At 42.4% G+C, this 144,179-nt stretch overlaps 5 protein-coding genes, 1 long non-coding RNA gene and 1 pseudogene across 27 annotated transcripts in view; 5 read left to right on the forward strand and 2 right to left on the reverse strand.

Moving 5' to 3' along the window:
• Nucleotides 1-222: 222 nt before the first annotated feature.
• On the reverse strand, nucleotides 223-15,625 carry LOC110497819 (BAG family molecular chaperone regulator 5). Of its 8 annotated transcripts, XM_036954780.2 has the most exons (5): nucleotides 8,614-8,827; nucleotides 7,545-7,635; nucleotides 4,622-4,806; nucleotides 3,101-3,949; nucleotides 223-2,956 (listed from the first exon to the last, which is right to left on the reverse strand). In XM_036954780.2, the coding sequence occupies exons 4-5, from the start codon at nucleotides 3,913-3,915 to the stop codon at nucleotides 2,419-2,421; spliced, it is 1,353 nt and encodes a 450-aa protein (XP_036810675.2). In that variant the 5' UTR covers nucleotides 3,916-3,949; nucleotides 4,622-4,806; nucleotides 7,545-7,635; nucleotides 8,614-8,827; the 3' UTR covers nucleotides 223-2,418. The 8 variants fall into 8 exon arrangements, with proteins under 8 accessions (XP_036810675.2, XP_021429909.2, XP_021429907.2 ...); XM_021574234.3 differs by lacking the exons at nucleotides 7,545-7,635; nucleotides 8,614-8,827 and adding an exon at nucleotides 15,286-15,514; XM_021574232.3 differs by lacking the exons at nucleotides 7,545-7,635; nucleotides 8,614-8,827 and adding an exon at nucleotides 13,289-13,450.
• A 61-nt stretch (nucleotides 15,626-15,686) lies between these two features.
• coa8 (cytochrome c oxidase assembly factor 8) lies at nucleotides 15,687-24,101 on the forward strand. Its single transcript, XM_021574236.3, has 5 exons — nucleotides 15,687-16,091; nucleotides 22,542-22,739; nucleotides 23,370-23,433; nucleotides 23,538-23,628; nucleotides 23,950-24,101. Exons 1-5 carry the CDS (start codon nucleotides 15,945-15,947, stop codon nucleotides 24,065-24,067), a joined length of 618 nt encoding a protein of 205 aa, XP_021429911.3. The 5' UTR covers nucleotides 15,687-15,944; the 3' UTR covers nucleotides 24,068-24,101.
• An 812-nt stretch (nucleotides 24,102-24,913) lies between these two features.
• LOC110497818 (kinesin light chain 1) lies at nucleotides 24,914-77,131 on the forward strand. Of its 12 annotated transcripts, none has more exons than XM_090211231.1 (17): nucleotides 24,914-25,050; nucleotides 25,545-25,642; nucleotides 50,924-51,194; nucleotides 51,465-51,695; nucleotides 51,808-51,886; nucleotides 61,584-61,812; nucleotides 62,920-63,007; nucleotides 63,519-63,620; nucleotides 66,808-66,981; nucleotides 67,128-67,227; nucleotides 67,461-67,513; nucleotides 67,940-68,007; nucleotides 68,099-68,207; nucleotides 68,430-68,594; nucleotides 72,551-72,681; nucleotides 74,281-74,347; nucleotides 75,096-77,131. In XM_090211231.1, the coding sequence occupies exons 3-17, from the start codon at nucleotides 50,925-50,927 to the stop codon at nucleotides 75,159-75,161; spliced, it is 1,932 nt and encodes a 643-aa protein (XP_090067357.1). In that variant the 5' UTR covers nucleotides 24,914-25,050; nucleotides 25,545-25,642; nucleotide 50,924; the 3' UTR covers nucleotides 75,162-77,131. The 12 variants fall into 12 exon arrangements, with proteins under 12 accessions (XP_090067357.1, XP_090067359.1, XP_090067362.1 ...); XM_090211233.1 differs by having other exon boundaries at nucleotides 68,430-68,567; XM_090211229.1 differs by having other exon boundaries at nucleotides 24,963-25,252.
• A 5,010-nt stretch (nucleotides 77,132-82,141) lies between these two features.
• On the forward strand, nucleotides 82,142-91,253 carry LOC110497822 (zinc finger FYVE domain-containing protein 21). 2 transcript variants are annotated; one of them, XM_021574237.3, is made up of 8 exons: nucleotides 82,158-82,338; nucleotides 85,542-85,592; nucleotides 85,786-85,954; nucleotides 86,388-86,463; nucleotides 86,653-86,744; nucleotides 87,108-87,161; nucleotides 88,129-88,259; nucleotides 88,440-91,253. In XM_021574237.3, exons 1-8 carry the CDS (start codon nucleotides 82,213-82,215, stop codon nucleotides 88,473-88,475), a joined length of 735 nt encoding a protein of 244 aa, XP_021429912.1. In that variant the 5' UTR covers nucleotides 82,158-82,212; the 3' UTR covers nucleotides 88,476-91,253. The 2 variants fall into 2 exon arrangements, with proteins under 2 accessions (XP_021429914.1, XP_021429912.1); XM_021574239.3 differs by lacking the exon at nucleotides 87,108-87,161 and having other exon boundaries at nucleotides 82,142-82,338.
• A 3,441-nt stretch (nucleotides 91,254-94,694) lies between these two features.
• LOC149975221 (uncharacterized) lies at nucleotides 94,695-96,142 on the forward strand. The gene is made up of 3 exons (XR_016488960.1): nucleotides 94,695-94,824; nucleotides 95,854-95,933; nucleotides 96,034-96,142. It is a non-coding gene; the product is annotated as an uncharacterized LOC149975221 (long non-coding RNA).
• Nucleotides 96,143-102,035: 5,893 nt separating this feature from the next.
• Nucleotides 102,036-144,179, forward strand: part of LOC110497824 (transcription factor IIIB 90 kDa subunit-like) — a 50,516-nt pseudogene continuing 8,372 nt past the window's right edge. The window contains exons 1-15 of the transcript XR_016488961.1: nucleotides 102,036-102,223; nucleotides 102,869-102,949; nucleotides 104,489-104,662; nucleotides 107,139-107,170; nucleotides 109,846-109,918; nucleotides 114,818-114,967; nucleotides 115,778-115,871; nucleotides 115,989-116,115; nucleotides 116,265-116,301; nucleotides 116,413-116,499; nucleotides 117,045-117,326; nucleotides 136,515-136,576; nucleotides 136,711-136,781; nucleotides 136,892-136,944; nucleotides 137,425-137,531. The product of XR_016488961.1 is annotated as a transcription factor IIIB 90 kDa subunit-like (transcript). The remainder of the gene's footprint in view (nucleotides 102,224-102,868; nucleotides 102,950-104,488; nucleotides 104,663-107,138; nucleotides 107,171-109,845; nucleotides 109,919-114,817; nucleotides 114,968-115,777; nucleotides 115,872-115,988; nucleotides 116,116-116,264; nucleotides 116,302-116,412; nucleotides 116,500-117,044; nucleotides 117,327-136,514; nucleotides 136,577-136,710; nucleotides 136,782-136,891; nucleotides 136,945-137,424; nucleotides 137,532-144,179) is intronic.
• LOC110497823 (BTB/POZ domain-containing protein 6-B) lies at nucleotides 110,223-113,515 on the reverse strand. 2 transcript variants are annotated; one of them, XM_021574241.3, is made up of 5 exons: nucleotides 113,096-113,515; nucleotides 112,583-112,868; nucleotides 112,294-112,384; nucleotides 112,080-112,198; nucleotides 110,223-111,622 (listed from the first exon to the last, which is right to left on the reverse strand). In XM_021574241.3, exons 1-5 carry the CDS (start codon nucleotides 113,118-113,120, stop codon nucleotides 110,590-110,592), a joined length of 1,554 nt encoding a protein of 517 aa, XP_021429916.1. In that variant the 5' UTR covers nucleotides 113,121-113,515; the 3' UTR covers nucleotides 110,223-110,589. The 2 variants fall into 2 exon arrangements, with proteins under 2 accessions (XP_021429916.1, XP_021429915.1); XM_021574240.3 differs by lacking the exon at nucleotides 113,096-113,515 and having other exon boundaries at nucleotides 112,583-113,088.

Here is a 144,179-nt window from a genome sequence, read left to right on the forward strand (position 1 = left end):
GTGGCCTTTCAAATCTGTAGCAGACTAAAAGCAGATTGGGAGTACAAATCTAGCTAGATATACTACTCCCAATGTAAACTCTTCTAAATATATTATTGATATTTTGAAGGTTAACAAATTGTAGTTGTTTTTATACATGGAGTTTTGTAACCGGTCTACTCATATGATAGTGTTGTCATGGGAACGGCAAAACCAGGAATAAAAATAACTTACACAACTAGATCCGGGACACACCTTTTTTTTATTTTGGAGTGGGAATAAAAAGTCAAACAAACCTATTATTGAAGCATTCACACATCATTTAAACCTCAGTGTGCGTTTGTACACGTGCATCTTGTATGAGAAACACAGCAGAGCCTGTCACAATCCACTTAGTCAAAGGCGACTGGAGAAACAGATCGTCAAATTAAAACATTTAATACTGTACCCCACATACACATTCCTGCCAAAATAAGCAAACCAAAAGGTTCACCACAGAGTAAAGAACATAAAAAAGTTTCCTTGAAATAAATCAGCTTTGGTATTCTTCACTGACAAAATTATACATTCTACCCCTAAAATGTTCAATGCATTTTCAAACACTGGATGCAACTGATGCATACGTGGTTCAGATAGAACACCTTGCATTGCTTTCAGATAAGAGGTATGTTCAATTTTGGAAGGTTGTGTGCAACTGTGTGTTGATAATCACACCTACTGGTACGTGAGCAGATCAAGAGGAGAATTATAACAGTAGCTAGTGTTAGCCTCTGATCTGGCAGGGTTGGTTGTTTTGAGACAGCATTAGGTTTGCTGTGTGAACAAACACCCATTACATGAAGGCCACACTGAACACTGTCTAATCGAATCATTATCTCACTTATGAGTCAGACATCCCATGTCCGTGTAGCTGGATTTCACTGTTTTTGTGCCATATGTTTTTCAACAGCAGCAGGGGAAGGGTTGAATAACCCCTGTCATGTTGAGAGTCTGGGAGTTCTGTGGGAGTTAACTGAGGACTGTTTATGCTCTGTTAGTACTTAGGGCTATCTACCAGGCATGCAGGGGTTAATTTACAAACAGTTGAGGTATAATACTGAAAATTTGTAAAAAGTGCAAATTTCTCACGGTGACAATAGCCTAGGTGCTCCTCAGTCCCCCATTTAGTGCTTTTTCCGGTCTTTGTGCCTTCAGGATTCTTTTGTAAAAGGTAGCAGCCAGTCCCTCCCTAGCTTGTGTGTGGAGTATGGTGGGGGTTGCTTTGTTTGGGATAAAAACACCAGAAGGGGGGTGAAAGGAAGGAAAGACAGATTTTTTTTACTAATAGCTCCCTACCTCTGCTGAAGCGGTTTTAGACTGCCCTGTCCACTGTGATCACTGTCAACAGCTATAATAATAGTAAGGTAAAAATCAGTGACCCTCACCAGGGCTCCCAGACATACTCCTCTGACAATAGAAAAGTCACAGACAAAAACAAAACCACCTCCACACTCTGTTTTTCCCCTTCACTAAATTCAATGCAGACAAGATATAGCCTCGCAAACACACAAGTCACAATCAACATTTAGCTACAAATTACAGACAAACATAGTAATTTATCGTGTCTACAAATATTCATTCTTTATAACTAGGCCTTTAACTAACCCTCCAAGTTGACAAAGGATCTCACAGGCCGTTTAACTTCACTGAGTTCCATGCCCATCCTCATTATTGTAGGACAGTGGGTAAAGCCATGAAGAAGCTCTCCTTTTCATTTGTCACCTGAACAGTTGCCAGAGACTGGTGTGTCCAGCCATGGTTATGGGGAGTTTGCCTCAGAAGTGTTGATTAAAGGAAGAAAGAGAGCAGAGGATAAGCAAAATTAACAGGTGAAGATCTTGTCTCACAGTGCTGATGTACACTCTCTGTTCATCTCGGTAAAGAAGTATTTTGAGACATCACAGACATCGTTTGGCTGAGTTAATTTACAACTGACCTCCAAAGTAGTCAAGCAAAACATGGATACCATTGAGATGTAATTGCTCTAGTCCCACTCCTGCTTTTGAAAAACAGATGACGTGACTGGATCTTAACTACTCTGACCACCACCATAACAGGCTTCAGTGCTTTTGGCCGCAGGCTTTACAACCACACAACAACACTGATCAAAACTCATACACATACAGTAGATTTCAAAAAGATGCTCAATAAACTTTCAAAAGCACGTCATAACACTTTTCTCCAAATTGTATTTCACAAAAATTTTCTTGGGTTGTTGTTTTTACCCACAGGCCAGCGACAATGACAACAAAGAGACCAAAAGCGCTGCTGCAGTGCATTCTGGGATTTAGTCAAAATGTACAGACCCCAACTCTTAGAGTGATGATACACCAGTGTATATATACAATTTAATAGGTCGGCGTACGCATACTTCAGCTATGTATAGTCTTTTGCAGTGGATCAGTATTCCCACTCGTCTGTCTTCATGTCCAGATAGCTGAGGATGTTCTGGGCAAACTTGACTGCCTGCTTGCGGGCTACTTTGGTCATCTCATCACCCTGTGGGTCAACTGCATCCAGGGCCAGCAGCTGTTTAGTTAGAAGCTCCTCAAGCAATATGTAGCTCTTGTCGGCCCGCTTGCCGTTGAAGCAGAGTACCTGGGCCTGGAGGTCTGACAGGCTGCCCAGGACCATCCACACAGCCCTGTGTTGTGGGGGCTCGTTGGAGCCAGGCTGGCGGCAGATCAGGGCCTCACGGAGGTCCAGGAAGGTGATGACAGCCTGGACCTCCAGCACAGCACGTCGGCGGGCCTCACGGATACAGGGGTTACGGGCCGTGTCCACCTGGTCCAGGTGTGTGAGGAGACTCTGGAGCTCAGGCTTGGGCCTGAAGAGGTCGCCCACCCCACAGTGTCGCAGGACCTCCCCGCGCAGCTGGCCCACCCGACCCCGAACAGCCTCAATCTGACGGATTGAGTCATTCTGCGCCAAGTCATACCTGAAAAAAGAAAGATGTATACAACATCACATTTCTGAGCTAAGATGTACCTGAAAGCATGTATACACACATGCATACTGTATTACTGTATACATACTGTATCCTTTCTGTACTATTATTTGTAATTGTAGTAAAGCTGTGTACCTGCGCGTGTCGTCTCCCTCTCCCTCCAGGTCCAGGTGTTTGAGCAGACCGTTGATCTCCTCCACCACCTGTTTGCGGTAGTTCCGGACCGCTGCGTTCCCCGACACATCGAGGGCATCCAGCTCCACCAGGAGCTCAGTGAGCACGCGGGACAGGTGGGCACAGCTATCCCTCCCACTCAGCCCCATCAGCAGTGCCACCAGCTGGCTGCGCGCCCCACTCACCTGCACCATCACCTGGTTGATCCTCTGCACGGCCACGTGTGTATCTTCTGACAGGGGGAGGGTCTGCTGGCGCGTGCGCCCCTCGATCACGTCCTGCACGGCACACAGTCGTGTCAGGGCCCGATAGCGAGCCTTACGGAGGGGCACCCTCCCTCCTGTCTTCACTTGGGTGAGCCTCAGTATCAGCTCCTGCACAGCATCCACCAGCTCATCACTGATCTCTGCTGTGCCCCCGGCCCGCTGTGGTTCCACCACCCCCTGCTCCACCAGCCCCTGGGCCTCCCGGCTCAGCTCCTCGATGGCCAGGCGGGACGGGTGGGTGGCGTTCTCCTCAAGGTAGCGCAGCAGCCCCTCCACCTCCTGGGCTGCTCTCTTGCGTGCCCCCTGTAGGTCTGCCCTGCCCTCCGTGTCCACCTGGTCGACCTCCAGGAGCAGCCGGGTCAGCTCGCGCTCCAGCCGCCGATACTCCCGCTCGTTTTTCAACCCGCTGAAGGTGCACACCTGAGGGCCCAGAGACTGGACCTCCCGCTGGACCTCATAGAGCCGTATCATGGCTGGGTGCTGCTGCTGCTGCTGGCTGCCATGGTCCATCCTCTTTCCACCATCAAAGGGCTTTCCAAACAAGCTGCAAAACAGGCACAGCACAAATGCAATAACAAAAGTTCATAACTAAACACATTCATAGGCAAAATCTACACTCTTTAAAATGAGTGTATGAGGCTTATCCAATTCAGTATGTTAGGCCAGGTGTTCTTGTTTCCATTATGTAATGTTGACCTAAGCTGCCTGCGGTTTCCAAGCTCCACCCAAAATAAAAACAAGAATGAACAAGACGCTTTTGTACACTGTTATTACCTCAAAGAACAAATAGTTACTGGAGGTTTAAATGAACTTGATGCACTTGATCAAAGTACAATACCAATTTGTTAGTGTGACTGTTTAACCAACAAGAATTATGCATGCATAAAAACAGGCAATAAATTAAAACATTCAATGATAACACTAGCATGACAATCATTAAACTCCTTACTGAAAGTAGGCTACAGCTCTAGACACCGTGCTGGCTACTATTTCAGCTTATGTCCAAGGCTGTCTAATGAACACCACTGAACTAAGTCTGATTACTGCAGCGACAACAATGTCATTTTACACCCCAGGTCCGAAATAACCATAATTGAGTTACATTCTTCAAAGAACGTCTGAGCAGGACTGAAAATGACACCCAACAGAACTAATTCCTCTCACTCAAAGATGACTGTTTCCTTAATTGTATAAAATAGTCAACAACACTACTTACAAAAACTCCAGAGGGAAAACTCAATGAATAAGATCAAGCTGGCTCAGGTATGATCAAGCTGGCTCAGAAGAACACACCAGTAGCCTAACTTCTGCACCATCGGCATCCAGACACTGCAGATTGAGAGGCTCTCAAAATATTGTATTTGCAGGCGGTTCCTCTGCTGCTATTCCACAGTGATGTGTCTGTAATGTCACAATAGACAGGTCATTATTCTCATTCTTAAAGAGACAGTGTGTCACTGTTGTTCGCCATATGAGGGATTTTTCCAAAAGGGGATTATGGTGAGAGAGAGTGCCGATTTGGCAGTCATTATGGGATTACTAGGGTCCATTTAAACAGTCCCGAGGAAAACATGTCTATTGGTTACATTGCAAGACCACTCAGATAATAAACCCAAATGAAAAGCCTCAAATAATGTCGGTGTGACATAGACAATACTACATATAGGCTATAGTCAAAACCTAAGAAGAGCCATTGGAAAAAGTCAGTTGAGACAATATAGGCCTAGGGCTTATAGTATTCTCCTACACGCCACACGATTGTTCTGAAACCTATTTTGTTGCTAGTAACGGATAAGATTAGCATTCAAATTGCCAATTTTAATTTAATTGTATTATATTCAAGAAATATAGGAACTAACATTTGATTTGGACCAAACTTTTTTTTCTAACACTGAGTAAGACATGAAGAATCCAAAGAAATTGTCAAAAGCCTCCCACGGAACCGCCACACCAATCCCAACAAGGACTATACAGTATCAGTTCTGTGTTTGACAAGCAGTATAGAGCTGCAGCTTGGAGTATTGTTTCTTCATCCTATGTAATGTATTTTCAGTGAATTTGTTTTGGTTTGTTTTTCCCTGTTCAATTAGTCATTGACGTTGTTAGGTTTATATGTCCCATCTCACATCCTGATAATACCAGGTTATTGACCACTAAATGGTGCTGTTCCAGCTTTTAAGTTATTTTTTTTAAGAACCCCTCAATGTTTAAGGGATAGTTCACCCAAATGACATATCGATTTCCTTACCATGTAAGCAGTCTATGGACAATGTATGACAGCAAGCCATTATTTTGTTTACCTGGCCACTGTTTCAAATGCTAACTTTTTTGCATTTGTGGCAAACATGAAGTGTGAAAATGCTAATATAGGTACCATTGACTTGAATTGGATTTGTGCCACAAATGCTTAAAATGTAGCATTTGAAACCATGGCCAACAAAACCAAAGCATGGGTTGATGTCATACCTTATCAATTCATTGGTTGCATGTTTTGTCAAAATATTGTTTTGAACATTTGTTTTGGACTGATACCCGACTGAGCATTCTACTCAATGCATCATCAATGAGTGCTGATGAAGATTTAATCAAAAGTGCATTACAGTGGCTTGGAAATACAATGAATTCAGAAGGAGGCAAATAATTAGTAGGAAAACCTTTTGTCATCATTTTGAGGTCAACATATTGACTTTAGATGCAGTAGAACATTAGCTAGCTAAGATTGAGGGGAGGCCACTGGATTTTAGCTGGATAAAACTTTAATAGCAAATGACAACATTACCATCTGTCTAAAGTAAATTTGATGACATGATAATGCTGATAAAGTTGTTTCCTACTAAATATGACTACTTTTGCAATGCCATTGTATTTACAGGCACTATAGTGTAATTTAGATTAAACCGTTAGCCTCCATCCAGAATGAATGGGCTGATCACCACTTTAGGGCACCACTGATAGAGAGCGGCTTGAGAACGTTCATAACGTGACTAAGTGACGGAGGTGCAACCTATGAATAGACTGCTTACAGGGTAAGGAAACCAATGTTATTTTGTCATTTGGGTGAACTATCCCTTTAACATTGAGGGGGAAACTTCCAACCCTTTTCACCTATTAGCAGGAGCAACGTCATCTAGTGGTCAGACCTGGCAATACGAGGATGTAGGATGGGACAAACATAACTTCAATGACAAATTTCTCTGAACAAGGGAAGAAAACCATCACCGAATTCACTGAGAATACATTACATAGGATGAAGAAACAATACTCAGGGCCGCAGCTCCATACTACTAAACATAGAGAACTGATACAGTATACTCACTGTTGTGTTGGGATTGGAGTGGGGTGCGTGGGATCAGTGGGTAGCTTTTGAACAAAAAAAGTTGTCAAAATAAGATGTTAGGTATTATATTTACTGATTAGTATATGAATCCTATAAATTAAAATGGTCAATTTGGGTGCAATTATAGCTCAATTGTATATCAGAGATCAAATTACATTTCATCATAAATAATGTTGTAGGAATCTTATTTTTGTAACTACAGAAACGATTTGAGAATAATGTGAGATCAAATCAAACCAAATGTATTTATATAGCCCTTCGTACATCAGCTGATATCTCAAAGTGCTGTACAGAAACCCAGCCCAAAACCCCAAACAGCAAGCAATGCAGGTGTAGAAGCACGGTGGGTGGGTGTCATGGCTTGCTGAATTGAAATGGATTGACACAGAAAGGACAAGAGGTATTTGAAGGTTAAACAAGAAATGAAAGAGAAAATGATTTCATTTTTCCAGAACAGGCCTCAGGAGAGAGTCTAGAGACACTAGGCTACTTGCTGCCTTTTGAATTAATATAACCAGACACAGTAGTATGAAAGACTATCTCAAATAATACTGTGCTGCTATTGTACTCCTACCTAAAAGCATGGTGACGACCATGGGCCGAATCCACACAAATCGACAACTAGACCTTCGCAAACAAAATCCTATCTACATGAGGTACATTGAATAAAACAGCATACATTTAATTTTGCTGTCCGTTTAGGATGAGTAATAAATAAAACCCGAAAAGCTAGTCAAACCTCCCAGATATGTAACCTCACTCTGAATGTCAGAGAGAGGTAGCCTATCAGGAAGAGACATACATTGTTATGACCACATTCTGAGTCTTCGGAAAGGTCTCCAAACCAGGATGCCACCGGCAAATGCCCCTTTTCTGGCAACGGCTTAGGTTACCTGTGAGACCAACAGTTTACAAATCAAAAATTGCCCGACACAGAACCCGATAAGAGCAAACAGATCAAACTTGATGTCTTCTGTGGGCTGCCAACATGGCTTATATGTTTACATATCTTAGACCCAGGTCATCAATACATTGATACCTGTAGTCTACAATTGAGCTGTGTAAGGCAGGGATCATCAACTAAATTCAGCTGCGGGACAATTTTTGGGGGAGCGGATGGTCAGGGGGCCGGAACATAATTACAAATCATTTGTAGACTACAAATTGACCGCAAGAAGCCCACACAGACATAACATTTGACTAAAACAATCGTTTCAAACCTTGCTTACGTTTGTATACGATCACATCCATTTCTCTATTATGCGTTGGAAAACTTTCCTAAATGTAAATCACTTTAAGCTGATTTGCTGGTGTTTTTACTATTTTATGTCCAACAATGAAACAAAATGAAAAGGGGGGGGCAAATAAAATCACCAGTTGGGGAACCCCGGTGTAAGGTGATGCTCCGTGAGGCTTATTGTCTGAGAGACCCCATTCTCCAATACGAGTTCTAGAACAGTCCCTCTTCAAACGCAGCAAACCAGTGAGCAAATACTTTGCATTGCATGCATGCCTATCTACAGTAACGTTACTACATGCCTATCTACAGTAACGTTACTACATGCCTATCTACAGTAACGTTACTACATGCCTACTACAGAGGGCTTTAAGCATTATGTAATCGTAAGCAGCCGATCTAATAATTTACTTACCGACCGAATGGCTATAGAAATAGCAGTAAACACAACAGTGTCACCGCAAAGAATGCATGCACCAACTCACATACCGCCACATAGGCTTGCAGTGCTGCCTCTGGCCTATCTCTCAGACAAAACGTATTTTCAAAACTGTCAGTTGCTAGGTTGCTGTTTCAATGTAACAGACGCCAGCAATGTTTCACCACCTTCCCAGCTGCGCATGAAATGTCTCACCTTTTCAAAGCGCCAAAGACATTCGCGCACATTTCTAAAGATGTCCGTTTCCATCAGCTAGCCAACAATGATCATAATCGATGTTGTGTCATCCAAATACGTATCTTTTCTCTTTACGTAGGTATGTAACGATAATTTGTTTTCAATGGCTGATTCTCCTCGGTACAGTCCAACAGCACTATGCACTGCGGTGTTGCCCCTCCCACGCACCAATTCAGAGGGTTTGTTCACGCGCGTCATAAACTAGTCTTCCGTGGACTGTACAAAGGGATCGTATACAGAGTTGCGCAGGAGTTTGACGTTATAATTCCTATTAAAAACAATTTGAAATGTATTGTATTCCCATGGGATATAAAGCACTTGGGATCTCTGGCAAAAACGTGAGACCAACTAAGGTGCTGATGGAATACCACAATGACATAGATTCCATTTTTGCAAATATTTTATGCCAACTTCCATATCCATACAGGATTTAAGAGGTAAAACTGCCTGTACACAAAATGGATTAGTTACAGCCCAGGGGCTTAAATTCAGGAGTACATAATATTGCAGGACATTCAGACAGAAGTGTATAGCCTAGAACAGACTACAAGAATTGGTCGGCCAAGACATATAGAATCGGAAAATTTGACCATGATTCATAACCACCTACTGGCAAAGTGTAGACACATCATGGGGACTGTGGAGGATGGTTGACCACTGAAGGACCGATGGTCGGTCTTGGGCCCCCTACATATGGTGTGTAATGCAGAATGACAGGTAATTGTGTCAGTTCATATTTAGCTTGTATCTACAACATTTGAAACTGAATAGGTCCCATGTATCTTCTCTGTTTGCTGCCTACTGAATATGAGATAGTGTGACCCTGAATAAAACCTTGGCCAATGGCCATATTTGTAAACACTATGACCAGTGGTTTAGTGGAGGGTAAATGCACCCCAATCAGCGTTTATCCACCCATTGTTTTACCATTGCATCACTAACTGTGACCTAGGAGCATACAGAGAAGGAATTGCAAGTTGCATCAAAATAGCCCGGAAGTAAAGACACACTGTGAGCCAAATTTGAAATGGAGCAGGGTGGGACAAAATTGCATTAAAACACAATTTAAATGTACACTGAATAAAAATATAAATGCAACATGTAAAGTGTTGGTCCCATGTTTCATGAGCTGAAATAAAAGATCCCCAAAATTTTCCATGCGCACTTAAAGCATATTTCTCTCAAATTTTGTGCACAAATTTGGTTACATCCCTGTTAATAAGCATTTCTCCTTTGCCAAGATAATCCACCTACGTGACAGGTTTGGCATATCAAGAAGCTGATTAAACAACATAATCATTGGACAGGTGCACCTTGTGCAGGGGACAATAACATGCCACCTAATTGTGCAGTTGTCACACAACACAATGCCACAGATGTCTCAAGTTGAGGGAGTGTGCAAATGGCATGTTGACTGTCCACCAGAGCTGTTGCCAGATAATTTAATGTTAATTTCTCTACCATAAGCCGCCTCCAACTTCGTGTTAGAGAATTTGTCAGTACGTCCAACCGGACTCACAACCTCAGACCACGTGTATGCCGTCGTGTGGGGGCGAGCTGTTTCCTGATGTCATTGTTGTGAACAGAGTGCTCCATGGTGAAGGTGGGGTAATGATATGGATAGGCATAAGCTACAGACAATGAACAGAATTGCATTTTAATTGATGGCAATTTGAATGCACAGAGATATCGTGACGAGATCCTGAGGCCCATTGTTGTGCTATTCATCCACCGCCATCACCTCATGTTTCAGCATGATAATGCAGGCCCCATGTCGCAAGGATCTGTACACAATTCCTGAAGCTGAAAATGTCCCAGATCTTTCATGGCCTGCATACAGTAACTCACCAGACATGTCACCCATTGAGCATGTTTGGGATGCTCTGGATCGATGTGTACAACAGCGTGTTCCAGTTCCCGCCAATATCCAGCAACTTTGAACAGCCATTGAAGAGGAGTTGGCCAACATTCCACAGGCCACAATCAACAGCCTGATCAACTCTATGCGAAGGAGATGTGTCGTGCTGCATATATTCGGCCTTGTCTCAGGATGGTAAGTTGGTGGTTGAAGATATCCCTCTAGTGGTGTGGGGGCTGTGCTTTGGCAAAGTGGGTGGGGTTATATCCTTCCTGTTTGGCCCTGTCCGGGGGTATCATCAGATGGGGCCACAGTGTCTCCTGACCCCTCCTGTCTCAGCCTCCAGTATTTATGCTGCAGTAGTTTATGTGTCGGGGGGCTAGGGTCAGTTTGTTATATCTGGAGTACTTCTCCCGTCTTATCCGGTGTCCTGTGTGAATTTAAGTATGCTCTCTCTAATTCTCTCTTTCTTTCTCTCTCTCGGAGGACCTGAGCCCTAGGACCATGCCTCAGGACTACCTGGCATGATGACTCCTTGCTGTCCCCAGTCCACCTGGCCGTGCTGCTGCTCCAGTTTCAACTGTTCTGCCTGCGGCTATGGAATCCTGACCTGTTCACCGGACATGCTACCTGTCCCAGACCTATTATTTGACCATGCTGGTCATTTATGAACATTTGAACATCTTGGCCATGTTCTGTTATAATCTCCACCCGGGACAGCCAGAAGAGGACTGGCCACCCTTCATAGACTGGTTCCTCTCTAGGTTTCTTCCTAGGTTTTGGCCTTTCTAAGGAGTTTTTCCTAGCCAACGTGCATCAACACCTGCATTGCTTGCTGTTTGGGGTTTTAGGCTGGGTTTCTGTACAGCACTTTGAGATATCAGCTGATGTACGAAGGGCTATAAAAATACATTTGATTTGATTTATTCAATTAAAGGTGCAATATGCAGAAATTGCTCTGCCATTTCCTGGTTGCAAAAATTCAAATAGTTTGCCTAATTTCAGTTTGTGACAAAACAAGCAATGTATAGTGTAGAGAATCATTGTACCATCTAAACCGCTGTGAAATATATTTTCAATAACCCAAAATATTGTTTTTTTAAAGTTGGTGTACAAAAGCAAAAGAAGCATAAACTAAACTTAAGAATGGGAAGTATAGAAATAGGGCACATAACAGATCTAAAACTTCCTATACATGCTTTCAATGAGAATGACAGATCTAAAACTCACATTTCTGTGAATTTGGTCAGTTCCCCAAAAAGTTACATATTGCAGCTTTAATACATCTTATGGTAGTGGAACTATTTTATGTTTTTTTCACAGGTCCATTATTTTCCCATTTACGTCTTATAGCAACCCTATATTGTTGGCAGCCCTGGTGTGAAGGAGAGGAATGGCAGAGCAGACCGTCATATGAGCCTAAATACTTTGGTATGCAACTTGGAATTAAAATCTAAGAGGACCAGTGCTTCTATAGTGAAAAGAAACTCACATCTGTGCCATTTGCGAGCGATGTTGTTTGGCTACATTGTATTGTATTAAGAGGACCACAATGGAAATACTTTTCTAAACTTTGTTGTGTTATCCTTAATGATTTTTAAATGTATTGGATCAACATGTGTGGTTATATATATATATATATATATATATAATATTTTATATATATAATATTTTATATATATATATTATATATATATATTATATATTATATATATATATTATATTTTATATATATATATTATATTTTATATATATATATATATTTTATATATATATATATATATTAATATATATATTATATATATATATATATTAATATATATTATATAATATATATATATAATATATATATATTAATATATATATTATATATTATATATATAATATATATATAATATATATATATATAATATATATAATATATAATATATATATATATATTAATATATATATTATATATTATATATATATATATATTATATATATATATATATATATATATATTATATTATATATATATATTATATTATATATATATATATTATATATATATATTATATATATATATTATATATATATATATATATATATATTTTTTTTAAATGGTCAAATAAATCCTATTATTCTTTCCTCTTCAGAGAGTACAAGTGATACATTGTATAATTTTGCTTGACCGTGAGAACCATGAGTTCTTTCAAGTTTCGCAATGTATGTTCTGGAGGTTTGCATAAAAATAAAGTGAATAGGGTATTACATGTCACTGGAGTAGCCTATACGCTTACTATTTTATTTTTTCACAACATCTAAACTGATTGAAAGAACACACTATACAGCGCAAAGCCCGCAACATGATCTCCAGGACAGACAAGCCACTCCACCACTGCTTTGATCAACATATGTAGGATATGATGGGTAAAGGGTCTTCTCAATTCGCTACAAAAAATTGTAAAAGAATAATGTTAGGAAACAAGAAGTTCAACCTACAGCGGTCAACTGATTTGGCATAAATAGAAGCAAGCACCAACAGCTTGATAAAAAGTGTAAAACACACATGTGAAAGCTTATTTATAATATTAGGGGAATAGGTCCATGGTAAAAACAGAGAATAGAATACAATTGGATGAATTAGAAAAAATATTTGTTGAGATGCAGCCATGTGGATCGCGGTTTCAAAAATCAATATGGGCAGCGCCCGGTGCTGAAAGTTGAGTAGGCAAATTTACTAACAAGAGGGATTTGTTGGACCACTATTTAAAAAATAAGAGGTAGGCTTACCTGTGGAAGGGGAATTTTAGTCAAACCTCTTTAATGCTTGTATAATGAATTATCTTTTTAAGGCTGTATAGCTTCTTGCATTTCAAAATGGGAAACCGTTTATCTACTTCAGAGAAACTGTCTAGAGTGATTTCCTGTTGTTTTGACTCACTAGACTAGAATAACTATCTGTTGCCACAGAACGAGACGCCCAATTCACATCTGTACCTTTTACCCTAGTTTTGTCTCTTTCTCCACACACATACCAAGATAACGTGTTTTGTATATGCTTGCATAAGATAGTTTATCTATATAAGGCTTCACTCGTGTCATCGAAACTCTTGGCCGTACACATCAGAGTGCATAACTGACCTGCTTCATTATTGCAATTGTTATTAATAAAGATTGATTGTTAAAGATTGTAATATATTTTAATAGAGTAGGTAAAGGCCTATTAATAGAGACATTGGTGAATTAACCACTGTAATCAGATCGAAATGATCACATTGTCATTTAATTGATTATCCCACTAACCATGTGTTAAATGTGTAATGTGGGGATATGAATTGGGCAGATAGTAGGCTATATGTTCTGGCCCACCGAGTAGCTACAAGCTCAGGAACAAATTGGTTAGAGGCCAACCCCAATTGTATATTGTAAATTCAATCACCCCCTTCACCATCATCTTCATTCAGATCATTCAAAAATGTGTGGATATTGGCTAGTGCTAAAGTTGAAGAACCCGTGTTGTCTCTGTGAAATGAAATTGTTATTGCCAGTGCACTCTGAAGAAGAAACAACGATACAATGTAGCCTAACAACATCGCTCACAAATGGCACCAATGTGAGATTTGTTTCACTGTAGAAGCACTGGTGCTATTAAATTTAATTCCAGGTTGCATATCAAAATATTTAAATGCATATTTGATGGTCTGCTCTGCCCATAACAGTCACTCCAAGAATATGGTTGCTAAAAGATTGAAATGGGAAAATAATGTAGGCCTACCTGTGAAAAAAACTATGAAATAACTCCCCAATTCAGTCTTATGCAGACTATATATTTAATGTATTACATGAATGGTGACCACAGTTCTTCCGAAAATACATTTAAATTGTTTTTTTTAATGCGATTTTTCCACTCTGCTCCATGTATACAATATATTGTATACAATGTATTGTATTTCAAATTTGGCTCCCAGTGTGGCTCGTTCCGGGGGTATTTTGACTCATCTGACAGTTCCTTCTCTGTATGTTCCTAGACTGTTACCTTCTAGCTCCCATCTCAAATGAGCATCATCTACAGGCCTATAAGACCTCCATCTGAGTCACCTTAGAGTCTTTTTCCCACTCATGGATTGTGCTCAGTAGTGCACAACATCGCCAAATCTGTTTTCTTATTGAACATATTCATGTAATTCTGAGCAGGAAGTCGCCCGCTTTTATGATGTCAAACTGCTAACTCGATCTTCAAAAGTCCAAAGGCATCATTACAATTCCTTTAAAGTGCACCTTTCCTTCCTCAGTAATCACTGACTGATGACACATGATTGGACATGTCAACACACCGGCTCCACCAGATTACTTTTACCTGTCCAGTTATTTTGAAGTTCTAATCAGTGATGGAAGGGGGAAGAAAAGCTGTAGCTAGCTACTTTTTGTAGAATTTTAACGGGGCTCCAAATGTTGGAGGGGACAATGATCCTCTTTGGAACAAGTGCACCGCTGGTCAACAAAGGACTCACAATCACCTCACCTGTCCCTTGACAGCAATTTTGCTCTCTGAGAACATAACATGTCAGTCAAAGTGCAATAAATCCACACATATGGATGAAAACATTACTGTGGCGTAATTTTTTGTTGTCTTTTAGGTACAAGCTAAATGTAGGCTAGCATGTCTACGTATCTACGTTGTAGATATCTTAACGGTGTTAGCTAAATAAATCAATTTGAAATAATAGGGATAGCTACTATTATAATTGTTCAGGAATATATGATAAGCTACATGTCCTCATGCTTACCTGCATAACCAACGTACAGCCATAATAGGGAAAATATCGATATAATGCTAAACATTACCAAGCACAACCACAATCTGATATTTAGCAACCAGCTAGCTGGCTACTACTAGCTTTTTTTCAAGGCGAATGCGATCACGGCTAGATGGTATACGGTTAAGGTCAAATTGATATATAATGTTGAAAAAATTTAGCATTTTAGTTAACCCAAACCTTTTCCTAACCTTAACCTAATTCTCCTAAACTGCTACGTTAATTCTTATAACCTGATACGAAAAGTACATTCTGGACAATTCTGACTAACTGTATCCTATCTAGTCGATATCGTGGAAATACGAGGAATGACAGGCTGGCCAAAATAGATATATGAAAGCCGTGTTGGGCGTTACATTAAATACACATGTGGACAATGCTAATAAATTACACTCGCGCTTCCGCAGACAAATGGTTATGTTAAAGAATTTGACTAAGTAAACAGAAAGACGTTGTGATATACCTTGGTCGTCCAACCTAATTTAAATACAGGAAGTACATGGAACGTTCTCTGTCACGTGGTAGCGTTGCAAGTTGGTCACAGACGAACTAAATAGTGGCTATTTTCATGTTACTTACGTCTAGAATATCGACGATGTTGTAAAATACGTTGTAGAAGAGGCCCTGAAATGAGTGGAAAAACGACAGGATATTTTCTGCGGAGGTCACCGTGGCCTTGTAATCTTTTAGGTCCATTGCATATGCGGCGCATATCAGCGAACGCCAGTCGTCGGTGCAGTTCGAGTGAACCAACAAAGCAAGGGAACTCAGTGAAGGTGCGTGGGCCACTCACTAGCTAGTTTCTCATCAATGAGTTGATTTCATGTGCTTCTTTATTGCACGTCTCTGGTCTGAGTTTCAGAGACCTACCTCCAGAAGCATTGTTTGCTAATGTTGGTTGATGAGAATTTGTATTTATTTTATTTAACTAGGCAAGTCAGTTAGAATCAAATAATTTACAATGATTGCCTAGCAAAAGGCCTCCTGATGGGACGGGGGCTAGGATTAAAAATATAGGACAAAACACACATCACGATGAGAGACAACACTACATAAAGAGAGACCTAAGACGACAACTGCATAGCAGCAACTCACGACAGCACAACTGTCAGTAAGACTGAGTCGTTGAATGAAGATGAGATGAGATGGAGATAAAACTGTCCAGTTTGAGAGGTTTTTTTGCAGCTCGTTCTAGTCGCTAGCAGCAGCGATCTGAAAAGAGGAGACACCCAGGGATATGTGTGTTTTGGGGATATTTAACAGAATATGACTGGCGGAATTGGTGTTGTATGTGGAGGATGAGGGCTGCAGTAGATATCTCAGATAGGGGGGAGTGAGGTCTTAAGAAGGTTTTATAAATAAGCATCGACCAGTGGGTCTTGTGATGAGTATACAGAGATGACCAGTTTACACAGGAGTATAACGTGCAGTGATGTGTCCTATAAGGAGCATTGGTGGCAAATCTGATGGCCGAATGGTAAAGAACATCTAGCCGCTTGAGAGCACCCTTACCTGCCGATCTATAAATTACGTCTCAGTAATCTAGCATGGGTAGGACGGTCTACACCCTCAGAGGTACTAATCACACCAGTGGGGAGAGGGGCATTAATCTTACCAAAACCACATAACCTTGTTCTGAACATCTCCAAAACAAAGGTTAAGGGCAGAGGATGCTTGTTGGATACTAAGAAAGCTTTGTTGGAGAGTGTTTCCACACAAAATCCGGGGAGGGGCCAGCTAAGTACAAGACTGTATCATCTGCATATAAATGGATGAGAGAGCTTCCTGAGTGTGGGGCCTAGGATCGAGCCTTGGGGTACTCCCTTGGTGACAGAGTGGCTGAGACAACTTTACACACTACGCTCTTTGAGAGAAGTAGTTAGCAAACCAGGCCAAAGACCCCTCAGAGACACCAAAACTCCTTAGCCGGCCCACAAGAATGGAATGGTCTACTTTATCAAAAGCTTTGGCCAAGTCAATAAAAATAGCAGCACAACGTTGCTTAGAATCAAGGGCAATGGTGACATCATTTAGGACCTTTAAGGTTGCAGTGACACATCCATAACCGGAGCGGAAACCAGATTGCATACCATAGAGAATACTATAGACATCAAAAAAGCCAGTCTGTTGATTATTGACACGTTTTTCCAACACTTTTGATGAACTGGGCAAAATAGAAATTGGGCTATAACAGTTAGGATCAGCTTGATTTCCTCATTTAAATAAAGAATGCACTGAGGCTGCCTTCCAAGCAATGGGAAACTCCCCAGAGAGGAGAGACAGGTTAAAAAAAGAGAGAGAGGCTTGGCAATGATAGGGGCAGCAACCTTAAAGAAGAAAGGGTCTAAACCTTTTGGTTCAAGTTTAAGGAGCTCCTTTAGCACCTTGGACTCAGTGACTGCCTGCAGGGAGAAACTTTGTAGCGAGGCAGGAGCATCAGGGCTAGTTGCATTAGAAGGGGTGGGAGATGAGGAAATGTTTGACGGGCGAGGAGGCATGGCTTAGTCAAATGGGAATCCTGACTTTATTAAGTGGTGATTAAAGAGCTCAGCCATGTACTCCTTGTCAGTAATAACCACATCATCAACATTAAGGGACATGGGCAGCTGTGAAGAGGAGGATTTATTCTCCAGGTCTTTAACCGTTTTCTAGAACTAACCCAAGTGCACTTATTTCTCATTTGCCTGAATGAGAGCCAGTCAGCCTGAGTATGTGTGTGCTAGGGCTGGGCGATATGGCCAAAATATTATATCACGGTATTTAAAAAAAATAATTGGATGGTATTTTTAGTTTTTGAATAATACAAGTTTTACATATGCTTTATGATTAGTAAGTGATCCTAGGGTGGCAACACATACATTCTAAGTGATTTCAATGAGTCTTTCTCCTTTCTGATGGTTTTATACTGTTCAATTCAACTTCAACCCAAACTAATTTCAGCACCTATCATTTCTGGATTTCCTGCAGTGGTGGAAAAAGTACCCAATTCTCATACTTGAGTAATATAAAATTACTCAAGTGAAAGTCAACCAGTAAAATACTACTTGAGTAAAAGTCTAAAAGTATTTGGTTTTAAATATACTTAAGCATTCAAAGTAATTGATAAAATATACGTAAGTATCAAAAGTAAAAATTATTTTAAATTCCTTAACCAGATGGCACCATTTTTATTTATTTATTTTTATTTACAGATAACCAGGGGCACACTCCAACACTCAGACATAATTTACTAACCAAGCATTGGTGTTTAGTGAGTCCTCCAGATCAGAGGCAGTAGATGACCAGGGATGTTCTCTTGACACGTGCGTGAATTGGACCGTTTTCCTGTCCTGCTAAGCATTCAAAATGTAACAAACTTTTAGGTGTCAGGGAAAATGTATGGAGTAAAAAGTACAGTATTTTCTTTAGGAATGTAGTGAAGTAAAAGTAGTCAAAAAAAAAAAATAGTAATGTATAGATACCAAAAAACGACTTAAGTAAAAATACTTTCAAGTACTACTTAAGTACTTTACACCACTGCTCAATTTAGATAATTTCCACACTGCCACATAGGGCTGCACGATATGGGCAAATAATCTAAAGAGTTATTTTTAACCAAATGTTGCAAATTAGAGCAAAACTGTTGGACTCAAGGAAATATAATTACTGTTCTAATTCTATAGTTAGAATAAAATGGTGGGAAATTTGAATGCACTGTTTGAGATGAAAACGAATTAAAATACCAGGGAGGAGTTATTGTGACAGGGTAGGAACTAAATTGTTGATACGTGTTTCCTAGGGGACCCTATAAGCTTTGGCTACCTTGCATGTTTTCTCTTAGCTACTTCATATAGCTAACCTATTCCTCTTTGATTTAGAAGATACTGTTGCACAAAAATGCTAGTTTAGGTCAACACCATCACTGGTATTATCTAGCTACGTTTGCTTTTACTTAGTGAATGTATTAGCTAGCTAGATAGCTATTAGCATTAGCGGCTAGCAAATAGCGTCTTACAAGATTTAGGGCAACTAGCTAAGAAAATACAAACTAGCTGTTTGCTGATGTAAGAAACATAAACGAATAGTGTCATTATAGAACGATAATATTAATCAACTAAGAAGCAAAGTGAAAACAGCATTGTCATCAACATTGTTGCATGTGCTGCATTGCCCATGCAGACTGAACGCAAGTATCTCGTTGAGGAACAACAAATACGCTCCTTGAGTGACAGGGGTTAGGGGCTAGGTCTGTGTGGAAAGCAGCACAGAGAGAAAGAGCGAAGAAAGATGACTCAAGTAGCGAAGTAAACTATACAAATTGACATTACACATGGCGTATCACCTTTAACAAACCAAACATTCAAATACCAGTATAGAAGGTAAAGTAAAAACCCAAACCGGTCCCTGCATCAATACCAGTATATGATAAAATACGGTATACCGCCCAGCCCTAGCGTATGCCGATCCTTTATCCAAATGGAATTCTTGAAGGGGAGTCGGTCGAACCAGGGGATGAACCTGTTTTTAATTATCATTTTCTTTATGGGGGTGTGTTTGTTAACAATACCACGGAAAATATATAAAAAGAAGGTACAAGCGTCTTCGTCAGAGGGGATAAAGCTGATTCTATACCAATTTACAGTGGCCAGGTCATTAAGAGTTTATTTTTTTAGCAAGCGTCTGGGACAGGTCGTTTCACTGAGCAGCAATTACGAAAACAAGCTGTAAAACAGTGATCGCGATTAGGATTCTTTGTAAGGATAACATCAATGAGAGTATCAAATCAAATGTATTTATATAGCCCTTCGTACATCAGCTGATATCTCAAAGTGCTGTACAGAAACCCAGCCTAAAACCCCAAACAGCAAGCAATGCAGGTGTAGAAGCACGGTGGCTAGGAAAAACTCCCTAGAAAGGCCAAAACCTAGGAAGAAACCTAGAGAGGAACCAGGCTATGTGGGGTGGCCAGTCCTCTTCTGGCTGTGCCGGGTGGAGATTATAACAGAACATGGTCAAGATGTTCAAATGTTCATAAATGACCAGCATGGTCGAATAATAATAAGGAAGAACAGTTGAAACTGGAGCAGCAGCACGGCCAGGTGGACTGGGGACAGCAAGGAGTCATCATGTCAGGTAGTCCTGGGGCATTGTCCTAGGGCTCAGGTCCTCCGAGAGAGAGAAGGAGAGAATTAGAGAACGCACACTTAGATTCACACAGGACACCGAATAGGACAGGAGAAGTACTCCAGATATAATAAACTGACCCTAGCCCCCTGACACACAAACTACTGCAGCATAAATACTGGAGGCTGAGACAGGAGGGGTCAGGAGACACTGTGGCCCCATCCGAGGACACCCCCGGACAGGGCCAAACAGGAAGGATATGAGTAGCCTTTTCTGGGTGTTTGGAGTCATGCCTTGTGGGATTGGTAATAATCTGAGAACGATGTAGGGAGTACCATTGCTTTAGGATTTGGTAAAGTGATTTAAACACGTCCCAGTTTAGGCCACCTAGCAGGACAAATTCAGAGTTCGTGTAAGGGTCCAGGAGGGAGTGTATTCCTACTGCTAGTAACAAGTCATGGCATCATCATACACAATAGGGCGACTTAAAAAACATTTTTAATTTTTTTTTAACAAAAACAATAGGGTGACTTCCTGCTTACAAAAATATTTGCCGAGAATCCTATTGCCTCTTCCTAATGTGAACATGCCTAAAGAGAGGGTGCAAATTGGTAAGGCCAATAGGGGTTGGCAGAATTGAATTGTTGATTTCTGTATGCAGGATGTCACTCTGCTTTATACAGTACCAGTCAAAAGTTTGGACACACCTACTCATTCAAGGGTTTTTATTTATTTAGACTATTTTCTACATTGTAGAATAATAACACATATGGAATAATGTAGTAACCCAAAAAAGTGTTAAACAAATCAAAATATTTGATATTTCAGATTCTTCAAAGTAGCCATCCGTTGCCTTGATGAAAGCTTTGCGCACTCTTGGCATTCTCTCAACCAGCTTCATGAGGTAGTCACCTGGGATGCATTTCAATTGACAGGTGTGCCTTGTTACAAGTTCATTTGTGGAGTTTTTTTCCTTAATGCGTTTCAGCCAATCAGTTGTGTTGTAACAAGGGGTAGTATACAGAAGATAGCCCTATTTGGTAAAAGACGAAGTACATATTATGGCAAGAACAGATCAAATAAGCAGAGAGAAACTACAATCCATCAGACATGAAGGTCTTTCAATCTGGAAAATGTCAAGAATTTTGAAAGTTTCTTCAAGTGCAATCGCAAAAACCATCACGCTCTCATGACCGCCACAGGAATGAAAGACCTAGAGTGACTTCTGCTGCAGAGGATAAGTTCATTAGTTACCAGCCTCAGCAATTGCAGCCCAAATAAATGCTTCACAGAGTTCAAGTAACAGACACATCTCAAGATCAACTGTTCAGAGGAGACTGTGTGAATCAGGCCTTCATGGTAAAATTGCTGCAAAGAAACCACTACTAAAGGACACCAATAATAAGAAGAGACTTGCTTGGTCCAAGAAACACAAGCAATGGACATTAGGCCCGGTGGAAATATGTCCTTTGTTCTGATGAGTACAAATGTGAGATTTTTGGTTCCAACCGCCGTGTCGTTTTTATGAGACGCGGAGTAGGTGAAAGGATGATCTACGCATGTGCGTTTCCCACCGTGAATCATGGAGGAGGTATTATGGTGTGTGGGTGCTTAACTGGTGACACTCTGATTTATTTAGAATTCAAGGCACACTTAACCAGCATGGCTACCACCGCATTCTGCAGCAATACGCCATCCCATCTGGTTTAGTGGGACTATCATGTGTTTTTCAACAGGACAATGACCCAACACACCTCTAGGCTGTGTAAGGGCTATTTGACCAAGAAGGAGAGTGATGGAGTGCTCCATCAGATGACCTGGCCTCCACAATCACCCGACCTCAACCCAATTGAGATGGTTTGGGGTGAGTTGGACCACAGAGTGAAGGAAAAGCAGCTAACAAGTGCTCCGCATATATAGGAACTCCTTCAAGGTTGTTGGAAAAGCATTCCTCATGAAGCTGGTTGAGAGAAAGCCAAGCGTGTGCAAAGTTGTCATCAAGGCAAAGGGGGGCTCCTTTAAAAAATTATTATTATTATTATTTATGTGTCATCCCCTTTGCTGTGTACTGTCTGTTTATAGAAGTAACATGATTTAGGATGTTTTATTTATCTTTTAAACAGAGATCCCAGTTCATCCCAGCTGCTGAATCTAAGCATGACTGGGTTGGTCCCCCTCACAGGCTGTCAAACCTGCGACCAATCATATACCACATCCCTGAGAATGAGACTGCATTGGAGAAGCAGCTTAGAACCTTGAGGCAAGAGACGGAGGATTGGAACCATGCATTCTGGACCAATCAGAATATCACTTTCAACAAGGTTTGCTTCCTTAATTATCCATTTACTCAACAGTATCCTTAATTATCTGTTGACTCATCTCAGAGACACCTAACGCAGTAGTGCAATCACAAATGATTTACTACTTAGCTCAGCTGTTGTTGTTACACTTTTTCTGTGATTTTCTTGTTGATTTTACTTAATTTCAGTAGTCTCTGGCTAGCGTAAGCCTCATTGTACCCAAAATGAAATGTAATCGAAGTTGTAACTGCTAAGCAAAAACCCATCAGTAAATGTGTATTGAGTTAGCTATAATAGATTATAAACTGGGTGGTTCAAGCCCTCAATGCTGATTGGCTGAAGGCTGTGGTATATCAGACCGTATACGATGGGTATGGCAAAAAATAACTTTGTACTGTTGTAATTTCATTGGTAACCAGTTTATAATAGCAATAAGGCACCTCTGGGGTTTGTGGTATATGGCCAATATAGCATAGGTTAGAATTTAGACAACACATTTTGTCCACCAGAGGGCAGCACTTCACTGATCTCAAATATTGAGGTAAATATATAAATATATATATTTCCAGTACTGTAGTAGTGTAGACATTTTTTAAATGATTATTTTTTACTTTGTTTCTGTTCAAAGGCTATTTCTGTTTTCTCATTTAGGAGAAGGATGCCTTCGTCCTCTCACAACTGAAGGAGAAAGGCTTGACTGAGAGAGATGAGAAAGGTTAGCTGATATTGTGATTTGAAATTATGAAGGATATCAAACTGATGGATGACAGGGGTGGTTGGAATGTGTCTTAATGTTTGTTGTTCCTTATATTTTCTCAGGAAGGAAAAGGGCTTTAAACAGTGAAGAAATGGCAGTCTTTTACAAACATTTCCTGGATGAAAACTGCATAAGACATGCCAATTACAATAAGTACGTTTGGGAACTATTGCTTACAGTTCATCAAACAGGTGCAAAAGGACGCCCTGTATCTTCCTACTGGTTAATGGGGGGTGAGATAGCAGGTTATCAATAGCAGGTCTTGAAATATCATTATTAATTAATGTGATATAACTCATGCACAGAGTCAACATAGTTTTTTATTGACCCTTTATTTAACCAGGCATTAACTAGGCATTGCTGTATATGTAAAACTAGTATGTGCATAAGCAAGCCATTCTGTGAATATAATGAGTTCTCTCCTATTTATTACAGTATTGTTGTCTCTTTTCCCTCCCTTCATCTCATTGACAGGGACTGGTACAGACGTAACTTCACAATCACCTTGCTTATGGGCAGAGTGGCTTTCCACAGCGTCTGGAGAACGCTTGCTGAGAGAAGAGGCTGGAAGAAAGGCGGCCCTACCACATGATACTCCATTAAATACGTTATCTTCTATTCTCTCACCTTAGTGTTTGTCTTTTATTTGATTTGGTGCAACAGTTGAGTGAGGAACTCCCACAACACTCCCCCCACCTGTCATGATAATACTTTTACTAACCCAGTCATTTGTTCTAGGATCGGGAATGAAAAGAGAACAGAAGAGGGTTAGACATCTAATAAATAGGGGGGTGCTTATATTTGTCCTGTTTCACATATGTGCAAGTGTGTAACTTGTACAAGTGTATGTGTGTGGTGTGAAATGTAAACGTTTTTATTTATTTTTTGCATATCCCTCTCCCCCTGAGACACCCTCAGAGAGTGGCGTCACACCCAGGGCTCAGACATTATTGATGGTGACATTGGCACAATTAGGGTAAAGTGCCATGCACAAGGGCATATCCTCAGATTTTTCACCTAGTCAGCTCAGTGATTCGAACTAGCAACCAGTAGGCTTCCTGACACCCAGTTTTATATTCTGGTTTTGATTGAATGACAGCACTTTTGTGCATACAATCTTTCATTCAAATTGATGGAAATACTGTATTACTCTAAATAAACCTGGCCTGAAGTAAATGAAATCCCTCACGTGATATAATCGGTGATGCTAGCCAGAGACGGTATAGAAACCATCTAAAATCTCTTGAGTTTGCTATCACAATAAATGTCAGTGTCACTGCCAGTTTAATCTGAACTGGATGACATCATGATAAATGAAGGGGAGTTGGGGCGCGAGGACTGTGACGCTAAAGACAGTACAGTGTGAAGATAGGCTAAAACTGCTTCTCCAAAAGAAATCCCCGTTCACGCTTGTAGGCGACGTTGGCTAGCTAAACTCATGCGTAGACACGTCACCGGGTCTACTGTCGTCTAGCGTCGAACTGCGCATGTGTGGGCAGTTAAATCAAAGGCACTCCTTCAATATAAAGCTGTTTTGACGAAAAGGAGAACCTGTCAGTTTATCACTTTCACGAGGTTGGACTAATATTTTTAACTACTTAATACATTGGCTCGAATTTAGGTTGTGCCTTTTATATTTTTAGAAGATTAACAACTAAGGAAGATTTTTTTTAAACTTCTCTTATTGACTTCTCGAACCCCGGCCTGGGCTGTTTGGTCTGTTTCGCAAGCGTTCCCAAAGTCTCGCGATGTTGCGTCTCTGAGTTTAGAAACTATGGTAACGCCATTTTCGCCCAACAGTTCAGTAGCCAACAAATGTGTTTCTAGTGATATAAGACCTAGTTAAATGAAACGTGGTCTATTTAACATGAAAGATCATGTAATACTTTTTTGGTTCAGATATCACTTCCCGTACATGTAGCTAGCTAGTCACCGATGATGCAGCGATAAGCAATAAAGCGGTGGCAGCTACCTGTGGTCAGTCAGGAAGAACAGCGCAAGAGACAAGACAGTGAGCTTCGTTTCTGTTCTCGCAAAGTCGAAATAACAAAAAAAATAACTTGTTTCAGAATATATACAACATTTCAGTGTTTTCAATCGGAAACTGCATTGAAGTCGGACTAACTCCTCACTGTACTGTGTTGGGCAACGGATGTCCAACAGAACGGTAAGGTTTGACTACCGGGGAGTCTGTCACTGGCAGCTAATTAACGTTAGCTAGCTACGGACTGATGCCGAGATTGCGTCTAAAACAAATATTTTTCTGTTCAATTCACACAAGTCAATTTTTGTAATTCATCTGACAAATGTTTTCTTGTTGACACTTGTTATTGACTTCTCATGAGATTAGGTTGCTAGGACGATTGAGGAAGCTTGTTATGCTAGCTAGCTAACGTTAGCTGCTATAACGTTATTAACCAGTAATAACCACGCACTAGGCTGAACTGCGGCTAGGTAAGTTTGAGGACACTGAACTGGTTCTACAGGTTCATCAATTTATATAATTGTTAACTAGAAAACTGAGAAGCGGACCTTACTGAAAACACCAGTTCAGTTGGCCAAATATCCATACATGTTTGTGTTCTCACCCAGAGCTACTTTTATTTCGATGCCTGCTTGCCTAGCCTAGTGTTGATGGTTTTCATTGAAATTCACAATTTATTTAACCAGGCAAGTCAGTTAAGAACAAGTTCTTATTTACAACGACGGCCTAGGAACAGTGGGTTAACTGCCTTATTCAGGCTGCAGAACGACAGATTTGTACTTTGTCAGCTCGGGGATTCGATCTAGCAACCTTTTAAACTAGGCTACCTGCCATCCCAATGTTCTATCGCTTGGAGGACTCTTGTGCCCTCTGAAAGCGTGCCTATGTTGATGAGGGGGTATTGTACTAAACTCCACTTCATTGTAAAGGAAGTTTCACACAACTACAGAGGACAAGCATAGGTACAAGGTGGGCGTTTCCTTATATATTATTATTGTTATTATTTCTTTAAAAAAATATTGACCTTATGTGAGTCGATGTAGTCGGAGCTAGAGTCAACAAAACCTGGTCTCGGCTCCACTCCTTGGTGAAGTTACTCAGAAAGGAGGATGCAGATGCTGTGTTGGCCAGGGATACTGAGACCAGTGTATTTGGGCTGACAGCTGGGGGTTTGAAAGTCAGGCCCTGCTGAAATGTGGCAGTGAATGTTAATTATACTAGGCTGCTCTTCAGTAGGGGAGGCATGCCAACAGTCAGGTCTCTGCTCCCTTTCCCCTTGTTGGTGGTTCAGACTTCACTCTGTGGTTATTTCTGGTTTGAGGTGAATATGTTTCTGGCTGGTGGGCGTACACACACACATGCTGCAGACCCAGAGGAAGCTGCCGTCTATAACGTTAAAATGTGGATGCTGTGTTGTGCGTGAGACATGACTCTCTCTGTTTCTGTGTGGTGTCTGGTTGGGTGGAGAAGTTTCTCCCAGCAACCTCGCTCCTGAGTCATAGTTGATGATTATCAGCTTTCACATCGCTGACTAACCCTCTGAGTAGTCTTACAATATCTACATCTTCATGCAAGAATGTCTGTACAAGCACTGGTTAGTTCCTCTTTTCTGCAGATTTTTTTTCTTTCTGTGCCTATTGGGTAATGAGTAAGGGTGTGTGTGCATAATCTTAACTGTCACCTAACTTGCTGCAAGGAAAATGTTGACATCCTAAAGCAAAAAAAAATGTTTTTACATTTAAAACCTTAAGACTGAGAAACTCTGAGATGATGATGGTGGTGGTAACTATCTGTGATTTCATGCAGACAGGTCTGGAGGTGCCTTCCGGGCAGCTCTCTCACTTTGGCTCATACAGCAGCAGCTTTGATACCCAATTAGTATGACGAAAATTTATGTTGGTCACCTGTGGTCTATTTGCATTCTAGACAGCCTACTGTATTCATTCATTCCTTAAATCCATTCAACAGCTTGTTCTGCAGTATTGGGCAGGGAATCGGTTGAGGATCCCACCGCTTCTCTGAATCTCCTTAACAGCACAAACCTGACTCCAGGGAAATGCTTGAACGAGTTTAACATCCCTTTGAGAGCACTGAGTCCCCCCGGGCTACGCTTCAAGCCAGATATTTACATTTCAAACGATAACATCAAAATACTTCCCTCTCCTTCCCTACAGTGCTTTTTGTTCTGGGTTTCATAAGAAGAAAGAAAAACTAGACCATGTAAATAGAGATCTACATGGGACTGATTTCTTAATTCAGCTCCCGCCCGCACCAGCAGCATTTCATACCGCACCAGCCCACTCCCCCCTGCTCCCGCAAGAACTGGTCCCGAACCCATCCCTCTTAGGAGCTGGCCGATTTTCAGATGGAGACAAATATGGGTGATAAATATTTATTTCTATGCAATGTAGTAAACTATAGCCTAATCATATTTAGGATAGAGCCTATAAATCGGTTGACCGATATTATCAGCCGCTATTAGCCTTTCACATAAATATTTGTAGCAGTATTATATATGTAACAGTATAACTTTAAACCGTCCCCTCGCCCATACCCGGGACCCTCTGCACACATCAACAACAGTCACCCAAGAAGCATCGTTACCCATCGCTCCACAAAAGCCGCGTCCCTTGCAGAGCAAGGTGGAACCACTACTTCAAGGTCTCAGAGCAAGTGACGTCACCGATTGAAACACTATTTAGCGCGCACCACCGCTAACTAAGCTAGCGCTTCACATCCGTTACTTAAACATAGAATAAACAAATCCGTCTGCTCATTTGCAGCCATTAAAAAAATAAATTCAATGGTTGCCTGAAGAGGGCGCTCTACGAGCTGTTCATTGAACATAATTATTAAGCCCTATGTCACAACGTAAGAGAGTGGTCATGGTGGTTTGACTGTGACTGGTTTGCCACAGCCAGCCTATTCAAATAAGTAAATAATCAAAAGTACACTTCACCAAGCAAGCAACCCTGACCTCATGACATTCTCATTTACTTAACGTTAGCTAGCTAGCAAGCAGTCTGTGCTACTTATGTGCTGACAGTGTACTGGCGCCAAAGTGATAAAGAACACTTACTGTCTGAGCCTATTATGTTAGCTAGTGGGTTTATTTAGTTTTCTAAAATATGCAATCTGCAAAAAGCAAGAAAGTTGGCACAGATCGATCATTCAGGCCATGTGCTTGCATTAATGATGACATAAGTAGTTAACATTACCTAGCTAGCTAAATTAAATTGTGTGACTAAAACCAGTGCTGTAAGGATTTGCCTGTAATCTTAACAGAACATGCACATCGAGGATGCAATGACGTGTGTCCTTACCGCGCACTTTGAAGATGTTAGTATAACTGTCGATTTTACTTTTCCTCAGCCAACAAGACGAGTAAGTTTCAAGTCAGTTTCAAGTTTGGCGAAGCACATTTTCACCATAAATTCACCTTTATAATAAAGAATTCCATGCATCATTGCATTTGTAGACTTTTATACGATAATATTCGTATTGTGATGAGTAGATTGTATAGTCATAACTTAGACTAATAATATAATTCAATCACTGTTTCGCAAAAAAGACTGTTCAATGCATGGCTGAGCGCGTATTGCCGTAGAGGCCTGAGCTATATCAGATACGTTTTCTTTGCATGGGAGAAACACATTTCATGCAATTCTACTTCACTTTCTGCTCATCTCTCCAGTCATAATCTTTTTTAATATGTCAAATTACAGAGTAGCCTGCTCTGCTGACACTGACAAACAGATCAATAAAAACGATGTTAACCATGATAAGACTACGATAAGGGGAGACACAAATATAATATTACGTCCATCTAAACTGGAGGAGGAAATTATTATCCAAAAACAAACTTTTAAGTGGCACTGACCCATCAATGATAGCCTAAATAGTGAATATGCGCAGTGAGCACTCACCGATGCTCTCTGTTGGTGCCAATAAAATGTTTTTTGCTCAATTAAGTTTAGAATTTTGCTAACTAAAATACAGATTAGTATTTTCATTGACTTCTCTTTACAGCAATAGCCATTTGCTTTCCAAACTATATTTTCCTGTGATTAAATTTTTAAATAATGCGATATGCCTACTTTTCACTGAAAGTCGCTACTCTACAGTCATCTATTTGGCATTTGCCATGCACGCTTCCCAAATTGTGCGTGCTGCCTTTCCATCCAACTGTAGGCGATGCAATTAAAAACAATCCACACCTTAGAGGAAGCTAATGATCCGCTGTGTCCAAATCATGCTTTAGTAGCCTATTGTGAATTATTTAATTTATTTATGTATAGACAGTTGAATGCTAATTAGGCTATAATAATTTTGGCAATTGGAGATAAAATGAAGATCAGATAAAATTTTATGACCAATTTATGTAGAAATTCAGGTATTTCCAAAGGGTTCACATACTTTTTCTTTCCACTGTACACTATATATACAAAAGTATGTCGACACCACTGCTATTTCAGCCACACCCATTGCTGACAGGAGTATACAATTTTATGCACCGCCATGCAATCTCCATAGACAACCATTGGCTGAAGAATGGCCTTACTGAAGAGCTCAGTGACATTCAACGCGGGACCATCATAGGATGCCACCTTTCCAACAAGTCAGTTCGTCAAATTTCTGCCCTGCTAGAGCTGCCCCGGTCAACTGTAAGTGCTGTTATTGTGAAGTGGGAACGTCTAGGAGCAACAACGGCTCAGCCGCAAAGTGGTAGGCCACACAAGCTCACAGAAGCTCACTGTTTCCCAAGATGGCATAGCAGTTAGACGTCCTTTGTCCTCGTCTTGTCGTGTCCTGTATATATATTTACACCTTTATTTATCGCCCCCAGAAACCTCCTTTTACTCTCTGTTCCAGATGTTCTAGACAACCAATTCTCATAGCTATCTTTTTATATATATTTTTTCCCAAAAACTCAACTTCAAAACACTCTCCTGCAACCCGCCTCACCAATTTAAAAAAAATATATATTTATTTACCTCAAATCTGAAATCCACAATAGAAGCTAACCAGAAGCTAACCAGAAGTTAGCCAGAAGTTAGCCAGAAGTTAACCAGAAGCTAACCAGAAGCTTGCCAGAAGCTAACCAGAAGCTTGCCAGAAGCTATCCAGAAGCTAGCCAGTTTAGTGGCTAACTTTAGTATTCAGCTAACCACGGTTTGTGGTCATCAGCTATCCTTTAGCTCAAATCTATCGCCAGTTTTGTACAACGCAACTCAGACCAGAATATACCGGACCTATTTTTCTCTCCATATCCCCAGATTTCAACCGCAAGCTCTGGACATTTACACCTGGATCTCGCAGCTAGCTAGCTGCTATCCATGTGACTATTGGCTTACGTCGATCCCGGAGCAAACATAAATTATTCCGGAGCTAGCCAGTTGAAGAGTTCCATCAGCCACTCATGGGCTACAATCACCTATCCGGAACCGTTTTACTGCCGATGCGGAGCCCCACCGGGCCTTCATGACTGGACTACCGACGTTATCTGCCTGAGGGAGTTATCCAACTGGCCCCTCGGTCGCGACGTTACCTGAACGCCCATCTGCGGCCCGCTAATCGTTAGCTGTCTTATCGGCTGCTATCTGAATAGGTCTATTCAGACAATTTTTCTTGGGTCGTTATAACTATATCTATTTTGCCAATTGGATTAATCCCCTCTACCACACGGAACCCCACTAATCTACCGACGGAAACGCACGAGGTGGCTAAAAACAGACCTCCATCCTATGCTAGCTTGCTACCGATGGCCCGGCTAGCTGTCTGAATCGCGCGACCCCAACCAACCTCACTACTCACTGGACCCTTATGATCACTCGACTAAACATGCCTCAACTTAATGTCAGTATGCCTTGTCCATTGCTGTTCTGGTTAGTGTTTATTGGCCTATTTCACTGTAGAGCTTCTAGCCCTGCTCACTATACCTTATCCAACCTTTCAGTTCCACCACCCACACATGCGATGACATCACCTGGTTTCAATGATGTTTCTAGAGACAATATCTCTCATCATCACTCAATACCTAGGTTTACCTCAAATGTATTCACATCCTACCATACCTTTGTCTGTATACCTTGAAGCTATTTTATCGCCCCCAGAAACCTCCTTTTACTCTCTGTTCCAGATGTTCTAGACAACCAATTCTCATAGCTATTAGCCGTACCCTTATCCTACTCCTCCTCTGTTCCTTTGGTGAGGTAGATGTGAATCCAGGCCCTGCAGCGCCTAGCTCAACTCCTATTCCCCAGGGGCTCTCTTTTGATGACTTCTGTAACCGTAATAATCTTGGTTTCATGCATGTTAACATTAGAAGCCTCCTCCCTAAGTTTGTTTTATTCACTGCTTTAGCACACTCTGCCAACCCGGATGTTCTAGCCATGTCTGAATCCTGGCTTAGGAAGACCACCAAAAATTCTGAAATTTTCATCCCCAACTACAACATTTTCAGACAAGATAGAACGGCCAAAGGGGGCGGTGTTGCAATCTACTGCAAAGATAGCCTGCAGAGTTCTGTCCTACTATTCAGGTCTGTACCCAAACAATTTGAACTTCTACTTTTAAAAATCCACCTCTATAAAAACAAGTCTCTCACTGTTGCCGCCTGCTATAGACCACCCTCTGCCCCCAGCTGTGCTCTGGACACCATATGTGAACTGATTGCCCCCCATCTATCTTCAGAGCTCGTGCTGCTAGACGACCTAAACTGGAACATGCTTAACACCCCAGCCATCGTACAAACTAAGCTTGATGCCCTCAATCTCACACAAATTATCAATAAACCTACCAGGTACCACCCCAAAGCCGTAAACACGGGCACCCTCATAGATATCATCCTAACCAACTTGCCCTCTAAATACACCTCTGCTGTTTTCAACCAAGATCTCAGCGATCACTGCCTCATTGCCTGCATCCGTAATGGGTCAGCGGTCAAACGACCTCCACTCATCACTGTCAAACGCTCCCTGAAACACTTCAGCGAGCAGGCCTTTCTAATCGACCTGGGCGGGGTATCCTGGAAGGATATTGATCTCATCAGTAGAGGATGCCTGGTTATTTTTTTTAAATGCCTTCCTCACCATCTTAAATAAGTATGCCCCATTCAAGAAATGTAGAACCAGGAACAGATATAGCCCTTGGTTCTCTCCAGACCTGACTGCCCTTAACCAACACAAAAACATCCTATGGTGTTCTGCATTAGCATCGAACAGCCCCCGTGATATGCAACTTTTCAGGGAAGCTAGAAACCAATATACACAGGCAGTTAGAAAAGCCAAGGCTAGCTTCTTCAAGCAGAAATTTGCTTCCTGCAACACAAACTCAAAAAAGTTCTGGGACACTGTAAAGTCCATGGGGAATAAGAACACCTCCTCCCAGCTGCCCACTGCACTGAAGATAGGAAACACTGTCACCACTGATAAATCCACTATAATCGAGAATTTCAATAAGCATTTTTCTACGGCTGGCCATGCTTTCCACCTGGCTACCCCTACCCCGGTCAACAGCACTGCAACCCCACAGCAACTCGCCCAAGCATTCCCCATTTCTCCTTCTCCCAAATCCAGTCAGCTGATGTTCTGAAAGAGCTGCAAAATCTGGACCCCTACAAATCAGCCGGGCTAGACAATCTGGGCCCTTTCTTTCTAAAAGTATCTGCCGAAATTGTTGCCACCCCAATTACTAGCCTGTTCAACCTCTCTTTCGTGTCGTCTGAGATTCCCAAAGATTGGAAAGCAGCTACGGTCATCCCCCTCTTCAAAGGGGGACACACTCTTGACCCAAACTGCTACAGACCTATATCTATCCTACCCTGCCTTTCTAAGGTCTTCGAAAGCCAAGTCAACAAACAGATTACCGATCATTTCGAATCCCACCATACCTTCTCCGCTATGCAATCTGGTTTCAGAGCTGGTCATGGGTGCACCTCTGCCACGCTCAAGGTCCTAAACAATATCTTAACCGTCATCGATAAGAAACAATACTGTGCAGCCGTATTCATTGACCTGGCCAAGGCTTTCGACTCTGTCAATCACCACATCCTCATCTGCAGCCTCGACAGCCTTGGTTTCTCAAATGCCTCGCCTGGCTCACCAACTACTTCTCTGATAGAGTTCAGTGTGTCAAATTGGAGGGTCTGTTGTCCGGGCCTCTGGCAGTCTCTATGTGGGTGCCACAGGGTTCAATTCTTGGACTGACTCTCTTCTCTGTATACATCAATGATGTCGCTCTTGCTGCTGGTGAGTCTCTGATCCACCTCTATGCAGACGACACCATTTTGTATACTTCTGGCCCTTCTTTGGACACTGTGTTAACAACCCTCCAAGCGAGCTTCAATGAAAAGGGTTTCCATGGCCAAGCAGCCGCACACAAGCCTAAAATCATCATGCGCAATGTCAAGCGTTGGCTGGAGTGGTGTAAAGCTCGCCGCCATTGGACTCTGGAGCACTGGAACCGTGGAAACGCGTTCTCAGGAGTGCTTCACCATCTAGATATATCTAGGTTTGGAGGATGTCAGGAGAACGCTACCTGCCCGAATGCATGAAGCCAACTGTAAAGTTAGGTGAACAAAGAATAATGGTCTGGGGCTGTTCCCAGACAAGTCCCTATGTTCCAGTGAAGGGAAATCTTAACGCTACAGCATACAATGAAATCCTAGGTGATTCTGTGCTTCTGACTTTGTGGCAACAGTTTGGGGAAGGCCCTTTCCATTTTCAGCATGACAATGCCCCCGTGCACAAAGTGAGATCCATACAGAAATGGTTTGTTGAGATTGATGTGGAAGAACTTGACTGGCCTGCACAGAGCCGTGACCTCCACACCATCAAACACTTTTGGGATTATTTGGAATGCCGACTGCCAGACAGGACTAATCGCCCAACATCAGTGCCTTACCTCATTAATGCTCTTGTGGCTGAATGGAAGCATGTTCCTGCAGCAAGGCTCCAACATCTAGTGGAAAGCCTTCCCAGAAGAGAGGAGGATCTTATAGCAGCAAAGGGAGCCCTTGATTTTGGAATGAGATGTTCGACGAGCACGTGTCCACATTCTGTTTGTCATGTAGTGTAGTTGCTTTTTGATGGATATCCTGTAAACCATAAATAAAATGTTTGTAATGTATAGTACCGGTCAAAAGTTTTAGAACACCTACTCATTCAAGGATTTTTCTTTATTTTTACAATTTTCTACATTGTAGAATAATAGTGAAGACATCAAAACTATGAAATAACACATTTGAAATGGTGTAGTAACTAAAACTCTTGGCATTGTCTCAACCAGCTTCACCTGGAATGCTTTTCCTACAGTCTTGAAGTTCCCACATGTTGAGCACTTGTTGGCTGCTTTTCCTTCACTCTGCGTTCCGACTCATCCCAAACCAATTTGGTTGAGGTCAGGGGATTATGGAGGCCAGGTCATCTGATGCAGCACTCCATCACCCCCCTTCTTGGGAATGCTGTGGTAGCCATGCTGGTTAAGTGTGCCTTGAATTCTAAATAAATCACAGACAGTGTTACCAGCAAAGCACCCCCACACCATAACACCTCTTCCTCCATGCTTTACGGTGGGAAATACACATGCGGAGATGATCCATTCACCCACACCGCGTTTCACAAAGACACAGCGTTTGGAACCAAAAAGCTCCAATTTGGACTCCAGACCAAAGGACAAATGTCCACTAGTCTAATGTCCATTGCTCATGTTTCTTGGCCTAAGCAAGTCTCTTCTTATTATTGGTGTCCTTTTAGTAGTGGTTTATTTGCATCATTTCGACCATTAAGGCCTGACTCACAGTCTCCTCTGAACAGTTGATGTTGAGATGTGTCTGTTACTTGATCTCCATGAAACATTTATTTGGGCTGCAATTTCTGAGGCTGCTAACTCCAATGAACTTAAATTCTGCAGCAGAGGTAACTCTGTCTTCCTTTCCTGTGGTGGTCCTCATGAGAGCCAGTTTCATCATAGCGCTTGATGGTTTTTGCGACTGCACTTGAAGAAACTTTCAAAGTTTTTGAAAAATTCCGTATTGACTGACCTTCATGTCTTTAAAGTAATGGTGGACTGTCGTTTCTCTTTGCCTTTTTGAGCTTTTCTTGCCATAATATGATTTTGGTCTTTTACCAAATAGGGCTATCTTCTGTATACCACCCCTACCTTGTCACAACACAACTGATTGGCTCAAACGCATTAAGAAGGAGAGAAATTCCACAAATGAACTTAAAAAAAAAAAAAATTTAACAGTATTTTTATTGGAATTTCACAATTTTCACCCATATAAGAGATACAACAACAGAGACAAAGCACACAGAAAAAAAGAAGAAAAACAGCACCCACTTACACATACAGTGCCTTGCGAAAGTATTCGGCCCCCTTGAACTTTGGGACCTTTTGCCACATTTCAGGCTTCAAACATAAAGATATAAAACTGTATTTTTTTGTGAAGAATCAACCACAAGTGGGACACAATCATGAAGTGGAACGACATTTATTGGATATTTCAAACTTTTTTAACAAATCAAAAACTGAAAAATTGGGCGTGCAAAATTATTCAGCCCCTTTACTTTCAGTGCAGCAAACTCTCTCCAGGAGCCAAGAGGCCCATGATCACTCTGGATGAACTGCAGAGATCTACAGCTGAGGTGGGAGACTCTGTCCATAGGACAACAATCAGTCGTATATTGTACAAATCTGGCCTTTATGGAAGAGTGCCAAGAAGAAAGACATTTCTTAAAGATATCCATAAAAAGTGTTGTGTAAAGTTTGCCACAAGCCACCTGGGAGACACACCAAACATGTGGAAGAAGGTGCTCTGGTCAGATGAAACCAAAATTGAACTTTTTGGCAACAATGCAAAACGTTATGTTTGGCGTAAAAGCAACACAGCTCATCACCCTGAACACACTATCCCCACTGTCAAACATGGTGGTGGCAGCATCATGGTTTGTGCCTGCTTTTCTTCTGCAGGGACAGGGAAGATTGGTAAAATTGATGGGAAGATGGATGGAGCCAAATACAGGACCATTCTGGAAGAAAACCTGATGGAGTCTGCAAAATACCTGAGACTGGGACGGAGATTTGTCTTCCAACAAGACAATGATCCAAAACATAAAGCAAAATCTACAATGGAATGGTTCAAAAATAAACATATCCAGGTGTTAGAATGGCCAAGTCAAAGTCCAGACCTGAATCCAATCGAGAATCTGTGGAAAGAACTGAAAACTGCTGTTCACAAATGCTCTCCATCCAACCTCACTGAGCTCAAGCTGTTTTGCAAGGAGGAATGGGAAAAAATTTCAGTCTCTCGATGTGCAAAACTGATAGAGACTTACCCCAAGCGACTTACAGCTGTAATCGCAGCAAAAGGTGGCGCTACAAAGTATTAACTTAAGGGGGCTGAATAATTTTGCACGACCAATTTTTCAGTTTTTGATTTGTTAAAAAAAGTTTGAAATATCCAATAAATGTAGTTCCACTTCATAATTGTGTCCCACTTGTTGTTGATTCTTCACAAAAAAAATACAGTTTTATATCTTTATGTTTGAAGCCTGAAATGTGGCAAAAGGTCGCAAAGTTCAAGGGGGCCGAATACTTTCGCAAGGCACTGTATCTACGCGTATGTATGTATATATATATATATATATATATATATATATATATATATATATATATATATATATATATACACACATACATACACACACCCATACATATACATACACTCATGCGTATATACGCGTACGCACACACACACGCCCATACATACGTACACCATTTTCCTCTTCCCGCTCGGTGCTTCTCTCACCCCATCACCATCATTGCGTCTCTCAATACATACATTTTAAACAAACTTACAAACAGAAATTAAACAAAAAAGCTCAGTTTAAACCAAGAGGTTAGGTTCCACACATGGAACGTACAGTGTAGTTCTGAAATACATACATCCCCGTCATTCTACGAGAATCCTTGCAGCATAATAGCTGATACCTCAGGTTCTAGGTAATTTAGATAAGGTTCCCATACTTTGTAGAACTGGTCTGTTTTAGAATGCAATGTACATGTCAGATATTCCAGAGGCACCCATTCAAATAGTATCTTATGCCAATCTTTTAATAGAAGGAACCTTATCACTAATCCACTGTAAAAGGATGTTTTTCCTCGCTGCGAAGGTAAGGATGTTGTAAAGCCTCCTTTTACCCACAGAAGTAACCTGCCTACTAGGGAGACCTAACAGTAAAGAAACTGGGTCCAATTCTAGATCAACCCCTAGGATCTTTTCAATTTCTTGCAGAACACCAGACCAGTATCTTTGTATTTTGGTACATGACCATAAACAATGTGTTAGAGTGCCTGTATCAGTTTTGCATTTAAGACACTGAGGGGAAGAGGAAGTGGGGCTAAAAGCATGTCTGCGATTTGGGGATATATGCAATCTGTGTATTATTCTTAATTGGATTGCTCTAGTACGATTACATATAGATATTGTTTTTGCATATCTCCAAATGTCCTCCCACATCTCTTCGTCAATAGTAACAGACAATTCTTTCTCCCACACTTGTTTCACCCTCTGTGTGTTGACAGCAGAAAGGGACCTTAAAGTATCATAAAACAGACTTACAGACATTTTCCTTTGTGGGGAAAAAAGCATTCTTTCAATGACAGACACATCAGGGTTACCAATTAAGGTGGTGCTTTTCAGGATATAATGTCTTACTTGTAGGAAGCGGAAAAAGTCCTGCTTTGGGAGTCGATATTTCTCGACCATCTGCTCAAATGACAACAAAATCTTATCAACAAATAAGTCATTTAGCCTGCGTATGCCCTTATTAAGCCAAAAGTTAAAGCCGGCATCCAGCAATCCTGGACTGAAATCTGGATTGTTAAGAATTGGGGTAAGAGCAGAGGTTAGTTTGGACCTTCCCAGGAAGCGTTGAACTGACCTCCATACTTTGAGTGTGTTAAGTGTAACGGGATTATTGCAGTGATCTTCTACAGACTTGAAACTTCTGAAAAATAAAAGATCCTGTAAGGGGTATTTTGAAAGAGAAGTTTCAATGTCTAACCAAATAGAGGAGTCATCATTTGTGATCCAGTCAGAAATATAACAAAGGTGGGCACACCATTGATAGAACCTGATATTGGGCAGGTCCAAGCCGCCCATAGAACTTGGCAGCTACAATATTGCCATCTTAAGTCTTGGCTTGCGTTTACTCCATATAAAGGAACTTAGCCATCCATTTACATCCTTTATTACCTTATTGGAGAGTAATACTGGGATCATTTGGATTGGGTAAAGTAGTCTAGGTAAAATGTTCATTTTCAAGAGGGATATCCTACCCAACCAAGAAATCGGGAGAGAGTTCCAGCGCTCCAGATCCTGTCTTATTGTATCAAACAAGGGAACAAAATTGGCTTTGTACATTTGCTGGAATTTAGGAGTTACAAATATACCCAGATACATGAAACCTGAGGGAGACCATTTAAAAGGGAAGGGGGGAGAAGTATTAGGTACAGAGTGCAGGCTACCAAGTGGCATAGCCTCTGACTTAGTTAGGTTAATCTTGTAGCCTGAGAATTCGCTGAATAATTCAATAATATTAATAAGAGCTGTAATTGAAGTCTCGGGACTAGAGATGAATATCAGGACATCATCAGCATACAAGCTTATTTTATGGTGAACATCACCAATGAGCAGCCTCTGTATAGCAGGCGTTACCCTGGTGGCCTCGGCCAGTGGTTCCATAACGAGTGCAAAGAGGAGGGGGGATAAAGGACAGCCCTGTCTGGTACCTCTGTGTATAGAGAAGCTATTTGACCGTAGCCCATTAGTAAGAACAGCAGCCTGAGGATCATCATATAAAACTTTCACCCATTTTATAAAGTTGTCACCCAGACCAAATTTATTTAGAGCAAATAATAGGTAAGACCACTCCACACGATCAAATGCTTTCTCAGCATCTAGGGAGAGCACAAGACCATCCGCAGCACTTTGTTGGTAAGCTTGAATTACATTAAGAAGCCGCCTGACATTGTTGCATGACTTACGGCCCTTAATGAAGCCAGTTTGGTCTCCTCTCACAATTAGTGGCAGTGAGTCCTCTAATCTTGTGGCTAGAATTTTAGAAAGCAATTTTCTATCCACATTCAGAAGGGAAATTGGTCTGTACGAGGAACAAGACTCTGGACATTTTCCCTTTTTGAGAATAAGTGAAATGTTGGCTTCTCTCAGCGTTTGAGGGAGTTGGTCATTTGAAAATGAGTGATTAAACATATCACGCAATGGCTCAAGGATCAGGCCATGGAACTCTTTATAGAACTCACTACAAAACCCGTCTGGTCCTGGGGCCTTACCATTTTGCAGATTCTTAATTGCGAACATTATCTCTTCCTTGGTAATAGGGGCATTAAGGAGGGACCGCTGCTCTTCGGAGATAGTAGGGAGCTCAATCTTACAAAAGAAGTTCTCCATTAATTTGGGTGCATCATTTGGCAGTTCTGAGGCATAAAGATTTGTATAAAATTTCTTAAATGAGTCACTTATCAATTTATTTTCATATAAATGATTACCATCAGAGTCAGTAATAGTAGCAATTGACTGAGAGTCAGCTCTCTTTTTAGCTAGGTATGCCAAGTACTTTCCTGGCTTATCGCCATGTTCATATAGCTTTTGCCTGACAAATCTCATTTTCTTTTCAGCGTCCTGTGTTAGGAGAGAGTCTAACGTTGATCTAATGACTGATATTTCCTTTAATAGGGCAGGAGTGGGCGTTTTAATGTAGTCCTTCTCTTTAGTTCCTAATTCACCCTCTAACATTTTTTGCTTTTCACGCTTTTTCCGTCTCTTAGTAGCTGTGTATGACATAATCAGACCCCTGGCATACGCTTTACAGGTCTCCCAAAGGAGCGAGGGGTTATCTGTTGATTGAGAGTTAATAGAGAAAAATGCTTTAAACTCTGTAATGAAATATGATGTGAATGTATGGTCTTTAAGAATGGTTGTGTTCAACCTCCAATGTCTTGACCGATTGAATGCCCCGTTGAGTTTTATGTCCAGGATCACCTCAGCATGATCAGATATGACTATGCTTCCCATCCTAGCGGATATCCTCACACTCCAAGATCGCATAGCAGTTCAGACGTCTTTTGTCCTCGTCTTGTCGTGTCCTGTATATATATATATTTACAACTTTTTTCACATACATTTTATTTTTATTTTCCATCAACTCATCTTCTAAACACTCTCCTGCAACCAGCCTCACCAATTTATATTTATAAAAAAGTATTATTTACCTCAGATCTGCAATCCTTCAGGAAGCTAGCCAGAAACTCCAGGAGGCTGGCCAGAAGCTAGCCAGAAGCTAGCCAGGAGCTAGCCCAGAAGCTAATCAGAAGCTAACCACGGTTTGTGGTCATCGGCTGTCCTTTAGTTCGAAAATCTATCGAAAATCTATCGCCAGTTTTGTACGGCGCAGCGCGGCTCGGAACGGAACATACCGGACCAATTTTTCTCTCCATGTCCCTGGATTTCAACTGCTCTCTGGACATTCATACCCGGATCTCACAGCTAGCTAGCTGCTATCCGTGTGACAGTCGGCTTTCGTCGATTCCGGAGCAAACATCGATTGTTCCGGTGCTAGCCAGCTCCGTCAATCACGCCTGAGTTCCATCATTCACTCCTGGGCTGCAGTCACCTATCCGGACCCGTTTCACTGCCTACGCGGAGCCCCACCGGGCCTTCACAACCGGACTGCCGACGTTATCTACCTGAAGGAGATCCGGCTGGCTCCTCTGTCGCGACGTTACCGGAACGCCCATCTGCGGCCCGCTAACCGTTAGCTGTCTTTCCGGCTGCTATCTGAATAGACAATCGGACAATTTATTTATTTGAATTATTATGTTTTCTTCTCGGGCCTCTATAACTATATCTATTGTTCTTATTTTTGTTGTTGTGTGATTTGGATTAATCCCCTCTACCACACGGAACCCCACTAATCTACTGACCGAACGCAAGAGGTGGCTAACAACAGACTCCATCCTATGCTAGCTTGCTACCGGTTGGCTTGGCTAGCTGTCTAAATCGCCGTGACCCTAAACCAACCTCTCCACTCACTGGACCCTTTTGATCACTCGACTAAGCATGCCTCTCCTTAATGTCAATATGTCTTGTCCATTGCTGTTCTGGTTAGTGTTTATTGGCTTATTTCACTGTAGAGCCTCTAGTCCTGCTCACTATAACTTATCCAACCTATTAGTTCCACCACCCACACATGCAATGACATCTCCTGGTTTCAATGATGTTTCTAGAGACAATATCTCTCTCTTCATCACTCAATACCTAGGTTTACCTCCACTGTATTCACATCCTACCTTACCTTTGTCTGTACATTATACCTTGATGCTATTTTATCGCCCCCAGAAACCTCCTTTTACTCTCTGTTCCAGACGTTCTAGACGACCAATTCTTATTGCTTTTAGTCGCACCCTTATTCTACTCCTCCTATGTTCCTCTGGCGATGTAGAGGTGAATCCAGGCCCTGCAGTGCCTAGCTCCACTCCTATTCCCCAGGCGCTCTCTTTTGACGACTTCTGTAACCGTAATAGCCTTGGTTTCATGCATGTTAACATTAGAAGCCTCCTCCCTAAGTTTGTTCTATTCACTGCTTTAGCACACTCTGCCAACCCGGATGTTCTAGCTGTGTCTGAATCCTGGCTTAGGAAGACCACCAAAAATTCAGACATTTTAATTCCAAACTACAACATTTTCAGACAAGATAGAACTGCCAAAGGGGGCGGTGTTGCAATTTACTGCAAAGATAGCCTGCAGAGTTCTGTCCTACTATCCAGGTCTGTACCCAAACAATTTGAACTTCTACTTTTAAAAATCCACCTTTCTAAAAACAAGTCTCTCACCGTTGCCGCCTGCTATAGACCACCCTCTGCCCCCAGCTGTGCTCTGGACACCATATGTGAACTGATTGCCCCCCATCTATCTTCAGAGCTCGTGCTGCTAGGCGACCTAAACTGGAACATGCTTAACACCCCAGCCATCCTACAATCTAAACTTGATGCCCTCAATCTCACACAAATTATCAATGAACCTACCAGGTACCTCCTCAAAGCCTTAAACACGGGCACCCTCATAGATATCATCCTAACCAACTTCCCCTCTAAATACACCTCTGCTGTCTTCAACCAAGATCTCAGCGATCACTGCCTCATTGCCTGCATCCGTAATGGGTCAGCGGTCAAACGACCTCCTCTCATCACTGTAAAACGCTCCCTGAAACACTTCAGCGAGCAGGCCTTTCTAATCGACCTGGCCGGGGTATCCTGGAAGGATATTGACCTCATCCCGTCAGTAGAGGATGCCTGGATATTTTTTAAAAATGCCTTCCTAACCATCTTAAATAAACATGCCCCATTCAAGAAATTTAGAACCAGGAACAGATATAGCCCTTGGTTCTCCCCAGACCTGACTGCCCTTAATCAACACAAAAACGTCCTATGGCGTTCTGCATTAGCATCGAACAGCCCCCGTGATATGCAGCTGTTCAGGGAAGCTAGAAACCATTATACACAGGCAGTTAGAAAAGCCAAGGCTAGCTTTTTCAAGCAGAAATTTGCTTCTTGCAACACTAACTCAAAAAAGTTCTGGGACACTGTAAAGTCCATGGAGAATATGAACACCTCCTCCCAGCTGCCCACTGCACTGAAGATAGGAAACACTGTCACCACTGATAAATCCACCATAATTGAAAATTTCAATAAGCATTTTTCTACTGCTGGCCATGCTTTCCACCTGGCTACTCCTACCCCTGTCAACAGCACTGCACCCCCAACAGCAACTCGCCCAAGCCTTCCCCATTTCTCCTTCTCCCAAATCCATTCAGCTGATGTTCTGAAAGAGCTGCAAAATCTGGACCCCTACAAATCAGCCGGGCTAGACAATCTGGACCCTTTCTTTCTAAAATGATCTGCCGAAATTGTTGCCACCCCTATTACTAGCCTGTTCAACCTCTCTTTCGTGTCGTCTGAGATTCCCAAAGATTGGAAAGCAGCTGCGGTCATCCCCCTCTTCAAAGGGGGGGACACTCTTGACCCAAACTGCTACAGACCTATATCTATCCTACCATGCCTTTCTAAGGTCTTCGAAAGCCAAGTCAACAAACAGATTACCGACCATTTTGAATCTCACCATACCTTCTCTGCTATGCAATCTGGTTTCAGAGCTGGTCATGGGTGCACCTCAGCCACGCTCAAGGTCCTAAACGATATCTTAACCGCCATCGATAAGAAACATTACTGTGCAGCCGTATTCATTGATCTGGCCAAGGCTTTCGACTCTGTCAATCACCACATCCTCATCGGCAGACTCAACAGCCTTGGTTTCTCAAATGATTGCCTCGCCTGGTTCACCAACTACTTCTCTGATAGAGTTCAGTGTGTCAAATCTGAGGGTCTGTTGTCCGGACCTCTGGCAGTCTCTATGGGGGTGCCACAGGGTTCAATTCTTGGACCGACTCTCTTCTCTGTATACATCAATGAGGTCGCTCTTGCTGCTGGTGAGTCTCTGATCCACCTCTACGCAGACGACACCATTCTGTATACTTCCGGCCCTTCTTTGGACACTGTGTTAACAACCCTCCAGGCAAGCTTCAATGCCATACAACTCTCCTTCCGTGGCCTCCAACTGCTCTTAAATACAAGTAAAACTAAATGCATGCTCTTCAACCGATCACTACCTGCACCTACCCGCCTGTCCAACATCACTACTCTGGACGGCTCTGACTTAGAATACGTGGACAACTACAAATACTTAGGTGTCTGGTTAGACTGTAAACTCTCCTTCCAGACCCATATCAAACATCTCCAATCCAAAGTTAAATCTAGAATTGGCTTCCTATTTCGCAACAAAGCATCCTTCACTCATGCTGCCAAACATACCCTTGTAAAACTGACCATCCTACCAATCCTCGACTTTGGCGATGTAATTTACAAAATAGCCTCCAATACCCTACTCAACAAACTGGATGCAGTCTATCACAGTGCAATCCGTTTTGTCACCAAAGCCCCATACACTACCCACCATTGCGACCTGTACGCTCTCGTTGGCTGGCCCTCGCTTCATACTCGTCGCCAAACCCACTGGCTCCATGTCATCTACAAGACCCTGCTAGGTAAAGTCCCCCCTTATCTCAGCTCGCTGGTCACCATAGCATCTCCCACCTGTAGCACACGCTCCAGCAGGTATATCTCTCTAGTCACCCCCAAAACCAATTCTTTCTTTGGCCGTCTCTCTTTCCAGTTCTCTGCTGCCAATGACTGGAACGAACTACAAAAATCTCTGAAACTGGAAACACTTATCTCCCTCACTAGCTTTAAGCACCAACTGTCAGAGCAGCTCACAGATTACTGCACCTGTACATAGCCCACATATAATTTAGCCCTATCAACTACCTCTTTCCCAACTGTATTTAATTTATTTATTTATTTTGCTCCTTTGCACCCCATTATTTTTATTTCTACTTTGCACATTCTTCCATTGCAAAACTACCATTCCAGTGTTTTACTTGCTATATTGTATTTACCTTGCCACCAAGGCCTTTTTTTGCCTTTACCTCCCTTCTCACCTCATTTGCTCACATTGTATATAGACTTGTTTATACTTTATTATTGACTGTATGTTTGTTTTACTCCATGTGTAACTCTGTGTTGTTGTATCTGTCGAACTGCTTTGCTTTATCTTGGCCAGGTCGCAATTGTAAATGAGAACTTGTTCTCAACTTGCCTACCTGGTTAAATAAAGGTAAAATAAAAAAATAAAAAAAAATAGAACAGACTGCAGAGACGTCCTGGGCACAAAAAAATAATCTATTCTAGTCTGACATCCATGAGGTGCAGAGAAAAAAGTGAACTCTCTGTTGGAGGGATGAAAAGCTCTCCAGACATCCGCATACCCCAGATCATCACAAATAGCTTTAAGTGACTTAGCTTGAGGAGAGAGTGAAGCTATACCGCTGGGGAACCTACCAATAAGGGGGTTCAACAAGCAGTTAAAATCTCCTCCAACCACTGCAGTGTCCGAGTTTAATTCTGAAAAGTCTAGAAAAACCTTAGTGAGGAAATCAGGGGGGTGAGCAGGGGGGAAGTAAATATTCATTATAGAAATGCTCTGCCCTTGTAAAGTACCATTAATTATAACAAAGCGACCAAATTGATCTTTCACACAATTCAAGACCTTAAGTGGTAAGTTCTTTTTCACCAGAATTGCTACCCCTCTACTTCTGGATGTAAATGATGAGAAAAACACTTGACCAAACCCCCCTTGTTGTAATTTCAGGTGCTCCTTATCATCCAAATGAGTTTCTTGCAACAGGGCAATATCAATATTTTCTTTTTTCAAAAAAAGATAGTACCTTCTTCCTCTTAATGGGGTTATGGCTCCCTCTAATGTTCCATGTACATACACGCAGTCCGTTACCTGCCATTGTATCTTGACCATTCAATATCCAGGCTGGATCCCACTGTAAAAGTGGGGTGGTACCTTTTTCCATGTGTTGAACTCTCCTCTATCTCACCGAGCATAAACAAACGATATGAACCCTGAACTCGAACTATACTAAACCCAAAAATTAAACATGTAAAGATCCAAAAGGGGGTTTTCCCACTAGCTAACATGCAGGGGATTTCAACTCTCCAATGTAGACTCTTAAGTCTGCATCGCCGCTCCATAGCCTCATCCTTTATATGTATGGAAAAGAAAATCAATAGGAGAATATTGAGGCTCTTCCACCTAAAACCAAGCCTGGGCACCAATATGGATTCACACATATCTCAGCCTGAGCTATAGCGGCTATTACTTTAGCAAGAAAAATAATAAAGATACGAATATTACTGAGCCGGAGTACGTGAGGACTCACGTCACTGTTTCATGATCATATTCAACCAAAAATAAACAAAGTTATCCAATGCTGCTGAGATGCAGCTTAAAAGTTATTTACCCGAGAGAGTCAATAAACGCAGCAGCCTCTTCAGGTGTGTAGAGCTTTTTAGGTGATCCGTTGACCATAATCTTCAATGTGGCCGGGTACAACAGTGCGTAGTCCATCTTCATTCTCCTGAGTCGAGCCTTCGCCTCATCAAACGCTTTGCGTCTTCGTACAACCGCAGTGGAATAATCATTGAAGAATGAGACCTTAGGACTTTTACGTTGACTACCATCAGAGCCGATGTTTCTAGCCGCGTCCATGACGCGCTGCTTGTCGGTGAAGTTGTGGAACTTTATAACCACCGGCCGTGGGCGCTGGTTGGGACCGGGTATCGGTGCTTGAGAGCGATGGGCTCTGTCCAGCTTCACACGGCCAGCCTTAGTGTCCATTTGTAGGTAGCCAGGGATCCATTCCTCAAAGAATTTTACTGAACGTGTCCCTTCAGAATTTTCCGGGAGTCCCACAACACGAATATTGCATCTGCGTCCTCGATTATCCAAGTCGTCAATGTGCTCCGCCATCTCGCGCACCTGTTTCTCAAGTGCTTTTATCTTAGCGTCCATAGATGTAGTTGAAGTTTCCACTGCATCAATTCTTCCTTCCGCCTCAACAACACGTTCCACAACCCTCTGTAATTCAGCTGAATGGCCTGCTATTGCTTCCAAGACCATTCTTATCTTAGCATCGATCACTTTAGTAATGTTATCAGTCATCTTTTGAATCACCAGGTCCATTGTGCCTGTATCCGCAATGGTGCAAGCCTCGCTAACGTTAGCTAGCTCCTCATGCCCATCCACAGGGGTGGTGGTTTTGGTCGACTTCTTAGTAGTTCTGTTGGGCATGTTGTCGGAGATTTTTGCGAAAAAGCCGTCAAGACTCATTATATGGTAACTTATTTAGCCAATTCTACCAATTTTTCAAGCTAGGAGATTAATGTAAGAATATAAATTTACGAATCCCACGAGAGCTCGCTGAAACACCGTGTTCTCTCTACGGCGCCATTTTCATCCCCCACAAATGAACTTTTAACATGGCACACCTGTTAATTGAAATGCATTCCAGGTGACTACGCAATGAAGCTGGTTGAGAGAATACCAAGCGTGTGCAAAGGGTGGCTATCTGAAGAATCTCAAATATAAAATATATTTTGATTTGTTGAATGCTTTGTTTTTGGTTACTACATGATTCCATGTGTGTTATTTAATAGTTTTGATGTCTTCACTATTATTCTACAATGTAGAAAATAGTAAAAATAAAGAAAAACCCTTGAATGAGTAGGTGTTCCAAAACTTTTGACCAGTAGTGTGCATTTTATATTTTGTTAAGAAATCATAATTTAGTGTGTCTGTTAATCCATTGGAGCACAATTTGTAAAATATTTTTTAATGTATTTTTCATTCCACCTCTTAAAAAAACAATATATTGGCAGATATAAATCAAATTGTTTTGGTCACATGCAATAACATCTGCTAAATATGTGTAAGTGTAGCGAAATGCAATATCGGTAATCACTACTTTTGCCTGATCCCTAAAACCTGATCCTTAACCAGGCTCTAATTTAGGAAGTTAATTTCCTTGGAAAGATAACTGCCCCGTGCCTCTCCGTCCATGCATAGGCCTACTCTATTTAATTGAGAACACTTGCACACCTGATCTCGCACGCCCAACTAGGAGAGGAGAGATAGGCTATAGCCTATCTTTTTAGGAGTGTGATGATTTGCAGGCAGAGACATGTAAATGGGTAATCAACATTTATTGAAAAGGGCAACGCTCGCTCAACATGGTATGTGTGTGTTGCGCCTTTTCAATTATATATTTTTGATTGCACCTCGACTTATGTTGGTTGAGCGCCCTCCACTTCTTTCCATTATCAATATTTATTTACAGACACTGTAGTAAACAATAGCGTAACATTTAAAGCTGCAATAATGTAACATTTTGGGCGAACTGACCAAATACCTATAGAAATATGAGATATAAATCTGTCATTCTCATTGAAAGCAAGTCTAAGAAGCGCTAGATGTGTTCTATGTGCGCTATTTCTATGCTTCCAGTTTCATTGAGACCACATATACTGTATAAGAGGTTGGCTCCTGAACTTGAAGCGGCGAATGCTGAGTGTGCGAATAAAGCGACAGAGGTGTTTTTAATACAATAGGAAGGCTAACGCGGAATGACGACCGTTTCCAAATAAATCGTTTTTTTTATCCCAAAGTTGTGTGTCTGACTGCATGACAAATGCAGACTGCGCAGCAATGATTTCTACTTGGAAGTTTGATACAGAGAGATGGTGTTTGTTAGTTTCACGACTACAGGGGTGTATGTTGTTTTAATTTACCATGGTTGTTGGCAGTTTCTATCAGTGAATAGCGCCTTATATAAACGTGCCATAGTGTTTCTTATTCATTTTAGTACCATAGTGATTGGCTAAATTGAAGAGGACCCCAGGTCAATCCATTTCGTGATGAGAAGGACCGTGACTAAGATGAGTAATTCCACCTCAAAAAACACAAGAAAGAGGATTTTGACACGCACCATCTCAGATTGTTCTGAAATCGTTTATGTAGTTAGAAGATCAGCGTTCCTGAAACGTTTTGTTGAAATATAATTTGATCTCTGAGAAATTAAGCTAATTAATTGTACCCAAATTGGCCATTTTAATTTACAGGATTCATATAATCTTAAATAAATATATTACCTAACATTCGATTTGGACCACAATTCTAACCTAACAATGAGTAAGACATGAATAATAAAATGGTCAAAGATCTCCCACGGACCACCCACAACCCCTGCCAATCCCACCTCATCAACCAATATACACCATCAGTTCTCTGTTTGACAAGTAGTATGGCGCTGCTGCTTTGAATATTGCTTCTTCATCCTTTTAATGTATTCCCTGTGAATCTGGTGGGTTTTTTCCCTCCCGTTCAGAAAAATTACTATTTAAGTCGCTTGCATTATTTACCATAAATGAATGTGAATGTATCAAGTTTTGTCCACTAGATGCTGCTGGTCCTGATACTTTTATTAATTTAGCTGGTCTCTTGTGTTTTATTAAATGGATCACAATTTCTTTGCAACTTTCAGTAGGAAAGCAATAGCTTTTGCTCATGATGAAAATACACTAAACACAAATATAAACACAACATGTAAAGTGTTGGTTTCGTGCTCTGAAATAAAAGATCTCAGTAATTTTCAAAATGCACCAAAAGCTTATTTCTCTCAAATTTTGTACATTTCTCCTTTGCTGAGGTAATCCATCCAGCTGACAGATGTGGTATATCAAGAAGCTGATTAAACAGCATGATAAGTACACAGGTGCACCTTGTGCTGGGGACAAAAGGAGACTTTAAAATGTGCAGTTTAATCACAAAACACAATGCCACAGATGTCTCAAGTTGAGGGAGCGCTACGTGCAATTAGCATGCTGACTGCAGGAATGTCCACCAGAGCTGTTGTCAGAGAATTGATTGTTCATTTCTCTATCGTTGCTTTTCAAGAATTTGGCAGTAAGTCCAACCTGCATCACAACCGCAGACCACATGTAACCACACCAGCCCAGGGCCTCCACATCCAGCTTCTTCACCTGTGGGATCGTCTGAGGGGGGGTGGGGAGTGGTTGCTGAGGAGTATTTCTGTCTGTAAAAAAGCCATTTTTGTGGGTTAAAACTCATTCTGGTTGACTGGGCCTGGCTCCCCAGTTGGTTGGCCTGGCTGCCAAGTGGGTGGGCTAATGTCCTCCCAGGTCCACCCACCCATGGCTGCACCCCTACCCAGTCATGTGAAATCCATAGATTAGGGCCTAATGAGTTTATTTCTGACTGATTTCCTTCTATGAACTGTCACTCAGTAAAATCTTTGAAGTTGTTGCATGTTGAGTTTTATATTTTTGTTCAGTAAAGGTAGAGAACATTGAACAGAACAAGGTTATGTCAATAATGACATTTTGACAAAAATGCAGATAGAACCTTCTAGACCCAAGCGCTTGATCTGTCCAGGTATATCTACATTGTCAACACCTCAGCTGGGCTCTGTTTAAACTGACAGACAGACAGGCTGCAGTCAGAGCAGGTCTTCCAATAAATCGCCCAGGCGCTCCTCTTTCTTTTCTCAAAAGCCCTGCTTGCATGTGTGTCATTGGTTGATAAGCACACTTTGTGCAATAAACCTAGTGATTTTACCACGCAGAAACAGGTACACTGAGGCGCATATTGATTAAGAAATGCTCAATAGATAAGAGTAGGCTGGATGCTGGAAAGGCTGTCTGATGATAAAATGTAATATGCCGCACAACTGTGAGGACGGAAGTTAAGATCAAGCAGAAGTTCATTAGTCTGTAACACATTGGGATACAGCCAGGAGTAAACTGATATGCATATGCATTTAGCAACAGTGAAATAGAGGGCTGGGGTATTCATACTTCTACATTTTTAACTAAATCCATTCCTCTTCTGTGTGACTGCTACAGGATGCGTGAGAACATGTCTGCCATGGTGTGTGTGAAGGAGGAGGAGGAGGACCCTGGGGAGAAGCTGTCCCAGGATGAGATCATCTCCAGGACCAAGCAGGTGATCCAGGGCTTGGAGGCTCTAAAGCAGGAACACAACTCCATCCTGGAGGGCCTTCTGGGCACACTGCACTGCTTGAAGCAGGATGACCAGGGAGTCCTGGTGGAGGAGAAGTCCCTCATGATCCGCAAGTCCCTGGAGATGCTGGAGCTGGGCCTGAGCGAGGCACAGGTTAGTACACTGTATAGGTCTAGGCTACATGCCTCAGGCTGGGGGAGAGCTAGAGCCCTCTGGGATCTAATCTAATGAACTTTCAAATTAGACAGCTAGATGGAGAACCCACAGGCACCTACCACCTAAATGACCTGTGTCAGTAAATCAGACTACAACCAAGGATTATCCATTAATTATTTACTACTAGTCTCCTCAGTGTTCTTCCGCACCCTTTGGACCTCTTGCCCAGTTGCCTCACCCCTAAACCCCTCGCTGTGTTTGGTCCAGGTGATGATGGCGCTGTCGGGCCACCTGAGCTCGGTGGAGTCGGAGAAGCAGAAGCTGCGGGCACAGGTGCGCCGGCTGTGCCAGGAGAACCAGTGGCTGAGGGACGAGCTGGCAGGCACCCAGCAGAAGCTGCAGAAGAGCGAGCAGAGTGTGGCTCAGCTGGAGGAGGAGAAGAAACACCTGGAGTTCATGAACCAGCTGAAGAAGTACGATAAGGACCTGCTGCCATCGGTGAGTTAACCCACACACACACACAGACTGACTCACACCACCGCATTTCATTTGCCTGGTTTACACTGAATGACAATAACAATCATCTGTCCTCCCTGTTTTCCTCTGTTAGGAGGAGAAGGACTCTGACTCCAGTAAAGAGAATCTGGATGATCTGTTCCCAGATGACCAGGATGACCAACCTCCAGGCAGTGAGTCTTCTTCTTGTACCCATGTCTTTCTCTGTTCCTCACCTCACGTTTCCTCTCCTTGTTCCTACTTCCTACATTCCCTCCCCACTCCCTCCAATACATTAACTAGTCCATTTCTCCTCCTGTTGGTCTGAAAGTACGTATCACTATGAGCTTTAAAGTGCTATTAGTCAGAGCTGGTTGAGTGTGGAGGCAGGCCAAATGGAAATGGACCCAGTGAGCCAGATCACACAGTCACCAGGTTGGGTTCACTCCAGCAACCAGCATGTACATGAGAGGATCTCAGGCAGAGGGACAACACCCACTCCCCACTAAGCTGGGCATTTATTGATAAAATTAAGCAAAGGGGTCCTACGTACAATATCGTATAATGATCCTACACAGAACCACTTCCAGCAAATGGGTAAAAAAGCATAATTAATCTGCATAAGTAACATATTGCAGGGATTTAAAGGGTACATCTCCAGTAATTGCTCCACCACATAGAGAGCTAATAAGATGCAGACAGGGATATGGAGGAGGGAGAGAGAGAGAGGAGCAGGATCTCTCTAGTCCTTTGTTGTGTTTGTATTGGGCTGTTAATACTTTATTTTATTCCAAGTTTCTGCCTGCTTAATGAGCACAATCTGAAGAGCGAGAGGGAACGAAAGAGAGGATCAAAGAAAAGAGTGGGTTGTGCCAGGAAGCTCTCCAGAATGCGGGGGAGGCAAGCGTCAAATGCTCCTGAGTGCGCTCACATTAATCCTGCCCCCACATGAAGCAGAGCTGACTGAGACAGGGCTCTGTGTCTGTCTGTGTAGTGTGAAGTGGATTCGACTCCTCTCTGTCCTGACTGGTACCTCCCTGAAATACTCTTATGTCTTAGGTCCCTCTCACTGCAGTGGTGGAGATGGTTTAATTGCTTGTCTCCAGCTACACTAGGATTACAAAAGTATGTGGACACCCCTTCAAATGATTGGATTTGGCTATTTCAGCCACACCTATTGCTGACAAGTGTATAAAATCTAGCACAAAGCCATGCAATCACCATAGACAAACATTGGCAGTAGAATGGCCTTTCTGAAGAGCTCAGTGACTTTCAATGTGGCACTGTCATAGGATGCCACCTTTACCGTCAAGTCAGTTTGTCAAATTTCTGCCCTGTTAGAGCTGCCCCGGTCAACTGTAAGTGCTGTTATTGTGAAGTGGAACCGTATAGGAGCAACAACGGTTCAGTGGTAGGCCACACAAGCTCACAGAATGGGACCGCAGACTATTGTATAATTTTTTTTATTTTTTAAAGGTCTTAATTTGAAGTTTGTAGCGCATAACAGTTGTCTGTTATCGGTTGCAACCCTCCCTACCGAGTTCCAATCTGCCTCTGGAAGCAACATCAGCACAATAACTGTTCATTGGGAGCTTCATGAAATGGGTTTCTATGGCCGAGCAACCGAACACAAGCCTAAGATCACCATGCTCAATGCCAAGCGTCGGATGGAGTGGTGTAAAGCTCGCCGCCATTGGACTCTGGAACAGTGAAAACGTGTTCTCTGGAGTGATGAATCACGCTTCACCATCAGGCAGTCTAATCTGGGTTTGGTGGATACCAGGACAGCGCTACCTGCCCGAATGCATAGTGCCAACTGTAAAGTTTAGTGGAGGAGGAATAGTCTTCTGGGGCTGTTTTTCATGGTTCGGGCTGGGCCCCTTAGTTCCAGTGAAGGGAAATCTTAATGCTACAGCATACAATGGCATTCTAGACGGTTCTATGCTTACAACTTTGTGGCAACAGTTTGGGGAAGGCCCTTTCTTTCATGTTTCAGCATGACAATGCCCCGTGCACAAAGCGAGGTCCATACAGAAATGGATTGCAGAGATTGATGTGGAAGAACTTGTCTGGCCTGAACAGAGCCCTGACCTCAACACCATCGAACACCTCTGGGATGAAATGGAACAACGACTGCCAGCCAGGCCTAATCGCCCAACATCAGTGCCCGACCTCACTAATGCTTGTGGCTGAATGGAAGCAAGTCTTCACAGCAATGTTCCAACATCTAGTGGAAAACCTTCCCATAAGAGTGGAGGCTATTGTAGCAGCAAAGGACGACCAACTCCATATTAATGCCCATGATTTTGGAATGAGATGTTCAGGTGTCCACATTTTTGGTCATGTAGTGTAGATGGAGCATAGCTAGTTTTTTTTTAGGTAGTTACAGTGTAGTGAACGTTTGTTCCTGTCCTCGCATATATGAAGTGAAAAGACCATGACAAGTGACGTGTTTGTGAGTGACCTTTTTGCAATGCAGCGCTACCTTTTCACGTCTATTGGATATGTTTGGCTTTGCCTAGGGCTGTGACGATCATGGAATTTTGGATGACCGTAATTGGCCAGCCAAATGAAGTAATTAATGACTGTAATAACCGTTCCTGACTGCATGTGCTGCCATAGAAATAGAATGAATAGAATGGGAATTCCCGTTCAAGTCAATAATGGGTCAATAATGGGTTGGCAGTTTGTCACGAGTTACCACAGCCACAATGTCATGATTGGTTATATGAGTGAAGGGAAAGCAGCCAACAAGTGCTCAGCATATGTGGGAACTGGTTGAAGCTGGTTCAGACAATGCCAAGAGTGTGCAAAGCTGTCATCAAGGCAAAGGGTGGCTATTTGAAGAATCTCAAATATAAAATATATTTGGATTTGTTTAACACTTTTTTGGTTACTACATGATTCCCTATGTGTTATTTCATAGTCTTGATGTCTTCACTATTATTCTACAATGTATAAAAAAGTAAAATCAAGAAAAACCTGTGTTGTTCTAAAACCTTTGTGTATATTGTAAAAAAATCTTGCTTTTTGGTCTTCATTTAAGGTTAGGCATAAGGTTAGCATTGTGGTTAAGGTTAAGTTTAAATTAAGATTTTAAGAAGTTCCTTTGTAGAAATAGGTGGGGTTTAGCCATAATCATGACTTTGTGGCTGTGCTAACTATTGACAACCTGTCACGCCTTGACCTTAGTTATTTTGGTTAGGTCAGGGTGTGACAAGGGTGGTTGGTTTAGTTTTTGCCCTGTCTATGGTTTTTGTATATCTATGGGGTTTTAGTATGTCTAGGTATATGTAGGTCTATGGTGGCCTGAATTGGTTCCCAATCAGAGGCAGCTGTTTATCGTTGTCTCTGATTGGGGATCCTATTTAGGTTTCCATTTTGGTTTTGTGGGTTATTGTCTGTGTAGTTGCATGTCAGCACTCGTGTTTACAGCTTCACGTTCATTTTCTTTAGTGTTCTTCGTTTAAATAAAGAAGAATCTATTCATCTCACGCTGCGCCTTGGTCTCCTCCTTATGACGAACGTGACAGAATAACCCACCAAACAAGGACCAAGCAGCATGAAAAGGAGGAACAGCGCTTAATGGGGAAATGGACCTGGGAGGAGATATTAGATGGAGCAGGACCCTGGACACAACCGGGGGAGTATCGCCGTCCTAAGGAGGAGTTGGAGGCAGCGAAAGCGGAACGGCGCTACTACGAGGAGAAATACAGGAGAATAGAGGAACAGCGACGATAGCACGGAAGCCCAAGAGGCAGCCCTAAGATTTTTTTTGAGGAGATTGGCTGAGTCAGGTAGGAGACCTGAGCAAACTCCTCGTGCTTACCGTGGGGAGTGTGTAACTGGTCAGGCACCGTGTTATGCAGAGATGCGCAAGGTGTCTCAGAGATGCGCAAGAATGGGCATCCAGCCAGGACGTATTGAGCCAGCTCTATGTTCTGGATCTCCAATGCGTCTCCACGGTCCAGTGTATCCTGTGCCTCCTCCCCGCACTCACCCTGAGGTGTGTGTCACCAGCCCGATACCACCAGTGCCAGCACCACGCACCAGTGCCGGCACCACGCACCAGGCCTACAGTGCGCCTCGGCAGTCCAGAGCGTCCGGCGACAGTACCCAGTCCAGAGCGTCCGGCGACAGTACCCAGTCCAGAACCTCCAACGACGGGCCACAGTCCGGAACCTCCAACGACGGGCCACAGTCCGGAACCTCCAACGACGGTCCCCAGCCCGGGGTCTCCAGCGAGGGTCCCCAGCCCGGGGCCTACGGCGAGGATCCGCAGTCCAGAGCCTCCGACGATGATCCACGGGTCAGTGCTACAAGAGCGGACTCAGTGTAAAGAACGTGGGCGGCGTCCAGAACCAGAGCCGCCACCGAGGTTAGATGCCCACCCAGCCCCTCCCATATAGGTTTAGGTTTGCGGGCCGGGAGTCCGCACCTTTTGGGGGGGGGGGGGGGGGGGTACTGTCACGCCCTGACCTTAGTTATTTTTGCTTTCTTTATTATTTTGGTTAGGTCAGGGTGTGACGAGGGTGGTATGTGTGTTTTTGTCCTGTCTAGGGTTTTTTGTATTTCTATTGGGTTTTGGTATGTCTAGGTGAATGTAGGTCTATGGTGGCCTGAATTGGTTTCCAATCAGAGGCAGCTGTTTATGGGGATCCTATTTAGGTTGCCATTTTCCATGTTGGTTTGGTGGGTTATTGTTTATGTGTAGTTGCATGTCAGCACTCGTGTTTATGGCTTCATGTTCATTTTGTTTAAAGAAGAATGTATTCATCTCACGCTGCGCCTTTGTCTCCTCGTTATGACGAACGTGACACAACCAGAACGGGCTCAACCGCACGAATGCCCGGCAGTCCCGTCTTCAGTTAGCTGTTCGTTCCTCACAAAAATAATATAAATATAAAGTGCCTTCGGAAAGTATTCAGACCCTTTGACTTTTTCCACATTATGTTAGGTTACAGCCTTATTCTAAAATGTATTCAATTGTTTTTTCCCCCTCATCAGTCTACACACAATACCCCATAATGACAAAGCAAAAACTGTAAAAAAAAATATTACAAAAAATACGTTTGCTAATTTAAAAAACATATTAGATTTAGGTATTCAGACCCTTTAATCAGTACTTTGTTGAAGCACCTTTGGCAGCGATTACAGTCTCCAGTCTTCCTGGGTATGACTCTACAAGCTTGGCACACCTGTATTTGCGGAGTTTCTCCCATTCTTCTCTGCAGATCCTCTCAAGCTCTGTCAGGTTGTTCGGGGAGCGTTGCAGCACAGCTATTTTCAGGTCTCCAGTAGAGGATGACCGATTAATCGGAATGGCCGATTATTTAGGGCCGATTTCAAGTTTTCATAACAATCGTTATTTTTGGACACCAATTTGGTAGAGTTGTATTTATTTATTTTTTTACACCTTTTTATTTAATCTTTATTTAACTAGGCAAGTCAGTTAAGAACACATTCTTATTTTCAATGACGACCTAGAAACGGTGGGTTAACTGCCTCGTTCAGGTGCAGAACGACAGATTTTTACCTTGTCAGCTTGGGGATTCAATCTTGCAACCTTACAGTCCAACGCTCTAACCACCTGCCTCACGAGTAGCCTGACTGTTACGCGAATGCAGTAACCCAAGGTAAGTTGCTAGCTAGCATTTAACTTATCTTAGAAAAAAAACAATCAATCAATCATAACCACTAGTTATCTCCACATTGTTGATATTACTAGTTTATCTAGCGTGTCCTGCGTTGCATATAATCGATGCGGTGCGTATCGTTGCTCCAATGTGTACCTAAGCATAAACAATCATGCCTTTCTTAAAATCAATACACAGAAGTATATATTTTTAAACCTGCTTATTTAGCTAAAAGAAATCCAGTTTAGCAGGCAATATTAACCAGGTGAAATTGTGTCACTTCTCTTGCGTTCATTGCATGCAGAGTCAGTGTATATGCAACAGTTTGGGCCGCCTAATTTGCCAGAATTCTACGTAATTATGACATAACATTGAAGGTTGTGCAATGTAACAGAAATATTTAGACTTATGGATGCCACCTGTTAGATAAAATACTTAACGGTTCCGTATTTCACTGAAAGAATAAACGTCTTGTTTTCGAGATGATAGTTTCCGGATTCGACAATATTAATGACCTACGGCTCGTATTTCTGTGTGTTATGTTATAACTAAGTCTATGATTTGATAGAGCAGTCTGACTGAGCGATGGTAGGCAGCAGCAGGCTCGTAAGCATTCATTCAAACAGCACTTTCGTGCGTTTGCCAGCAGCTGTTTATGACTTCAAGCCTATCAACTCCCGAGATTAGGCTGGTGTAAACAATGTGAAATGGCTAGCTAGCTAGCGGGGTGCGCGCTAATAGCATTTCAAACATCACTCGCTCTGAGACTTGGAGTGGTTGTTCCCCTTGCTCTGCATGGGTAACGCTGCTTCGAGGGTGGCTGTTGTCGTTGTGTTCCTGGTTCGAGCCCAGGTAGGAGCGATGAGAGGGACGGAAGCTATACTGTTACACTGGCAATACTAAAGTGCCTATAAGAACATCCCAATAGTCAAAGGTTAATGAAATACAAATGGTATAGAGAGAAATAGTCCTATAATAACTACAACCTAAAACTTCTTACCTGGGAATATTGAAGACTCATGTTAAAAGGAACCACCAGCTTTCATATGTTCTCATGTTCTGAGCAAGGAACTTAAACGTTAGCTTTCTTACATGGCACATATTGCACTTTTACTTTCTTTACTTTCATTATTTAAACCAAATTGAACATGTTTCATTATTTATTTGAGGATAAATTGATTTATTGATGTATTATATTAAGTTAAAATAAGTGTTCATTCAGTATTGTTGTAATTGTCAGTATTACAAATAAATGTAAAAAATCGGCCGATTTAATTGATATCGGCTTTTTTTGGTCCTCCAATAATCAGTATCGGTATCGGCGTTGAAAAATCCTAATCGGTCGACCTCTACTCTCCAGAGATGTTAAATCGGGTTCAAGTACGGGCTCTGGCTGGGCCACTCAAGGACATTGAGACTTGTCCCGAAGCCACTCCTGCATTTTCTTGGAAATGTGCTTATTGTCGTTGTCCTGTTGAAAGGTGAACCTTGGCCCCAGTCCTGAGTGCTCTGGAGCAGGTTTGCATCAAGGATCTCTCTGTACTTTGCTCCATTAATCTTTGCCTCAATCCTGACTCGTCTCTCAGTCCCTGCCGCTGAAAAATATCCTTCAGCATGATTCTGCCACCACCATGCTTCACCGTAGGGATGGTGCCAGGTTTCCTGCAGATGTGACGCTTGGCATTCAGGCCAAAGAGTTCAATCTTGGTTTCATATGACCAGAGAATCTTGTTTTTCATGGTCTGAGAGTCATTTAGGTCTGAGAGTCATTGGTGGAGTGCTGCAGAAATTGTTGTCCTTCTGGATGGTTTTCCCATCTCCACAGAGGAACTCTAGATCTCTATCAGAGTGACCATCGGGTTCTTGGTCACCTCCCTGACCAAGGCCCTTCTCCCCCGATTGCTCAGTTCGGCCGGGTTGCCAGCTCTAGGAAGAGTCTTAGTGGTTCCAAACTTTTTCCATTTAAGAATGATGGAGGCCACTGTGTTCTTGGGAACCTGCAATGCTGCAGAAATGATTTGGTACCCTTCCCCAGATCTGTGCCTCGACACAATCCTGTCTCGGAGCTCTACGGACAATTCCTTTGACCTCATGGCTTGGTTTTTGATCTGACATGCACTGTCAACTGTGGGACCTTATATAGACAGGTGTGTGCCTTTCCAAATCATGTCCAATCAATTGAATTTACCACAGGTGGACTCCAATTAAGTTGTAGTTACATCTCCAAGATGATCAATTGAAACCGGATGCACTTGAGCTCAATTTTAGCAAAGGGTCTGAATAATTATGTAAATAAGGTATTTCTGTTTTTTATTTTTAATACATATGCAAACATTTCTAAAAACCTTTGTCATTTTGGGGTATTGTGTGTAGATTGCTGAGGATTTATTTATTTTTAATCCATTTTAGAATAAGGCTGTAATGTAACAAAATCTGGGAAAAGTTCATTGGTCTGAATACTTTTCCGAAAGGCACTGTATATACATACACTCATAGGCCGTTTTATTAGGTAGACCCATCTAGTACTGGGTCGGACCCCCTTTGCCTCCAGGACAGCTTGAATTCTTTGGGCGTGGAAACGTTGCTCAATTGGTATCAAGGGACTTAACGTGTGCCAGGACAATATTCCCCACACCATTAGACCACCGCTGTGCCATTGACACCAGGCAGGATGTGGCCATAGACTTATGTTGCTTATGCCAAATCCTGACTCTGCCATCAGCATGACACAACAGGAACCGGTTTTCATCGGACGGCAGAATTTGCCCGTGCTTAGCTGCATTCCGTTTCTTTTGTATCCTGAAAAACTCCCAAGTCCTTAACGATTACAAGCATACCCATAATATGATGCAGCAACCACTTTGCTTGAAATTATGGAGAGTTATACTCAGTAATGTGTTTTATTGGATTTGCCCCAAAACATAACGTTTTTGCAGTATTACTTTACTGCCTTGTTGCAAACAGGATGCATGTTTTGGAATATTTTGAAATGAAGGAAGGCGGTACAGAATCAATCTGTCAATTAGTTCAATATTGTGGAGTAACTATGTTGATCCATCCTATCACAGCCATTAAACTGTAACTGTTTTAAAGTCACCATTGACCTCATGGTGAAATTCCTGAGCGGTTTCCTTCCTGTCACGCAACTGAGTTAGGAAGGACGCCTGTTTCTTTGTAGTGACTGGGTGTTTTGATACACCATCTAAAGTTCAATTAATAACTGCACCATGCTCAAAGGGGTATTCAATGTCTGCTGTTTACATTTTTCCCATCTACCAATAGGTGCCCATTTTTGCGAGGCATGGGAAAACCTCTATGGTCTTTATGGTTGAATCTATGTTTGTTTGAAATTCACTCCTCAAATGAGGGACCTAACAAATACTGTAATTGTATGTGTGGGGTGCAGAGATGAGGTAGTCAATCAAAATGCATATTAAGCACTACTATTGCACACAGTCCATGCAACTTATTATGTGACTTGTTATCAAATGTTCAACTCCTGAACTTATTTAGGCTTGCCATAACAAAGGGGCTGAATACTTATTGACATTTCAGCTTTTCATTTTTATTCCATTTGTAAACATTTCTAACAAGTATTGTGTGTAGGCCAGAGACACACAATCTTAATTTAATCAATTTTAACACAACAAAATGTGGAAGAAGTCAAGGGGTGTGAATACTTTCTGACTGACCCTATGTGTATATATTTATTTTGACGGTTATTTTTTTATTTTATTTTCATGACGGCCTTCATCCATAACCGTTGGTTACACAGTAATTGTGCCAGCCCTAGCTTTTCCATGCTAGTCAATAGAATTTGTCATTCTTGTCGTGAACTTGCAAACAGTCTTAGCTCTATGGAACACCTGGGATCATTTGTTACTGGAGAGACATTTTTGGTACTTTGGGTGTGGTGGTGAGGGTTATTACTGCAGAGGACCACTGCTTCTTCAGCCCATTGGCCCTCCTTCAGAGTCAGTACAGAGCTGTGGGCCTCTAATGAGAAACCCAATCAGGTGGTTTCCAGACCTCTTGCTTATAACACACACACCTCAACCATACATATTTTCACACAATCTCTCATGCAGTGATATGAGACATTTGGATGGTTTCCCGACCCAACATACTTCATATGTGCCTGTACAGTGTCTCAGTTTCTCCACTCTACCAGTAATTTTGTGCGTGTGTGTGTGTGTGTATAGTTTATGTTATGTTAACCCCTCGCCCGCCCCCCTCCTCCTCTGTGTGTCTCCAGTCCAGCAGCCCCACGGTAGTGCAGCAGCAGCAGCCGCCCAGCAGGGTGGCTATGAGATCCCGGCTCGCCTCAGGACCCTTCACAACTTGGTGATCCAGTACGCCTCCCAGGGCCGTTACGAGGTGGCCGTGCCCCTCTGCAAACAGGCCCTGGAGGACCTGGAAAAAACCTCCGGACACGACCACCCTGACGTGGCCACCATGCTCAACATCCTGGCCCTGGTCTACAGGTCAGCCTGGGGAAGGGGCTCTGGGGTGGGGAGGTGGGTTGTGGTGGTTGGTATTGGCTGTGGATCAGTTAAAGTCAATATACACTGAGTATACAAAACATTAGGAACACCTTCCTAATATTGAGTTGCACCCCCTTTGCCCTCAGAATAGCCTCAATTCATTGGGGCATGGACTCTCCAAAATGTCGAAAGCGTTCCACAGGGATGCTGGCCCATGTTGACTTCAATGTTTCCCATAGTTGTGTCAAGTTGGCTGGATGTCCATTGGGTGGTGGACCATTCTTGATACACATGGGAAACTTTTGACCGTGAAAAATCCAGCAGTGTTTCAGTTTTTGACACACTGAAAACCGGTGCGCCTGGCACCTACTACCATACCCAGTTCAAAGGCACTTAAATCTTTTGTCTTGCCCATTCTCCCTCTGAATGGCACACATACATTCCATGTCTCAATTGTCTCAAGGCTCAAAAAGTCCTTCTTTAACCTGGCTCCTCCCATTCATCTACACTGATTGAAGTGGATTTAACAGGTGACATCAATAAGGGATCATAGCTTTCACCTGGATTCACCTGGTCAGTCTGTCAATCCTAATGTTTTGTACACTTGGTGTATGTTTGATCCTGATTCGACAAGATGTCAGCTTGTATAGTAAGAATTGTCAGCTACTAGTTCTGGGAAATGGGAAGAATCATTGATTGCAATGCATGTTTTGAAACCTGACAATACTTAATATGGGTCTATCCAAGACAAAACATTTGTCCATAACAAAGGGTTGTGTTGGACAAAATGGTTATTTATGTGGGGAGAGACTTGGTTATGATCCCCAAGGTTGTCAAACTTGTACTTGAGACCCCGTGGCAGTGATGTAGTCAAGTCACTAAACCTTGAGGTCGAGTCCGTGGTGTCCGAATCATTTATACTTGAGTCCCTTGGTAGTGCTAAAAGTAGCTTTCCAACAATATGAAAATCACGACTTTAGTCCGAGTGAAGTCAGAGTCCTGGACTCAAGTACTACAACACTGCCCTGTGGTAATAGGCCTCACTGTCAGAGAAACCACGGTAACATGCCCCATGAGTCCTCTCTTTTTTTCTCTCTCCTCTATCAGGGACCAGAACAAATACAAAGAGGCAGCCAACCTGCTGAATGACGCTCTGGCGATCAGGGAGAAAACTCTGGGCAGGGACCATCCAGCGGTGAGTGTGGTTTCTCATCAATCTGTGTCTCAGCAGTATGTCTGTAACCAGCCAGGCAGGCAGGTCCACTAACTGTGCCGACCTCAACAGGCTTGTGTCTCTGACTCTCCCTGGACCTCCAGTTCCTTCAGTGCAGACTCAGAGCAGCAGAGGTTAGGCTCTCTATCACCCCCTCGTGTCTGTCACATGTGGGCCCCAGACCACCCTAGTCTAAATCAAAGGTCACTGTGGGTCCCTCTGTGGTCTCATTGGTCTGGTGGTCTGAGTGATATACACGTGGTGGAGATTTATCCTGCTAATTGGGATATAATTAAATAGCAGTAATCACTTCGTGCCTCCCTCTTTGTCTTCCTCTCATCTGTCGGTTACACCTCTAATTGGTTAAATTCACCAGATCAGTTGCACTCTGCTGCCGTGGTTGAGCCTTGTGGACACTCAATTATACATGCACAGATGATTTAAGGCTGTCCTAAGAGTGTTTTCTTTCTATTTCTGTGTGTGTGTGTGTCAGGTGGCTGCTACACTCAACAACTTGGCCGTGCTCTACGGGAAACGGGGGAAGTACAAAGAGGCGGAGCCACTTTGCAAGCGGGCTCTGGAGATCCGGGAGAAGGTGGGTCAGAGGGCACTGGTCACTACAAGGAATTGTGGGAATGGAGTGCTAACACTGCAGAACACTCCTGATTCCTGCTCCTCCAAATATATCTTGCTCAAGTTTCAAAGAACTTTGCTGTTCCTTCGAAAGTTTTCCTCTTAGTTAAACGCAACTTTTAAAACGTATTTTCTGTCTATATGCTCTCCCCTGCATTCGCTCCCTCCTCCCAAGCCTCCCTATAGCTTTGTGTTGTTCAAAGAGGAACTGTGACTTTGGAGAGAGTTAAGTCCTGGGAGGGTTCATTATTTTTGGCTGCACAAAATGGGATGCTTATAAAGGAGAAGCTCAGCAGTCCTGGAGATGCAAAGTGCAGTGTCTCTATTTATCCATCTCCCTTTCTGTTTCACTCTCTCGCTCTCTCCCTTTGTGCCTTTTCCTCTCATTCTCCCTCTGTGCTAAGAATGACACGTCTACTCCCTCTGTGATGTCGTCTGTGCTAGAGCTTAAGGACAGCGGATACATGTTATTTATATTCTCCACTTCTTAAACTGATGATAAAGCTCTCTCTTGAGCTTAGAGATATGCCACCCAGCTTTCGGCAACAGAGGAAGGAATAAGGCTTTGCTGATGCAGGAGGAATTTTCCTGCAGTTCTCTCTTTTAATAGCAAGCGCTTTTCCCACTGTGTGAGCTGCCTCAGTCCTTGGTTTATCCCTAGGGATGAAGATTAGGAGGAGGAGGGAGGGACTCTCTAAAAAGTTCCCCAGTAACATGCACTAGCCTGGTCTGGAGTTCAAAGAAGCACTCCTCAATAAAACTCTCAATATATCACCCAGACCTAGCAGTTGTTTCCTTTTTGAAATCCCATACTTCTAATGATGTTAACAGTAAACCCTTCAAATCCACGTAGAAGCTTCACAGGAGAGAGGGGGAGTGAGACTTGTATACATTCAGGTTGCTATTGATAATTCAGAGAGAAACCGTCAATCAGAGTAGAGCTGGACAACATGGACAAAAATCACAATAAATTGCCTGAATTGATACGATAGCGATAAACAGAACGATAAGTTTATAACATTAATCTGCACTACAGTTTTTTTTAATTTGTATTATCCTTTAAACTACTACTACTAGTTTGATGGTTGTAGCCGTCAATTGTCCCATTAACAATCACCCGTATTAGTAAATGTATTTATTTTAAAACTTCTCTAGTATAGTCTACTTATCATAATAAACAATATCAGCAAAATGCCTGCGTTTAAGTGTTCATTATGGTCGGTATCGATCATTTTTGGTTTATCTTCTCAGGTCTAAGTCAGAGAGACTACCTCCAAATGACTCACTCACGTCTGTAGCCATGAAATGCTTTGAAAGGCTGGTCATGGCTCACATCAAAGCCATTATCCCAGAAACCCTAGACCCACTCCAATTTGCATACCGCACCAACAGATCCACAGATGATGCAATCTCTATTGCACTCCACACGGCCCTTTCACACCTGGACAAAAGGAACACCTATGTGAGAATGCTATTTATTGACTACAGCTCAGCGTTCAACACCATAGTGCCCTCAAAGCTCATTACTAAGCTAAGGACCCTGGGACTAAACAACACCTCTGCAACTGGATCCTGGACTTCCTGACGAGCCGCCCCTAGGTGGTAAGGGCAGGTAACAACACATCCGCCACGTTGATTCTCAACACAGGGGTGCGTGCAGAGGTGCTTGCTCAGTCCCCTCCTGTACTCCCTGTTCACTCATGACTGCACGACTCCAACACCATCATTAAGTTTCTTGATGACACAACAGTGACATCACCGACAATGATGAGACGGCCTATAGGGAGGAGGTCAGAGACCTGGCAGTGTGGTGCCAGGACAACAACCTCTCCCTCAACGTGATCAAGACAAAGGAGTTGATTGTGGACTACAGGAAAAGGAGGACCGAGCAAGCCCCCATTCTCATCGACAGGACTGTAGTGGAGCAGATTGAGAGCTTCAAGTTCATTGGTGTCCACATCAGCAACAAACTAACATGGTCCAAGGACACCAAGACAGTTGTGAAGAGGGCACGACAAAACCTATTCCTCCTCAGGAGACTGAAAAGATTTGTCATGTGTCATCATATCCTCAAAAGGTTTTACAGCTGCACCATCGAGAGCATCCTGATGGGTTGCATCACTGCCTGGTATGGCAACTGCTCGGCCTCCGACCGCAAGACACTACAGAGGGTAGTGCGTTCGGCCCAGTACATCACTGGGGCCAAGCTTCCTGCCATCCAGGACCTCTACACCAGACGGTGTCAGAGGAAGGGCCTAAAAATTGTCAAACGCTCCAGTCACCCAAGTCATAGACTCTTCTCTCTGCTACCGCACTGCAAGTGGTTCCGGAGCACCAAGTCTAGGTCCAAGAGGCTTCTAAACAGCGTCTACCCCCAAGCTATAAGACTCCTGAACAGCTAATCAAATGGCTACCCAGACAATTTGCATTGCACCCCCCCCTTCTACGCTGCTGCTACTCTGTTATTATCTATGCATAGTCACTTTAATAACTCTACCTACATGTACATATTACCTCGACACCGGTGCCCCTGCACTTTGACTCTGTACCGGTACCCCCTGTATATAGCCCCGCTATTGTTATTTACAGCTGCTCTTTAATAATTTGTTATTCTTATGTCTTGCTTTTTTTGTTGGTATTTTCTTAACTGCATTGTTAAGGACTTGTAAGTAAGCATTTCACTGTTGTATTCAGTGCATGTGACAAATAAAACTTGATTTGATTTAATTAGCAAGCCTCTCCAACCCAGGCCTCTGTCACTGTATAGAGGGAAGGAAGATCATCATTTCTCTGCTAATGAGCAGTGAGCCTCTCACTCCTAACTCCCAGTCTCTGTGTGTCTTTCTCTCAGTGAGTCAGTCAGAGAGACAGAGTTAGCCCTCAGCTCTGTCCTCCTTCCTCACCCAACCCCTTAATGACACCTCTCCTCTCCACCAGCTCCGCTCTGACTTCACCCGCCTATCTAAAGGTCCAGCCAGATCACATAAAGTACATTATCCAATGTAATGGTGATTGGGTCTCTTTCTGTTATAAATATTCCCTTTTCATCCTTTCACTTTGAGATGCTTTGATTAGCGTGAACCATTATTGCTTTATTACTCACTGTTTTGTTATATTAACATGGCCTCCCCCCATCTTCTCCTGCCCAGGTTCTGGGTAAGGACCACCCAGATGTGGCCAAGCAGCTGAACAACCTGGCCCTGCTGTGTCAGAACCAGGGCAAGTACGAGGAGGTGGAGTACTACTACCAGCGGGCCCTGGAGATCTACCAGACCAAACTGGGCCCTGACGACCCCAACGTGGCCAAGACCAAGAACAACCTGGTGAGAGGGTCACATAGGGGTTAAGAGATCACTGGCTTTGTGTGATGACTGCACATTTTAGAATGAGTTATGAGAAGAAGAGTTTCTGACGTTTTGAAGGTCATATTCTTACATATTCATATTCGGTCTCTCTCATCCTCTCACAGGCGTCCTGTTACCTGAAGCAGGGGAAGTTCAAGCAGGCTGAAACTCTGTACAAAGAGATCCTTACCCGCGCACATGAGAGGGAGTTTGGCTCTGTAGACGGTAAGACACACACAGCAATCAAGTATCGTCTGTCGTTTGATGTAAAGGTGAATGTTTTCACGCTGCTGTCATCATTTTAGTTGAAAAGCTTCTGAAAACAACAATGACCTTTCAGTTGAATGCTCTAATGGTTTGAGCCAGACCATACCCTGCTGTCTGCCTGAATGTCAGTCAATATTTTCTTTTGACCTGCGTGTGTCTGATGGTTGGTTGTTGTTTGTCTCTGACTGCAGATGAGAACAAACCCATTTGGATGCATGCGGAGGAGAGAGAAGAACAGAGCAAGGTGAGAGATTGTGTGTGTGTGTGGTGTGGATGATGGAGAGTCCACTTTCACTAAGGACCCTGGTATTAGTCACTGCTGATGCTGTGGATTAACTTTCACAACTGACAGGGGAAAGTGTTTTCGTCACGGTGTGAAAGGTTTATCGATTTAGACGGCTGAAGAAGAAATCGTGACCGACCGTAATCTCTCAATTTTCCACCTCTAAACACTCATGTATTTTGGTGCCGCGTTAACGATCTCTCATATTTTCATATCTGATGTAATCCAAACCTCCTTTCATGGTTCCGTGTCATTTGTCAAGAATTAGCTGGAATATTTAGGCTGTTAATTAGTGACCAACCATTTTACTATGGTGGTAGATTTCTGTCATTAGCGTTTCAAGTCCTTAAATCCTGACAACTGATGGATGTGGTGGTTCATCTCTAGGGAAAGCAGCAGGACGGCTCCCCGTTCGGAGAGTATGGAGGCTGGTACAAAGCCTGTAAAGTAGACAGGTCAGTATTAAGTATGGAAACTGTAGTGGTATGCCTATGGTCCTGTATGTGATTACATTAGTTCATGATGTGTTTATAATGTCTGCCCCAGCCCCACAGTGACCACCACCCTGAAGAACCTGGGCGCCCTCTACAAGCGGCAGGGTAAATTTGAGGCGGCAGAGACCCTAGAAGAGGCCGCTATGCGTTCCAGAAAACAGGTGTGACCACTGTCCTCTTCTGCCACTTACCTGCCTGAATAATAGATTTGCCAGCCCAGGGTCATGTGAACAGACTGGAGGAGTATCGTTGGTCCAGCTGTCTAAACTGAAATACTAGCAGGTCTTGGTTTTCATCTGTTGTAAACCAATCCAGAACAAAATCCAACACATGATGCGATGTTGATCACTGAGTGTGTGTGTGTTTCCTGTCCACATGGCCAGGGTCTGGACACGGTGCACAAACAGCGTGTGGCGGATGTTCTGAGTGAGCCAGAGACGCGGGAGAAGCAGTGGAGCCGTGAGAGCCTGACCTCCGACGCCACGGTCAAGTATGAGAGTGGCCCGGACGGTGGCGAGGAAGTGAGTATGAGCGTGGAGTGGAACGGGGTAAGTACAGTACACAGCCCAGGCCACACACAGGGAGTAGGAAGGGGTACAGACACACCCCTTAGATCCTCCTAGAGAAAAGCCCAATTGGGATGGAAAATATTTGATATGATTGGCTTTGTGATTAATATCTCATCGGATTTCTCAATTTACTTTGAAAACGTCTCTAGAAATGATCAATGTTAAGATTATACATTACAATTGATGATTTATTTAATCTACTAATGAGCAGTGAACAGTGGCTTCTGTCAAGGAGGATATTACTGAACATTTAAAGTTATTTCTTACCTACTCTTAAAGTGCATATCCTCTACAACTTGTCAATTATTTGATGAGGACTGAGTTGCCAGTGGTAACCTTGGTGGTAAATGTCCTAGATTCTATATGACTCCATATTATTTGTGTGATAGCTAAGGTTATAATGCTGATTGACTGTCTGGCCAGTTTGTAGTTATAATCACCTCCTCTGTTCTACAGTAATGCTTCTAGTCTACACTCATGCTTCTAGTCTACACTCATGCTTCTAGTCTACACTCATGCTTATAGTCCTCAACTGAGTGAACACTCCAGCTGCTTACATAAAATGACTTATCAGACCTTTGTACCCGCAAGTTACTGTATCTAGTATAGGCGCCATATGTTTTGTATGGTTCTATTTTGTTTCAGCAAACAGTATATTGCACACAACAAACTCGTCCTTTCCATGCATTAGTCTGACAACTGTATGCTATTCTCACTGGCTCTATCCGATTACTGCAGTAAAGTCCTCTTGGTCACAGCATATGTTTGCAAATCACACCACACTCTCTGCTGTAGTCTGCTATTCAGAACTGCCCTGCTCCCATAGCAACAGTAGCCGTAGTGCCCAAGACAACCAATCAGCATCTCCTCCTTGGAGTCCCCTGCCTGCCTGGTCTGCCCTCAGCTCAAGGCTCCGGGGAGACTGGGCTCAGGCACATTCGTAACCTGTGTTCTCTACTGTACTGCTCACCTATCGGACTGTCTCAGTCAGACACTAACCTGTGTGTTAAAGAACACCTCTGTCGCCATGGTGACTCATTCATGTTCTCATCACTGATGCATGTGGGCTCTGTACTGTACATCTTCTGTCCCTCTGACACTTTCATCATGTGTGTTTGTGTTTACTGTACTGTCTGTACTGTATGTGCCTCTCCTGCCCATTGTGTGTGCGGCGTGTAGTGCTGAAACCTCTGTCAGACACACATAGTACATACTGGTAAGGATGGATGGACAGACTTAAACATGTATGATGATGGTGATACAGTACCCCTGCTGTCTTTTTCTCTGCATCCAGTGGCAGGTTATTACCAGTCAGAGTGGTGGGACAGCATTCAACCTGTACAATCTGTCCCATTATTCTAGCTGATTCTGAGTGTGTATTTACTGTCTGCATCCCTTTGTCTGTGCATGCAGTGCTGTGGTGGGCTAACTTGTTGTTTCCTCTCTGAGTAAAACCTGTACTATTGTGTGTGCAAGTATGATTTAAGTGTGCTAGAAGACAGACTGTTCCCCAGACACAGTATCTCTCCAAGAATACCCCCTTCACTTCTGCTTTGTTTGGGTGGGTTCTGTCACCCACTTTAGTCCTATTTTCCATTTTGTTTGTCGTGTTTTTGGGGTTTTCCGGAGCTTTGATTTGATTTGCCCATGGATGAGCCTCAGGTCCTCTGAACATGGCAGTGGAAAATGGCTGATGGCTTTGTACAGGGAATTGACTGGGTTAGAACACACAGGCAGTTGTTTTAGTTTATTTTGGGGTTATAGTCACATTGTTGGTTGTTTTGTGGATTAACTTCACAGTTTTTTTTAGATTGGCTGAATTGAGCCTGTTATATTCATTAACTATAGTTCTATTCATTCACTTTCCAAATGACACAACTACCGAATTTACCATCATGACCAGGGCACTGATTAGCTCATACTGGCTAGGACCTCAGTCTATTGAGAGATACTTTAACTGACCATTTAGGCTCTGAGGTCATATGAGCAATTCCAAATCCATGCTGCCTTTGCATCAGTTGGATGCACTTGATAAGGGATTCAAGTGCCATAAGGACTGATTTAATTCACTCCTCAATTAGTTTTTAGGCTACTGTTTTTACTTTACCCTTGGTCCCTGGATTTGTGTGGTTGCTTATAGTTTCCTTTGCCCTATAAATCTCTTTAGCTGTTGCTAATTTTGAGCGCTGATGCCTTCTGCAGTTGTAAAGCACCGCCACAGCCCTACCTGGAGAAATACTGTCTCTGTAGGGGAAACACTGGCTGACCACTGCTGTCTGTCTGACTTGCTCTGCTTTCCTTCTCTTCCTCATTTTCTCACTTTACTCTACCTCATCTTCATCTCTGTTTTTCAATACCCTCTTCTGCCTCTCTTGGTATTCCTTTAATTTGTCTCCCTCTCTCTTTCTTTTTTCCTCCCTCTCTTCACCCTGTCTGACCGGCAGGCATAATCCCAGATGCCTTGTTGTGGTTCTAAGTACTTGTCTTCTGCATGACGGACACCAGCTCGCCTGCCACCCCTCCAGCTTTGCAGTTGTGTCTTCTCTTCAACCTCTTCTCTCCTCCTCTGGGCTGTCTGTCTGGTGACTCTACTGGGCCAAGCTGTCCCTAGTTCTATCCTCCTATCCACTGTCAATGGGACCAGGGGGGCTGGGCTCTGTCTCAGAACCAAACCAAGCCACTCCTGCCTCCTGCCATTACCTTATCTTGCTCTTTGCTGTACTTAAATACTCTGTCTCCTCACTATCTGTTCTATCTCTCAGTAGGGTGTGTGTGGTGTTGCGTTTCCAGCATTTACTAGAAGTAATGATGCATACCGGTCTGCTTTTGCTCGTAGTGATTTAACTAACATACTGTGAATTCTATGAGTTGGTGGCATGATCATCATCCTGTATGCTCCCTCAGAGTACCGTGGTGGCTCTAGGCTGCTGTCGAGTTTCTTTAGTAGTGTTTGATCCTATGCTCCATGTGGTCCTATTGATGTCAAACTTAACGGTGTTGTCATGTCCTGATCAGGAGGGAGTGTCAAAAGACAATGCAGCTCCTGTGTATACAGAGCCAGATGGTGGGAGGGGATGGGGAGTGTAGAGGGGGGTATAGGAAAGAGGAGTGGGACATGCCTCACTCTGCAGAGTGGAATCTGGACACTTCTCTTCATGGCTCCTACTAATCTACTCTGTCCTGTCTGTGCTTCTTATAGTATGTATCTCTTAACTTCTAATAAAACGTAAGTCTTTGCTCACTCACATCTTTGCCTGTAGCCTCTTTGTGTGCTCTCTCTCTTTCTGTGTGTGAGTGTAAAGCGGGGTTTGTGTGTGGTTGTGTGTGTGTGTGTGTGTCTAAATCTTGATGGTAGCGGTCAACTCCGGGACCATGGTAAAGTGACCCGTCCTTCTTTTCCTTCTCTTCTCCATGGTGGTGTCCTAGTGGACAGGTCAGAGGTTAGGGGTCAGAGCTGTGTGAATAACCACAGAGCATGAAAACCTGTTACTCCAAGATCTGATCAAACATAGCAGGATGGATATTGCTACCTTGAATGAATAAAGCTTGAAAACCTTTAGAAGGAATTTACATTGCTCTGCTCTGTTGACCCAAGAGAACTATTGTGAGCATAACTTTATACAATGTTTTTGGAGGGCTTCTCTAATTTCTTTATAGCATCATTTCTGAATAGCACACGGATGAGGCCGACATGTTTTGTCTCAACAGAGTCTAATCGGATGCACATGCAAAAACAAGCACATGCACAGTCCATCACATATGCAGACAGAAGAAGTTGCTGAGCCAATTCTCTGTATTTTGATTGTGTGTGTGCGTGCGTGCGTGCATATCTGTACGGAGTGTGGGGGTGTGTGCAACTCTGCATGCATGTTTGTCTCTACTTGTGTGTATGCAAGATGTGAGTGTGAAAGTCACCCTCTGACCTCTCTCATCAGGACGGTTCCGGCTCTCTGAAGCGGAGCGGCTCCTTCAGTAAACTCCGTGCCTCTATTCGCCGCAGCAGTGAGAAACTGGTCCGCAAGCTGAAGGGCGGCAGCTCACGGGAGTGGGACCCCAAAAACTCTGGGTAACTATTCTCCTCACCTTTGACCCCTTCATGCACAGTTAGTTAAATAAAGGTGAAATAATATTTTTTGTATCTAACCTTTATTTAACTCAGCAAGTCAGTTAAGAACAAATTCTTATTTACAATGATGGCCTACCCCAGCTAAACCCTAACCCAGATGATGCTGGGCCAATTGTGCTCCACCCTATGGGACTCCCAATCACGACCGGTTGTGATACAGCCTGGAATCGAACCAGGGTCTGTAGTGACTCCTCTAGCACTGAGATGCAGTGCCTTAGATTGCTGCGCCAGTCGGGAGCCCCAGAAAAGACTAAGCCACCCTGCTCCTGGAGGGATCTCTACTCTGCTGTGGGTTAACTCTGGTGTAACTCTGAGTCCTGTTTGGCACAGCTAATGAACCACTAACTAACACATTCAAGAGCCTGTTACTTGTGCATTTTCACTTTCATACACTATGAATGCCACATACTGTGACTGGTACAGACTATTACTGGCTCAATGTCACGCTGTAGAAACAGGGTACTATTCCAGACTACATTGCCTGTGTGGATATGTTCAGTGAGGGAAGTGCTTTGAGCTGACAGGCAGAGCAAGTCAGACTGATTCTGAAACTACAGAGGACTCCGACTCCTAGTGCCTCAGTCAGCAGTGAGCTTCTCTATTTTATGTCCTTATCATTTGTATAAAAAGTAACATCTGCTTTAAAAATAATAATTGTTTTTCCACAAAAATAGTGAACTAGGCCATTATTACTCCTGTATGAGCAGAGAAAAATACTCACATATGCACAACGCAAAACAACTTCCCACGGCCATGTGTACACAGAGTACTCTGTCAGCTGTGAGGGACAATCTGGCCTAGAGACAGGACTAAATAGAGAATGATTAAGAGCTCTAGATGACCAAACTACTACTAATTGCCTGCTTTGAAATGCCTGCATATGAAAGCCATATTTTATTTGTTTTCCTTTTTTCACAATTTTTAAACGACATTTTCAAAACAAGGTGCAAATATCAGTTTTTTTGGTGAATTTATTTTTGTCTGCATGGGAATTTTGTTTTATTTTAATATTCTAATACATATCTATGCTGTGTTTTTATTTCTGACTAATAAACTTTTCCAAGTGAATGGCTACTGCATGCCTCATCTGTTTGACATTCTGTTTTCTGACTCATTTTCCTCTCTTCTGCTCTTTCTATCCCTCAGACCATTTTAACGTTCCTAACTCTTTATCAATGACGATTTAACCCCATTATGATGACCTTTCTAATCCAGGAGACAGTAGAGCGCTGTATCAACAGAATTTAATGAATTTGGCACCGAATACTACTCCCTTTAATCAATTTGTTGTCACTCTCTCTTCAACTTTTGTTAAGTGTGTCCTTTAACCCATATGTTATGATTTAGCTCATAGAGATGGCTTTATGTATTTGTGTCGGGGCATTGTCTGGGGAAACTAACCCGTGAGTGAGTCTCATTTTTGTTATTAACCCACATACCATCTTCATGGGCCACATGTCCCTCTCCTCACCCCTGACTCTTGACCCCTCAACCCGGCTCTCACTGACATCTCCTTGCATGCCACTGTTCTGGGTGCAGCATGAAGCGAGCCAGCTCACTGGGTGTTCTAAACGTGGTGGACAAGGCTACCGGAGACCTCTACCAAGTAAGGAGCCTAACTGTCTCTCACGCTCCATCTTTCACGTCACTCAATCTTTCCCCATTTTTTTTTTCTGGATCTCTTCTCCCTCACCATCCCCTGTGTTTATCTTCCTCCCTCTTTCTTACACACTACTCTCTGAGACTTTATGAAACAACAATTCCCCAATCAATAAGCCCTTAGTCACAACTCACAGTAATGAATGATGTGCACGGTAGATGTAGGAAATGATACCTTTTGACAGTTGATTTATGTGGCTGCAATGAGGAAATTAGACTTAAGGTGAACCAGGTATAGTAGTCTGTAACCAGATGATCAACAGCAACCATTCAAAATTCTACTTGCAACGTTCTACATGAATTGACTCCAATGTTAATCCTTTTATAAACTGACTGCTATCGATTGTTCACCACGATAAATCTGACTGGATTTATTTGAGACCATGGTACCATTCTACATGGTGGGATATTGGTTCTGCCAACCTACCATACGACAAGGGTGTGACTGCAGAATACAGTAGTGCACCAGATTTCAGCATATTGGCATCTCATTTATATTGTATACTACATTCCCCCAAATACTTCAACAGTAATCAATCATGAACCCTTCATGTCTGTATTCCATATTCAAGCAAAACAGACCTTTTCTCCATGGAAATGTGAAGGATATTTTGTCTGTGATGTGTACATGAACTGTTTCTCTTTAGTTCTTCAACCTATTCTGAACCCTATGCCCTCTCTGCTGCCCACACTAGGAGCGAAATAATCATCTGAGAAAGAGTCGTGACCTGAGTGCCAGCCACACTGACCTGGCGCATTGAAGGTCGGAACTCAGAATGTTCCAGTGGAGAAGTGACAGAGGTCATGGGGTCAGTCTCCTAAACAACCCCCTCCCTGTTGTAGGTATACAGCTGGCTGCAGTACGTAGGTTTCACAATCCCATTGCACTTTGATCACATCACTGGTTTGCTTAGGTGTTTTAATTTAAATGTTTTCTCTTTTCTATCAATATATATATTGAACAACATGAGATTAGTTATAATGAACGACAAATGTATAACGCTAAGTCAAGTGTAAATGCGTGTGTGTGGATGTAAGTATGCACCTATATTTTCTAGTTAAGTGCTCAAATGAGAGAATGTTCATTTTTGTATTTTCTGTGTGTGTGGTTGCTTTGTCCTACCTTACCTCCACAGATCTAAATCGTAACTTAAATCATTTGGGTATCACTTGAATGGAATATGTGAGCAGTTCAGGAGGTCCCAATAGGGTACTTAACTCTGCTGTCTTACCCCCTTTCATCCAAATTGATGTCCTGTGTGTTCTTATTGAAGTGCTAGATGTGTTTTTTGTATTAAGTTTTATGTTTTACATTTGGGTTGTGTAAATTATGGTTTATTTTATTTCCTATGCTGATCTGGGGAATCTTATTTCTTTGTATCAGAGGTCTTGAAATGGATAGCTCTGCTTCTAGCAATTTCAAGAGACTGCTCAAAATGTATGTGAAGTTATGAGGCAGGATCGTTCTGTTGGCACATTAAGTATATCTGGTGGATTTCTCAGGATTGTCACAGAACAGAAGATGGCTAGCGAAGCTAGTTTTGATATACACTGACTGCACTAGATATTTAACACAAGAACCTGTTACAATCAAATGCATTTTCCAGTAATAGCATAAAAATATTGTTACAATCTGGAGTAAAGACATTGTTTACTAATTTGTACCAATCTGTTTCTGTATGTTGAATGATGAATCAAGAGTAAGACTATGTATAAAGAGTGAAATTAAGCTGAAGTACTTGGACTTCATTAGATTAAATATCCAACCAAAAAATTCAACAAATGTTTTTTGTCACTCCCACATTTACATTGTTTTACTTTGTTCTCAAAACTTTCAAGTTAACGTTTGCTCGTTTCCGAAGCGTGCCTTTTTTAGGTCCACAGACATGATCCTACTGACATGGGTTTGGATTGCTTGTTGGGTGGACTGTTAATGTGGTCTGTTGATGGGGATGTGTGATAGCGTTCTCTTATGTAAGGAAGGTGACTGTTACATTTGACTTCAGTCATCATAGGCCCAGGAACTTTCCCAGTCCCTCACCAGGATGACTTAAAGAGGGGTGAAACATTACTAATTAGGGTTAAATTGACCAGACCGGTTTCACTATCCAAGGAACAGGACCTATTTTTATGATAAGCAAGCAAGTTGTCATGAGCAGAGGGAACCATGGAGTAGTGAGTAATTTGCAAGTAATCCTATGAGCAGTGGTACAATGGCTGCGTTTACACAGGCAGCCCAATTCGGACCTTTTTTCCACAAATTGGTAGTTTGGCCAATCACATCAGATCTTTTTCAGGGCTGATCCGATTGGTCAAAAGACCAGTAAATAAAGCAAATATCAGAATTAGGCTGGCAGTGTAAACGCAGCTTCTGAGTCACTTGAAGTGGTGCACAGAATCATGGAGAAGGACAACACGCCCTGAACTAGTGAAACACTGCTGGGAAATGTTAATGATGACATCACCCTATTATTTGTGACACAGTCAATGCACCAGACTGTCCAAGTTAACTTTTTTTTGTTTGGGGTTGGGCTTCAGTGTGTGTATGTTTGGAGATGTCCTGGGCTAGACTGGCAATAGGAACACAATTGGTAACTATCCAAACTTCCAGCCCCTTTCCCTTAGGATGACTGCTGTGCTGGCTGGATCCCTTTAGTTGAACTGTGGTGAAGTGTTTGTCCTGAAAAATGTTATATGGTATAAATTGTTTGAATAAAACTATACAAATGTTTTTCTTAGTCTCTCTGTCATTCTTTGGTCTGATAAATGAGCATGGTCACGGAGCAGAGCATGGCAGTGGATAATTATTGTTCTCTCAGCGCCCCCTACAGGATTTATTAAATCCAACGACTATGAAATACCCTATCTGTAATCATCATACAAACACTTCAAAAGTGATCATGTTTTAGGGAATCTAAAATCTTGAATGAGTCTTGAACAAATAGAAAAAATATACAATATTAGAATGCAGGTGGATTGTTTGGGATGAGGTGGCTGGGAGTACATCAGACATTTCCCTGAAGTATGTGTGGTGCCTCCACTCATCTCACTTCAGTCTTTCGGTGGACCCAAGCTCCCCAAGTAGAGCCCCACCAGCCACTATACTTACATTTAATTAACAAGGTATTACACACTGACAACAGTATTTAAGTGGCAGTCTCCAATGTAAACTCAGCAAAAAAAGAAATGGCCCTTTTTCAGAACCCTGTCATTCAAAGATCATTTGTAAAAATCCAAATAACTTCATAGATCTTCATTGTAAAGGCTTTAAACATTGTTTCCATGCTTGTTCAATGAACCATAAGCAATTAATGAACATGCACCTGTGGAACTGTCATTAAGACACTAACAGCTTACAGACGGTAGGCAATTAAGGTCACAGTTATGAAAACTTAGGACACTAAAGAGGCCTTTCTACTGACTCTGAAAAACACCAAAAGAAAGAGGCCCATGGTCCCTGCTCATCTGTGTGGATGTGCCTTGGACATGCTGCAAGGGGGCATGAGGACTGCAGATGTGGCCAGGGCAATAAATTGCAATGTCTGTACGCCTAAGTGCTACAGGGAGACAGGACAGACAGCTGATCTACCTCGCAGTGGCAGACCACAAGTAACAACACCTGCACAGGATCGGTACATCCGAACATCACACCTGCGGGTCAGGTACAGGATGGCAAGAACTGCCCGAGTTACACCAGGAACGCACAATCCCTCCATCAGTGCACAGACTGTCCGCAATAGGCTGAGAGAGCCTGGACTTAAGGCTTGTAGGCCTATTGTAAGGCAGGTCCTCACCAGACATCACCGGCAACAACGTCGCCTATGGGCACAAACCCACCGTCGCTGGACCAGACAGGACTGGCAAAAAGTGCTCTTCATAACTATTATTTTAGCAGGAGACCTAAATCCCACATTTGGCAACTGACATGTCTCAGCCTCCAGTATTTATGCTGCAGTAGTTTATGTGTCGGGGGGCTAGGGTCAGTTTGTTATATCTGGAGTACTTCTCCTGTCCTATTCGGTGTCCTGTGTAAATCTAAGTGTGCGTTCTCTAATTCTCTCCTTCTCTCTTTCTCTCTCTCGGAGGACCTGAGCCCTAGGACCATGCCCCAGGACTACCTGACATGATGACTCCTTGCTGTCCCCAGTCCACCTGGCTGTGCTGCTGCTCCAGTTTCAACTGTTCTGCCTTATTATTATTCAACCATGCTGATCATTTATGAACATTTGAACATCTTGGCCATGTTCTGTTATAATCTCCACCCGGCACAGCCAGAAGAGGACTGGCCATCCCACATATGCTCTCTCTAATTCTCTCTTTCTTTCTCTCTCTCGGAGGACCTGAGCCCTAGGACCATGCCCCAGGAATACCTGACATGATGACTCCTTGCTGTCCCCAGTCCACCTGACTGTGCTGCTGCTCCAGTTTCAACTATTCTGCCTTATTATTATTCGATCATGCTGGTCATTTATGAACATTTGAACATCTTGACCATGTTTTGTTATAATCTCCACCCGGCACAGCCAGAAGAGGACTGGCCACCCCACATAGCCTGGTTCCTCTCTAGGTTTCTTCCTAGGTTTTGGCCTTTCTAGGGAGTTTTTCCTAGCCACCGTGCTTCTTCACCTGCATTGCTTGCTGTTTTGGGGTTTTAGGCTGGGTTTCTGTACAGCACTTTGAGATATCAGCTGATGTACGAAGGGCTATATAAAATAAATTTGATTGATTGAAATTTGACATAGCAATAAAAAAGGCTAATTTAAGGAGCCTCCAAAGAGGCTGAAAAATGTCATCTCTACAAATGATTTACAAGACACCTGGAGATTACTATTCCCAACAAAAGACTACTCCTTTGTTTATATATATTTTTATAAGAAACCCGATTCAGTAAGTGACTACATTTTTATTTCCAAAAATGCACTCGACAATATACTGAGTTAAAATAATCCAGGACATAGTAATATCGGATCATTCTCTGGTATCATGCTTAGTTACAGCAACAGAAAATACACTAACTGACAGGATATGGAGAATGAACAGAGTGCATCTTCAAGACCAGACATTCATCAAATAAATGAACGAAAAAATAAAAGACCTTTACCATTACAAATGTAGACATAGAGGACAGACATAATTTGGGATGCTTTTAAGGCATACATTAGGGGAATGATAATTTAATCCAAGTTAGAAATTGTAATTAAAGAAAAACAAATCACTATCTTAGAAAAAAAAAACTAATTATTTACAAGGTAGAAGAAAATACAATGTCGGAAATTAAGCAGGAATATGATAGTTTACTTTTGAAGAGAGCCAACAGCTACAGGTTAAACTCAAATAAAGCATACTATTTAATGTCAAATAAACCTGGTAAACACCTAGCAGCCCTTACAAAATGAATACACGATAAACTTGTTATAAATTGAAAAGATAAGGATACAAATGCTTTAATTAGAAACAACAACACTATTAATACAATTCTTAAAAGCCTTATGAAAATCAATATAAATCAGAATTAAACAACAGTTGGACTGATCCTACAGCCTTCTTAGGCTCATTAACCCTGAAGCAACTATCAGCAGACAAAAAAATATCACTAAAATAGAAATAACCCGAAAATAATTTATATTAGAGACTGTTAAAACATTAACCGGGGGAAAAGCACCAGGTATGGACAGCGTTCCCATAGAATTTTATTTGACAGCCTGGGACAAAGTAGAGGCCGTATACTCAAATGACAACACACGTCACTCAATTCAGTGCTTCTGAGTTCCGTGTATCAACCAGTTATATTAAAACCATGAAAATCTGGAGTCCCCTGCAGATTACAGACCCATAACTTTCCTAAATTGACAGTAAAATAACAAACCTCATAAGCAACAGAATAGCAAAAGTCTTACCAGACTTGATATATATTAATCAAACAGGATCTATTAAAAATAGGCACTTACAAACAAATACAAGAACATGTTTCAGTATAATAAAATATGCTTAAAAACAAGATGTAGACTTATCAATAATGGCTGTTGATGCCGAATAGGCTTTTGACTGTCTTGAATGGCCTTTTCTATTCAAAACTTTGGAAGCCTTTAACTTTACAGCTGAAATAATACATTTCATATACAAATATTATAGAAATATCCTAAAGCAAAAATATACACAAATAATAAATTATCTGATTAAAAAAAGGGCACAAGACTGGGATGTCCTCTCTTCCTCTCCTTGTTTGCATTGGCATTTGAACTGCTTGCAGACAGGACCCAAACGTAACAGATATCAGTGTTGGTAAACATAAATATAAACTAAACTTATTTGCCGACGATCTTCTGATATAACTGACTAATATTGAAAACTCAATGCACCTTTTAAAAAATATTTTCAGTATACTCTAAAATCTCAGTAAATAAAATTAGAGTGGGAAAAACTGAAATAATGGCAATAAGAGGGAAAAAATCATGATCTACAGCAATCCCTTAAGTGGACCACAAAAAGTATTAAATATTTAGGATGCTTAGTAAGTGACGACAACAAACAAGAACATATATATAAAGATAACTTTATCCCATTAATCAACAACATGAAAGCAGATATAATTAAATAGAACCATCTTCCCATGAATCTTACTGATAGAATAAACATCTTTAGAATGCATGGCTCCCAAAGTTTTTATATTTCATTTATTTTTAACAGACTATATGGCCAAATAAAAATCTGAATAGACAAGTTTTACATATCAACTCGCCACACATGCACATGTTTATCCCCAGAATCTTTTCACATGTCTGTTTTCAACGGATGGCGCTAAGAACAATAACATATGAATCGTTAGAATACTATAACAAATGGAAGAAAAGAAACGGATTCTAGAATGCCCAAAAACCACACCCCATGGAACAATCCTTGCATAGTTTTTCAGAATTCACTGATTGGCCCACATGGAAAACTACAGGCATAGAAACCGTAAATTGCTTTTTTATTTATTGGTTGCATGTATGTCTTATAATCAAAAGAGCATGTAGGATTTTCTATTGCAAATAAATTGTTTCATGAGCAAAAACAGGACTTTTTTGACTGGCACAGCCAATGGTTGGCGTCATAAAGCCAAACAACATCATTTTTTTTTTTTGTACCTTTATTTCAACAAGGAACACATACTGAGACCAAGGTCTCTTTTACAGTTGGGCCCTGCGTATACATGTTTACACATACAGTTTATGTACAATGATTAAGAAACTACAAGACAAACAAAACGATCACAGATAACACAAAAAAATACAGCAACAGATTACATTTACACATAGGTTATTCACTAACAGCACAAGAACTTGCATTACCCGAAACAGTTACAAGCAATACAAAAATAAAAATCCTCCAATAAATATTTAAAATGGGCAAGGGGGACAAGAGTCTCAAGTTTAAGTTTAGTCTGCAGGCTATTCCATAGGCAAGGAGCGTAACAGGAAAAGGCAGCCCTACCCAACTCTGTGGAAATCGCATGGTCCTCAAGTGTAATCCATGCTTGAGACCTGGTTTTAGGAATTCTAATTCTAATATTGATGAGTGATGATAAATAAGAAGGTAGCTTATTCAGAAGTGCTTTATGGACAAACTCGACAGCATGATGTTCTAGTCTCACCGACAGCGAAGTCCAACCCACATTTTTATATAAAACACAACACAGTTCATCACATGACATCCGTGATTTTACTCCACGTCTTTATATTGGATAACGGCTATGTCAATCAATTAAATGGGCGTGTCTTTGACGTATGGGCGGATTTTTAATTTATTTTTATAATTGCTGGTTGTGGAAAAATGTCTTCAGTTCCTGATGGCAAGAAATTGGTTCGAAGCCCAAGTGGACTTCGAATGGTCCCGGAGAATGGAGCGTTTAACAGCCCTTTTTCGTTAGATGAACCTCAGTGGGTCCCGGACAAAGAGGTAAGTGACTATTAGGGCTGAAATAACAAGAGGGCAACGCCGCTCAGACAAACGGACTTGGCCCCTGAACTGGGCGTTGCATACTTGCTGGCCACTGTCCGTACAGTAGGGTCAAATATTTGTATAACTAGCTAACCTAAGTTAGTAGACCAGACTCATTGTTCTATCTGGTAGGGTTGTCACTAGCTAGTTACCACAGTCACAATTGTCTATTGTAAAATAAATAATGACAACAAATTTGTTTAGGCATAAGGATAACGTTAGCAGTGTGGTTAGGGTTAGGTTAAAATATAATTTTAAGAAGATAATTGTAGAAATAGCGGGGTTTCATTTTAACAGTGCTCTGCAGTTTGCTAACTGTAAATGCCAAGAGCTACCGGTAGCTAGCCACAGTTAACGTTCTAAAGTAGGCAACATGGAGCCATCACTAACGTTACAGGAGCTAACGTTAGCTAACAGTATTTTGCAACACCAACTGGGTCTGTCAAAATACAGAACAAAAGCTGCCACCTGCCTCGGCAAGTAATTGCTGTTCATATGACGACAAGTTAGCTTAAAATCTTATTTCTCGCCTTGTCTGCGAGATGTACACATGCCAGTGGTCCATGATCATGGGTCTACATTTGAAAGCACTGTTTACTGTCAGTGATGCTGCCCTGGACTGCAAGAGAATGTCAAAGAAAGGGAACAATGGAGGGTGTGAGTGAATGAATGTGGGGGATGGGCTTGGGACATGGCTGTGTGATGGACTACAGTAATCCATCCCAGCAGCTTCACACCTCACTGCCTCTACACCTATGTGTGTTTGAATGGTCACAGCTTTAAGATGTGGTGGTATTAAAGTAACTATTGAGTTTTTCCACATTTCTATGAAATATGATCGATTTAATTAACTACAATTCATTTTTTCCCCCTTCCAGATAATGGTAATTAACCATGTTGAATATGTTGAATGGGGGGGAATCAAAACAGTTAAATCTAGATTGTTTTAGTCAAAAGTATTTGATGTATTGTCAATAACAATTATTTGTGTGCTAGTTAGCTGTACCTGGACCAAAACTCCAGTATTTTTTTCTAAATAGCATATTCTCCATCTTTTTAAATAGGGAGACAATTTGTTTTCAGCACTTATTTCCATGACATCAAAACTTGTTTTCTCATGAAACATGTTGAGTAATATGTTTGGAACATTGGATTGCAATAAAATCGGTATCGAATTAGGGATGCACCAATATTACATTTTTGGCCTATTCTGGTATTTTCCTTGACAAAAAAAAACGATACCGATATTTACAATTTCAGCAGCCTTTTAAGCATTCTAGTACAGTTAAATAGTTAACACACACACAGCAGTCTAAGGCACTGCTTCTCAGTGCAAGAGGTGTCACTACAGTCCCTGGGTTGAATCCAGGCTGTATCACATCCAGCTGTGATTGGGAATCCCATAGGGCAGTGCACAATTGGCCCAGCGTTGGCCGGAGTAGGCCGCCATTGTAAATAAGAATTTAACTGACTTGCCTAGTTAAATAAAGGTTACACACACACCACACTGACCAAAAAGTTATTTTGTTGGCATTTTCGCATGTCCCCATTACCAGTAAATCATAATCAAAACCTATTTCTTTCACTTACTTGCTGTGCTGTTTCGTTGTTCATTTGTTCAGTCTCAACCAAGATTTCATCATACATGTCAAGCAGTGAAGCTTCAGCTCTGTCTGGCCTCTCTTCTTCTGTGCGTTTTTCTTCTGTCCGTTTCCATCTTGTCCAGCTGTGTATGTAACATTTCACGTAAAACCTGTTTCTTGTCTGCATCGAATCGCTTGTTCACAGCCTCGTACTTTTGTAAGTTTTAACCCCACAGTCTTTTGGCAGTTTTGTTGAGCAGGCCTTTCAATGCCATGACAGAGGGTATCACGTCTGCTGCAGATGCAGTTGAGCTTATTTCTTGAGTCAGTTGTTCAAATGGAACTAGGAGGGTGTTCATGTTTCCAAGTTTCAAACATGTTCTCAAATGCCATTGAAATGGCAGCAGCGGTATGAGAACCAGCACATTCTTGAGCATGCAATACGGCTTTCCTCAGTACGAATTCATCGTCGAACCACTGTGCTGTCAGACTCAGCATGCTCATGGGGCTGACATCGCTGGTCCAAATGTCAGTCGTGAAGCTAATACCAGTGACACCCATAACAAGTAGCTCATAGATGTGCATTATAATAATACTGTGTAACTCCGGTAGGACAACATCTGAAAAATAGTGCCTACTTGGTAGTGTGTACCGGAGCTCGAGGTGCTCGACCAGTCGGCGAAAGCCAACATCATCCACGACAGATCGATTGATTGTCAAGGGCAATGAATTCCATTATCTTGGCGTTAATGGATTTCGCCTTTGAGTTGTCTCGGCTAAAATGTTCTTACTCTTATATATGTTTGCTCGACTTTAACTTGTTTAGTTGTTGGAAGTGTGCGCTTACTATTTTTCTACTTTTGTTCTGTTGCTCTATTTTTCATGGCATCATTACATCATCTACCTACGTTATGTAGGTATGCACGTCAGCGTTGACGTCGGTTTTGCACATTGGCGTTAAACTAGACATCGGGCCGATGCTGGCATTTTTAGCTAATATCGTCCGATTCCGATATGCTCACCGATGTATCGTGCATCCTATATTGAATCGCAATACATATCGTATCGGCACCTAAGTATCGCGATAACTTATCGGGAGGTCCCTGGCAATTCCCAGCCCTAATGGTAAAAAGCAGCTTTTCTGAGTTGGAATAGTGTGGGCATACACATGTCATGAAAAATATTCATGTAAGTAGACTGATGATTGGCCAGCTCTTCCTGAGGAAATAGCAAGCATTTTTTAAAACATCTGTCTGAGATATGTGTTTGAGTTGGGTTTTTTTTCCTCCAATTTCTGCTTTGGCCACATATGAGTAAATGATGAGTCAACAACATTATTTGGGTATGAGTTAACAGAATATTAACTTTTTTTAAAGTGATATTTTCATTGGACAATTACTTTAAAACATTGTTACCTTACAGTCTGGGTTTATGCTACTGTGAGGTTTGTGATGATTGTGTTATTGGAAGGGAGAGGTCTTTTGGTAATCCATTTAAACTGCGATTGAGGTTGTTGTGTCCATGTTTGAACTTGAGTGAACCAACAAACTGTTGGCTAATGTCCTGTTCCTCTTACAGTGCCCAAGCTGTATGCAGTGCACCAAGAAATTTGACTTCCTTACAAGAAAGGTTTGACTTGCTTTACTATGATCCCATAATATCAGATAAATTACAAGTTATAGGCCTAGGCTTTACCTGACTGTGGACCCAAAATTGTAGCCCTTAAATGCTTTTGCACAGTTAAGATCTATGAATGGGACTGTGCATTCCTTCTTTACCCTCAACACTCCCTCTGCATTCCTTCCCCTGTTCTGTTGTTCAGCACCACTGCCGGCGGTGTGGCCGGTGTTTCTGTGATAAGTGCTGCAGTAAGAAGGTGACTCTTCCCCGGATGTGCTTTGTTGACCCGGTCCGGCAGTGTGGAGAGTGCAGCCGGGTCTCCCAGAAGGAAATGGAGTTCTATGACAAACAGCTTAAAGTGCTTATGGGAGGTGAGTTTAAAGGGAAGAATCAATCGTGTCAGGAGGACACCCAAACACACAGACCTGTCTATGTTAATTAACAGCTGTGTGTGTATAGGGCGGTTAGTGAGCCGGGCTAGCCAGTGTGGTTCTAAATAGACTCCTCTACACTGCATCACCCAGCCAGGCCCGTAATGAAAAATCCATTAGCGGCATGACGAGATCCAGGGCAAGGGCTGGTTGCAGTGGCAGGGACATACTGTGGGGAGGGGGAACTGGAAACAAAGCCTTGTAGCATGTTGGACTAATGGGGTCCTGTTAGCATGGTCAATCAATGCTGTATTCTTAGTATAACACCAGTGGACTGGGACGTATCTACAGTTTGATGGATTCTTTGTGATTTTTGATTGGCATGCTTTTTTGATTTGACTCATTGGTAACATTACTACTTTGTCAAACTCAGGTGGTACATTTATTGTCACTTTGGGCACCTCCGAGAAGTCTGAGACCATGATGTGTCGTCTCTCCAACAACCACAGGTATCGTGAGTGTTTTATATTTCACACAGGCACACAGGAAAAGTATCTAGAATGGAGTCATTTAGGTTAATGCTGAAAGTACATGCTTTGATAGAACCACTAGAAAAATACACATTTTTCACCTGAAAGACTTAGTACATCCCTTTGTCTCAACTCCTCTCTTGCTCTTTTATTTCTCCCTCTCCTCAGGTACCTCTTCTTAGATGGGGAGAGCCATTTTGAGGTGGAGCTGTCTCGGATCTCCAGTATGCAGGTGTTGACAGAGGAGTCCACCCCCGAAGGTAAGGCTCTGGATCAGATGTCCTCTGGTTGTTAACACAGCCTGGCTTTATCTCCCTCAGTACGAGAGTACAGCAGTGATACAGTGCAGCTTGTTGAAAGCTTATTGATCAAGAGACATTATGGCTTCCTGTGGGTGGAGGAACTAGCTCTCTCCTATTTATGACCAGAAGTGTAATCATAAATCCACAGTAAAATTCTGATTACTTTGTCTCGTCATTGTATTGATTTGAAACCCCATAACTGATCCAACAGCATGGTAAGTTGGTGTTGGTACCTGACTGTTTCCTCTCTGCTATATTATTAACACTCTCTCCCTCTCACCCTGCCACTGGGCGGCCTGGCCCTTCTGCTTTTGGCCTTAGAGAATGACATTCACACTTACACCAGTCTGCTGGACAGTCAGTATATCTCTGAAGGTTAGCACTGTTATATTCCCTTGCCCCCCCATTCTCCCTTATTCGTCCCCATCTTATCTTCATCTGCCTGCAGAGTTTGCTATTGATAAGGATGCCTTTGCCATCATTGTACATGCATTTGATATCAGTGGTAGAACAAAGGCAACATCCTTAAAATCCTTGTGGTATGCATGCTTCCATGGGGGGATATTATGTGTGTGATTATTCACCCAGAGTGAATCTCATTGCCCCTCTGCCTGTGACCAGGATCATGTTCATTAGGGCACACCATAGCAAATGTACATTGAGTGTACAAAACATTAGGAACACCTTTCTAATATTGAGTTGCATTGACTTTTGCCCTCATCAGTCTCAATTCATCAGAGGATGGACTCTACAAGGTGTTGAAAGCATTCCAATGCCTCCCACATTTGTGTCAAGTTGGCTGGATGTCTTTTGGGTGGACCAGTCTTGATACACAAGGGAAACTGTTTAGCGTGAAAAACCCAGCAGCGTTGCAGTTCTTGAGACTCAAACCAGTGTGCCTGGCACCTAATACCATACCCCGTTCAAAGGAACTTAAATATTTTCTTTCCCATTCACCCTCTGAATGGCACACATACACAATCCATGTCTCGAAGGTTAATAAAGCACAACTTTAAGCCGTTTCCTCCCCTTCATACACTGATTGGAATGTAGATTTTAACAAGCGACACCAATAAGGGATCATAGCTTTCCCCTGATCAGTCTGTCATGGAAAGAGCAGGTGTATCTAATGTTTTGTACACTTACTGTAAGTTCTCATTTTGTTAAGTCTATTGCTAGGTTTCTTTATCATTTTGTTTGTTATTATGTACGTTTCTCGCAAAGTTCATTAGTTTGAACATCCGGTAGCTGTTTTGGTTTCAATCTTTGCTAAAGCCTCAAGTCTATACAAGTATAGTGAGTGTGTTACTGAACCTTGCCTAACTTTGTGTTTTGTATCCAGGTGGAAACTGCAGGGCCAGTGGCATGTTGCTCCACTACAAACCAATGGGCTCTCAGGACCCCAAGCAGCTACGCATGGAGGCAGCAGAGGACAAGAAAACCGCCTCCTCATGGCTTGCTGCCATGCACAAGGTACACCACCATAACAGTCTGGCTTGTTTTTTAATAGGAATGTTATATTTGACTTAAAATGTTACTGGACTGTATGGTGTGATATCCAAGCTTCAGACCCGCCATTGCGTACTGTGTGTGTATATGGCTGAAATAGTTATTTTGTATAGCTCTGCCTGTACTACATCTGTTCCCTAACAGGGTGCCAAACTGCTGTATGAAGCTCGGGACCAGTGACTGGGTTAAATGCGGAAGACACATTTCAGTTGAATGTAATCAGTTGTACAACTGACTAGGTATCACCCTTTTCCCTTTCATTGCTAAGATGACTAGAGAGTGAGATGGCACAGACCAAGTGTTTTCTTTCCTACCCTTAAGTCTCTCATTCTCTAAATGCAGACAGCGGATTTTAGCCACACTTCACTTGAACTATTTGGCCAATAACCCATCTTAATACTGCCATCTATGTAATGCTATAATAGACATAAGACACTTGGCATAACCCTTTCCCTTCACAACCATTAATGTGACAAATTACCTTAAAAGCATTATGTAGGGTCTGTGACACATAGTTCAAGTGAAGTTTCTTTATATATTCTGTCTATGCTCTGCTTTCAGTGCTGACAGATTATTCACTGATTCTAGTGAAATATACACTACCGGTCAAAAGTTTTAGAACACCTACTCATTCAAGTGTTTTTCTTTATTTTACTGTTTTCTACATTGTAGAATAATAGTGAAGACAAACTATGAAGTAACACCTATGGAATCATGTAGTAACCAAAAAAGTGTTAAACAAATCAAAATGTATTTTATGAGATTCTTCAAAAAAAACCTTTGCCTTGACGGCTTTGCACACTCTTGGCATTCTCTTAACCAGCTTCACCTGGAATGCTTTTCCAACAGTCTTGAAGGAGTTCCTACATATGCTGATTTGGTTGAGATCGGGGAATTGTGGAGGCCAGGTCATCTGATGCAGCACTCCACCACTCTCCTTCTTGATAAAATATCCCTTACACAGCCTGGAGGTGTGTTGGGTCATTGTCCTGTTGAAAAACAAATGATAATCCCACTAAGCCCAAACCAGATGGGATGGCGTATCGCTGCAGCATGCTGTGGTAGCCATGCTGGTTAAGTGTACCTTGAACTCTAAATAAATCAGACAGTATCTCAAAGACATGGCGGTTTGAACCAAAAATCTCCAATTTGAACTCCAGACCAAAGGACAAATTTCCACTGGTCTAATGTCCATTGCTCATTTCTTGGCTCAAGCAAGTCTTTTCTTCTTATTGGTATGGGTTTCTTGGTAGCAATTTAACCATGAAGGCCTGTTTCACACAGTCTCCTCTGAAGAGTTGATGTTGAGATGTGTCTGTTACTTGAACTCTGAAGCATTTATTTGGGCTGCCATTTCTGAAGCTGGTAACTCTAACTCTACCTCTGCAGCAGAGGTAACTTTGGGTCTTCCATTCCTGTGGCGGTCCTCATGCGAGCCAGTTTCATCATAGCGCTTGATGGTTTTTGTGACTGCACTTGAAGAAACTTTTTTAATTTTTCCTGATTGACTGACACGTCTTAAAGTAATGATGGACTGTAGTTTCTCTAAGCTTATTTGAGCTGTTCTTGCCATAATATGGACTTGGTCTTTTACCAAATAGGGCTATCTTCTGTATACCCCACCACCTTGTCAAAACAACTGATTAGCTCAAACGCATTAACAAGGAAAGAAATTCCACAGATTAACTTAACAAGGCACACTTGTTAATTGAAATGCATTCCAGGTAACTACCTCATGAAGCTGGTTGAGAGAATGCCAAGAGTTTGCAAAGCTGTCATCAAGGCAATGGGTTGCTATATTTCAAATATACAATTTTTTGATTTATTTAACACTTTTTGGGTTATTGCATTATTCCATAGGTGTTATTTCATAGTTGATGTCTTCACTATTATTCTACAATGTAGAAAAGTCAAAATAAAGAAAAACTCTTAAATGAGTAGGTGTTCTAAAACTTTTGACCAGTAGTGTATATGTATGTATACACAGTTTGTGAAATGCTTTAAATTTAATCCCATGCATTGGATTTTTGTATAAACTATTTTGTTAAATATTCCTATTTTAACACATGCTGTGTATGTACTTTTTACTGCTAAAGTATTTATAGTTTTTGTAGCACTTGTATACTTTGGTTTTTTTTCTTACAAGATGACTTAAACATTTTGTTCTCATGTTGGCTGGCTTTGCTTATAAATGAATTGCACAACCTCAACAAACTAGCCCTTTAATATAAGGGTAAACTGGAGTGTGAAGCAACACTTTTACTCTTCAGTTTTGTTTGCTTATATCCAACTTATTATGCTTCACATACCAAACAAAATACTTGAGAGGTTTTCATTTTTGACCAAATTTAGAAAGTTAGTGGTATTCTATGGTTTTACCATTTTGGATAAAATGACAAATTTGACATGAGTACTGCTCACATAAGAAGGCTACACTCCTTAATCAATTGTATTAATTTGGTAAGAGGCATGTTGAAATGGTGTTTGCTGGATGTGTTTGAGGCATTGTGTGTCAAATGGCATTAATATGGTAATTCACTTTAAAGACCTTTTGTAGTCTTTGCTTAGTTCACAAGGATGTTCTCTAGGATGCATTTATTATTTGAAATCGTGTAATCTTTTATACATCCTTGCCCTATGGTTCTGAAGTGATCTACAGGCCTATTTGAATGCCCTGATGCTGGACATGGAATCTGTTGCTGCATGATGCAGCAGTATTTGAGATGGCTAGACTCAATTCTTTCTGTTCTCTACATTGTGTTCATTCAAGTTGAAATTGGAAGTTTTGCACTAAATGGCATTGTCAAATTGATACATTCAGAAGTTATGAAGTACCACTGCACTTTATGGTCTCCCTTTTTACAATCACTGACCTAATAGTAATTCTATTACAGTTTCTAATTGTGTGTCAATGTTCTCTTATTGTTAACTCAATAAATGAAAGTGTTTGTAATGGTATCTTCTCATAACATTTGTATTTACAAATCACAGAACCCATGACAATGAAAAGTGCATTATTAAATGAAAGGTCAGTAATTAATTTTGAAACACCAATTTGATTGGCCCACGGGTAAAGGTGGAACGGTACACATGGGACAGCAAGTGTACTCATCTAGCCCTGATAGTCCTACATTACAAGGTCAGAGCAATATTAGACATGTAAACCACCTTTTGGACAAATATCTCCTGTTTAGAATTATATTATTATGACACTGAAAAGCAACATGTCACCAGAGCCATGTATTTAGATTTGGGCTGTCCATTTAACTTTTTATTTTTTTAATCGCAGGTTTTGCTGTGATTAATCATTTGCTCAAATTTAGCTATAGTTAGATTTTTTTTATATACAAAAAGCGTTACAAGATTATTGACGTCTTGATATTTGTCCAATGTAGTGGTTAGCAAAATCGAGTAAATTGTTAAAGCACACTTTCTTTAACCTTCATTCTTATGGCTAGGCGTTCCGCTAGCGGCACACTTCGACAACATTCCGCTGAAAAGGCAGAGCGCGAAATTCGAAAATATTTTTTAGAAATATGTAACTTTCATACATTCACAAGTGCAATACACCAAATTAAAAATAAACTTCTTAATCTACCCATCGTGTCTGATTTCAAAAAGGCTTTACAGCGAAAGCACACCATATGATTGTTAGGTCAGAGCCTAGTCACACAAACACAGCTATTTTCCAGCCAAAGAGAGGAGTCGCAAAAAACAGAAATGGAGAAACAAATGAATCACTAACTTTTGATCTTCATCAGATGGCACTCATAGGACTTCATGTTACACAATACATGTATGCTTTGTTCAATAAAGTTCATATTTATATCCAAAAATCTCAGTTTACATTGGCGCTTTATGGTCAGTAATGTGCCTCAAATATCCAGCGAATTGTCAGAGCCACATCAATTTGCAGAAATACTCATAATAAACTTTGATAAAAGATACAACTTATGCACAGAATTATAGATATACTTCTCCTTAACCTGTTTGGGATAGGGGGCAGCATTTTCACGTTTGGATGAAAAGCGTGCCCAGAGTAAACTGCCTGCTACTCAGTCCCAGTTGCTACTAAATGCATATTATTAGTATATTTGGATAGAAAACCCTCAATGATGGCTGTGAGTATAACGGAACTCATATGGCAGGCGGAAACCTGAGAAAAATCCAACCAGGAAGTGGGAAATCTGAGGTTTGTAGTTTTTCAACTCTTGGCCTATCGAATACACAGTGTCTATGGGGTCATATTGCACTTCCTAAGGCTTCCACTAGATGTCAACAGTCTTTAGAACCTTGTTTGATGCTTCTACTATGAATGAGTCAGAGGTCTGCCAGAGAGCCGTGAGCTGGCCACGTGCGTTCATGTGAGAGTTCGCTTGAGTTCCATTGCATTTCTGAAGACAAAGGAATTCTCCGGTTCGAACATTATTGAAGATTTATGTTAAAAACATCCTAAAGATTGATTCTATACATCGTTTGACATGTTTCTATGAACTATAATATAACTTTTTGAACTTTTCGTCTGAACTTTCGCCTGGACTTGCCTGCGCCTCGTGAGTTTGGATTTGTTTACCAAACGCGTGAACAAAAGGAGGTATTTGGACATAAATGGACTTTATCGAACAAAACAAACATTTATTGTGGAACTGGGATTCCTGGGAGTGCATTCTGATGAAAATGCTAATTAGCATCAAAGTAGACATGCAAGACTACAAATCCCTGCAAGCTCCCGCACGTCATTTCTAGCTGACACCTTTGCTAACAGGTATTGTGTCTATTTAGAACTTGCACAGGACAGTTCACAGAATTTTGCCAATTTATTCATTACTAAATTTAGCTAAAATTAGTTAATCCAGAGATTCTTACCATTTCTTCGATTCGGCAGTCTCGTCTAGACCATCGTGGCATTTGTACTTGTTTATGATAGCTACATCCAGGCTGTATCACAACCGGACGTGATTGGGAGTCCCTTAGGGCGGCGCACAATTGGCCTCGTGTCATCCGGGTTTGGCTGGTGTAGGCCGCCATTGTAAATAAGAATTTGTTCTTAACTGACTTACCTAGTTAAATAAAAATACAAAACTTAGCTAATTAGCATTCCATTTTGTAGGGGAATATATTGATAACTCACTTTGTCCTAGAGATTTACACGGTTATCAAAACGTCATGCCAGGGTAAGCCTACACGAAAGTGTTTCTAAAATCCCCTATGGGAAAAGTGAATGGTGGAAAAACGATTGGAAGCAGTTACTCCTCCTATGATATAATGGTAGTCCGCAAACAAACGTTAAAGGTGCATGCCGCCACCTACTGTGCTGGAGGGTGTGGTCAATCACTGTTTACATCATTAGCTCCACATTTCTAAATCCTCCTACCTAACTCAGTACTTCTAATAGACCCTTCCCCATTCTCAAAATCCCTACCAACCTCAATGACCCTGCACTTCAATCTTTCCCTCTCTTTAAGATACTTACAATATAACATCACATGCTCCACCGTTTCATCGACTACTCCAGACACAAACTATTCACAAGCTTGCCAACCAGATGTAATGACAAATTCAATGTACAAAGTCCTAGATGCAATCGAGCAAACTTTCTTCCTAATCTGACTTTTGAATATTGTTCTACTGACCTTTCTTTGGAGGGCATATAAATAATGGCCCTTGGGCTCAGAGTGCCATCTCTTCTGCCACACGTCTATCATTATGGCTCTCATCTTACATTTGGCCTAACCTCATTAATATCAATCATATCTCATTTCAAAGCTCTTTTGGTTATCTGGTCTACAATTTAATCCCCTTTGGAACCATTTCCTTGTTTGACCGTTAAGTTTTATGGGTATTATGACTCATTCTGCGCTACTCGATTGCATAGTTTGTTTTTGTTTTAAGAACTAGAAGCATAGAAATAGCATACATAGAACAGACCGCTTCTTAGATTTGCTTTCAATGAGAATGACACTTCTATAACTCAAATTTCTATGGTGAATTTGGTCTCTTAATCAAAAAGTTACACATTGCAGCTTCAAGTGTATAGATGATCTATTTTGGATCATTTTTTTTTACAGTTTTTTTGTAACGCTTTCAGGCAATGCGATTAATCACGATAAAAAAAATTGGGGCGGCCTAGTGGTTAGAGCATTGGACTAGTAACCGGAAGGTTGCAAGTTCAAACCCCCGAGCTGACAAGGTACAAATCTGTCGTTCTGCCCCTGAACAGGCAGTTCCTAGGCCGTCATTGAAATTGATTTGTTCTTAACTGACTTGCAAGACTTGCAAGTCAATTAAGGTAAAAAATATCTCTGACAGACTCTGCCTGTCACAAGACAATGATTTAGGGTCCTGTCTCTTTAAAATGTCAGAACGTTGTATTCAGTGACGTAGTTCGTACCTTGGACAGGGGTCGCTATCATGTGTAGCTAAACGGGGCGTTTGTAGTAGCAGAGTTTGATATATGTTTTACATTTGAGCATAATGAGTGTTGTTTTTTTAACTGGGTCAACAAATATAATTGAATATCACGTATAAGGTAGGAACTAAATTATCTCATGACATTTCTCTAATAAAAGGATAGATAATTATAAACGCTGGGGCATATCACCCACAAGTTAGCTTGGACCAATCCATTTCTCAAGTATGAAAACGCACATGTTAGCGATGTGGATTGATCAATATTTGTATGGTATTTCACTGGCTAGTTCCATAGGCGGAAATCCCAGGGGGACGGGGGGGACACGACGCCCCCATCCTGGGAAACATATAATTTGTCCCTCCCCAATATATCACTGTAAACATAACTATGTAATTTCAATAATATTAATAATACGCAATGAAAGCACTTGTGCTGATTAGAGACACTTAATAGCGCGTTTTTTACATTTCAAAGATTACGACCCCCCCGCCCTTTGCCTCACAATGATCCACTGCCAGTTCTTTAGCTGGCAATGTAGTAGAGGGTTCGTATCTACTGTCTGAAAGGCACTCAATGTACGCAACTGACGTGAGGATAATCAAGTCAATCGCGCCATAGCAATGTTTTAAAAAAAAATGTTTGCAGGGTTCACACACACACTAGCTGAATTTGCAGAGCTAGCGCGCAAACTAAAGCGAACATTAACTATCAAGCTAGCTAGTACCTATTCCATTTATGTGGCGTCGTCAAAGATGGAATCTTTGCTATCGTCAGTTTATTCCAAGATCAGCATGCAGCTGTAGTGCTTCAAAGTCCCTGTGATAAGGTTAGCGATAAACTGAAGTCTAAACTGAACAGAACTACACTCTCTTCTACCATTGTCTTAAATATATTTAATGGTCTCGCTGCAAAAGCTATATTGTCGCTAGTGAACTTTTAATTATTTTTATTTTTTATTTAACCTTTATTTATTTTTTATTTAACCAGGTAGCAAAGATTATAGCAAACACCACAGAAACGGAATTGGTGCTCGCTAGCTTTACAAATTCAGCTATTGTTGGGAGCCAGCCAATGTGAAACAAACTATATTAAAATTACAAAAGGTTGCAGCATATGTTGTGTAAATGTGTGTGTGCAGCCAGCCAGCCAGCCAGCCAAGTAGAAGAATGGCAGAAAAAAGTAAAAAGACGGACATCAGAGTATTTTTCAGTACACTAAAACGCAAAGTAAGAACTCTAGTAGCCTAATATCTCAAAGACTAGTTGATAAAATGTTCAGAAGAAATAAGTGAAATGCTAATGGAATGTTTCACAATGATGTCATTAGGCAGAGCAGGCAACAGATGAAACACAGAGCTGGGGACAGACAGCAGAGCTGGGGACAGACAGCAGAGCTGGGGACAGACAGCAGAGCTGGGGACAGACAGCAGAGCTGGGGACAGACTAGCAGAGCTGGGGACAGACTGGCAGAGCTGGGGACAGACTGGCAGAGCTGGGGAGTCTCAGGTAAGTTTGTTGAGTCTTTGTTTGGCAACATTATGAAAGGTTCTCAATTTTTTTTACTTGTAAAATAGGGACATAATTGGAAAATGCCATGGATACCCCCACTCTCAACTTAAATGGACACAACAATCAATGGTATTGCTGTTGTGATTAATTGTGTAGTTTTGGGTACCGGTAGTTAGGAGTACGGCAAACACCTTATTTCTTTTCTAGGAGACAGACTGTGAGGCAGTGAGGGTGGTGAAAGGGAACGAGCCAAGGAGAGAAACTTCAGAGGACAGTGGCACAGCCACGGCAGGACCAGGTGTCAACCTTGTTGCCAGCTGCACCAGTATAGGGGACAGTGGCACAGCATTGTCCAGTTACCTCAGTGATAATTTATAGAACCGCAAACTCTTGCCAACAGTGTTGACGTTTCAAGAGAGATGGTTTGGCGATTTCCCCTGGCTACATTATAATCCATCATTAAAAGGAGTGTTGTGTTTTCACTGTAGCCAAGGGTTTTCAAGCCAGCCATCTTTTGGCCAAAGAGCAGATGCTGCCTTCATTAGTGCAGGATTTAGGAACTGGAGAAAAGCCATTGAAAAATTCACAGCACATCAAAACTGCCAAACCCACCGCCACTTTGTAACTGTAACAGCAAACCAGCTAAATCCAATCAGTGTCCAGTTATCCAGCGCGTGGGGTAAACAGGAGGAAGACGCAAGGCGTTGCTTGATGAAAATTGTTAGTTCGGTGCTGCATGTAGTAAGACAGGGACAAGTCTTTAGAGGCCACACGGATGACAGTGGGAATTTATACCAGCTTTTGAAACTTAGGGCAGAAGAGGATGACCCCATTTTACTGAAGTGGTTAACAGAGCGTACCACAATGTACACAGGCCCCAAAGCACAGAATAAAATTCTGAACATCATGGCCAATACAGTCATTCGAGGCATTGCAGCTGAGATCAGGTCTCTTCCGATTGTACAATTTTCATTAATTGTTGATGGTACTCAAGATGTCTCTGGTGCTGAACAGGAGAGTGTCTGTCTGCGTTATGTTGACCATGACCTTGTCCCTGTGGCAACTGATGTGTTGTTGAGGCTCAATTTGCCCATGTCTGGCTTACGTGGGCAGAGTTACGATGATGCCTCAAACATGGCAGGAAAATATACAGGTGCACAGGCAATTGTGAGGAGGCAGCAGCCATTAACCCCACAGGCTGGCTGCTCAGCCTCCCCACTGATCCGGAATTTCCTTTCCTGGGTCCATCAGTTAGGTGCCCTCTATGGCCAGCCTCTGCTGTTCTTGGAGAGCTTGAATGTCTAAACATTTCACTGCAGAAGAAAACTCAGACTGTCTCTGGTATGCAGGCTGCAGTCGAGTGTGTGCGGTCATCTCTTAGGGGCACGAGAAATGACGAAAGCTACCTTGCACTGTATGAGAAAGCAACAACATTGATTGACTATTGAATCCATTGAGACACACTCAAGACGATTTGCTGGCAAACCAGTGGATCACTATAGGGCAGAATTTTTTTTCAGTGTTGGATGGTGTGGAGATTCAGTTTGGCGACCGTTTTGACCAGGACAGTCTAAACGTCCTGCAAAAGTTGGAAAGAGCGCTTCTCACGGGGGAGTTGGATGAGTCTCTAGATCAGTACCCAGAACTGAACATAGATTCTCTTTCAGTGCAGATCCCTCTCTTTCACAACAAATATCCCTGTAGCAGCAGGCGAGAGGCAGCAGAGGTCCTCAGGAGGCTTCCAGTGGAGGTGCAGGGGTTGTTTGACCAAGTTGAGGTGCTGATCAGAATTTTGTTTGTGGTGCCAGTGTCTTAATGTGAGGCTGAGAGGAGTTTCAGTGCCCTCCGCAGGTTAAAGACTTGGCTACGGGCCAGCATGGGCCAAGAGAGACTGAACGGCGTAGTTGTCTGTAATGTACATAAAGACAGGCTGGACAGTCTCGAGGGAAAATATCTGCCAGCAATTTGTTGGATCCATTGAAACCTGCAAACTTATGTTCTGTTCTTTTGTTCAGTAGTGTGTATAGCAGTGGTTCTCAACCTTTTTTGGGTACTGGAACCACTGCATATTTTGAGGCAAGGTTTTGAGCGGTCCTCAGGGACCTCCACCCCCACTATATTATATGTAAACTTACTGGAAACCTTGTGGTACTGAATACATTCATTACATATTTTTTTATTTCACGGACCCCTTGCAATTAGTCCATGGACCCCTGTTTGAGAACCCTTGGTGTAATTGATATTTCTTCTTTTGTTTAGTAGTTTTCAGTTTTTAGTACATGACAGTACACTTACAAATGATTTATTTCATGTTAGTTTATTTAAAATTGCAAACTTTGTGCGACATACTTGTCCATAGCAGCTGTTTGAAGAGCTGAGACACTGACTGAAGGATATTTTGGTTGATTTATTTGGGTTATTTATTGAAGTAGTTACTTTGCTTTTAGAACTGTACTTATTTTAATATTTGTGTTTTTGTAAAGATATATTGTAGTAGACTCAGGCCAGTGGCACATATTTAATGACTATATAAATGTATCAGAAAAAGTCAATTCAATACGGAGACCAACTTTGTGATGGTTCTCAATGGAGATTCTTTTAGATGTGATCACACCATGTTCATTGTATTTATGAAAACTACACCCATACAGTGTACAGTACCTGGCCTTTCTGGGTATTGCTGGTTGTAAGTAGAAATACCTGCATACATACTGGACTGATAAGGAGCACTGCTATAACTATTATTATTAGTAGTATTATAATGATTTAAACATTTGAACAAGTTGGGACAACCCTTCAATTAACTACTGTACCTATCAATTATCCAGTTGTAGGAATTATGGTTCCCCAATATACATTTAACATATTACAACGTATCCTGTACATGACCATCTGATCATTTATCACTCCAGTGTTAATCTGCAAAATTGTAATTATTCGCCTACCTCCTCATGCCTTTTGCACACAATGTACAGTGCCTTGCGAAAGTATTCGGCCCCCTTGAACTTTGCGACCTTTTGCCACATTTCAGGCTTCAAACATAAAGATATAAAACTGTATTTTTTTGTGAAGAATCAACAACAAGTGGGACACAATCATGAAGTGGAACGACATTTATTGGATATTTCAAACTTTTTTAACAAATCAAAAACTGAAAAATTGGGCGTGCAAAATTATTCAGCCCCTTTACTTTCAGTGCAGCAAACTCTCTCCAGAAGTTCAGTGAGGATCTCTGAATGATCCAATGTTGACCTAAATGACTAATGATGATAAATACAATCCACCTGTGTGTAATCAAGTCTCCGTATAAATGCACCTGCACTGTGATAGTCTCAGAGGTCCGTTAAAAGCGCAGAGAGCATCATGAAGAACAAGGAACACACCAGGCAGGTCCGAGATACTGTTGTGAAGAAGTTTAAAGCCGGATTTGGATACAAAAAGATTTCCCAAGCTTTAAACATCCCAAGGAGCACTGTGCAAGCGATAATATTGAAATGGAAGGAGTATCAGACCACTGCAAATCTACCAAGACCTGGCCGTCCCTCTAAACTTTCAGCTCATACAAGGAGAAGACTGATCAGAGATGCAGCCAAGAGGCCCATGATCACTCTGGATGAACTGCAGAGATCTACAGCTGAGTTGGGAGACTCTGTCCATAGGACAACAATCAGTCGTATATTGCACAAATCTGGCCTTTATGGAAGAGTGGCAAGAAGAAAGCCATTTCTTAAAGATATCCATAAAAAGTGTCGTTTAAGGTTTGCCACAAGCCACCTGGGAGACACACCAAACATGTGGAAGAAGGTGCTCTAGTCAGATGAAACCAAAATTGAACTTTTTGGCAACAATGCAAAACGTTATGTTTGGCGTAAAAGCAACACAGCTCATCACCCTGAACACACCATCCCCACTGTCAAACATGGTGGTGGCAGCATCATGGTTTGGGCCTGATTTTCTTCAGCAGGGACAGGGAAGATGGTTAAAATTGATGGGAAGATGGATGGAGCCAAATACAGGACCATTCTGGAAGAAAACCTCTGCAGTTCATCCAGAGTGATCATGGGCCTCTTGGCTGCATCTCTGATCAGTCTTCTCCTTTTCGTTTTTCAGTCTGCAAAAGACCTGAGACTGGGACGGAGATTTGTCTTCCAACAAGACAATGATCCAAAACATAAAGCAAAATCTACAATGGAATGGTTCAAAAATAAACATATCCAGGTGTTAGAATGGCCAAGTCAAAGTCCAGACCTGAATCCAATCGAGAATCTGTGGAAAGAACTGAAAACTTCTGTTCACAAATGCTCTCCATCCAACCTCACTGAGCTCGAGCTGTTTTGCAAGGAGGAATGGGAAAAAATGTCAGTCTCTCGATGTGCAAAACTGATAGAGACATACCCCAAGCGACTTACAGCTGTAATCGCAGCAAAAGGTGGCGCTACAAAGTATTAACTTAAGGGGGCTGAATAATTTTGCACGCCCAATTTTTCAGTTTTTGATTTGTTAAAAAAGTTTGAAATATCCAAAAAATTCGTTCCACTTCATGATTGTGTCCCACTTGTTGTTGATTCTTCACAAAAAAATACAGTTTTATATCTTTATGTTGGAAGCCTGAAATGTGGCAAAAGGTCGCAAAGTTCAAGGGGGCCGAATACTTTCGCAAGGCACTGTATATAGACTCTCTTTTTTTTTCTACCGTGTTATTGACTTGTTAATTGTTTACTCCATGTGTAACTCTGTGTTGTCTGTTCACACTGCTATGCTTTATCTTGGCCAGGTCCAGTTGTAAATGAGAACTTGTTCTCAACTGGCCTACCTGGTTAAATAAAGGTGAAATAAATAAATAAAAAAAGGCTATGTGTTACAGCACTACTTTTGGTGTCCCTCTAAGGAATTGCTCTTGAGACAATTTCATGTAATTGACCCCTCCAAGGTTAATATCAGAATTTCACCCCTGGTTATGGCATGACAGTAAATAATGTGCGGTTTAGAACCCAAATAACAGTACATTTGGGTGAGATACATTCTTCAAGATACTATAAAATATTTAAATAGATATAGAAGGCTTGGGAATGCTCATAAGAAGCTGATTCGCTGGCTTGGAATTCTGCTCGGGAAACTTGCTTGTCACCACCTACTAGATCACATCGCGGTCAGCATCGCCTCTGTATTGCTATTGGATTTGGCTGGTGCGTATTCATTATCCAGTATTTTCTCAAAAATTCATCACCACACTATGGAAACCATGGTTATCTATTAGCTTACACAGGCAAGCTAACTTAGTTAATGGAGTCTAGCAACCTTGCTGCCAGACAAGTTCCAACCCTCACTGCAGATGAAGGGTTGTGTGTTTATACAGCAGCTAGCTGCCTCATTAGACATGCTGAACAATCATTGACGGCAATGCCAAGATCATTGATGTTGGACCACTACCAGTGCATCCTACAGAAATGTCTAAATGTACAATTAGCTAGCTATATTACCACACCAGGCTTTGCCACGTAGCACGGTTGTAGTGGTGGAATTATCCCCCAAGCCCTGATCCAGGGTCAGGTTACAGAGCATTTAAGAAAGTGTTCACTTCTCCGGCATCTTTTTATTGTAATAGTCAATTGTTATTACTTCCAAACTCACTCATAGACATCATGTCATGCAGTTTGAGTGTAGGACACTGTTGTGGTAGTAGTTTATGCCTGCTTGACCACAACCTTTTGGCTGGAAGAGTACAATACATTTTTATGTATCTAATAAATGCAACATTTCATATGTCTACAGCATTTCTCATTCACAAAAATGTGACATGTCTCTTCTCTTTTCTCTAGGCTGTGCTGTGTGACCAGATCTCGCCATGAGTTCCAGAGTGTGTAAGAACTGTGGGGGCACGGACATCGATGTGGACCAGGCCAGAGGTGATGCAGTGTGCATGGGCTGTGGCTCTGTCCTGGAGGACAACGTCATTGTGACAGGAGGGGGAGGCTCCTCGGCTGTGGGACAGTTCGTAGCTGGAGACGGTGGGTGCAACTGGACTGTCAAGACATTAAATAATGACATGCCATAATAAAATGAATCATAATATTCTGAGGTTGGTTATAAGTTGTATAAGAAACTCATATATCCCATTTTTCATGAAGTTTTTCATGACATAATGAAGTTAGTCAATTGCATTGCAAAATGACATTTTAGCAGGGTGCATGACATTCCCCACCTTCTCCCAGACCCTTGCCCAGACCTTGTAATCTGCAGTCCCAAACGTAACCCAGTGATGTGGCCTGGCCCATAGCCCCTGGATAGCCTCTCAGCTGATTGTTCAGAGGGGACAGTCACTTGTTAACTGGCTTTCTGGTGGGGTTGGATTTTTCTGGCACATCTGTTTGAAGTTCTCCTGAATCCCCACTAGAGTGCAGTGTTGTATTAACTTTAGTTTGAGATGAGCTCACTGTCTTTGACCAATTTGTTGTCATGTGGTGTTGTCACACTGAAAAAAGTTTGTTGACCACACTCAAATCTACTTTTGTCTCCAATAATATAATACTGTATTAACATTTATATTATCATTTTTGTAATTGAACTATAGCAGATGTTGATGAATGCCTGTTTTGTAAATGTTATTATTACACTCTTGGGGTGTCATGTCTCTTATTCTCCTGTATCTATAGCCTCTGGAAGGAACCCAACTTTTGGAGAAGGGTTCTATAAAGGTGTTGGAAGGGAGTCCCGGGCCCAGTCCCTGCAGAACGGTGAGTCAACATTAAGGGTCAGCACTTGCATTCCTAAAGCATGGGTGTGCATGCATCATGAGGACTAATTGCACTTACAACAGGCCTAATAACAAGTAAATATAGGTGTGCTAGGAGATTAACCTTTTTTTTAATGTCTTTCAATGTCTTGGGGGAAAAAAGCATTTTGCCTCATGCTAGACAGACTAAACTGATACCATCTGCTTTACATGGGCCTCTGCCCCTCTGTAAGTGGCTTCCTTATCAGCACTTTATTTCAAAAGCACTTATAAAGTGGTTTTGCCTTCACCAACAAACTTGGTAGGGACAACCCATTTCCTTTATGTCCAATAGGAGGTAAACAGGGTGTGTCTACAGCAAATCTTGGTTGGCAAAGGCAAACATCCATTGCGTGCTGGAATGCCTCAGGAAAGGGCTGATGATGTAATTTCCTTTGTCTTGTAAGACACATTCAATCAGTCTGTGCTCCCTGGTTTGATGATTTCCTATCATGTTTGTTTAGTCATGTCTATTTGGAACTTAATTTTTTTTGGCTGAGTAAAAGTATTGTACTCAGTTATCTCCCAGTCACCTGTAGTCATCTGATGTGTCTCCTGCTGATGATCAATGCTATTAAGTGCTGATGATGAGAGAGAGAGAACGAGCGAGACGTGGATACAGCTGTGTGTGAGTGTGAAAGGTCTGTCATGCTGTGTGGATTGTCTGTGAGAACAAGAGTGGTGCTGTGATGGAACGCTCTCCTCCATAAACATCCACAGTGTCTCTGCTCTTTCTCACCCACCAACACTCTGATTAATGACTGGAATCATCCCTCCCCACCGGCACGGCTCCCCGTCACCCGTCCCCCGCCCCAACTCATCACGTCTCCTCACAATGACTAACAGGTTGCTTTTCCTATTGCTGGAGAACATCCCATATGTCCTGCGGTTGACCCATATGGCCTCAATATATCTCCAGTGTGGGAGCTTTCCAACTTCTCCCTGGCAGGGTGGTTAGATTTTATCCAGCTGTCACAGTAAATGTACCAGATGGTAATGCTGGTTGGGGTTCGGAAGAAGTTTAAACAAGGCCTGTATAGAAATCAGGGTCTTTAGTTTTTCAGACAACTTGATGAGATGAGGGGAATGTGGAGGGAGTGGTATGAGTAATGCTGGTGGTGTGCGGATGCCCTGTAATCTCAAGACATTTGTTCAGCAAAGCAGGGGGAATATTTTAGCGCAGTAAGATTTTGCATTACTTCAGCAGCAGCAGTAGTTTCCCACACACATCTCTCAAGTACTTGTGTGTATTGACTGGGATATCTGCTTGTGTATAATATAAGTGTTTGCATGCAAAATTCATCAGGCGAACAGAGGACACATGGATCTGGAAACACCTGAACCTCTGTTACAGTAATTACATGCCCTGTCAGTTGTGTGTATATTTGTCAGTCTACTCTGTTTATTGTGCACCTGAGGGTGCGTCTGAGTGTAGGTGTGTACGAATACGACATGCATGTGTGGGCTATGTAATGACATGCCTGTGTTTGTGTGTCTCCAGGGAGACGTCAGATCAACACGCTGGGCCATCAGCTGCAGCTGAACCAGCACTGCCTGGACACGGCCTTTAACTTCTACAAGATGGCCGTGTGTTAACACCTGACAAGGGGCCGACGGGTGGCCCACGCGGTGGCTGCATGCCTCTACCTTGTCTGCAGGACAGAGGGGACACCTCGTGTCCTTTCACCCTGCAGAGGGGGGAGTAACAGAGGAAGGAGATGAGTGAAGTGAAAGGGGAATGGAAAATGTTTATACTACAATAACAACTTTTTATATTTGTAACGTTAGCTGTAGCATCAATCTCCAGGAGTTGTAGTAGTTTTGGGCATGAATTGTGTTAATGCCCTGGTTGTGTTGTGCTCAATGCTAGGGCTGCACAATATATCGGTGAGCATATCGGACTCGGCCAATATTAGCTAAAAGTGCCAACATTGGCCCGATGTCTAGTTTAACGCTGATGTGCAAAACCGATGTCTAAGCTGACGTTCATGCCTACATAACGTAAGTAGATGACGTAATGACGCCACAAATACAGCGCAACACAGAACAAAAGCAGAAAAATACTAAGGGCACACTTCCAACAACTAAACGAGTTCAAGTCGAGCAGTCATATATATATATATATATATATATGAGTAAGAATTTCAGCGAGACAACTGAAAGGTGAAATCCATTAAAGCAAAGATAATGGAATTCATTGCCCTTGACAATCAACCGTTCTCTGTCGTGGATGATGTTGGCTTTCGCCTACTGGTCAAGCCCCGGTACTCACTATTTTTCAGATATTGCCCTACCGGAATTGCACAGTATTGTTGAAACTCACATCCATGAGCATCACGACTGACATTTGGACCAGCGATGTCAGCCCCATGAGCATGCGGAGTCGTGACAGCACAGTGGGTCGACGAGGATTTCGTACAGAGGAAAGTCGTATTGCATGTTTAAGAATGTGCTGGTTCTCATACCGCTGCTGCCATTTCAATGGCATTTGAGAACATGTTTTGAAACATGAACACACTTCTAGCTCCATTTGAACAACTGACTCGAGAAATAAGCCAGTCGACTGCAGCAGACGTGATACCCTCTGTCATGGCATTGAAAGGCCTGCTCAACAAAACTGCCGACACAGACCGTGGGGTTAAAACTTACAAAAGTACTCAAGGCTGTGAACAAGCGATTCGGTGGCATTCTCTCTGAGCCTCTTTACGGTGTCGCCCCCATGCTCGATGCTAGGCACAAGGACCGCTACTTGGATGCAGACAAACAGGTTTTAGGTGGAATGTTACAGACAGAGCTGGACAAGATGGAAACGGACACAGTGACAGTGCGCACAGAAGAAGAGGCCACAGACAGACAGAGCTGAACCTTCACTGCTTGACATGTATGATGAAATCCTGGTTGAGAATGAAACGACTGAACAAATGAACAACGGAACAACACAGCAAGTAAGTGAAATAAGTAGGTTTTGATTATGTTTCTCTGGTAATGGGGACATACGTAAATGCCAACAAAATAACTTTTTCTGTGTGTGTAACCTTTATTTAACTAGGCAAGTCAGTAAAGAACAAATTCTTATTTACAATGACGGCCTACTTTGGCCAAACCCGGACAAAGTTTTGCCAATATTGCGCCGCTCTATGTGACTCCCAATCCCGGCCGGATGTGATACAGCCTGTATTCGAACCAGGGAGTGTAGTGACACCTCTTGTACTGAGATGCAGTGCCTTAGACCGCTGTGAACAATTTAACTGTACTAGAATGCTAGAGCAAATCCTTCCCTATTTACATTGTTGACGTGTGTTTGTTTCAGTGTTTGTTGTTTACATTGTTAACGTGTGTGTGTGTTTCAGTGTTTGTTGGAGATGGAGTATTTGATAAAGTAAAAATAGCTCTACTTCCTTTTCCACAGCTGGGGAACAGTCTAGTACTGTCACAGAGGACTGACATGATAAATTGAGAATGAGGACACGAGGCAAATCTTGTTCAGTGTGTCTAACAGCTGAAATAGCATGTAGCTCAGCGGAGGGACGTCTTGATATTTGTGATGGAGGCTCAGGGGACCATCAATTAATACATTTAGTGGGATCGTTCCCACAGGTGCTGTTGTTGGTAAAGGTTTAGGCTATGGTCACATCCATGATCTTGATGAATGACAGCCAAGTTTTCACATCATAATGAAACCGTCACGTTTCACAGGCAGGGCTTGGAAGTAAGCTCCCTCCCTCCTTCCCCATACTACTGAAATGGCATTGCTTTAAGTGACTGTTATTATCTCTGAGGAACTTGTTATTATTATGATGACCGATTTTGAGGGAGTCGTCCGTAATCTCATCTCCAGACTGTGTGGGATTATTTTTTCCCATTTCAGTGTTGACCATAACCCCATTGTGAGGCTTTTTAAAAAGGGTTGTCTCAAAATCTACTTTGGCTGCCGTTGGATGGGTGCACCTGTCGCCACAGAAACTGATGCAGGGGGTGTGTTGGTCGCAGGAGACGGGTGTCTCTAGAAGCTAATGGGGGTGAGTGCTGGGGGGAGTTCAGAGGTCACGGGGTGGTTGATTCCCCCAGAAGCTGTCGCTAAATATATTTACCAAGGTGACACTTCTTACTATCTTGTGGTTTTATTGACTTATAAGCCATCCCATTCACAGACATGCTGCTTGACCTCAGCGACCTCCTGCAGGTGAGTATCCAATGAGTAGGCCTACACTAATTTTCTATATACAGTGGGGCACAAAAGTATTTAGTCAGCCACCAATTGTGCAAGTTCTCCAACTTAAAAAGATGAGAGAGGCCTGTAATTTTCATCATATGTACACTTCAACTATGACAGACAAAATGAGAAAAAAAAATCCAGAAAATCACATTGTAGGATTTTTAATGAATTTATTTGCAAATGATGGTGGAAAATAAGTATTTGGTCACCTACAAACAAGCAAGATTTCTGGCTCTCACAGACCTGTAACTTCTTCTTTAAGAGGCTCCTCTGTCCTCCACTCGTTACCTGTATTAATGGCACCTGTTTGAACTTGTTATCAGTATAAAAGACACCTGTCCACAACCTCAAACAGTCACACTCCAAACTCCACTATGGCCAAGACCAAAGAGCTGTCAAAGAACACCAGAAACAAAATTGTAGACCTGCACCAGGCTGGGAAGACTGAATCTGCAATAGGTAAGCAGCTTGGTTTGAAGAAATCAACTGTGGGAGCAATTATTAGGAAATGGAAGACATACAAGACCACTGATAATCTCCCTCGATCTGGGGCGCCATGCAAGATCTCACCCCGTGGGGTCAAAATGATCACAAGAACGGTGCGCAAAAATCCCAGAACCACACGGGGGGACCTAGTGAATGACCTGCAGAGAGCTGAGACCAAAGTAACAAAGCCTACCATCAGTAACACACTACACCGCCAGGGACTCAAATCCTGCAGTGCCAGACGTGTCCCCCTGCTTAAGCCAGTACATGTCCAGGCCCGTCTGAAGTTTGCTAGAGAGCATTTGGATGATCCAGAAGAAGATTGGGAGAATGTCATATGGTCAGATGAAACCGAAATAGAACTTTTTGGTAAAAACTCAACTCGTCGTGTTTGGAGGACAAAGAATGCTGAGTTGCATCCAAAGAACACCATACCTACTGTGAAGCATGGGGGTGGAAATATCATGCTTCGGGGCTGTTTTTCTGCAAAGGGACCAGGACGACTGATCCGTGTAAAGGAAAGAATGAATGGGGCCATGTATCGTGAGATTTTGAGTGAAAACCTCCATCAGCAAGGGCATTGAAGATGAAACGTGGCTGGGTCGTTCAGCATGACAATGATCCCAAACACACTGCCCGGGCAACAAAGGAGTGGCTTCGTAAGAAGCATTTCAAGGTCCTGGAGTGGCCTAGCCAGTCTCCAGATCTCAACCCCATAGAAAATCTTTGGAGGGAGTTGAAAGTCTGTGTTGCCCAGCAACAGCCCCAAAACATCACTGCTCTAGAGGAGATCTGCATGGAGGAATGGGCCAAAATACCAGCAACAGTGTGTGAAAACCTTGTGAAGACTTACAGAAAACGTTTGACCTCTGTCATTGCCAACAAAGGGTATATAACAAAGTATTGAGAAACTTTTGTTATTGACCAAATACTTATTTTCCACCATAATTTGCAAATAAATTCATTAAAATCCTATGCGATTTCCCTTATTTTGTCTGTCATAATTGATTACAGGCCTCTCATCTTTTTAAGTGGGAGAACTTGCACAATTGGTGGCTGACTAAATACTTTTTTGCCCCACTATACTTTTTTCAACACTGTGATCGAGATTTTGCACTTTGACATTTATCCCTAATTTCTAGAAATTAAAGCGTTTCTGAATATGATTGAACAGTCGCATGAATATGATTGAACATCAAAGTTGTTTCCTTATTTTTGTTGTAAAATTATACATGATCCCATGCCCACATTGACCATGAGTAGTACATCCAACAAGATGGATGTTGGCCCGTGCAGTATGTTGTGCTTTGTAATTAAAGCCAGGGACTGTATAAATATAGGTCCATTTTTATGCATATAAGTCAGTGTTAAGGTGGAGGGACATTTCTCAGAGACACTGCTGGTCAGTTTTATTTTTATGCTCCCAGCTGTCCTTGAAGAGCTGACCCACCCCTCTGGTATTTGAAGGGTAGGAGTGGAATGGGGGTGCCTGTCCAGTCTATGGTCAGTGTGCTATGTGTAGATATTCCACAAATCCCCCATTTGTGGAGCCTCATCCAGGCCAGTGCAGTAGTCCCCCCCCTCCCATGGGAATGCATGGTGATCTACATCCCCATCATCCGAGGCGTGTGCTCTCTAATCCCCGGGGACACTATGAAATGGACAGGATCCCGGTGGAGGCTGCCCCAGGCTCTGTCTGGATTGACATGTGACACCTCCACTGTTGGTTGCTATGGTGCTTGGCTAACAATGTATTTGTTGTGTGTACAAATGTTTAATCGGAACCCGTCTCCTAAAATAGATCAGACTGTGGCTGCCATAGACCCAAGAGTGAAAGCTTGTCTGTGTCTGGTAGAGACCCAAACCCCCTAAGGTCTGGAGCGTTAGCCTGGGGGAATGAGACGGAGCTGGGCTAGAAACTAGAGCTTTAGTCATCCCCTGGTCTGGAAAATCACTGGGCTTTCTAGATAGTATGCCAGCTAAGCATTAAGTTACACTTACTATACCAGATTTGATCACACGCTACTCATGTTATGTAACTCCGGATCATGTATCCTTACGAGGACATTGTGGACTTGACAGGGTGGGTTTCAGTGACAGTTGCACTACCTTCATGTATTTCTGGTCTTAATCTCTTCCCTGTCTTTCCCCCACAGGTAAATGTTTACATCCTGGGTAGAACCTTTCTGGTGCTGGCCAGAGAGCTCTGCATCAACGCCCCCGCCATAGGTACCCATCATCTGCCTCCCATACTCTCTTTGTTCTTATTGTAAACAAAGAACTATACAGTTGAATGAGTGTTTTCGGACAAATGCTGTTGGTTGAAGTGTTGTCTTTTTTTGCTGAGGACACCTACAGTATTTACCATTCATTAAAAGTCTGAGCTAAAATTGGTCACTTCGCGTCATGATGACATCACTTTTACCAGTTTGGTTGTAGCACTCCTCAGTGTACCTAGACACTGAATAATCCCACCAAAACAACAGATTTCACACATGCAGGTGAATTGTATAATAATGAGCAGCAACATCTGTGGCTTCTCACAAAATGTTTATGATTTTCTGCAGGTTTGTAAGCTCTCAAACAGGAACATCATGGTTGATCAGCATCAAGCTGCAAACCATTTAACTGTGTTTTATGTACAAAACAACATTGCAGAGACTGTCCACAAGTGCAATATGACTTTTTTACAAGGGACTGCTTTTTGCAGCGTTAATTAAAATAATACAAATAACATTTTTATTTGAAATAAATAAGATAAAACGTTCCTTGACTTAAAAATAGTATTTTGTTTAGTCTGACACTCTAGTGTCTTAATGCTACATTATTTATAAGGCTGCAACATATGGATGTACAGTATGGTCTATATGTTCTCTACCTCTCCTTATGACCAATCCAGCTTATGCATAGAACACCAGCTCCGGGATCTGTCCCCCCTGCACCCCAGTCCCGTTGGTACTGTCCGAGGAGCACTGGAACTGAAAAGTCACTTTTCCACACTGCACCTCCGTCATGCCCTCCTGGCCAAAATAGCTCAGCTCATTCCCGTCCAGCACGACACTCACCGTATAAAAGGCATCCTGCTCCACTTGAACTGGGTGTTCAAACCACACAGAAAATGTACTGCTTGATCCGTCCGACACAAACTTGGTCAGGTTCTGTGCTAGGGTCACCCCTTGCCGCTTCAGTTCAATCTTGACACTGTACTCAGCCTTTCCGCCACTTGACCCGTACAGACCCAGTCCAGCGATAAAGATCCGCTTGTCCACTGCAAACTGGATGCTGTCACAGCGGCCCCTGTAGCGCCACTGGTTGCTCCGGTAGGCTGACGACTGGAAGCGGTGGCACCTCTGGGGCGCCAGGCCCTGCCTCTGTGCCAGTGGGAAGTCCAGTTTGGGCTTGGTGGCCGCTGTGTACCACAGGAAAATGTCATGCGTCTCCTCCAGTGTCAAGATGTCTGACTGGGCCGCCCCATCAGCAAACTCCTCCAGTGTCATAGTGGGGATGCGCACCAGGTAGAGTGCCTTGCCCAGGACAGATCTCTTGTTGTGGGTGGTTGCCCTCAGTCCTTGCCTCTTACACTCAGCTGTGGCCCAGCTCATCATGGCATCAAAGACCACCACCTCCTTGGTGTTGAGAGTCTCTCTCTGCAGGATGATCTTCAGGGTCTGCAGGTCGATCTCACAGAAGCCCTCGGAGCCCAGGGCCAGCTCGGCCTGGGCGTCAATCACCTCCCAGCAGCGCTGTGTCAGCTCAGGCTCCTCAAACAGACGGCTCTGGGACAGCAGCACACAGGCGTTCTTGGCCTCCAGGCTGGTCTCCAGGAAGGTGACGCAGGCCTTGGCCAGGGCTGGTACAATGTACTTCTTGGCAGCGTACAGGGTAGCCAGCACGGTGTCCGCCTCCAGGTCTATCGCATCACTGTACATGTAACTGAAGGGAACAAAATGGAGGAGGAGAATGAGATTCTGGTTTAGTAAAGAAGGCAGACCAGCGTGTGGAGAATAGGGATAGATATTATTTTGAAGAAAAGAGGTAGAGGACTTGGCACAGCTTGCCCTATTTTCTCAAGGGGATAAAAAAGAAGCAATGTCTCATTGCATTGGTTTCGGTTTGCATTGTTATAGAATCTACAACAAAAAGAGCCATTTTATGTTCTCTTCTGCCTATTACCTTCGGGTAAATCATTGGCTTTGAATATTTTTTTCAAGATGAACAAAGAGCAAAGAAACCTGAAATTACAGTGCTCTACACTACTGCCCATGCCCTTTGGTGCTCTAGCATTTTGGCACTTAACCCGTCTTGCTTTGGCTGAGTAATCATTTATTTTGAAGTGACATTGTGCTTGTCATGTATAGTATTGGTTTAGTATGAGGAGCGAGTGGCTTACTTCAGCAGAATTAGAAAAGCAGCAGGTTCCACGTCTGGGATATGGATTTCGGACTCCTCCTCTGCAAGATCCCCGTAAAACATGGCACAGAAGACGGAGCTACCCACTGCCAACACATACTGGAGGGAAAGACAAACGGACACATTAGTCACTCATCATATTTGTGATGTTTCTGAAAAGTTAACTTATTTTTTCAACTGGAGATGGAGCTTACCTTGTGCACTGGTACTTTCTGAGATTCACCAGGGGGACCAACAATGAAATGTATATCGGCCATGAGTTCATTGTTGAACATCAAGGCATTCCTAGAAGGGAGAAGATCAATTAGGTATAATGACAACTTGGGCTATTCCATATAGGGCTTGTTTTTTGCCAGTCATACATATATTATAGCCTGCACGATGTGATTCTAATTATGGACATAAACGACATAATAGGCTATTGTAAACCAAGTCAAACTTTTACTAAATATAAATAATTAATACGTAAATAGTTGAGACTACCTCTCCCGTAGCGTGGGGTGAGAGGACTGCCAGCTGGGAGGATCGACGTTGTTGTTGTTTATGTTTTGCTGGGTGGTCGGTGTTGTTGCAGTGGTTGTAGACTGGGTGACCTGCACATCGCTTTTCTTGTCACTGGCGGTCACCGTAGTACCGTTGTTGGTTAGATTGGTGGTCGCAGGGTACAGTTCTGCAGCCATCTTCTTCTTCAGGGACAGGGTTAGAATCTCATAGCATACTGGTAACCTGCCTGTGTTTCTCCCAGTCTTTTTAGACTTTTTCAGTGTTTCTGGAAGTAAGAGTAAAAAAGTCAAACACTTCATGATCCGACCATGATGGAGCAACCTGCAATCTGCTGTTGGCATCGGCACACAAAGCGTTAATCCCTTTCCTATAAATAAACCACGAACTCTGATCTACTGTAGTAGCTATTATTCTGCGTTGACAATTGATATACAAATCGTGTCATTTATAGAACTATGCTGCATAAATTCAGCGATTATGAAGTCTACTAACCCCGAATCAATTGTAAGAGCAACATAAACAATATCCGTCCAATTGGGTTGTAATTCCAACTTGAGGCTGAATACTTTTTTTCTCTTTCTCATTTCATCCTCTTGTTGCCGCTGAGTTGTCTCCCCAAAACGTATTATGTTCTCGCTTTTCGAACAGATGGTAAATCCAAATAATCGTTGCTCGCTTAGAGTCCGCTGTTTTCCTGAGCAAATACTGGCAGATGTTTTTCTCCAAAAGCTACTTATCAACTAGGACAAGGCGTGGGTTACTCATTAGCTGCAGTCTGGATACGATGTGAATGGTCATTTTTCGGGGCGAGAGTTTTAGTTGCTGTCTATTTTTTATTTATTTTTGGTGTAATCCTCTCGGACGCCCAGCTCGCTGCCAACAAATCAGATTTACACATACCGTCAACGTCAGACGCCCAGAAGAGCCTCCCCCAAGCCACTCACCAGCTAAAAAAATTAAGGAACTCACCAGCTCCCACTCAAATTCACTGCAGCGTCCGACTGACATAAACTGTTACAGTGAAAATAACCCGGTCATTGTTTCTGATGTAATAATAGCCTACATTAATTTTAAATAACTGATTATAGTTTGTGTAATCACTGTGTAATTTTGCTTTAAACTGTTCATGTCATATCCGATTGATTTAGTTGTGTAATAGCTCCATTCGTCAGAAATTAGACAAAGTTTGGGATGTCGCAAAATTAGTTGAGCTTTAACCTTTATTTCCTTTTTTGTATTGCTGAGTTAACATCAGCCGCATCTCTTTTTTATTGGATGCATGGCACGTGCAAAATCTGAGGGCACGAGACCACACTGGCGTTTACCTTGGGTGAATGTGGGCGCGTTAGATCATAGAGGGGATAGTTCCTGAAGTTTACTTCATTAACTTGAACAGAGCCAGCCCAGCAGCCATGTTAGATTCGATGAGGTTGGTTAGGGACAGGGGTTGGGGTCTGGCCATATCCTATTACCAGTCAGAGGGCTCTGCTGCTGCCAAAGGGATAATTTGTCTTCTTGATGTACATTTTTGTCAGACTAGACGCAGGTTGGGGTGCGGACTGCACATTTTGGTCACAAACAAAAGGGGAATAGGGAAAATTGCACAGTCATCTAACCCTATACCTAAACACTATCCACAAACACCCACCACACCATCCCAGTACTTCGGCCCTAAATGATCCCATCCATCTGCCTGGGAGAATGGAACCCCTTCTCTCAACTTCCTGTAGATCTTCTGTACTAAAATTACTTGCACCAAATATTTATCTGCTATTTATATCCCTGTCAAATCACTCACCTTTGGGCTATCCTCTACTCTCTTCACTGCCTGAGCATAGGAAACTTTCTGCCCCACTCGAACTCTGGCGGTCTTTCTCTCACAGGGCACTCCGGATCCCCAGCTGCATGGGCGCACCTACAATTTTGACACCATGCTTTCTCTATCCCAACTGTACACTAAGAGATCATTTGATCCAACACAACTAAGTGTAACTATTTGTTCTTATTGGTCACAATGTGATCCACTGGGAATGGTATGACGATATCCAGTACTTATTATATTTTCATTAAAGAAGACATACCACTTTCTGATCAATGTAGTCTACACAGAGTTGTAAACCCTGTATATCATTGAGACATCTGCAATGTATATATTAGCATATTAATATTGCTTGTCTTGGTTGGATCTTGAAGAGTGTATCATTCTCATTCTAGACCCCTGCCTGTACATCCCTTGCTTTGCTCACATGCTGGAGTTTGGGGAGAAAAACCATGAGGTGTCCATGACAGCACTGCGACAGCTGCAGAGGATGAAGAGGGACTTGATTCACACTGGACGGAGGCCATCAGGACTGTGTGGCGCAGGTAACCATGAGCAACAGTTAAATCACACCACACGTTAGCACCACAATCACAGGTAGGCTAACCCTCATCATAAATAACAGAAACCACAGGGGAACCATGTCCACTGGTATCCCACACTACAGGGAACTGTAATCCTATGTCAGAATTTGCTACAATCACAGGTGACCTTTGTTAATAGGTGACCACTAATCACAAGTAATGCTCATAACAGGCTCCAATCAGCGTCAGTGTATACTGCAGTCTGTTCCCTACTTACTGGACCTGAACAAAACCCTGCTCGGATGTATTGCTGGCAAGACATCTTGAAACTGAAGAGCCAACTTCCCCGGGCATGTGGACATTTACGCTCCTATTTTCACTTTTCTCCCTTTCTCTCCTCTGCAGCTGCAATATCTGAATAATTAATTGCTTATCATTAATCATTGAGAGGATTCGCTTACATGAAGGATGGAAAAGTTTAGATGAGCTTCTTACTCAATAGGAAGTGAATGTGTGAGCGAGACTGTGGGATTGCTAAAAGCCAGCTACTAGAACGTCAGATGATTCAAACTGCTTGTGTAAAAACGGAATCGTACATCCGTCTTTAAACAGACATTGCGTTTTGTAACTGACTCTATGCACAGTAGCATGGGTTACTGTAAAACTGAATTGATGATTTATCTAATGACTTAGATTATCATTAATAGGGTATTATGACGTTATTACATGAATATTACACAACATTTGGTGAGTACATTTGTAAATATAAGTGTTGGCAAGGTGTGTGGGATGGATAGTGTGTTTCACCTGTGCGTTTGTTTGTGTTCTCAGCCCTGTTGGTCGCTGCTCGCATGCACAAGTTCCGCCGTACCATCAAAGAAATCATCAGTGTAGTGAAGGTGTGTGAGGCCACACTAAGAAAGAGGTGAGAGCTGTTTGAGAAGCACATTACTGCATCCTCCAAAGGAAATCTGATTAGCCTTGCGTGTTCTCACTAATCTCTATGAGGAGTACACTAACACTATTATTTTTCATGGTTCAGGTTGAATGAGTTTGAGGACATGCCCAACAGTCAGCTGACCATTGAGGAGTTCATAAAAGTGGATCTCGACCAGGAATGTGACCCGCCCTCTTTCATCGCTGGCCAGAGGAATAAAAGAATGAAGCTGGTGAGGAGGAACTGCCGAGAGGATACACTGTACCGCCCTTGTTTATTTATCTTGTCCCGTGTTTTAACCTTTGTTTTGTCCCAATGTGGTACGGTTGTCTTTTTTTCATTCACATGCTGCTCTTTTTTTGTGTATTTTTCTTCTTCTAGCTTGAGGAAGAATTGGAGAAGATTGGTGATGTTCAAGGTACCATTATGATCCGTGTCTAGTCAAGTTTGAACTAAACTCTTCATAAAGTTCCAAAGAGTATAAAGTTAGAGTGGAGTCAGCAGAGTTGTTTGGGTTTTATCTCAACAGGCGAGATCCATGAATACCAGGATGAGATTGAGATGGAGCAGAGCCGGCCCAAGTTGAGAATGATGTATGGGTCCTATGCAAAAACCGGTATGGCACAGATGGGTCTTGCTGCGCTCGCCAGCCATGCCAGTCCTCCAGCTAGAACCCCCTGTTGAGGAGGGAATATCTCCGTATTCTGACAGTCTATTGTCGCTAGAGCCTGAAACTTCTCTAAATACACAGAAATTGTTTTTTTAGGTGACCAAATTTGATGTTCACTCAAAGTGCAAATGAGAATGTTATGACACACCTTTGCTGTCTAACTGTAATGGGCTAAACTCTCTAACCATCTGCACCCCTCTAGCTGGTTGTGTTGCATTTTTGTCCACTGCATGGCCTTCAGCAGGGGAGGCCTCTGGCTGTCTGACTGGCAGACCTGTTGCTCCTCTGCCTGGGCTGGGAGTCCAAATTTTAACACACACACTGGGCTTTTATCAACACTAAGAGGGCTGTCATCATGATGATACTTTGACAGCTTAATAGTACCATAGGATTATTGAGGAAATAATTTTCTGCATCATGTCAGATAATTTAGCTGTCAGTTTCATGACGAAACGGAAGTACATGTCTTGTTCTTTTTCTCCCCCTCCTAGATCCCCTGGAAAAAGAGGATGATGATGATGATGAAATATCTCTTCCTGGCTGGCAGGAGAGGGAGGACGAGGAGCTGAAAGCTGTGGCCCAGCACCTCAACAAGGACCTGTGTGACCAGGTTCTCCCTGGAGAGGAAGAGGAAGGGTATGGAGAGAGGCACGAGGAAAGACCTCCACGCAGAGGCCCATCGTTGGTCTCCCTCCTAGGGCCCATGCCCACCGCAGCCAGCCTGGGCCTCCCAGAGTCCATCAGCAAGTCCCCCGAAGAGGAGAAGGAGAACGGTGAGCAAACCTGTCGCTTAAGGCGTCCGCATGCTTCAGTTCGGCTGGCGGCTAGCCGAAGTCGGCTAGGTGAACCGAACAAGTGTGCTCGCATCATAATATATGCACAAACTCTTCCGAACTGTTTCGGCTGGGAAGCATGCCTTTTCTGTAGATGCTTTTTTTTTTTATATATACTGTTTGTTGCATAGGAAATATTCCTTACTGCTACTTTCTCATTTTGATATTCCTCTGTCACTCACTTCACCCTATCTTCCATTTCTAGAAATGTCAAGATGTGGGGGTTTTCATAGGTGTGAGAGATGAGGAGTATGTTGACTCTCTCTGATGTGGTGAAGGGGATTGATTTTCATGGGAGTGGGCATCTGGGGAGTGTAGAGAGAAGGTGAAAGGTGAAGTGTTAGTCGAAGGAGGGGATGGGTTAGTGTGCGGCCACTAAGACAGAAACGTCATCTTGACCTTCTATTGTCAGAAGAATGGATTATAAGATGGGGTTAGTTTTAAAAGACGCACAATTCCATTATCAAAATCGTCTTAAAACAAATTCTTTCAAATTAACGGATCAAAAGGTTTTATTGACTGACGTTAGTTTGTTGTTGTACATTTGTCATGTGGATCTCATCCTCCATGTCCGGAATGGGAAAAATCAGTATTAGCCTACATTTTAACTCGTTTTTATGTTAGGCTTTTAATATGCTTCTCTTTTAACATGTGGCTGATCTCGTAGTGAGAGGATGATTAAAGGAAACCAGTGTTGGTGTGTGTGTGTGCCTCTTGTTTTCATTTGGAGCTGTATCGCTTGAAGATGGCAGGCTGCCAGAGGTCTCTCAGGCCTGGCTAATTGTGGTGGGATTGGGAGGGGCAGAGGTTCAAGGGCTCCCCAGCTCAATCTTTAAAGCATTTAGTGGACGGAGTAGTACCTTGTCATTAGTGTGGTGTCTTTCATCCCCTGTGTGTGTGTGTGTTCTGTTCTGTTTTCGTGCACTGTTGGTTTGGGCACTACTTAAGGGGGGAGGGGGTCCTTTGAGAGCCTGTTCGTGCGTTTAAGACACTAAAGATTGTTTTAGTCCACTCAATCTGTCATCCATCCGTCAAGCCTGTATTGAAAGGTGGAAACCAGAGGCATGGCTAGAAAGATTGTTACAATTTGAAGTGTTCCTCTAGTCTAGATTCCTTAGTCTCTACACTTACACTTTACACTTGAGTCAGGAGAGAGCAGCCAGTCTTGGCGAAGATTTGTGACTCGGCAGCCTGATGTCTATATCAGAGGTAGCAACACAGGTCTCAGAGTGGTGGGGAGATTTTTTTTATCCTGATGGTAACCAGTTAAAATTATGGAACCTAAGTTGTAGAAGAGACATTGAGGGTTGCCCTATTGCCTGGTGCAAACTGAACTGAGCAGTCGGGCAACTTGAGCCCGCTCTAAAGTTTCCCCTGGTGATATTGTTTTCTGGTTACTGTTATTCCCATTTTTAAAGTGAAAGGTGGACAATTTATGACAACTGGGCAAGTTGACCCTTTTCTGTGGTTACCCCATTAAGGCAGGTGATTAAAATAAATGTTATACCTGAAATCAATAAAACTGCAAAGAATTCCAGTGCTCACCAATTGCGTTTGCTGACCAAGATTACTTAGCACCTCTGAACGTAATTTGTGGACCGAGTGCGTACCGATTTTAGAATCATGTGAAAAATGTTGGTGGTCAGATGTCACATTTGGTGCTACAGTGCCTTGTGAAAGTATTCGGCCCCCTTGAACTTTGCGACCTTTTGCCACATTTCAGGCTTCAAACATAAAGATATAAAACTGTATTTTTTTGTGAAGAATCAACAACAAGTGGGACACAATCATGAAGTGGAACGACATTTATTGGATATTTCAAACTTTTTTAACAAATCAAAAACTGAAAAATTGGGCGTGCAAAATTATTCAGCCCCTTTACTTTCAGTGCAGCAAACTCTCTCCAGAAGTTCAGTGAGGATCTCTGAATGATCCAATGTTGACCTAAATGACTAATGATGATAAATACAATCCACCTGTGTGTAATCAAGTCTCCGTATAAATGTACCTGCACTGTGATAGTCTCAGAGGTCCGTTAAAAGCGCAGAGAGCATCATGAAGAACAAGGAACACACCAGGCAGGTCCGAGATACTGTTGTGAAGAAGTTTAAAGCCGGATTTGGATACAAAAAGATTTCCCAAGCTTTAAACATCCCAAGGAGCACTGTGCAAGCGATAATATTGAAATGGAAGGAGTATCAGACCACTGCAAATCTACCAAGACCTGGCCGTCCCTCTAAACTTTCAGCTCATACAAGGAGAAGACTGATCAGAGATGCAGCCAAGAGGCCCATGATCACTCTGGATGAACTGCAGAGATCTACAGCTGAGGTGGGAGACTCTGTCCATAGGACAACAATCAGTCGTATATTGCACAAATCTGGCCTTTATGGAAGAGTGGCAAGAAGAAAGCCATTTCTTAAAGATATCCATAAAAAGTGTTGTTTAAAGTTTGCCACAAGCCACCTGGGAGACACACCAAACATGTGGAAGAAGGTGCTCTGGTCAGATGAAACCAAAATTGAACTTTTTGGCAACAATGCAAAACGTTATGTTTGGCGTAAAAGCAACACAGCTCATCACCCTGAACACACCATCCCCACTGTCAAACATGGTGGTGGCAGCATCATGGTTTGGGCCTGCTTTTCTTCAGCAGGGACAGGGAAGATGGTTAAAATTGATGGGAAGATGGATGGAGCCAAATACAGGACCATTCTGGAAGAAAACCTGATGGAGTCTGCAAAAGACCTGAGACTGGGACGGAGATTTGTCTTCCAACAAGACAATGATCCAAAAACATTAAGCAAAATCTACAATGGAATGGTTCAAAAATAAACATATCCAGGTGTTAGAATGGCCAAGTCAAAGTCCAGACCTGAATCCAATCGAGAATCTGTGGAAAGAACTGAAAACTGCTGTTCACAAATGCTCTCCATCCAACCTCACTGAGCTCGAGCTGTTTTGCAAGGAGGAATGGGAAAAAATGTCAGTCTCTCGATGTGCAAAACTGATAGAGACATACCCCAAGTGACTTACAGATGTAATCGCAGCAAAAGGTGGCGCTACAAAGTATTAACTTAAGGGGGCTGAATAATTTTGCACGCCCAATTTTTCAGTTTTTGATTTGTTAAAAAAGTTTGAAATATCCAATAAATGTCGTTCCACTTCATGATTGTGTCCCACTTGTTGTTGATTCTTCACAAAAAAAAAAAGTTTTATATCTTTATGTTTGAAGCCTGAAATGTGGCAAAAGGTCGCAAAGTTCAAGGGGGCCGAATACTTTCGCAAGGCACTGTATGTGTGCGAGTCTTAATAAAGTCCTACCCTGGGGTGTCGCTAAGTCTTTTACCTACTACACCGAAAGCCTAAGTTTGCTCAGGACGAGCAGCTTGCAAGCCACTATCCTATTGCGCTTGAGCTGTGATTCAATATTTAAAATAGAACCAAAGCGTAATTCCTCCCTGTTGTGTAATTAAGTGACCGATAAGTTGTGGCATTTCTGCGTGTAAACAACTTGTCACATTTTTGGGCAAGTAACCATAATTTTGGGCAGCCAAAAAATACTGCTGACTTGCCTGATGGTCAAGTGCTTTTCAGACCTTAATGTCAATCCCTGTGTAGGGTATGACAGTGCTTAATCACAGGGTTCGCTCAAGGTGCTAGAAGTGCTTGAAGTACTTGAATTTGGAGCCCCTGAAAATAATTTCCTCAATTTGGTGTTTGAAAACTCATTGCAATTATTGTATCTTCTACTCCAATTATAATTATCTGTGATTTTAATTCGTGATCAGTTTTTGTGTGAGATGTTGCCGCTTTCATTTGTTTCCTGCTGTTTCAGTTGACAGGTGTTTTTTTTGCGTGAAAACCAAATGCAGCTATTATGAGGATGACAACATTGAATGTTGGTTTCAACTTGGCTTTCCGTACAAAACCTTCCTTTACAACATGAACCTCTTTTTTTGGTCATTTTGTTGTTCTAAAAACATGATACAATAACCCTTCATGTGAAATGGTGAGATGAATGCTACTGCTACATGGACATACAGCGCATTCGGAAAGTATTCAAAAAGAAAGTATTCCCCTTCACTTTTCCACATTGTTACATTACAGCCTAATTCTAAAATTGATTAAATATATCCCCCCCACATCAATCTACACACAATACCCCATAATGACAAAGCAAAAACTGTTATTTTGAAATGTTAGAAAATGTATACAAAAAAATATCACATACATAAGTATTCAGACAGTCCTTTTTGAAGCACATTTTGCAGAGATTACAGCCTTGAGACTTCTTGGGTATGATGCTACGAGCTTGGTACAGCTGTATTTGGGGAGTTTCTCCCATTCTTTGCAGATCCTCTCAAGCTCTGTCAGGTTGGATGAGGAGCCTCGCTGCACAGCTATTTTCAGGTCTCTCCAGAGATGTTCGATCGAGTTCAAGTCCGGGCTCTGGCTGGGCCACTCAAGGACATTCAGAGACTTGCCCAGAAGCCACTCATGCGTTGTCTTGGCTGTGTGGTTAGGGTTGTTGTCCTGTTGGAAGGTGAACCTTGGCCCCAGTCTGAGGTCCTGAGCGCTCCGGATCAGGTTTTCATCAAGGATCTCTCTGTACTTTTCTCCGTTCAACTTTCCATCGATCCCAGTCCCTGCTGCTGAAAAACATCCCCACAACATGATGCTGCCACTACCATGCTTCACCGTAGGGATGGTGCCAGGTTTCCTCCAGATCTGACACATAGTATTCAGGCCAAATAGTTCAATATTGGTTTCATCAGACCAGAGAATTTTGTTTCTCATGGTTTGAGAGGCCTTTAGTTGCCTTTTGGCAAACTCCAAGCAGGCTATTGTGCCTTTTACAGAGGAGTGGCTTCCGTCTGGCCGCTCTACAATAACGTTGTTATTGGTGGAATGCTGCAGAGATGGTTGTCCTTCTGGAAGGTTCTTCCATCTCCACCGAGAAACTCTGGAACTCTGTCAGTGACCATCGGGTTCTTGGTCACCTCCCTGACCAAGGCCCTTCTCCCCCGATTGCTCAGTTTGGCCGGGCGTCCAGCTCTAGGAAGGCTTTGTTTTTGCTTTGACATGCACTGTCAACTGTGGGACCTTATACAGACAAGTGTGTGCCTTTCCAAATCATGTCCAATCAATTGAATTTACCACAGGTGGACTCCAAGTTGTAGAAACATCTCAAGGATGATCAATGGAAACAGGATGCACCTGAGCTCAATTTCAAGTCTCATAGCAAAGGGTCTGAATACGAATGTACATAAGGTATTTCTGTTATTTTAAAACCTGTTTTCGCTTTGTCATTATGGGATTGTGTGTGTGTGTGTGTGTGTGTGTGTAGTTTGAGGGGGGAAAATAAATGAATCAATTTTAGAATAAGGCTGTAACGTAACAAAATGTGGAAAAAGTGAAGCGGCCTGAATACTTTCCGAATGCACTGTATATGCTGTGTGTGCTTGCATCGGCCACATCTACAGGTAGGAAAATCACCAATCATGAATCCAATCTATTTACTCATGAAATGTCCACATTATTCTGACATTTTAGAATGTAATGATAATTTAAATTCCAACTTGCCAATGTCTGTACGAACCCTGAATTAGTTGTAAAATGGCTTTAATATGGGCTATGATGATGGGATCAGAGTGTTTCTAACCAGGTCACATAGTTTAAAAAAATCCTGGACCAAAGGAGGATGAAACCCCTGTCAAACTGCAGCAGCCTTGTACTTATGAATTCTATTTAAAACTAGACTAACTGAGGGGATTCCGTTACAGAGACAACTAGGTCGTTCCACAAATGAGTGCCTTTTGCGTCCCTTTGATATTTTAAGTAGAGATTGTGCACAACTATTGAAAAGCCGATATATTAAATTAAGTGCACTTTTAATATAGACCACATGGAAAGAGCAGTAAATCACTTTTTTTTATTTTTTTTTCATGAATAAAGACTGCGTTTAACCTGCCTAAACCCCAACATTTCTCCATGTTTACACCATCACAGTCATTTCTGGCGATTTTATTTATTTGATGGAGAACAAATATTCTAATTTTAAGGTCAATACTGTTACATGAACTGAACTCTCGTTTTAATATGGTGAAACTATTCCTTAAAAAAAAAAATCAAAAGAAACATTAAACATCTTATAGTCAAGTCCTAGTGTAAAAGGCAGGTGAGCTTGTTTTACTCTTCTTTTTGTTGCCATTTTCTGGTGTTTTATTTTGGAAACCTGAGTGGGTTGAACATAACACGTGTCAACCCCATCTTGAGATGGGAAAACAACATGTTTTATTAAGATGAACATGTTTGCTTTTTATGACCATGTTAAAATTGGGTGAAACAAAATGTTAATCAAAAAGCACCCAATTTGGTGGAATGACCCAACTGCGACTTGAAAATATAATTATCATGGCTGAGCTTGCTTTATGTAGGGTTGCATCATGTAGACCTATGCATCTGTAATTAAAAAGTTAACACAGTCTAGCCTATTGGATTGAAAATACCTAGGTAGCCTAGCAAACCTAAGTTTGAATATTAACCAAATTTGATCACATTCACATTTTCTCAACACAAATGAATTGGCTTAGGTTAGAAATGCCTAACGTTACCGCTTAATTTCCACTGGCCAGATGGGACAGTGCACATACTGTAGGGAGGCTACAGTTCAGCAGACTGAAAAAAACCCTCTACTTCTATTCGAAGTGAAAATGATGAATCGGACACCTTATCGATCGCAACAGCTCATGGTCCTCCTGGAATCAGAAGTTTATTTTGGATTCAACCGAGGAACATAGTTAGAGAAAGGCTGATGAATGTCTTGCACGAGCTGTGTATGCAACTGGTTCACCTCTGATGCTCACAGGCAATGTGTATTGGAAGAGATTTCTGAATGTTCTTTGCCCAGCTTACACCCCTCCAACCAGACATGCTTTATCTACTCATTTGCTGGATGCAGAGTTCAAGTGAAGGTCAAGCAAATCATAGCGAAAGCAGACTGTATTGCAATCATCTTTGATGGGTGGTCGAATGTTCGTGGGCAAGGAATAATTAACTACATCATCTCCACTCCTCAACCAGTATTCTACAAGAGCACAGGCAAGGGACAACAGACACACCGGTTTCTACATTACAGATGAGCTGAAGACAGTCATCAATGACCTTGGACCACCTCAGTCTGATGTTCAAGAGGTGGACATTGAGGAGGTCCAGGGAGAAGACATGGAAGCCTGAGAGGAAGACAACCAAAGCATTAGTTTCTAGACTATCATTTTACAGATGTATGTTGAAAATGTTTTTGGGCAATGCGATGGCTCATTGGGGATCATTCAATATTCCCTTTTGTTGTTCAGTGAAATCACCCCATGTGAAGAGTCAACTCATTCATTTAAATTTCAGCTCATAACTAAATTGTTTTATTTCTATTGGAAGGATTTAATAATTTGCAATTATGTCTACTTATGATAAAGTAAAACGTTTATCTTTCTGTCCTCATATGATGTGGTAAAAACAGTTGAAGTCGGAAGTTTACATACACCTTAGCCAAGTACATTTAAACTTAGTTTTTCACAATTCCTGACATTTAATCCTAGTAAAAATTCCTTGTTTTAGGTCAGTTAGGATCACCACTTTATTTTAAGAATGTGAAATGTCAGAATAAAAGTGATTTATTTCAGCTTTTATTTCTTTCATCACATTCCCATTGGGTCAGAAGTTTACATACACTCAATTAGTATTTGGTAGCATTGCCTTTAAATTGTTTAACTTGGGTAAAACATTTCGGGTAGCCTTCCAGAAGCTTCCCACAATAAGTTGGATTAATTTTGGCCCATTCCTCCTGACAGACCTGGTGTAACTGAGTCAGGTTTGTAGGCCTCCTTGCTCCCACAGGCTTTTTCTGTTCTGCCCACAAATGTTCTATAAGGTTAAAGTTAGGGCTTTGTGATGGCCACTCCAATACCTTGACTTTGTTGTCCTTAAGCCATTTTGCAACAACTTTGGAAGCATGCTTGGGGTCATTGTCCATTTGGAAGACCCATTTGCGACCAAGCTTTAACATCTTGACTGATGTCTTGAGCTGTTGCTTCAAAATAGCCACATAATTTTCTTGCCTCATGATGCCATCTATTTTGTGAAGTGCACCAGTCCCTCCTGCAGCAAAGCACCCCCACAACATGATGCTGCCACCCCCGTGCTTCATGGTTGGGATGGTGTTCTTCGGCTTGCAAGCCTTCCCCTTTTTCCTCCAAACATAACGATGGTCATTATGGCCAAACTGTTCTATTTTTATTTCATCAGACCAGAGGACATTTCTCCAAAAAGTACCATCTTTGTCCCCATGTGCAGTTGCAAACCGTAGTCTGGCTTTTTTTATGGCTGTTTTGGAGCAGTGGCTTCTTCCTTGCTGTCGATTTATATAACTAATTTTACTGTAGATATAGATACTTCTGTACCTGTTTCCTCCAGTATCTTCACAAGGTCCTTTGCTGTTGTTCTGGGATTGATTTGCACTTTTCGCACCAAAGTACATTCATCTCTAGGAGAAAAAAACGTGTCTCCTTCCTGAGCGGTATGACGACTGTGTGGTCCCATGGTGTTTATACTTGCATACTATTGTTTGTACAGATGAACGTGGTACCTTCAGGCGTTTGGAAATTGCTCCCAAGGATGAACCCGACTTCTGGAGGTCTACAAAAATATATATATATATTGGCTGATTTCTTTTGATTTTTCCCATGATGTCAAGCAAAGAGGCACTGAGTTTGAAGGTAGGCCTTGAAATACATCTACAGGTACACCTCCAATTTGACTCAAATTATGTCAATTAGCCTATCAGAAGCTTCTAAAGCCATGACATAATTTTCTGGATTTTTCAAGCTCTTTAAAGGCACAGTCAACTTAGTGTATGTAAACTTCTGGCCCACTGGAATTGTGATGCAGTGAAATAAGCTGTCTGTAAACAATTGTTGGAAAGATTACTTGTGTCATGCACAAAGTAGATGTCCTAACCGACTTGCCAAAACTATAGTTTGTTAACAAGAAATTTGTGGATTGGTTGAAAAACGAGTTTTAATGACTCCAACCTAAGTGTATGTGAAATTCCAATGTGTATATCCAATGCAAAAAACATCTACATTTTAAATGGTATAAATATGAATTTGCATATATTCCCACAGTTTCCACCTCTGAATATTCCTCAAAATGTGCAACCCTACACACACACAACCTGCAGCACTCTGATGGGAAGGACAAATAGGCTACTAATTGTGCGTGAGTTGATGAATCATTAGGTAATGAAGCTAGGTTTCGAAGCTTCTGCGTCTATATTTTTATTAAACCAAAACTGCCCCAACTGACTGAGGCGGCAGGTAGCCAAGTGGTTATTTAATTTTTTATTTTACTAGGCAAGTCGGTTAAGAACAAATTTTTATTTTCAATGACAGCCTAGGAACAGTGGATCTACTGCCTTGTTCAGGGGCAGAACGACAGATTTTTACCTTGTCAGCTCGGGGATTCAATCTTGCAACCTTTCTGTTACAAGTCTAACGCTCTAACCATTAGGCTAAACTCAGCAAAAAAATAAACGTCCCTTTTTCAGGACCCTGTCTTTCAAAGATAATTTTAAAAAATCCATAACTTCACAGGTCTTCATTGTAAAGGCTTTAAACACTGTTTCCCATGCATGTTCATTTAACCATAAACAATTAATGAACATGCACCTGTGGAATGGCCGTTAAGACACTAACAGCTTACAGACGGTAGGCAATTAAGGTCACAGTTATGTAAACTAAGAGGAAACTTATAGGACACTAAAGAGGCCTTTCTACTGACTCTGAAAAACACCAAAAGATATATGCCCAGGGTCCCTGCTCATGTGCGTGAACGTGCCTTAGGCATGCTGCAAGGAGGCATGAGGTCTGCGGATGTGGCCAGGGCAATAAATTGCTATGTCCATACTGTGAGACGCCTAAGATAGCGCTACAGGGAGACGGGACGGACAGCTGATCGTCCTCGCAGTGGCAGACCACGTGTAACAACACCTGCACAGGATCGGTACATCCGAACGTCACACCTGCGGGGCAGGTACAGGATGGCAACAACTGCCCGAGTTACACCAGGAACGCACAATCCCTCCATCAGTGCTCAGACTGTCCGCAATAGGCTGAGAGAGGCTGGACTGAGGGTTTGTAGGCCTGTTGTAAGGCAGGTCCTCACCAGACATCACCGGCAACAACGTCACCGATGTGCACAAACCCACTGTCGCTGGACCAGACAGGACTGGCTAAAAGTGCTCTTCACTGACGAGTCACGGTTTTGTCTCACCAGGGGTGATGGTCGGATTAGCGTTTATTGTCGAAGGAATGAGCGTTACGTCAAGGCCTGTACTCTGAAGCGGGATCGATTTGGAGGTGGAGGGTCTGTCATGGTCTGGGGCGGTGTGTCACAGCATCATTGGACTGAGCTTGTTGTCATTGCAGGCAATCTCAACACTGTGCGTTACAGGGAAGACATCCTCCTCCCTCATGTGGTACCCTTCCTGCAGGCTCATCCTGACATGACCCTCCAGAATGACAATGCCACCCGCCATACTGCTCGTTCTGTGCGTGATTTCCTGCAAGACCGGAATGTCAGTGTTCTGCCATGGCCAGCGAAGAGCCCGGATCTCAATCCAATTGAGCACGCCTGGGAACTGTTGGATTGAAGGGTGAGGGCTGAGGAACTTGCAGGTGCCTTGTTGGAAGAGTGGGGTAACATCTCACAGCAAGAACTGGCAAATCTGGTACAGTCCATGAGGAGGAGATGCACTGCAGTACTTAATGCAGCTGGTGGCCACACCAGATACTGACTAACTTTTGATTTTGACCCCACCCCCCTTTGTTCAGGGACACATTATTCCATTTGTGTTAGTCACATGTCTGTGGAACTTGTTCAGTTTGTCTCAGTTACTTAATCTTATGTTCATACAAATATTTACACGTTAAGTTTGCTGAAAATAAACGCAGTTGACAGTGAGAGGATGTTTCATTTTTGCTGAGTTTAAAAGGTTGCTAGATCTAGTCCCCGAGCTGACATGGTAAAAATCTGTTGTTCTGCCCCTGAATAAGGCAGTTAACCCACTTGTTCCTAGGCCGTCATTGTAAATAAGAATTTATTTTTCACTGACTTGCCTAGTTAAAAAAAAGGTTGAATAATAATAATAATTATTATTATTATTTTAACTGAAAAGTGCTGTGGCAAATGCCTGCTCGCCACACGTTTGCCGGCGGCCCTGGTCTACATAGTTTTGTCTTAAGGGAGCACTGTCCTGTACCATTTAGAGCAGGCATTGATTGAAGTGCTTTCATCCAGGCACTTAATCCAATCGATGACTTTTGGCTGACCTTAACTGCCTCACTGAGCAAAGTCAACCTCTGGCACTTTTTAAACGGCTCTGCTTTTATGGGCTGGGAATGTCAGCTCTCCGCAAGGGCTGTTTTAAAAGTGTTGGCTTCTGAATGTAGGTGACTCTAGCTAGGGTTGCAAAGGGAGGGTATACAGTATTACTGGTGACTTTCTATATTTTACCAGTTAACTATCAGAACTTGAATACCATTGGTGTTTTAATATGAGGGTTTCAGCATGATTTTGTATTTAAAAAAAAAACTTTTAGAAAGTGTTCTATGTCAATATGTCTCTTTTGGCACAACTAGTGGCAGTTGTGAAAAAAGTAGTTGGAAAAGTACGTTTCTGACATGCTATTGTTGATTTAGATGCTTTTTTTTCATTAATTAGGCTATTTCCTCTTGAACCATATGACCTATCCACTGCAAACTCATGGACAATATGGACACAGATATAAAACGTTAGCCTGCCTTCCTTTCCGTTTTCTCTCTGTTTCACCTCTATTCTCTGAACATTCTGGTAACTTTGGTAAATTACCGGTAGTTTTGCAATTCTAATCTCAGCACTTTAATTTCAGTTGTTGATTGCCCAGAAACCAAACTCACGCCTCGTTTTCCCCACATCTGTCAGGTGTTGATAACCATTAGTCACCCAAAGACTGAAGTTGTGCATTGCTGCCAGTGCTTAAAGCCATTTGTAAATAGACTCACCCAAGCAGAAATCCTGCCTCTTCAATTCTAAGACTACAACTACTACTCTGGACACTTATAGCTAAACCTACCAATTTATAACGACCTGTGTGTGAGAATGTCTTACAGCAGATCTAACTGAGCAATGATGGGAACACCGTTTATTCATTTTGGCTGTTAAAATATATATTTAGAAGCTATTAAAGGTGGAATAGAATCAAATGTTTAGTGCATCCGCAGCACCACACTCTATCCATGTGACCAACCTACCCGAGCTAGCCTTAAAAAAAATGTAGTCCATTGTAAACACCCCAGCTTTTCTATCCTCCTTCCATTTAACAAAAAGGCAATCATAGAGAGGTCAGACGGAGCTAACCTCCACCCACACATACACACACCCATCCTCCGTTTAGTCATTACACTCTGTCTCTGACAGCTATGGATGCCTCAATTCCACAGTGAGGAGGCGGGATGTGGGGTGTTTACAATGCTTGGGGGTGGTACAGTAGAACTGGGGCCAGCTTGACAGATGGCTGGATGGCCAGCCACTCTGAGAATGGTGTGGTGGGATGATGACTGATGACAACACAGAGATATACTAAAATGTGGAAGAAATAAAAACATTCTAGTATTTATTTTAAGCCTCTGTCTCTACAGGCCTACTATACTTTTTCAGCAAGTCTCACAAAGCCCTTTTTTGAATGTGAAACCAGGCTGAAATATGTGTGTTTTCTGAAGAGCTGTAGTAGTATTTCCTAGGCTTGGTGAGATGCTGCATCATAGTCTGTGACATGTCATCTGATAGAGTCCTGACTAGACATGATCCGTCTCCCTGGCCTGGGGAGGGAAGGGAAACGGTGTGTCTGCAGCTCCCAACCTGAGTGGAGATGACGGCAGCCGTTTACCATGCGGCCTCAGGCTGTTATATCACGCATGCCACACACACACAAGGCACCAGATTGATGGTTTTCAGGACATTCACCACAGAATGTCCTTGATGCAGTATAGGGTCAGAAGTAGGACAGTCCCCAACAACAACAACAATATTAGTAACATTTTTAAACGTGTATTTTTCCATATATAAAGACTACTATACTGAATAAAACTACTATGCTGAGCTTGTCTGATGCTTTAAGCACTGCAATTAAAAATGAAGACTCACATGTTACTAAAGAGGTAGCCAGATATCAGTATAGCCTAACCAGAAGGGGAATTATACCTGTTCCCGTCCCCCTGACCCTCCTCCTCTAGCTGTTTTCCGTTAAGCTCCTGAATTTGCCTGTAACCGGCTACACCAGTCGTCGGCAACCTTTTCCATGTGGAGTGCCAAGTTATTGTATAATTTCTATTGATCTGCATGCTAGTTATGATTTTCATAAGCACATTTTTGTGGAACAGTTTAATTTGGAAGTCTTCATCTCAAAGTCAATGTCATGTGGTTAATCAAAATGATATCTAAATGAAAATGGTACAGATCTAAAATGTTACTTATATTACCATTATGTGAAAATAGCTGACATAAAGCCAACAAATAAATACATTGCAGCCTGCAGGTAGAAAATATCCGGATAAAAAAAATAAGTATCCTTTAAATCACATTGGCTACGCATGGCCTGTCTGCAAGGAAGCCTTTGAAACGGTATTTTCATCAAATTGATTCTTATCAGAAAAAGATAACCACACAGAATTCAGATTTGTTAAAGGCTTGGGAAGGATAATGAATTGGGCTGTAATGCCTGGTGGATCCCTGTCTCCCAAGGTTGAGTACTAGAGATGCGCTCAATATGATGAACCAGCACAATGCCCTGCCCCCAGCAGCACTATCTCTCACTAGCTCCCTTTCGATCTCCCTCTGTCTCGATCTCTCTTGCACTCCTTCCCTCTCTGGCTCAGTGCAGGGGCCCAGGCATGAGGAGCAGGTGGCTGAGTGGGAGTAGGGTCTGTCTGGGCTCTGTCAAGGTTAGGGAGGTCACATTTTAATGGGTGCACTTCTCCTCGCCTCAGCCTGGCCTGCCCCTGTCAGTCATGGAGAGTATTACACTTCTTCTTTTTTTTCTCTCTGCTCTTCTTGTTTGACTGTCTTCAGGGCAAAGCTGCCATGTAGTCTATTTGATACGATTGCTGGTTCTGAATGGAAACTTTTGAGAATGATGAGGCTTGTCATGTTCTCAGGTTAAGGGAAAGGCTGTGTTTGATATGCTTGGAGCAGTGTTGTTGGGAACATCAAGGTAGTCTTGAAGTCTAGGTAATAGTGATCCACCGTGAGCAGCACCATGTCACTAGCTGATTCATCCCGAGGATCACACAAACTCTGGAGAGTCTTTTGTTTGTGGAGAGTGGAGAGGGGAGGAGGATGCAGGTGAGAAGGAACGGCAGACACCAGCACCGATGGTCCCTGTCATTTGCTGAACCACACTTTTTTTCCCCCGCTCCTCTGAAGACTGAAATGAAATATGGGCTCAAGGAGATCAATGAACTTCAGCGATGCTCTTCTTCTTTCTCTTTCTCTCCATCTTCAAAAGGCTCTCTCCACCTGCTAGGGTTTGTTCCTGAGGGCATGTTTCTTTTCTTTATTTATATCAGTGAAGCTTTGCGGTGTAGCATCTAATCTGACCACATCACAGGCAGGCCGCCTGAGACCAAGCCGTGCGGGGAATGGGGGTGAGCCATCAGTTAGGCTGCCTGAGACCGAGCCGTGCGGGGGATTGGGGTAGGGGTGAGCACGAGTTAGGTTACCCATATCTGAGGATCTGGACAGAATGGGGTGTTTTTAACTTGCCCACACAATTGATGATCTGACAGTGGTCTATTCCTCCGCTTCCTCCTCCTTGCCTCCCTCTCCTCTGTGGTGGATTGAGAGTGCATTCCAGAGTGCTCCAGGGGGAGGGGAATCTGCTGGAAAATAAATGTTCCCTGGAAAAGGAAAGGCCCAAGAAATCCTGGGGCTCATGGCATTGAAATGCAGGGTGTGCTGTGCCTTGTGCTGGGATCCGGGGGTACTTGAGATTCTGCCAAAACTCCTCAGGCTCCCGTCAGCCAGCCCAGGACTAGGTGCTGGGGAGGGGCAGAGCGAAATTTTAGAGATGGAACAATTCACCGAAATACATCGGTCCCTGTTCAAATGTATAAGATATGGTCTGCGGGACCCCAAACTGATTCAATTGTATTATGCATTGGTCAGAAAATCGATTCAAACGTTATGAATCACCGGTTCACTTTTTCTTTTTTGTTGTTAGTCAAATTACTTTCTTTCTACCTTCTGAAAATAGCTATTTTGTAACAACTGCGTCCTCCAGTGTCGAAGTAAGCATGTAATTGTGTTGACACTCATTATTCTAGAAGTCATTTTGCATGCCTGACAACCTCAGTTTCGCATGCTGGTTTATTCCTAATCTGGCACAGATGTGCGTCACCTTAAGCATTCAAATGTTTGTAGAAATGGCTTGCGCAATATCAGGCTTTATTTGTTGTGTATGTAAATTAGCTATGTTATTTTAATCAAATTCATTGTTAAATTAAAACCCCTTTCTCTCCAATTTTGTAATATCCAAATGGTAGTTAGTCTTGTCCCATCGCTGCAACTCCTGTACGGACTCTGGAGAGGCGATGTTAAAGAGCCATGCGTCCTCTGAAACACGACCCCGCCAAGCTGCTTCTTGACACACTGCTCACTTAACCCGGAAGCCAGCTGCGTCGGAGGAAATACCATACAGCTGGTGACCGAAGTCAGCGCGCATTTGCCTGGCCGCCACAAGGAGTCGCTAGAGCGCGATGGGACAAGGACATCCCAGCCAGCCAAACCCTCCCCTAACCCAGACGACGCTTGGCCAATTGTGCGCAGCCTCATGGGTCTCCTGGTCGCGTTCAGCTCCAACACAGCCCGGGATCGAACCTGGATCTGTAGTGACGCCTCTAGCACTGCAATGCAGTGCCTTAGACTAAGCTAACAAACCACTGTAGCTAGAATTGACATTATAATTAAATTACAATGGATTAGCAAGTTTCCATGAAACAGCTGACAAGTTAGTGCAGTGTAACTGTTGTGCAAGCTAGCGAAAATGCTAACGTTAGCTAGCTAGCTAGCTAGCTAGCTAAACATTTGGCTATTGGCTGGCAGTATGGTATTATGGAGAGTGAATTCAATTGTTTCTAAGGCATCTTTCTAGGTAGTTATCTAGCTTTCGCCATCTGGCTAGTATCAACAAGGGCTTTCTACAAAATAGCAACATTTGAGTTGATGAGTGGCTGACGCCTTCCACGTTTTTCTGTGTGAACACAAAAGAGCTTGACTGCCGACACCGTTCAGAGCTGCTAAGTACGATTCTAGCATGTAAAGATGCAAGGCTATTACACAACACAAAACAATACATTAATGAAAGCTCTTACAATATTAAATTATTACATTTCTCTAAAACACGACCAAGTCAGAACAGTAGGTGAAAATAAGAGGGGAAAAGGGAACAAATGTATTATGGTGAGGTACATGGACTGCTAACAGCTTACTACACAACATACACTTAGTATTACTTTCTTAGCTACAGTATACATATCTCCCTGGCGTATTACATCATTATGCAGCAGCACACAATACAATTTCGGACTCACCTTGTGTTGTCCTCACTTGAACAGGAAGGTGGTGCGGCGGTCCTTGTGGGCAAATTTTATCATCAAACTTGCATCAAAGTCTGGCATTATCTGGATTTATGGTGCTTTCAAGACAACTGGGAATTTGGAGGAAAAAACAAGGTTGAATCATGACATCAGTAATCTTCAGGTCAGAGCTTTTCCCAGTCGGAGATCGTCCCCCCCCCCCGTCCTGTCCCGTCCCGTCCCCCCCCCCCGTCAAAGGACACCAGAAACAAAATAGTAGACCTGGGAAGACTGAATCTGCAATAGGTAAGCAGCTTGGTTTGAAGAAATCAACTGTGGGAGCAATTATTAGGAAATGGAAGACATACAAGACCACTGATAATCTCCCTGGATCTGGGGCTCCACGCAAGATCTCACCCCGTGGGGTCAAAATGATCACAAGAACGGTGAGCAAAAATCCCAGAACCACACGGGGGGACCTAGTGAATGACCTGCAGAGAGCTGGGACCAAAGTAACAAAGCCTACCATCAGTAACACACTACGCCGCCAGGGACTCAAATCCTGCAGTGGCAGACGTATCCCCCTGCTTAAGCCAGTACATGTCCAGGCCCGTCTGAAGTTTGCTAGAGAGCATTTGGATGATCTAGAAGAAGATTGGGAGAATGTCATATGGTCAGATGAAACCAAAATATAACTTTTTGGTAAAAACTAAACTCGTCGTGTTTGGAGGACAAAGAATGCTGAGTTGCATCCAAAGAACACCAAATCTACTGTGAAGCATGGGGGTGGAAACATCATGCTTTGGGGCTGTCTTTCTGCAAAGGGACCAGGACGACTGATCCGTGTAAAGGAAAGAATGAATGGGGCCATGTATCGTGAGATTTTGAGTGAAAACCTCCTTCCATCAGCAAGGGCATTGAAGATGAAACGTGGCTGGGTCTTTCAGCATGACAATGATCTCAAACACACCCCCCGGGCAACGAAGGAGTGGCTTCGTGAGAAGCATTTCAAGGTCCTGGAGTGGCCTAGCCAGTCTCCAGATCTCAACCCCATAGAAAATCTTTGGAAGGAGTTGAAAGTCCGTGTTGCCCAGCAACAGCCCCAAAACATCACTGCTCTAGAGGAGATCTGCATGGAGGAATGGGCCAAAATACCAGCAACAGTGTGTGAAAACCTTGTGAAGACTTACAGAAAACGTTTGACCTCTGTCATTGCCAACAAAGGGTATTTAACAAAGTAATGAGATAAACTTTTGTTATTGACCAAATACTTATTTTCCACCATAATTTGCAAATAAATTCATTAAAAATGAAAAAAAAAATAGATTTTCTGGATTTTTTTTCTAATTTTGTCTGTCGTAGTTGAAGTGTACATATGATGAAAAATACAGGCCTCATATTTTTAAGTGGGAGAACTTGCACAATTGGTGGCTGACTAAATACTTTTTTGCCCCACTGTATCTGTGTAGCTCTTTTGAGAGGCTAGCTGCTACTCAACTGAACTCAACTGGCTGGATTGCTTCTGTAGTATTATTGCAATTCACTATACCCCAACCTTGAAGATGTGTGTGTGTGTGTGGTGTGTGTGTGTGTGTTCTGTGCACCTGTCTCTCCTTAATTAACTGGGAAGGCTGCCTGTGGATGCTTTTGGCACGGCTTTGAAGTGTGAACCCGGGGAAGGAGGGCTCTCTGAACACGTCAAAAGACCGGGAGCTGACAGAAGTTAAACGACTCCCATAAACCTGCAACATATTGCCTCTTAAGACGCGATTCTCCTCTTCCCTTTGACTGGGACTGTGTCTGATGTCTTTAGGCAGGTGACGGAGTCCTACTTTATTGGAAAATGGCTAATCAAGGAGAAGAGTGTGAAAGCTGTTGTATTTATTTTTCCATTCTTTCCGAAGTCAAACCCTCCATCCTTTTTGTCTCCATTATCAAAGGTAATCAAAACTTTTCCTTTGTGGAACTAGTTTTCCCCCCCCCTTCCATCGTTGAAGTGTTGAGTGCGCTGGGATTTGAACGATCTCCTGTCTTGTCTCGGCATAAAGGTGGCTGTTTCTTCTCTGACAACCTGAGTAATCATCAGAGGAAGGAGGGTAAAAATGGAAATGCAGCTCAGGCATCCATTGTCTCACATCAAAATGCAAATTGTTGTTTCAGCAACAAAATAAAGCGTACTGCAATCTTGAAAGCACATCGTAATTGAAAATAAACTCTGTACAGGCAGATCAACTTAAAGCAGAGTTAAGCCTATTAGTTATTGTTATCAGAAGTTGCTGTGCTTATTATTTACTGATACAAATCCAGGCACAATTTTCTTTGCAGAAACACAATTGATGAGTGTTTTGTAAAGTGTTTTCTGTTGCAATTTCTCTCTTTCTCCCAGAGTGAGTTGACTTACCTGAGAACCTACAACAATAATAATGAGGATGATGATGATGAGGTCTAATTTATTTTTCAGATGGGGACACTGAAAATGGAGAGCTCGACCTAAGTGGTATTGATGATGATGAGATTGAGCTGGTATGTACTGCATTTTGACATTTAGAGGGCACCTTCTATTGAAACATCCACTCATTCTGAAATGACAGGATTGCCAGTGAATAAAAACTGGAAATGCATAACTAAGGTAATTTATGTACTTCCCTTCACTGCAGTATCTCCTGAATGACAGAGGTGAAAATCAAGACTGAGCTTTGGATGAAACAGAATGAAGACTACTTGAAAGGTTCAGCCACACCACACTATGTACATGTTGTAATATACTGTTTTGTCTTGACTCTCCTTACTGATAATTACAATCCCAATTTAATCCCCAATCCACATTTATACTTTCAGGAAAGGAAGAGAGGATAGCGAAAGAGAAGGAGCTGGGGATTTACAAGGAGAAGGTAAATCAACAACATCCTGCCAGTCTAAAGAAGCAATGAGCTTGGGATGGCCTGGGTTTGCTAAAGCCCTCTGAGCACTCTCGCTGCCGAACAGACAGACACTAAGCTCTCGTGTGTCAATGTGTGTGCGCATATTTTCCCCTCCAATGGGTTTCTCTCTCATTTCACGTTGGGGTTTGGCAAGGCCCAGGCCCTTTGTTAGGTCCAACATCTGCTCTCTGGTTTTAACTAGCTAGATTAACTGCAGCGCAACATATAGCTAATGAGGTGTGGAGGCTTTGAAAGCACTGATCCAACAACCGTATGCCATGCTGTCCAATGTCACAATCAGCCCCGTCCCATATACTGTAGCATAGCTAGAGCATCCCTTCATTGTGCAAAGTATAGTTAAAACTGTACAATGAGCTAAATAACCAATGTGTCCTAAGTAATTGCAATTGACAAGGTACTGGGTGATTTGAAACCCCATTGTGAGCACAGTCCCCAAAAGGAGCCACCCCTGGAGCCCAGAGGCTGACTGGACAATTCCGCAAACCTACCAATGTCCCTCTGAGACTGGGCACACCACTCAGCACCTTGGGAAAGAGGTAGGTGGAGCAGAACCACAGTGCGACTCAGTATATTTAATAATCCCACTGCTGTTCACTGTCATATATTATTCAGTATCGGCTGAATAAGCTTCAAGACTGAATTACGGCAGCAGTGTAGAATAAAGGGCAGATGACTAGAAATGTGAGTATGAGGCTATCAGGATTACAGTGTTCTGAATGATGCAACAGTACTTTGTCCTTCTCCAAGGCTCCGGTCTGTCACTGGGGGCAACATGCCCACTTCCCGGCCTGTTGAAGCAATGTTGCTGCTGTTCCTAGTAATGATGAGGCTGCACTTTTCCCCTAGCCTAGAATGATCACCAGCAACAGGCAGACAGATGATTCCATTTCCTTTTTTTCCCTGGAAGGCTGTGGACTCTCAGCCTGCCACTCACTCCCGTGGGACTCTACTTCCCTGAGAATTACCTTCTCTCTTTCCCAGGATTTGCTTGAGCTCTCATTTGCTCTCTCTCTTTTCCTCTCCCTCTTTCTCAACACGCACACATTCAGTACGCTATGATCCACTGAGACTTTCTGCTGAAATTAATCTGTTTCTTCAGCTTTGAGAAAAGTCATTTGACGTTTTCTGTTTGCTTGGTATTACTGAAATTGGTTTCCCAACTATCCCGCTTTTAAACCTCTTACACTAAATCTAATTTCGGTGAAACCGTCTTGCAGGTGTATGAGTCTTAGACCCAGCCCAGCCTAGACCTAGCCTTTTAGTGGTGGAACCAGGTGAGACTCCTCCCCCTTCCCAGTGTGGTCAGTATTACTGGAGTCATCTGGTTGCAGTCCCTCCCTCCCTCCAACCAGCCCAACCCTCAACCCTGTGTATACTCTGATCTCACAGGCTTTAGAAATAACCCAGCGAGGGCCGGAGTGGAGGGCTATGTTTTTTTTAACAGCACCAGTCCACTACTAGTGGCTCCAGTCAGTGGCCTAGCACTTCCTTGAAAAGTTTACATTTACTGGCCTGCACGTTGAAGACATATCCAGTTAAGAATACTTTCTGTTATTGAAGAGGCCGTCATTGACAAATCTTTTCCACCTTTAAGAATGGCCATTTTCCCTCTAACTGTCCGCTTGTTACATTTTTAAAATGCATTAATGGCGGGTCAATAAATATTTCATGTACATGGTTTTTGAATCATTCATTGTACACTTTCACTTGTTTTTGCTGAATGTGACTGTACTTTTCCTAGCAGGTAGCCTTTTAGACTCACATCCACTTGCTGAGGGAAAAGCTGAGCTTTGCACTTTAGTGTTGCTTGCTCAACAAGTTTTTTTTTTTAACCACAGGATGGTGATCACACCATATGCTAGGTGTGTTCCACGACTCGCTAGTGGAGTGGAACTGACCTTCCACGGAGTTGCATTATTTTCCAGACAACGCATCGAGCCCCATGTGGATTATCATTTTATACCATGGTTATAATTAAACACATTTTGACACTAGAAATGTGTTAATTTGCCGGTAGAAATGTGTTCAACATCCGCTGAAGTAGCTAGCAAGTTTATTAGATAGCTACATTAGTTGCCAAACACAGACTTGGTCGTTTAACTAACCAAATCATTAGTCCTAGCTTTACATTAGAAAAATCTAATTCAACAATGCCAATAATGTTTTCAATTCGACTTTTACTTTCCAAAGCAGCTCGAACATGTAAGAATGAATTCTACCACGCAAATATACCGTGCGTTAGGGATATAATGCACACTCTCGAATGCCCTTCAAGCCAATCAGAAACAAGGATTCAACAAATCCATGGTATAATATGTTGATAATTTGTTATCTTTGTGCACATTGTACCTTTTTGTCAATTTTGACATTTTAAATGAGAACATGACTGACTGTTGACAGTAGAAAGAGTCCTTTCACTGGTTGGTTGAGGAGCTGACTGTTACTGGAGCTCTAAAAAGGTTGTTTGTGTGGTTATTTAAAAGGGGAGACATGGTGTCAGGGAGACCTAGGGAAGTGGAGGAGAGCGGTGGCTGACAGTAATTCCATTGTGCTGCCTGCTTCCGGGCCTTACTGACTGCTACACTGAGGCGTTGTGCTCCTACTCCCCTTTCTCCAACCACGGCTCTGCTCCCCACCACGGCTCTGCTCCACTTCACTTAAGAGCTCTCCACTGTAGGAACCGGCCCCTGGTCCTGTCTCAGGCCTGCTTTGTACAGTGTCTCCCCTCAGTCGTGGCCAGCCTGGCCTCCAGGGAAGGCCACCTCCAGGGAAGGCCAGGCTGGCCCCCAGCCCTTCACCCGGTCACAGGCCTGTACTTTACAGGACCCTCGCTCCCACCTGCCAGTCCCTCCATCCCTCTCCCTCTCTCCTGCCATACCACTCCATGCCTTTCCAGCCAGCTGCCAAACAGGGCCTCCCTGTTCCCTCCATTCCTACTGGAGGATGGAAAAGCACTCTTCCATAAATAGCCCAGATAATTGCCCTCAAGTGCTTTTTTTCTTCCCTCCTCCATCTGTTCCCTTCTTTTTCCATTCAAAGCTGATTTTCTTTCTTCTCACTTTTAAAGCCCTTTGCCCATTCCACACTTTTTTTTGGGGGGGGGGGGAATTCTTGACTGCATATTTTGTGGGGGGGGGGGGGGTTCAGTCTGTTTCAGAAGTGTAAATCTGACCCTAAAGTTTTAGACCAGATTCTGGATCAGAGCGTCCACTAAGGGAGTGGGCTGTGGTGAGTTTCTGACTATCGATTTTCTCTCTGCTGCCTGTGTAGAAATACCTTTCTCTGCATTCCTATTCAGCCTCTGAGCCGGTGTCATCAGCAGAGTAGACATCCCATCACCCCCACATGGACCACTACGCTTCACACTTTGTTTCCAGTCCACTCAAAATATATATATTTTTTGTAAGATAGCAGCTGTATTACATTTACATTTTAGCAGACACTCTTATCCAGAATGACTTATTTTTGATTTAACCTTTTATTTAACTAGGCAAGTCTGTTAAGAACAAATTCTTATTTACAAGTCAAAAAGCCTCCTACATAAAAGGACTCCTACATAAAGAGAGACCTAAGACGACAACATAGCAAGGCGGCAACACATGACAACACAGCATGGTAGCAACACAACATGACAACAACATGGTAGCAACACAACATGGCATCAGAACAACATGGTAGCAGCACAAAACGTGGTACAAACATTATTGGGCACAGACAACAGCACAAAGGGCAAGAAGGTATAGACAACAATACATCACGCAAAACAGCCACAACTGTCAGTAAGAGTGTCCATGATTGAGTCTCTGAATTAAGAGATCGAGATAAAACTGTCTAGTTTGAGTGTTTGTTGCAGCTCATTCCAGTCGCTAGCTGCAGCGAACAGAAAAGTCGAGCAACCCAGAGATGTGTGTGCTTTGGGGTGTTGTATGTGGAGGATGAGGGCTGCAGTAGATATCTCCGATAGGTGGGAGTGAGGACTTACAGTAGTGAGTGCATACATTTTTCATACTTTTTCAAATTGGTCCCCCGTTGGAATCGAACCTACAACCCACGCCATGCTCTACCAACTGAGCCACACGGGAGAGTGTAATCTCCTTCTGGTTTCCAGCCTCTCTCTGACTTCTCCCACTGCACTGCACCCCCTGACTGACTGACCACTAAGCATTTCCATAGGATGCCTCTGTTTGCTTCTCACAGGAACCAATAAAGAACTCTCTGGGTACCACTGCCTGGTTGAGGCTCCATCTGTTACAATGCTACAGACTCAAAGGCAATCCACCCCACTCGAGGTGGCATACATTGGCCTAGACTGCTGGGAAATGACAATTCCTTCTCTGTGGATATCCTGCTCCTCTCCCCCTGGTTTTTGAAACTGCCGTTAACAGCAAAGCCTTTGTTCTTCTAATGATTTCCCACTGTAACTAATGGTACAATGAAGAGTGGAATTTTTCAGACAAGCTCCAAAGTGAGCCGTTTGGACTTCATCCCAGTGTATATCCATCCACATCCCAGGAAGCACCACGGGAACTGTTGAGACAGACAGAGTTGATATTGCAGTCATAGTTCATGGCTCCGCAGCCTGCCCTGAACCAGTCAAATAGTCTCTCTTGAGTAAGTAAGAAAGGGACTGACGACTGCACTTACAGTATACAGTGCCTTTCTCACTGTACATTGTTTTATAGTCACCACTTACAGTGGGACAAAAAAGTATTTAGTCAGTCACCAATTGTGCAAGTTCTCCCACTTAAAAATATGAGAGAGGCCTGTAATTTTCATCATAGGTACACTTCAACTATGACAGACAAAATGAGAAAAAAAAATCCAGAAAATCACGTAGGATTTTTAATGAATTTATTTGCAAATTATGGTGGAAAATAAACATTTGGTCACCTACAAACAAGCAAGATTTCTGGCTCTCACAGACCTTCTTTAAGAGGCTCCTCTGTCCTCCACTCATTACCTGAATCAATGGCACCTGTTTGAACTTGCTCTCTGCACAATTGGTGGCTGACTAAATACTTTTTTTCCCCACTGTATGTATAGCACCTGCCTTGGTGACAAAGGCAGCCGTCAAGGAATTACAACACTCAGACTCAATCTGTCAGTGCTGTAAGCACAGGGACCTACTAAACAGTGGAAGTGTCTGAACCAGAGTGGTCTGTCTGGAGATCCCAAAGGACAAGGACTGACTGTTGGCACCAGCCAACTCCTTTTCTCACTCCTGCTGCTTTCTCACCCTCTTCCAGTGTGATGTGCTCATCCCCTAGTGACAGACTTGGTTTTGTGAAAATCTCTGATTATGATTTTATATGAAGAGTTAATTGACCCTTGTCTAAGCCCCGCCCCAAAATGTTGGGCAAAAAATCACAGCGTTCCAATGGATAACTGTTAATGAGTCCGACAACTCAGGCAAGCGCACGTTTACATTGATTGAGAGCCAGTGAGGGCTATGGCAAAAATATAGTTTTCTTTAGAACAAATAAATACACTTAAATTATTTTGCAATTTATCAGGAGGACATGCTTCTGTGATTCTTGAAATGCAGAGCCTGATGGAGTCATTTTTTTTAACCTGAAATGTTGGTATTTTTTTGTTATATTTTATGAGGATCCCCATTAGCTGTTGCAAAAGCAGTAGCTACTCTTCCTGGGGTCCACATAAAACATGAAACATGCTGTAATACAGAACATTAATAGACAACTGCTCAAGGACAGAACTACATTTTTGTTTTAATAAATTAATTTGAAAAAAGTCAAACATAGCCTACATACAAACTATCTAGGTCAAATAAGGGAGAGGACTTGTGCCGTGAGGTGTTGCTTGATCTGTTTTGTTTTTTTTTAACCAGGTTTGCTGTTCACTTGAGCAATATGAGATGGAACAGAGTTACATAATACTGTAAGCTTTCTTGAATTTGTTCTAGATTTGGGGACAGTGAAAAGACCCCTAGTGGCACATCGCGCGCCACTCCCTAGCATACTACTCGCCAATGTCCAGTCTCTTGACAACAAGGTTGATGAAATCCGAGCAAGGGTAGCATTCCAGAGGGACATCAGAGACTGTAACGTTCTTTGCTTTACGGAAACATGGCTCACTCGAGAGACGCTATCGGAGTCGGTGCAGCCAGCTGGTTTCTCCACGCATCGCGCCGACAGAAACAAACATCTTTCTGGTAAGAAAAGGGGCGGGGGCGTATGCTTTATGGTTAACGAGACGTGGTGTGGTCACAACAACATACAGGAACTCAAGTCCTTCTGTTCACCTGATTTTAGAATTCCTCACAATCAAATGTCGACCGCATTATCTACCAAGGAAATTCTCTTAGGTTATAATCACAGCCGTATATATTCCCCCCAAGCAGACACATCTGAACGAACTTTATTTGACTCTTTGCAAACTGGAATCCACACATCCTGAGGCTGCATTCATTTTAGCTGGGGATTTTAACAAGGCTAATCTGAAAACAAGACTCCCTAAATTGTATCAGCATATCGATTGCGCAACCAGGGCTGGTAAAACCTTGGATCATTGCTATTCTAACTTCCGCGATGCATATAAGGCCCTCCCCCGCCCTCCTTCCGGAAAAGCTGACCACGACTCCATTTTGTTGCTCCCTGCCTACAGACAGAAGCTAAAACAAGAAGCTCCCACGCTGAGGTCTGTTCAACGCTGGTCTGACCAATCTGATTCCAAGCTCCAAGACTACTTCCATCACGTGGACTGGGATATGTTTCGTATTGCGTCAAACAACAACATTGACGAATACGCTGATTCGGTGAGTGAGTTCATTAGAACGTGCGTTGAAGATGTCGTTCCCATAGCAACGATTAAAACATTCCCAAACCAGAAACCGTGGATTGATGGCAGCATTCACGTGAAAACTACCTGCCCTCCAGGACACCTACACCACCCGATGTCACAGGAAGGCCATAAAGATCATCAAAGACAACAACCACCCGAGCCACTGCCTGTTCACCCCGCTATCATCCAGAAGGCGAGGTCAGTACAGATGCATCAAAGCTGGGACCGAGAGACTGAAAAACAGCTTCTATCTCAAGGCCATCAGACTGTTAAACAGCCACCACTGGCTGCTGCCAACACACTGACTCAAGTCAACTTTAATAATGGGAATTGATGGGAATTGATGTAAAATATATCACTAGCCACTTTAAACAATGCTACTT

Source organism: Oncorhynchus mykiss, chromosome 19, assembly GCF_057628025.1.
Source record: "Oncorhynchus mykiss isolate SJ-2025 chromosome 19, ASM5762802v1, whole genome shotgun sequence".
NCBI classification, from domain to species: Eukaryota; Metazoa; Chordata; class Actinopteri; order Salmoniformes; family Salmonidae; genus Oncorhynchus; species Oncorhynchus mykiss.

Coding starts and splice junctions, on each gene's coding strand:
- LOC110497819 (XM_021574229.3), bottom strand. CDS start 8,645: ATGTGCGCGAATGTCTTTGGCGCTTTGAAAAG. Junction 3,950..8,613: donor GTCTTTGGCGCTTTGAAAAG/GTGAGACATTTC, acceptor CCTGTTTTGCAG/CTTGTTTGGAAAGCCCTTTG. Junction 2,957..3,100: donor GAGGGAGACGACACGCGCAG/GTACACAGCTTT, acceptor TTCTTTTTTCAG/GTATGACTTGGCGCAGAATG.
- coa8 (XM_021574236.3), top strand. CDS start 15,945: ATGAGTGGAAAAACGACAGGATATTTTCTGCGGAGGTCACCGTGGCCT. Junction 22,740..23,369: donor AGAATATCACTTTCAACAAG/GTTTGCTTCCTT, acceptor TTTCTCATTTAG/GAGAAGGATGCCTTCGTCCT. Junction 23,629..23,949: donor AGACATGCCAATTACAATAA/GTACGTTTGGGA, acceptor TCTCATTGACAG/GGACTGGTACAGACGTAACT.
- LOC110497818 (XM_090211229.1), top strand. Junction 51,195..51,464: donor TGGGCCTGAGCGAGGCACAG/GTTAGTACACTG, acceptor TGTTTGGTCCAG/GTGATGATGGCGCTGTCGGG. Junction 67,514..67,939: donor AGAGAGAAGAACAGAGCAAG/GTGAGAGATTGT, acceptor GTTCATCTCTAG/GGAAAGCAGCAGGACGGCTC.
- LOC110497822 (XM_021574237.3), top strand. CDS start 82,213: ATGTCTTCAGTTCCTGATGGCAAGAAATTGGTTCGAAGCCCAAGTGGA. Junction 85,593..85,785: donor TTGACTTCCTTACAAGAAAG/GTTTGACTTGCT, acceptor TCTGTTGTTCAG/CACCACTGCCGGCGGTGTGG. Junction 88,260..88,439: donor GGCTTGCTGCCATGCACAAG/GTACACCACCAT, acceptor GTTCCCTAACAG/GGTGCCAAACTGCTGTATGA.
- LOC110497823 (XM_021574240.3), bottom strand. CDS start 112,944: ATGCCAACAGCAGATTGCAGGTTGCTCCATCATGGTCGGATCATGAAG. Junction 112,199..112,293: donor AGAAAGTACCAGTGCACAAG/GTAAGCTCCATC, acceptor CTTTCCCTCCAG/TATGTGTTGGCAGTGGGTAG. Junction 111,623..112,079: donor GCTTTTCTAATTCTGCTGAA/GTAAGCCACTCG, acceptor TGTTCCCTTCAG/TTACATGTACAGTGATGCGA.